Raw genomic sequence first — 143,492 nt, 5'->3', positions numbered from 1 at the left:
CCATGCAAACCCAAGCCTTTATCTTCAACAGAAATGAAAGCATTCTTTTCTATTCCTGGATCTACCTGGGGGAGGGGAGGAAGGAGCAGAGGGGAGTGGAGAGGAGAAAGTAAATAAAAGCATTTACCCTCCAGAACCATCTTCTACCAAAAGAAAAAAAAGGGAGAGATTATAACTGCGGGAACAATTGGTCTTGTCAACAAGGGTTCTCAGATAACACCTTAGGACTTGTTTAAAGTACCACAGATGAGGAATCTGGATGTTTGCATTGTTCTGAGGAAGAAAAGCGGTAAAGAGAACTGTTTAAGCATCCCTACATATAAAACTAAACTCTGCGGTTTGAAGACAGATTGCTTTGATTCCTCATGGCATCACCCTGCCGTTTTTAAAGGTCAGAGGAGCTTGTGAAGCTGAGTGGTTGTTGGGATATTCACCACGTATGACAACTGACTATTAAGCAAAAATAAAGATGAACACTGATTTGTTGAGTGTTACAGGAATACTGGACTGAAGATTGAGAATGGGGAAGTGAACAATAAAAAGTTGAGATTTCTCGTAATTCATACCTGATGGTTTTTTCCTACATCCTGCTGGTGCTCTGTTTTTCACCCTCCCATATGTTGCTAATCCTTGTGCACTCAAAGTATTGAGAAACAGGTGAGAAGAGTAACAAAACATGGGACAGAATACAAGTCAGGGAGCAGCTAAGAAACCAATGGTAAAAATTGCTTTGAAAACTAGGAATACTACAGGGAAATAGAAGTTCTTCTTGGATTTCTTCTTCTGCAACATCCCATTACCCTCAAACTGAAAGTAGATCCAGTGTTATATTTTTATCTACGACATCACCTGTTACCATCAGATTTCTCAATTGTGTAAAAACACCTGCTGAAACCACTGCATATCCAGTCATTATTTCCCTTTATCTTCATATAGGAAACACATCTTCATATGTTAGGAAGGAAAATCTGCATATGCTAGGAAACATTTCTTTCCCAAGGATAGTGCAACACTGGAACAAGCTTCCTAGAGAGGTGGTTGATGCCCCAAACATGTCAGTGTTTAAGATGCATTTGGAAAACAATAATATGCTTTAACTTTTGTTCATCCCAGAGGTGGTCAGGCAGTTAAACAGGATGACTGTTGTCCCTTCCAGCTGAACTATTCCATTCTGATCTATTCATATTTCAAGGAGCAGACTACATCATACTTTTTCTTTTTTCTAGCTTCCCCCTCTGAAACTTTTTGTTCTGTAATTCAAGCACAGTTGCTCTAGGCAAAGAAAACAACCCTTTTGCTCCAGCTAAATAAATAAGTAAATACAAAAAGCTGCCTCCCTCTCCATGTTTCTCATGTGTAATCTTAAATTGGTAAAGAGTTCGCATCAAGTCATGCCCTGCACATATTTACAGGATGTGGATGTGTGCATGCACTAACAGGCTCAGGCATATTGCTGTACTACACATCTAAAGCAGTGCCTCAAGCTAAATTAGAGAATTTATCTTTTGCTTTCTGAGACATACAATTATACAGTAGGTTTGGGTTGGACAGCACTTTTAAAAGTCATGTACTCCAACCCTCCTGGACTGAGTAGGGACATCTTCCAGTACACCAGATTGCTCAGAGCCACGCCTAATCTGATCTTGAATGCTTCCAGGGATGGGGCATCCACCACCTCTCTGGGCAACCTGTTAAAGTGTTTCACCACCCTCATTGTAAAAGCCTTCTTCCTCATATCTAAACTAAATCAACACTTCTTCTGTTTACAACTATAACCTTTTTTCCTATTGCAAGAAGCCCTCCTAGAAAGTTTGTCCTACTTTTCTTACAAGGCCCCTTCACTGGGAGGCTGCAATTAGATCCTTCCAAAGCCTTCTCTTCTGCAGGCTGAACAAGCCCAGCTCTTTCAGACTATCTTCAAAGCAGAGGTCCTCCATCACTCTGATCATCTTCATAGCTTTCCTCTTAACCCAGTCCAACAGGTCCACACCCTTCCCTTGCTGAGAACTTCACAGCTGGACTCAGTACTCCAAGTGGCATCTCACACAAGTAGAGCAGAGGGACAGAATCCCCTCCCTCGCCCTGCTGCCCACACTGCTTTGGATGCAGCCCGGGACACATTTGGCTTTCTGGGCTGCAAGTTCACATTGTCAGCTCACGTCCAGCCTCTCATCCACCAGCACCCCCAAGTCCTTCTCAGTAGGGCTGTTCATGATCCGTTCATCCCCCAGAGTCAAGAAACAAATTATGCCTAAGAGAAAAATAAAAGCGTGTAGCAGCAGGCTGCTGTGAAAACTAATAAATCAGAAGCAACCACTGCTTTAGCTCAGTTTGTCAAGTACTGCTTTTTAAGTGATCTTTGAAAGACTTGGATAGGCTGAATAGCCTTTCTTTGATCACAGGGGATGAAGCTAAATCTATTTTGCACAAAGTTAAGTAGCAGAACATCTTTGATGTAGCAAAAGGAGGTGTGGAAGACTTGGGATAAAGATTAGAAGGTCTTCACAGAACTAGCTGTTATCAGACTGTGATCCATACCATTATTCTTTATATAGACACTGTTCATTCTCTAATTACCACAGGATAAATTTGTGTGCAGACTTAGAGTGGGCAACAGCAGCTATGAACTACTTGTGCATTAACACAGTTGTAACCCAAGATCTATGTCACACAGGTATTCACCTAGTGACCAAATACAGTTGTCTTACACAAGATTCAAGGTACAATATTAACAGCTTGTCTGTGTGCCTACACTTACAAAATATTACCCCTTTTCTTGTTTATTTTCAGAGACAGTCAGCTGTGGAAGCAGAGCCCATAGCCCTCCTGTGGCCTATTGCATTGCCTATGCGGTTTCCTCAAATGGCTTAATTATGTACCCTAGGGAGATTTTAACATCTATTAACTCAAATTGTTAACTGTTTACAAAATCCTGCTTGTATTACTAAAACAGTTTAGAGTACTTGTTACTGCATAAATGATGAGAGTGTATTTTCCAGGCTCTTTTATGCCTGATTCACATCAATCACATCCAAAGACAAATTGACACAGGCCCCAGTAGCAGAACTGTGACTTGGTGATCAAGTTGCAGGAGTTCATGCATTTAACTCTGAAAACCCTTTTATCAATTCCTATCTGTTGGCCTAGAGCTGATTATCTAACAAAGCAAGAAGGATTTGGCCCATTGTGTGCTCCATTTTGGAAGCACACAACTGGATTGCCAGCATAAGCAAATGTTGGCAGTGTTTAACTCTGACAGGGATGCTCTGCTACATATGCTATGGGACTGTCCAAATCCCTGGAAGAAAATAAAGTGCCAGTGTTTAAGTAACCAAATATTTAAAAAATCCACATTTGTTTATTTTAGAAGCTCTAACTGTACTCCCAAGGATAGCTACAGCACTAGAAGAAGGCTGTTCTGAGAATAATCCATTTTTTTATAAGAAAAAGTCTTATGAAATAAAAATCAACAAGAGAATTTCTCATATTCCTTGCAAGAATTAGCTCTGAACTGAAATTCTTAGTCTTTGAAGGAAATTGCCTTCCATCTAGAGTCCTGGATTACTTTTATTGAAGACTGAACCTTCCTCATTTTATCACCTTAGGTATCTTCTCATACTGGCTGTAAATCACAAACTCGGAAGAGAAGCTGCATCTAAACCACGTTTACTGTGGCTTGCTTGTCTCCATTTGTTTAAATTGCCTCCTATCACAGACTGGCTGAAATTGGTCCAGGAATGCTGAACTGTAGCAAATATATGTATATTTAACAAAGTGGGCTGCAGCTAGATGAAAGTTATTAACAAAATTATATTTATCATTTGTCTTTCACAAGCTCATAAATACATGCCCTTCTTTCTGTATCTTACAATGCTCTAGAACAGAAAAAAGTTGACTGACCAGCCATCAATGCTAAAAAAGACATAAAAATCTAAAGTAAATCATAAAATTCTAAAGCAGTATACGCTTAATTTCATTTACAATGCTTATCAATATAACTCATTTATCCTCTCATCTAAACTGTCTAACCACACAGTAAACATTTCAAGAAACTTTTTTGCCCTTCTTGCTAAAGCACTTCGAACAGTGTTGGATTTCAACTAATATCAATAACTTGTAACTAATGTTTACCTAAATGCAAGTACCCAAAGGGCTGACTTGGAAATGGATGGCCTATTTACTTAACTTGTGATGAGTACAAACATTCAGTCTTTTAAATTGATTTATTTCTAAACATTCATTCTTCCCCATTTGATTTTCTGACAAGTTACCTGTAGGTTAATAGAAAGGTAAAGCTGGAGTAGTCAGCTGCAGAATACTGAGCTGCAGGAATTTTACTGTAAATGCAATTTCAAAGACAAGTCTTGCACAAGCTTCCTTTTCATTCTTTTCTAACATTTACTTTTCTTGTCTTGAATTGCTTTCAGCAATATTCCAACATAATGAGTTTTTCTCAACTTTAATACTCGCTGAAGAAAAAATTCACAAGAAAGGCAGATAATGCACCAGTCCTGGACTCCAGCTCGGGAATCATCCTGTGGCAGTACGTACAGCTGTAAGGCACGTATGCATCTTGCATGGGACCAAAGCACCTTTTCCCTTTCCAGGAATCTTCTGGAGTGCTACAGAAACCCTTTCTTCTCCAGAGATCGACAGTTTTAAACAGAAGACGTGGCAAATTCTCTACCTTTGGAAAGGTGTAACCCAGCACTCAAAGGAGGACTGTGGTCCTCTGATATGGTCAGCAGCAATATCAATGCATGAAATTAACTTGGAACCAGGGACTAGAAGTCTTGAAGTTTCACTTAAAATTAAAGCTCTGATTGCAATGACCCCTAAAGATGGAAATTTAGGATTAATACCAGACACGGTAACAGCTAGCTAGCAATGCTGTGTCAGTCTCAAAAAACCTTCCCACCTCACCTCGTCTCTCTGAGCACATAGGTGGCCTACAGCTGCCTGAAGAGATCAAGGGCCAACCTAGGGTGTGTGCTGACACAACCAACCTATTAGAGACAAGATAAAAGTACAATACTAGGAACTGATGACACAATGTGCTCTAATCACTTCCACCTACCTTGATAAAAGAGAAAAGGAAATACCTCTGTCTCAATCATTCAGTTTGGAAAAACTGACTTGTTGGTAAGAGAAAACCTGAAAAATAATGCTTTAAAATATCTGTTAAAAGTCTCTTAATGTATCTATGTATGTCTTCAGTATTTTTACCTGAAGGTCAGAAAGAAAAGTAACCAATGATTTTTTTTTTTTCTTTTTATCATTCAGGTTCACAAATCATTCTGAAAAATAAACTGTTGCCCAAGCATTTCAGTTTATTCCCATGACTGAAAAAACAGATGTGTCATAACATAGGAGAGAGCTTGAAGAACTTTTGGAGGTAATCCTTCTGAGAATACCAACTATTCCCTTTAGCTGAGAATTTGTATACTTAGTACTACTGCATGAAAAGCAATTTTAAACTAGAGTTTACTTTAAGTAGATAAGAGACCAAAGCCATGTTTCAAAGTGTTAGGACATGTAAGTATGATAACTGTCTTGCCAAACAGAGCTTATCCAAACGACAGTGTGAAATCCTTACTGTTTGCCTGTATTAGTTTTAAGTGCCTTCTAAAAATCAACTGTCATCAAAATACATATTACCAAAAGGACAAATTTTTTTTTTTTTTCCAATATGCAGTATGTTCAGAAAAATACATACTAAATGTTGTGTTTGTGGCCATACTTGCAGCGGTCTCAGCTGTCTCCCATCTACAAAACAAGTTATGAGGATAGGAATGGAACTTCATTTGCAAAGTAATAGCTTTCAAATGAAGAAAACTCAAGTCCTTCATCTTATTACTACTGCTGTATGTTCAAGTGCCACAAACTCTAATAGCAACAGGGAGAGAGAGAGAGAGAATATCCCAGACTTGAAGAGACTACAAATTGTGAAGGAATTTCTCAGAGTGTTACATAAAATAGGTCATCAAAACTACTTCTGCATATGAAAAAAGAAAATAAAATCACTTATTACTTTTGCCAGTCAAGAAACCAGTTGAAACTGATTAATGCCAAAAACTGTAATAAGGACCAGAGAAAGCATTTAATTTCCTTATTTTTCTAATAAAGTTCAGTAGTTCAGTGTATTGCCCTTTCAACATTTTTTTTCAGGCTGTTATTCCAAGTTGCTTTGATTTTACTGCAGATGTCACAGGCCTGAGGAAGTGTTCAGTATTGGTTTTACATGGCAATGGATGTGAGGAGAAACCAGTGCCAGCTCCAATCCCACTGCAGGACACAGCTGAGGATATCAAGCAAGTTGGGGATACCTCTGTGACAACTTATTTAAGAAAGGATAAAAAAACATTGCACAGTAGTTATGAGACAGAGAAGTGAGAAAAAAAAATCCCACAAACAATAACAGTGGAGAAGGAAGGAAGGAAAGGTGCTCCAGGTGCTGGAGCAGAGATTCCCCAGCAGCCTGCACAGAAGACTATGTTAAAGAGAAATTCCCTGCAAACCATGAAAAGCACCAGAGTGAAGCAGGTAGCCCCCGCAGCACATGAAGGGCAACACTGCAGTGGGTGAATGTGCCCTGAACAAAACTGCAGCCCATGGAGAACCCCTGCTGGAGCAAGCCAGCAGCAGGAACTGAGGCCCATGAAGGTCCCAGGTTGGAGCAATCTCTTACTGAAGAACTGTAGCATATAGAAAAGTGTGAGGAGGAAGGAGCAGCAGAGACAAATTGTGTTGGACTGACTGTAACCATCCAATTCCCCATCCTCCCGCATCTGTTGGGGTTGGGAGGGCGTAGGACAATGGAGTGAAGTTGAGCCTGATAAAGAGAGGGGAGAGGGGAAGGTGGTGTTATATTTGTCTTTTTTCAAGCTGTTTTGCCCATGATTATAATGTGTAAGTCCCCATCTTTATCTCAGCCACAAGCTTTTCCATTTTTTTAATTCCTCTGTACTGTTGAGAAGGTAGAGTGCAAGACCAGCTGGGAGGGAATCTGGAAATCTCACAAGGTCACTTTGTCAAAGGTCTTTAAATACTTTTACAGGCTATATTTCTTTGGACACTTCACAATTATAGATCCTTCTTTTCGTATTAGCAACAGAGAACAACCCCAAAAATTGCATTTACTGCATATTCCTCAGACACACCATGTTATTTCCTTTACTAAATACTTTCATTTGGAACATATGCAGCATTTACCTTGATTTGCATCATTTTACAAACATTTTTTCCCATGTAGTTTACCTATAATTATACACATGCTACACAGGGCTGCACCATCTAACGTGTTTCTTACATTTACTGCTTACTTTGAGGGGATAAAATAGTAAACATCTGAAATTGCATGCAGACCTTTGAGTAATTTTTGTAATTGGATACAGGCAGTCTATGGATACATAGCATTTTTCTCATCTGCATCAAAAATTTTAGGTGTTTTATTTGTACCAAATCCCCATTCCAAGTGTTTATGACTTGGTTATGACCAAGAAACAAAACTGGAAAACCTCATCTTCCCATTGTCTATTCAAAATTTATTACACAGTAAGATATCTCACTTTAAATACTAACTACTAGAGCTGAGACAACTAAATTCTTGCTACAGCCATTTTGCTTTCTGAAGAAGTCACATGTTATATTTAAAATCATCCATGTAGATCTTACCAGAACAAAATGATATATTTGATTAAACTGTGAAAATGATAGAACAAACCTGTAATGCCCAACAGCCTACTTGTCTACTGGTACTGATTTGGAAAACAAAATGAGATATTTCTCTGTCAATAGTCTCATCAGAATCATATATGTGAACACAAATGGGTAAAGACTTACCCAGGGTAATGATACCATGGGTGTCCCACCCAGGAATGCCTTTTACAAACTTGTCAAACTCCATCCTAAAAGAAGTTAGTTTTTCTTCTGATTTCCACTTATGTTAATTACATTTCATGTACATTTACAGGCACTGCTATTTACATGCCCACCTTCTGTTACCTCTCTCATCTCAATGACACTGTTTTTATTGAGAAAACATGCAGATAGTTCTGGAGTGCTACAGGATACCTACAGTATCCTTTATCTTCACGCATATAAGCCTTAATTTTTTCCTTAATTTCTAAATTCTCTCCAGGGTGCTTCATCCAGCTAAATACCTATACATTCTCCTAATACATTCAGCAATTTATGGTGTTCTCATTCAAGTTCCTGAGCCCTAGGGTTGTTTAGCCTGAATAAAAGGAGGCTCAGCAGAACCTTATTGTTCTCCACAAGTACTTGAAAGGAGGTTATAATGACGTGGGCGTCAGCCTCTTTTCCCAAGTATCAGGTGAGAGGACAATAGAAAGTTGTGCCAGGGGAGATTTAGACTGGATATTAGGAAAAATTTTACTGAAATTATTACAAAGAATTGAAATGGGCTGCCCAGGGAAGTGCTTGTGCCACGATCCCCAGAGGTATTTAAAACAGGTGAGGATGTGGCATTTTGGGTTTTGTAGGGAACTTGACAGAGTTAGGTTTATGGTTTCTCTTATGAGCTTAAGGGCTTTTCCAGCCTCAATGATTCTATGATTCTACAGCTAAATGTACTATGTATTCTCTCCTGTAATTGATAAAACCACTATTATTTTATGGTCGAATTTAAACTAAATTTACTAATGATAACATAACCCATAGTTACTTTCTCTAGCCTCTTGGCACGGTAAAGTGTCATATAGAATCATTATCCAAGATTTATCCAAGAATCCTTAAGGTCTGAAGGGATCTCCTGAGATCCAGTCCCTTGAGTCCAACTTGCATGCTCAAGAAGGATAAGCCAGAGAAGGTTGCCAGGACCACAGTGGACTCTTACTCAATGAAAACAAGTTAAAATAAAACAATCTCTTCTTCTTGCAGCACTATCAGACAGCAAAATGATCCTAGAATGCAAGTACTAATAAAAGATAACATAAAAAACTTTTACTAATTATGTATTTGTCATAGCTAATAAAACTCCCAGATCCTGGAGCCTCTAGCCAAACAACTACTCTACCAACAGCATAGTGAAAAGCATCTGTGCTGTGTCTAAAAATCTATCTGCATGTCTGGGGCTTTATAAAAGCACAGTCACTGCAAGTCATATCCAAACTAACTTACACTTAATTTACTCTCAATTTTATCAACTTCAGAGATGAGGAGAGTAAAATACAAAAGCAGGCAAATACTCAGACAGTCATCCTGTTAGAAGTTGCAGTCATGGCAGTAAGCCTGCTACAGACAAACTCAGCACCAAACATAGACAATGTAAATTCAATATTGTCTTAGTATGTATCTGCCTGCTGGAGAGAGCACAACTGATCAAATGGATGACTCAATCTAACATCACATTTGAAGCCATAACTGCTTTTCAGATATTCCTTCAAAATACACAAACTCCATCTAGTCTTTCTTATTGTAAAGCAAGTCATACAGGCAGATTTATTTAAGACCATGTAACAGACTGGGTTTTGATTTTTATATTAGGAGTCAGAAATCGCGTGAAAAAAACCTTCTTTTCATGTTGGTATATTTGTTCTCTAAACCTTAGTTAAAAACAGAGTTTTGATTTTTCTATTTGAAACAGAAGATGGCTTGTATCTGTGCATAGAGGTATACACATACACACACATTCCCTCCCTGAATGCCTAGCACAATGCAAGAGAAACTAGAAGGGAAGAAGCCTAAAACTTTCTCTTGCTGCTGTGCTGGCACTGACAGGGTTAAATTTAGTGTCCATTTGTACTGCCGGTTCAGATAAATGGGTTTCATTTTATTGTTTACTTGTACTTGATAAGGTTCTTGGATTGATTCTGGTGGCTCACAATGCCTTCCAGGCACAGGATGTTATTCATACTACTGCATCCAAAGCCTTCACAACACAGTGGTTTTCTCAAAGAGAGACAGGCGTTACAAAACTAAAATATCAGCAAAATCAGTTTCTCCATTTTTGTAAAATGAAGAAAATTCTGTGAAATGAAATAGATTTTGTCACAGCACAATAACCACGACAACCAGAAATATCAAGAGAGCTGGAAAAAAAATTTCTGTCTTCCATCAGAATTGGACATATTAAAACAGTGTGGAATCCATGATTCACCTCAGTAATCCACAGCTATAAAAGTACCTAAACATGTTTCAAATCATAGAAGCTCCTCTTACAGAGCAGAAAAGTATTTTTAACTGAATCAATTAGCAGAAGCAAATCAGGTTCCTATAATTGAAAAAATATGTCTCTCTCCTCATTGATCTTCATCTCAAATACCATTAATAATAATGTCCAATGAACCCCAAAAGGATTTGCATTACCTTGCACTGGGAAATATAGTGAATCTGATTATTTCACAGAAGACTAAATTCAAGACTTTTTGCATCACTGCCTCACCTCGTCACTAACTTTCATAGTCCCAAAATATCTGTATATCTCTGTATGCCTTAATTTCAGGTACTGTCTGCAATAAGATGTACACTAACATCTAATTACCTAACAGAAATGCCACTAGCATTCCTCACTAATAATAAACTATTTTAAGATCTTAATTTTTTTATTAATTCAGAGAAGCCAAAGAACTGATTTTTTATCCTCCCAGTCTGGTGGTTGCGCTGAACCTCCAAGACTGGGCCCATCATTTTGGGGCACATGGAAACTTTTTACTACAATAGCAATGCACAGTATTTTTGCTTATAATCTTATCAAGAAAATGAAAATGTCATTAATATAACTAAGGTGTTAAGTATTTTCCTGCTTTTCACACGAGAGAATAGTTTTACCAGCATGAGTTTGTCCCTACATTGCAGAACAAGAGAACCAGCTCTAATTTTTATACACATACTCTGGTCAAAATCTTCTAGGATGATTTTAAACTTCTCCTGAAATTTTCTTGAATTTCATCCAGCTCTTTCCTCCATGTTAGCCTGCTGTAAACTGGAGCTTTGGGACTGGCTGCACACAGGAACTCCAACATTGAAATAGCAATTGTGTTACAACACCTGTCTCACACATCCTGCCTTCTTAGAGAATCCTACTCCATGGAAATCACCCGTACACTAACTGCAGAAGTGTTCAACACTGACAGCAAATCTGTGAGTGGCAGCCGCTTCACCTGCTACATGGCTTACCAATTTTGTGGCTTAGGGAACGGAGCAAATCACATTATATCCTCAGCTTTCCTAACTCAGTAGCCTGTATACTCACAGGATGTTAAGGAGACAGTTGTCAAAGTCAATATTGCCATCTGTGAGCCATCACTCGCAGCAACTGCTACAGGAGCACTACAGTCATCACAGCAAGTATGACATGGATCACAAATCAGAACCTTTACAAAGAGATTGTTTGCTAGGACTAAACACACAGCCCACAGAGCTTGTAACCTGGTGAGTAGGAAATGCCAAAGAAGGTGTTTTCAGTTCTGCCTGTCTTCAGAAATTACATCCTCCCTCCCTACAAGGTGCATGAAGACAACTAGACCAGATGAGGATTCACACCTCTGTATCCTCTATATGTATATGGAATGGGCAGTAGTAACTGGTGTTCCTCAAATCAAATTGCTATTAGTTTTTACAGGCAATCTGAATAGCATCATATGGAAAAAATGGAAGACCTGCTCAGAGCACTGTTCTCACTAGGACTCAAATCCTGGAATATGAAGATACATATTCAAAACCAGACAGAGTAGGGTATCAAATCCTGGTCTCTGACATACTGGATGATCACTTAAGTGGTATGATAAAAAGGTGAAGGATGTTTGAGTCAAGAGATTTATGTCACATGTCCTAATTTAGAAATATTTAAACAAGAATCTCTTTGCCTTACTGTAGAGCAATGTTCAGCACCATCTTCTTACATTCAAGGCCAGTTCTCTTATACCCATGAGGAATTTCACACCTGTGCTTGAGCTTTCCTTTCAAATTAGCTGCTCATCAACTCTATTACTAAACAAACACGAAGCAGCTGTAGCTCTCAGACTATGATTAAAATTAAACCCTTCAAATCCAGCCTAGCTTAGAGAACCTCTGTACAGTTGTTCTCCATTGATTAATTCCAACTGGCTCACTACTAAAACTAATCTATTAAGTCTGAAAAAAAAGTTTCAAATAAAGCCTTTCACATAAATAGGATCCAAATGATATTTCAAATAAAACACAAAAAAATGGTGCCACTAAAATGTTTTAATAAAAATAAATAAGCTATAGGTTTAAAATGCTTTTTCTTTGCCTTAGAGCAGTTAAACTGTGGATTATTTTATTGATTCAGCATTCATTGTTTTGCTTTGCGCAACACTGGAAAAAACCAGAATAACACCCTTATTGGTCTTCTAAGGGTGGTAATGGAAGATGATAGAACTACAAACCAATCAGCCAACTATCAGCTGCATGGACCACCTGTGGCAAAATACCAAGTGCTTACTAGAGGGCTGCGCTCCAACCAGGCTATAGAACAGGTTTTCGATCCGAACTTCCCAGCACACATACCCCCCCTGTGCAGTCAATGAAATACAGGAAAAGACAAATAGGGCTGATCCACAGGTCTGCATTATCTTGTTTAGTCATGATGTGATACACAGAATTAGAAACTAGAAAGTTACCTACACAATAGGCAAATGAGTCTTCCAAATGAAGTTTCAAAACATTTCAGGAAACACTTCTTTGCCTTTGCAACTTCTCTTTAAGGGAAAATGCATCTACAGGAGGATTTCTCTGCTGCTAACTGAAACTCATAAATATGAGCAATACTAATGCAGTCACATACTGTCTTTTCCCTTGTTTCTGTTTTAGGTCAAAAGCTTTTGCCTCAAGATCCATGTCATTTTTTACTGGCATGACTAAAGAGCTGAATCCTGTCCCTGTAATGTTCTAGTTAAAATTACTGGTATTTCACTGGAACGTAAACAGCCCCATAAACATCCCTTCATTCGTATTCTCATGACTCTGTTCTCCACCTGCTTACCGACTTTAGCATTTAAAGTCTGCCAGTATCTTCCCCTCAAGATGGAGCTGGCTGCTGATTGACTTTGACACTGATTCTATTCCCACTTGTCCACCACATCCTATGCTACACACAACCTCTCAAAAACTCAAAAGCTCACAATAGCATTTAACCATTTTGAGATAATAGCCTCATGTGTTATATGATCCCAGCACCAGGGATCTGTCTCTGAGTCAGATGGACACATCATAGTCTCCAGAAACCAGCACACAATTGAGGAAATGCCTGATTCCATTCTCAAGTTCGTAACAGATTTAAAATCTGTGCCAAACTAATGTTAAAACGATTAAAAAAAAAAAAAAAAAAAAAAAAAAGAGAGATCTCTATAGCTTTATGGGAGATGGGAAGACATAGAAGGCAAAATATTTGTGAGTTTCAGGGATGAATGAAGGCACCATAGAGCATGCAACCTGTGTAGAGAATCTTACTGCACTTCAGGAAGAGGAAGAGAATGGAAACACCAAGGATCTGCCCCTTCAAACATCAGCCTAGAGGATGACTACATTGCCTTTCTCATGCCAAGAACAGAGCACAATCCCAGCAGCAGCCAAAACCATGTCATCAATCCAACCAGGACTATTCCCCAGCCTTTCTGTAGACAGCACTATGCATCCAGATAAAACAAGTGCTCCGTCACCAACACCAAATTTTATGTCAAAAACATCAAAGCCACCTTCAGCTGACCTCCTTCTTCCATTAGCAAGGGACTCATAAGTAATCTTTAAGAAATCCCACCACCTCCAGGTTACTCTCACCTGAATTGCACCCCCACACTGACATGCCCCTCCATGAACGTATCACTGCTACCAAGGCTTAAACGTCATTTACTCTCAAGTTCATCAACTCAAGGGAAGAGCAGAGTAAGGCACAAAAGCAGACATCAACCTGTTAGAAGTTTTAGTCACGGCAGTATGTCTGATACAGACAAATTCAGAATTAACACAGACAGTGTAAATTCGATAGGCAGTCTTACTATGTATCTACCTGCTGGGGAGAGCAGAACTAATAAAATGGTTGACTGCTGCTCAATCCAGCATCACATGTGAAGCCATAACTAGTTTTTAGATGCTCTTTTAAAAATACGCATCCTTGTACCAAGCTGGGGGAGCTCTGTAACTTGCTTCCACATGCAGGAGAGGAAACAAGAGGTGTCACCTGCAAGTATTCTTAGCATCTCTTATCAGCACCCACACCCTGAGAAGCAGAGAGAGAAAAGACCTAGGACCTTCATCTGAGAAAGGTGTGATAGTTGCTAGGTAAAGCAAGGAAGGGAGTTTCACACAGCAAAAGACTCTTTTCCTTTTTATCCTTTTAGAGTTGTCACTGTCGTTTGGTAGACAAAGGCTCTACTTGCAGGAGTGGGTAGGGATAAGCTGGGTCTTACACTGCTAGAAACCCTTGCTTTTTAATAGATGTCAGGCCTTGGACTCATTTTGATTCCCCAGGGTACTTTTCTTTCCCCTTGCCTTTACCCTGCCAGGTCACAATGTGATCGGTGTTTATGTTTGTTGTCTTCCTGTGTGTAATCTGTCTCAGGCCATAACCCAAGCATGACACAGGAGTCTGAACTGATGCTGAAGCTTTCCAGACTGTTGCAGTAAACTGCATGAACAGTGTTTCAAACAATATTTGAAAATATTATGTGGTTGTGAATCTTAACTATTACACACTCCTACCAAGAAGGACAGTCCTTTACACACTGTGCTAGTCCCTGAGAAGAAGACTGACCTATGCATAAACATCCTCTCTTCTTTTTAATGCCCCAGCACAGCAGAAGAGCACTGAAGGGTTATTACGTGGCCTGGCTTGAAGGACTCACTCCTTGTCTCATACCACAGGACTACAAATGTTATTTTTACACTAAAAACTTGTTCTACTTTAACAACATGACCATGTTCCCTAAATTCCATGACACTGGGAGGGGTGGGGAGGGGGTGGGGGAATGAACCATTGCTCTTCTCTGTTTTCACTCTAACTTCAACCACATGCAATTGTTGTCCTCTTGCATCCTGTCCCCGGGTGAGGGGACATGCTCACTCGCTAGGGAGGACTGGGTTTGCTTTGCTCAGAACAGAGGGAATCTTTCTCCCTGTTTCCAGGGGAAAATGAGCTGCAATGCTGTGTTGTGCATAACCTACATCTCTGACCATAGATACACAGATTGCCTGTTGCTACTGCAGGGCAGTATGGTATTTTTTTTTAACTAGACTACTTGTGGCTTTCCACTACATACTAGAAAAAAATCCATGTCCCATTCATGGGTCTGGCAGAGCTAGACATTTTGTCCCTCCTAGAAAAGGCAGTACCAGGCACCTCAGGCAGTGTTGAAACCTGAGCTAGATCTTGGCCATCTGCAACAAAGACAACAGCATCAATGGACATTACCAATGTTGAATTCGTCCCCTGGACCCCAATGCAACCAAAACTGAGACCGATTTCTATCCATCACAGGACTAAACACCTGAAGCAGGTCAGGGAGAATTTCAGCTCTACTGCTCTAGACCAATTACAGCAAATCCTCACATACACACCCCCCCTAGGGATTCCACCCTCCAAGCAGGCCAAAGAACAGTAAGACTACGGCTCAATACTCCATTAAGAAGTTAATGGTATAAATTACACCCCATCTACTGTACATGTCAGAAATCCTTCCTGGATTATTCCCTAGGACTCTTTTCCAGCCAGCCAGTACTCTGGGATGCACTGAAACGCCTTAGCCACTCTCAACAGATTTCACCTTTTGAGATCTAAACCAGACCATGCCTTGTCACAACATAGTTTCATAAAGCTGTGACAGCAGAAAGATTATTTTTATCTTTGCCAAATTAGAGTTGGGATTTCCAGGAGCAGGAGCCACCCCTTCAGCAAAATAAAGTTTAATTGGGAAAAAATATTTTGTGCTGCATCTAGACTGTAAGAAAAGCATTGATGTACACTAACAGTATGCTGTGGGGAAAACAGCTTGAAAACAGGTGATGCATACTGAAATGTTCCCTCTCCTTTTCTCTCAGGATCAGAACATGGAAAGATCAGCACTTTCAACTGCTACTCACTTACCTACTGTGACAGGACAAAAGGCAACAGATGTTGCCAATGCAAAGCACTCAAAAATCATTATTCAGGCTCCAAAATGCGCAACAATGGCTTTAAAAGCAGAATTTCAAAGAAATACAGGTGTGCTTTTCCATTGTTCTGCATTTCAAATTTTTAAACCTTTACAATCAGGTTTTATGTCTCATCTTCATATCCATGAGGGACAGGAATTCTAGTTTGCATTGTATTTTTTCAGTGGAAGCTAAAAATTTTACATCATTCATTCTTTCAAGTAACTGAAGCTTTAAAAAAAAGTCAAGCAGCATTAGGATGGTGAATGCTGCCATCTCTGGCGGCTGTATTTCAAAACAGTTTCCATGCTGTGTTATGGGTTAGAAACCTTATTTACCTTATTGTCAGAAAGGAGGCGATGATTGTAAAATTGTTTTGTCCTGCTTGTGCTGCTTTTAGAAAGTATAAGACAAAAGGCTGAGCAAACCAGACTAACTAGATATGTGATGGGAAAAATTTAAAAAAAAATTTACAACATATTGATGATGATAGCCCTGATGAGGGCAAGGATTACGAAGTTCTATATTTTCCTTTCATCTCTAACTGCCTCATAATCTAATAAATATTGTCAACATTTGGAGGCTCTCTGGATGAATAAACAAGTAGGACAGTCTGAGTCAGACCATCAAAAATGAACAAAAGTTAGTGTATTTATTTCTCTTTTATATTTGACCCAGGAAGGGGAAAAAAACCCACAAGTGAATCCATTGTAACTTAGATTTTACACACTTACAAGGAAGTGAGTGGACAAGGATAATGAATAGTTCAGAATTCCTTCCAGAGCAAAAACCTTTTTCTATCTTTACCTACACTGTACCTATTCTATATGCAATGGTCTACAGGTCTCCCACCTCCAAAATTGCTAAGTCCACACAAAAGCTTTTTTTACAAGATATTCACTGCCACTGCATTAGTAAAAACCTCCCTTTTTATGGAAGAGCATCTGCATCCAGGACAAATTACACAGAATCGGAAGCTATGGAGGATAAGAGAGGAAAATCACTTATAACAGCTCTTCAAATTCAAACGGGCAATGCAAACAATCATAGCAAGTATATGCTCCAGTTCTGTTAGGGGAAAAAAAAAATGCAGAAAGAAATTATATGGCAGTCCTAGGGGAGAGGAAACATAATTTACAAAGAGAAAGGGCACAGTTTGATGGCCAGGAGGACAGCAGCACTGAAAATGAATACCCTGCCATAGCTTCATTCTTCTTTTAAGTCCTGCCAATCTGTATCTCCACTGAAACTTTAAAGGACACCCATGTAGTCTCAGAAGAAACGGAGTAAGAAAAATATATAGCCCATAAGGAAGCCACATCCGTGGGGTTGGGGGTTATCCTTGGTAAGTCCCTTCTCAGAAGAAATGCTGTGATGGTGAGTACAACCTTCCCAACTAGTCACAACCACCTGCTTATTTCCTACTAAATCACAGACGAAGTACAAAAAGGAAGAAAACCTTCTTGAAACACTGAATTAAATAAATTTAAAAAAACCCAAACTAGTTAGAAACTGTATTTAAATTAAACTTGATTATAGGCTAACAAAGAACAACCACAACAGCGCTACATATACACGAAATAGAAAATCTTTCCCCATGGATCCTGTGGCTTTCCTAATGTGATACAAACTCAGCCACATATAACAAGGGAAATAAGGCTCACTGGAGACAAGAAAAAATGTGCGCCAGAGAGGGAAAAGTCTGCATATGAACACATAGCACAAAAGAGGTAACTTCCCACAAAAATTCTGTCATGTTTAATTTATAGTCTGTATTTGAGTCTGTATTTTCCATACAGTATCAGTGAATAAGGAAAGGAATTTTCAGCTACATTTGCATCAAACATTCCAGCTATTTGTCAGGAAATGTCAAAAATCATACGCTCAACTTACAGAATCAAATTTCCATCCCATAAAAAATGAAATTACAGTAGAGAGCAATAGGTTGCTTTTTTAAGAACTGGAAGGAATGCAGTTTGATTGTTCACTCATTACTGCCCTAGATTTACTAGGAGTTTCTTATCATAGACTCATTTCTGCATGAGTGTTCTCCCATCTCTAGTGAGATGGGAATTTATATTGCAACCCTTCCCTTCTTCAGGGAAGTTACAGGTCTTTTTCCTACTTACCTAACAACAGTTTCAGAACTCACCAGATTTCAAACATTGTTGTGATTGTGCCTGTTAAGAATTAACAAATCTGGACAGTTAAAAAAAAATTTATAAAGAAACACAGACTAATAGACAGAGAAACAAAAGTGTTTATATGCATATAAAAATTTCCCTTAGTACATCAGGATAAAACCCAGACCAATTAGTAGAAAATAATAACAGAATTCGAAGAAGTACATATGCATCATTTGGGATGACAAGCAGAAACCAGAAGGTCTGAGTAAACACCATAGAGAGTTGGCATCTGCATGAAACTACTGTACATTTTCAGTTACTTTTTCATTTCTCTTTTGCATTCCCTCAGTGTCCAGCAGAAAGGGATTTTGGTGAGTGCTCACTGACAAACTGTAGAGCAGGATCTCAGTGTCTGGAGAAGCAGATATTGAGAAGGTCTGGCCAGCTAGAAAAACTTCACTACAAAACTTTACAGAGTGACAGCAGAGGAAAGTGATGGAGTGATCAGGCAAAGCAGAAGAAGCTGAGAAGCCAGAGCCAACACAGGGTTTCTGTACCAGTGATGGTGACGACTGAGGGATCTGAGCTGGGGCTCCATCCTGCCCCAACAGGCTGAAAAACCCTTCCTATTTCCCAAATACTTTAAGTATTGAACCATAAGCTGAGCAGAAGAAATGCAATTTTGAGAGTATCTATTTACCTGCGCTAAAAATCTAACACTAATATTTTCGGGTTAAAAAAAAAAAAGAGGTAATTTCTGGTTGCATTTAAAATTTGGAAGTTATAATAAAACCATTTTCAGTATGCAGTATTAAAAATGCTAAGAATCAAATTAGCTTTTTATTTACATCTGTCATGCCACTGTAGTATGCACCACCATGTCCTGGGGATGCTTCAACACTGACACAACTGCTGCTGAACATTATGACAAACCACCACAACATTCCAGAGTATGTACTTTGTTCCACTGGGGAAAAATTAAAATATAGTTGCTCTGGTTCTAACTCACATCAGCTTTCACTCCTTCTGTAAATGAGTAAACAAAACCATATCAATCTTGGCTGTTACATCAGTCAAGAGCTTTGATATTTCACAAGGGGCCACACTTCTAAACAAGAGATAAAAAAGCACATAATCTGTCAACTTGGCTATCAAGAGAGCTAATTCATGTTTCTCTGGTTTGGGGAGGTATTTTAATATTTCCTAGCATAACTAAACATAATGGAAGAAAACCCCAAAGCACCCAGGTTTGGGTCCAGGCTCTTATGACACTAGACTATACCCATGGATGCTCAGTCTCAGCCCTTCCCTTCCATCAGTCCTGAGTTTCTGTGGGAAACATTGTTTGCAATGATCCCCTTCAAACTTGAATGATGAAAGTGCACATTTTGTAAATGACACCTCAGTCAATCTGCCCCATCTGCATGAACGACAGCAAATGATTTCACTCTTTAGGCATTCAAAATAAAATGCACATGCGGCAAATTCCAAGCTGGCAGGAAAATCCAGTCATTAAAAAAGTGATTTGTTTCCTACAATTGCAAACACAAAGGCTCCATTTATTTTTCAATGCCATAAAGAAAATGAACTGTTATATTTTTTTTAAACAACCACAGCCTGGACATATTTGAAATGTTTTAATTTCAAAAATACTAACTGGCAAATTAGAGTCAATAGCTTTTCTAAAGTGGTACCATTTTAGATACAGTTTTCACATTGATTTCATCACTTTGCCCTGCAGGAAAAGCTTTTATCATCCTCTGCATATACTGTAATGGTGCCTATTTGTTGCTGGTGTCACTAAATTTAAGAAGAAACCTAAGATACATGAATTTTAAATAAAATTATACTCATTAACAAGAAAATATATCTTACATTATGGGAGTCTAAAAAATTCTACATTTCTATTAAAATAAGATATTTATTGTCTGACATTCTGTCTTTCCAACTTTCTCTTCATAAAACAGAAGAAGGGAAACAGCAAATTAAGAAAATAGCAAACATCATTGATATAGCCCATCCTAAGAAAGCTTGCAACCACGATCAACTTTACACTAAATGACCTGCTTAATAGAACTCACCAGGACTGTTCCCTATAAAAATGTAAGCACATGCATAATTCTCTTCAGGATCACAATTATGTAAGGGTCATCTGTAATGAACATAAAACTACCTCCTTTCTTTTCCCCCCAGACTTCTTAATCTACGTTTATTTTTGTGGCTATAGCAACACCTGGTGGACAAAGAGCAAAATGCACATCTATCATATAATAAAAATATATGTATTTTCAAATATAAACTGCTTTATTTGCTCCTGTTTTTTTAAAGTTAAAAATAATAAAAAATTCAAATTAGATAATTCTTAATTACTTTAAAGTTATTACATATCTTATAAATGTTTTTTATTCTTACCTCTTCCTCTCTCGTGTGACCTCTCAGGCAAGTGCTTGTGTACTATGAAGTGCTGGTCATGGTCTCAGTGAACACAGGCCCACTTTTGACGAAAATGTGCAAATACCCCATAAATACTAAGGTTGCACAGTTAAGCAGTCAAAAAATTAGAACCTATCATAAATAAAGTTGTAAAGTTATAGTTAAGAGAACAAAAAGAACTCCTGCAGGTTTTCTCTCCACAAAATCAAAGCCTAAAAAGAACTCAGATCCCCAAAATAACCACTGAAGGGCAAGTTAGCATGTAGGGTGGCTGACAGACATTCTTTCCTGCTTCACTCATCTCCTCTACGCTTTTTTCTGACTTCAATGTAATTGCTCTCTCCTTTTTCGTATTCCTGTTACTAAAATATTTGCCCTACAGGAATATCTGTTTAGAACCAGCAAAAACGTACTTAATGGTAAGAGACAAATACAGCTGTAACTGTATTTGCTAAAATTGCTCACTGCTGAGATTGGCTTGAAGTGAATTCCAAAGGGCTGGAGACATATGAATATATTGGCTAAAATGACAACTTCCTCCTCCAAGTGAAAGAGGAGCCAACAAGGAGAGGTGCTATGCTGGATCTTGTTCTCACCAGCCAGGAGGGGCTGGTGGGGAATTTGACTCACAAGGGCAGCTTTGGCTGCAGGGACCACAAAATGGTGGAGTTTAATGTCCTTAGGGCAGCCAGGAGGGTGAACAGCAAGTTGGCTTCCCTGGACTTCAGGCAAGAAGATTCGCATCTCTTCATGGATCTGCTTGGGAGAGTAACAAGGGATAAAGCCCCGGAGGGAAGAAGCACCCAAGAAAGATGGTTAATATTCAAGGATCACCTCCTCTAAGCTTAGGAGCAACCCATCCCAACAAAGAGAAAGTCAGGCAAAAATGTCAGAATGAATGCATGGATAAGCAGCTCCTGGACAAATGGAAACATAAAAGAGAACCCTACAGAGTGTAGGTACTTTCCTACTTACTGGCAGGAAAGTAGCATATCCAACACACAACCACACAGAAAAAGTATTCTGAACTTACCTGGACCAGCAGCTTGATTCAGGTGCTGCTTTTGCTGTCAAACTCAGTGCCCCCAAAGCTCCAAAATGGGGGATTTGCCAAAACCTCCTTAAAGTTCATTACTGTTGCTTTCATTTTACATGGCAAGTGTAACTACTCCAGCTTCACAAATAACAATCCGAGGTAGTGTCATCTTAGGCATGCAGAGAGAAATTCAAAGCATTTTGGTGAGAAGAGGCAGGGTTCTGGATCCAATCAAAGTATCTGTGGAAGACACCTGCAGTCATCCACCAACTCTGGAGTCAAGCTTTATCAACTGGCCGTGCTTTCAGTGACTTTAAAAGCCTTGCCATAACTATATATGCGACTCTCATTTCTTACTTGTAGAAGATACCTCTGAGATGCTGAAAACTTGCAAGCATATATAGGAAATGAACTTGGCTATCAAAAAGAAGCAATCCAATGCAAACACCTCTGTACGTGCACATAAAACATGTACAACAAGCCTTGGTAGGGATAGTAATTTTCATTTAACCAGGTAATATAATCAACAGGTAACGTTTTGGGCACGAATCCCCTCCCATGAGTGTGAAGTAGGAACAACATTTTTGAAGACTAAATGCTACTGTTATTGGTACACTACTCACACATGTGCTAGTAAGGCTGTTCCCCAAGGGAAGAGTATTGGTACCTGTTAAGAAGGTGCTAAGTTAATATGAGAAAAGGGTTGTTACGCGCCAAGGGGGAAGCTTGAGATAGATTTTATTCTGTGGAATACCTAGTGGCTAGCAGGATGGGAAAAAAGATGTCATACCTCATTTCACCCCTAGCATGGTACAGCTGGCTGACTTACGACCTGTATCTCCCCTCCCCATCTGGTCTTCACAGGCGTCCCTTGAAGCTTTTACTCCTTCACCAGCACATCCAGGTACCCCGCTCCCGTGTAACCCTGCCAGAGGCAAGGTCTGCTGCCCTTGGCCTTACTGCCCTCACGTCCGAGGGCTCTGCTGATGCCCACGTGTTTTACAATACACACGCACGCACGGGCTGTAGAAGATGCTGTGGGTTCTTCGTTCCTTGGCGCTCTTTGCCAGCAGTCCTGCAAAGTGCAGGCACTGCGCTCAAGGAGCCAAGCCAGACTTGGACGGGAAAGGTGCCTAGGGACAGACTCTTTAAATGTAATTTTAAACTCTTCCTGTTCTATTTTCCCACTCAAATTCCGTGCCCTGCGCCCTACACGTGAGACCACCGCAGCCCGCTGCCGCCGGTCCCGCCCACCGCAGGGCGGAGGAAGGGCCGCGGCTCCGGCGCTCCCGCCCGGCCGAGGGGCGGAGCCGGCTCCGTGCGCCCGCCCTGCTCGTACCCCGACATGGCGGAGTATTCCTGCGTCAAATCCACCAAGCTCGTCCTCAAAGGGTCGAAAGAGAAGAGGTGAGGAGCGGGCTGCCCGCCGCGCCCCCCCTGCTCCGCGGCAGCTGCAGGGGCCGGGACCCCCGGCGGGGCTGATGTAGGGGCTGGGCGGGGGTGAGGCCGGGCCGGGGCCGGGCCTTCCCTCCGGGCAGGGACACCCCGGGGCTCGGCGGCAGGGCAGGGGGGTCGGGCTGGCAGCCCCTGGCTCCCGGCCGGGGTCAGGGACCCGCTCCCGCAGGGCCTGGGCGAGAGGCCGTGCCAGAGAGAGAGAGCGCGGGGCGAGGGCCGGGTCGGCGGCTCGTTCTCACTTCTTTGCATCTCCCCTTGCAGCAAGAAAAAGCACAAGGAAAAGAAACGGAAAAGGGAAGAGGATGCGGCAGAGCAGCTCGATATTGTCGGTGAGCTGCTCTCCAGAAGTTATGTGACAGTGTGGAAACTGTAGGGGATACGGCAGAAGCTAAAGAGGTGGTTATAGGACTTTGTAAAGCAAGTCTAACCACTGTAGAGTGTATAACTATTTCTCACAACATCCTATTTGTAAATTGGGATCTTCCTCGATTCCAGATGGAACTTGAGACACCAATTGAATGGATTCAGATTTTTATAGTAATAAAATAAAAGTATTATTATCTTAATCAGGTAGGAAATATCTGTAAGACAGTATACAAGGAGAAAATTTTACTGTTCAAAAAATGTTAAAGTTGTAATTCTAAGTTGTGCACATGGAAAGGGCTACCTTTAGCTTTGGAAGAATTCTGTAAGAGTCAAATGTTCAAACCCAGATTGGTTGGAACAACAAGTCTAAGGATTACAGCTCACGTATTTAACAGTAAGATGAAATAGTATTTCTGTTTCTGTTGTGCTGGAGAATCTAATAAATGGATATGACCCCAAAACTCAGGAGACTGATCCAGAGGGAGAAAATACTTTCCTTGCGAGGTGTCTCTTTGCTGCATCAGCTGAGTGAAACATCTTGGTCTGTGGACTAACACAAAGAAGGGTTACAGCGCAGAAGCTTGTAACTAGGTATGTCAGCAGGTAGAAGAGCAGGACCTCCTGAAGCAGCAGCAGCAAAACCATTAAATTGGCTCTGGGCTATAACATAATGCACAAAGATTGGTAGATAGCAGTTTTATCTTCAGAACTTAAAATTCCAGAGAAGACATGGAAATATAATCTTGTGCTACTGTAATCAGAAGTTGTGATTACTCTATTAATAAACTGTCATGGTTTTGTATTACAGGAAACTGGTGGGCTGTCAGCAATTTTGGTGAAATTACAGGAACTATAGCTATAGAAATGGATAAAGGAGCTTACATCCATGCCCTCGACAATGGCTTGTTTACACTTGGAGCACCACATAAAGGTTTGTTCCAGGCAATTTGAAAGTAATAAAGTTTTAATAATGAAATGCCTGAAAGCATAGAACTAGCACCACTTCAAGGCAAGCAGTGTTACAGCTAAAACCAGTTCAGTACAAAAAATGCAATAATTATAGCCAAAGCATGCAGATGACTTAAACCTAATGACTATCAATCTGTTTCACTCATCTAGTTTCATGCTGGCTTATGTGTGTAATAAATTGAACTGCACTGGAGATGATGACCTGTTAAAGGCCATACCACTTGCTAGATAAAAAGCAGTATAGTTTTTATTAAAACTTATAAAATGTTTATGGTGTCACTTGAAGAGTGAAATTGAAGGCAGATGAGTTTTAACACTTATTGCTGCATCCTTGTCTTAATATACTTGTTTGTCACTGCACAAGAGGACTACTAATGTGCTGGGACAATTAGCCTGTTCTTTGAGTTTGAGAGCTGTGACTCTGACACGCACTGTTCCAGAACCCTGACAGTGTGTGTGTTTCATCTCCAGGGTGAGATGAAAGCAACACTGGCCATAATTCTCTTGTTTTGGTTTTGGGGGATGGAGAAGCTAGTAGCTTTTAGAATACTGAGTTGAGTTACCATAGCTGAACCATAATGCATTTTGTTATGAAAGAAGAAGCATTATAAGGAGATTAATGTTTTCAAAGCCACCAGGAGAATTACAAAACATTCTCAACTATAAATTTCTTTACACAATGATCATCTTTGTTTTGTGTCTTGTTTTAAGCACTCTAAATATATGAATATAAATGAGCACCTGCATTGCTTTTTTAAAAGTGAATGCTCAAAAAGGAATTTTTAAATAAATAAATACTTTCCATAGTATTTAGGAATGGTCAATGTTTAATTCTCTTTGATACTGCAGTATTACTAGGCTAAAATGTTTTACATTTATACTTCGTACTTAACTAATGAAAAATTCATTCCTCAGATGATGAAGGCCCTAGTCCTCCTGAACAGTTTACAGCAGTAAAGTTGTCTGATACAAGGTAATTACTGTAATGTTTCAAGTTTTGATACTTGTTATCTTTGGATTTTGTGAGAGCACATTTTAATACCCTTGTGAAATATATTGTCTACTACTAAATGTGTTTGTGATGTGTTGGATATTGTGAATTGCGTGAATTAAAAACACTTTATTGTTTTCCTGCATTTTCTCTTTGAGGATTGCTCTCAAGTCTGGTTACGGCAAATATCTTGGTATCAATTCAGACGGACTTGTTGTTGGACGTTCCGATGCAATAGGATCAAGAGAGCAATGGGAACCTGTCTTCCAAGATGTAAGCTGTTTGGAATAGTTCATTTGATGTTGCCAGTGTTTGACTGTATTTTGAGTTGATCTATGTAGATGGTTTTTATCAGTGAAGTAAAAGCTTTTTGTAATCTCTTTCATATTGTAACTTATGATTTTCCAACCGCAATGCATTTAGTGTTACTGAAAGTTTTTAAATACTTCAATAGCTGCGTTTTGGCAGCTATAAGCATCTTAAAAATGAAGGAGCCAGCAAGTCTGGTGACTAGCTATTGAAGTATCCAGGCATAAAAGAACTAAACACATTTACAGAGACTTTTAGTGTATTGTAGAGGATAAATGTTATAAATCAAGGATTATATACAACCTTGTAACACTTAAAATGTATTGTGATATTATTTCTGCAGAGGAAAATGGCGTTACTAGCAGCAAACAGCCGTTTTATTAGATGTAATGAAGAGGGGGACATAGAAGCCAAAAGCAAAACTGCAGGGGAAGAGGAAATGATTAAGGTAATCTATAACTTCTACAATTAATACAGGATTGGCAGGAATACTCAAATAAACAGGTGTCTGTGTGCTGTGATTTCCAGTTAATACAGTTATAATTGCTTCCTATAAGCTGTCAAGTGATACGGCCACAAGAAAGGGCTGCCTAAATTCTCAGTACTTCCTGTAGAGATAAGAAGATACTTTACCACTCGGGAGGACAAAAGAGTCTGTGTCATCTTCCAGGTAGTTCTAAACAGATTGGGACAGAAGAGAGGAATTATGACCGAATCAGGGACAGAGAAGGGTTTACCAGAATGATGCAGAAGGGGAGATCTTTTAAGAGAATCTAAAAATTGACTTTATCTGAACATGGAAAATATATGTGTCTCTCCAAATAGAGATACCTGTCTAATGAGTCAGAATAATAACATTTTTAAGTCAATCTCTGAATTGTACCTGCCAAGATTAAGAACTGTAATAGTGCTCCTTTGAGATGAAGGTAGTTATGTCTTACCATAGTATCAAGGATTACACTTAACATTTCCCATATTTTGGGCAGCTCTTACTTTCATTGCAGTTGTCTCTGGTTGACCAGTTTGAAAACTGAGGACTTGAAAAGTCACTGTGACTCTCATTCTGTTAGGAAGGATATGTTGTCATGTTTAACCTATAACTTGTGTTATTTAAAATACAGGTGTTTTCTATTGTGTTTTGGTGGTTTTTTCTTTTTTTCTTTCAATTATTAGATTCGTACTTGTGCTGAAAGAGAGGCTAAGAAGAAAGATGAAGTTCCACAAGAAGACAAAGGAAACGTTAAACAGTGTGAAATCAATTATGTGTATGTACTTTAGAGCTGCTAACAGACTCAAGTACCTTTTTTCACTTCTAATTAGGGCCATCTTTGGTGGAAGGGCCAAATTCCCATCCAGCCTTTCATTCGCTTTTCCTCAGCAGGACAAGGGAAGAAAACAAGATGAGAAAGCTCATCAATTGAGATAAAGGAGACATTCTGTACCAGATAGTGTCCCAGGGTTAACTGTGAAAAATCAATTAAATTTATTTCTTTTTAAATGGTTTAAGGCTGAAAGACAAAAAGTAAAAGCATCACCTTTCCTTCTCCCATCTCCCAAGCTCAGCTTCACTCCAGACTCCTCCACCTGCTCCTTCAAGCTGGATGAGCTATGCGTCAATACACAGTGGTTTCTTTCAGCCACTCCTTTCCTTTCCCACTTTTCTCCTGCTCTGGTATGGTCTTATTCATGGGCTGGAAGGTAATATCTGATCTGATGCCTAAAGCATCTCCTTCCTCTCCTTCTCTGTGCTTGATGTTCACACTGCCATTTTGCACTTTTAGGGTTTTTTGCCTTCTCTGCCTGTGTGGCATTTTGCCTTTTCCTAAATATGTTTTCATAGAGGTGCCACTAGCTTTGCTGATGGATTTGCCTGTGTCCTGTAGTGGATGTCTTGAGAGCCAGCTCTGTCCAGCACAGGGCAGCCCCTGGCCTTTTCTCATAGAGAAAAGCCCTGCAGCTTCCCTGCGGTCAGCACCTTGCAGCTACATCCAGTACACTTTTGCTCCCTGATTTCTTATGCTAGTAGTTGAAGAAGGGGCTCTTTAGAATTTGTAACCACTTCATGCTAGTCACATAGGGGCTCATTCCTACTTAAACTGCTAAAAAAATAAAACCTGGATTGTTTTCACCTACAGAAGCCTTAGTGCTACCTTAGTACTGGGATGGTTTGCTGGATTTTATTAGGTCAGTTATCTGCTGTTTTAATAGGAGCTAAGATTCTTACCACAGCTGCTGTTGTGTTGAAAAACATTTTAAAGAAGTTTCAGTCCTTTACGATTTGTCTTCCCCCTTACAGGAAGAAATTCCAAAGTTTTCAAGACAAAAAGCTTAAAATAAGCAAAGAAGATACAAAAGCCCTGAGGAAAGCCAGGAAAGAAGGCACTTTTCATGAAGTGCTACTTGACAGGTACTTAGAAATAATGTATTGATTAAAAAACTACTGGGAGATGGACTTACAGTAAACCTGAGGTACAAAAGAGGGCTAGATTTCAGAGGGATGGGCTCCTAAGCATTTTTCTGCTGGTGAGTGTTGTGCCTGAGTCCTGGGGATTGCCACCTTTTTTTTTTTTTTTTTTTTTTTTTTTTTTTTTTTTTTTTTAAATCTAGATTTTCACTTCTTTAGCTGAAGTTTGCAGGTTTGAATTTACCTGTAAATTAGTTCTTTTGGAAATCTTTATTAGTTGTTTTGGAAATCTTTAACTAGGTTGTTCAGTTTGTTTAGTACAGAGTTGTTGAGGGATTGATGTTTTTAATGACAAAAATTGAGCTAATTTTTAACATTTTTCAGTACCTGTGGTACCAGCACATTTTGGAGAGGCAGAAGTTGCATTTTAAAGAGAAAGAGCATTTATTAAGGACAGTCTTCATCTTATCCAGTGGGAATACTTTTTTTTCCCCCCTGAGCTGAGACTAAAGAAGTTGTCTTGGATTTTTAAAGCCTTTTACATCAGTGTATAGTATAAATATTTGCATTAATTCAGTCAGTGGAATGCAGAAAACTATTTCTGATAATTGAAAGTGATATGAGAACACTGCAGGGCTCTCACAGGTGGTCAGCTTCAGATCACACTGAATCTGAATTCCATTCCTCAGAAGAGACAAAGTGCAATCATTATGATTTGAAGGGAAAGTCGAGGTTGTCTTTAGACACTGCAGTTCTATCTCCCTAGGAAAACAAAGTTAATTAACAAATCTAAAGTGTTGTTAGGCTTTTTTATGTGCTTTGAAGTAAAGTTTAAGAAAAATTGCTTTCAATGCATTCTTAACACTTAGAGGAGATAAAAACACCCAGGTGTAATTGTATTTGGTCTGAATCTAAACCTTGTTTCATTCACTCTTCCCATACAGGAGAGCTAAAGTGAAAGCAGATAGATACTGCAAGTGACGTCCATTTTCTTCTGCAACTTTGATGGCAGCATCAAATTGAAAATGAGTAAAATATTTTGTAATTTTTTTTTATTTAAGGCATTTTTTAAGTATCTTCAGAATTATATTAAAATTTTCTGAAATATTAATAATCCAGTTATAAAATCTTATTAGCTGTATCACTTGTGAATATTCGGCTTGTATTAAGAGAGTGGCTCCAAGAAAAATTAAAGGTATATCCATTAACAGTGGTAAGCTATCTGCCATATAACTGAAGCCCTGGGAGGCAGACTGTACACTGATTTAGTCCAGAGAGAAAGTTCCCTGGCTTTTAATTGCCTTTAGGACAAATTCTAGAAATAAATAGATGATTGTTCGCAAATGTTCCTGGCCAGAGTCAGGAATTCTTGGATAAAAAAAGCAGCATAGCTGTGAGTTTTGCTTTGGAAGAGAGGGAGAAAAAATGTTATTTTCTCCAAAGCTCCTTAGTTTGGTCTAGGACTGGGGATTAGGGCTCATTAACTAATTGTTGTTGTAGGTACCACGCTACATGTCCCTCCCCAGAAATGTGACTGATGTACAAAAACCATTGGAATATTGCAGTCCTGGAAGTGGCCTGCTGCCAAAACTACTCCCAGAATCACTGAGAAAAAGACAGCACTGCAAGGAGCAGGATGTGGGCCAGAGTAACTATTTATTGCTAGTTCATTGCAGGTGTCATTGATCCACAGTCACTGTGAATCTTAAATACACTTGAAGTGAATGCTGATGGTGGAAGTAGACTGATATTACAGCATCTGTTTTTCTTTCAAAAACAATTTATGTTGTTTGAATAAAAACTTGCCTGGTAGAACCCACAAAAAGGATTACTCAAACACGGATACACCTGGAAGGCAGAAATCTATGCTCTGGTGGGGCAGGGTGCTGAAAGGACTGCTCAGTAGCAGAATAAGAGCCCAAGAGTTACCCTTGAAAGGGAATTTTTCATTCATGTTAGTGTAAATAGGAGAATACAGTGTGTTGCAAGTAGCTATAAGTGATAGTAAGGGAAAAATAGAACTGGGAGACATGTTTGTCACAGAGTGATGAGTAAGCGAAGGAAAAAGCAATGGCTGAGCAAATGAAATGAGACTGTCCCGAGCAGGAGAGGAAGTACTAGAACTGGCAAGGGACTGGCAGCCTTGCAGAGAATGAGGGTATTTTAGTAGCAATGGGGTTGCCCTGTATGTTGGGACTAATGATGCACTAGAGTCTTGAGAAAAGGTGTTCTGAGATAGCACAGAAACAGGGATCTGGGGAATTCACTGGAAATCTGGTCCCAAGAAAATGAAGTCAAAGGTATAACAAAACGTTGAAGATCAGTGTCTGTCTTTAACTGTTGCTATAAGCAGTCTATTTGGATGTTTTCCCAATGGAGGTATTCATGGAGTCATCTTGAAGATACTACGTCCTGACAGTAGTGTTAGCACAAGGAGCTTTAATTTAATTGAAACCAAGAGGAAAAGGGGGAAGTAATTTGGGTAGGCTCTACCTATGGGGGAAGGAACAGATCTGGAGAGTGCTAATACAGTACTGGATAGATGAGTATGGGAGAGCAGAAGGGTGGACATATGGGCTAAATATCAGCGACACCAGCTGTCAGTACAGTTAGCAACTTAATTGAACATCTTAAGAAGCTTTTTCCTTCTTAGGTTTTTGAAAATTGACAGAAGAAACCTAGATAACTAAATAGAGGGCCTAAGGTACTGGTGTGGGCCCTGGAGCCAAGCCAGTGATAGGAACACAGTAGAATAGCCATAGTCAGAGAAGGTGACTGGTGCTGGAAGATAACTTTCTTAAACTGAGAATTTCTTTACCAGTGAAAGAACTAAACCAGAAGCACAAAGAGGCTTCAAAAAAAGTACACTGCGTAATGTCACAATGGCATCATTATGTCTTGAGAGCATTTGGAGAGAGTTTTTAATTTCCCAAAGTCATTGTTTATTTTCTCCTGTTAAAAATGTACTGAAGATGATAAAGCATCTAGACAAGGATAGTAAATTCCCTAAAATACTGTCTGCCCCAGATATAAAAGATGAGCAAAAGGGGTTGCAGATGTTCAGGAAATAACTTAATCAGACCAACTTAATCAGAGTCTTTCTTACCATAGCCCATAATAGTATATTCAGATAGCTGGAAGTAAAGATGGGATTATTGTCTTAGATGTATTTGTTTTCAACTGAAAATATTTTCCAGACCCTATAGAAACTGCCTGATCTCCTGTTTTTAAAGAACACTCCCATGAAAATTTCAAGGTTTATCCTGCTACACTGTAATTTTCCTCAGTTTCTAAATCCACAGATTGGTTCTGTATCTTCTTTCACTAGTGCTTAATGTTTTTCTGCCTTGGTCTCTAAAGCTCCGTGCAATTCCCAGCTTCTGCTCTGAGCTGGCTCCTTCCTACACTGTTGCATGCCCTCCTCCCAAGGCTTTCCCACACTACAGTACATTTTTTATCCTTTCCTGTCTCTTAATTTTTGCAGTTTGATGCAGCTTTCCAATCAACCTTCTGCCAAGGACTTCCCTTCTTTTTCTTGCCACCCCCACTTTGTTTTGTAAGAGAGTTAATTGCACAGGCAATTAAGTCATGATGTTAAAGACTGCATCACTTCTTTTCTGTGTGCCTAAAAACACGTGACACGTCTCAGGCACTGCACAGAGCACATGAGACAAGCTAAAACACAGGCATCCTGGAAGGTTTTGAGTACTTTTCATGGTGCTTCCACCAACCGTTGCTGATGTACACACTCATGAAACATTCATTTGCTCACACTAAAATGATAATGGTCATACTAAAATGACAGTATGCACCTAATTTGGCTGCTGGTTTGTACTTGATATTACAACATCCTGGTCTAGTGGAAGGTGTCCCTGCCCATAGCAGGGGGCTTGGAACTAGATGGTCTTTAAGGTCCCTTCCAACTCAAACCATTCCACAATTCTTTGAAAGAGATACCATTTAAATAATAATTAGAAGGCAGGGCGCTTGTAGATGGATGCATCTCATGCCCCGTGTTTCTCATTAGTCTGTCTCCCCAGTTGCCCGTTTCCTGCACTCCTAAGCCGCAAGATGGAGAAAAACCCTTCCTTAAGAACGCGCCTGCCTGACATCTTTCATTACCACACAGCCTGCCTAAAACCTCCGCAGGATACAGAGTAATTAAAAATCCTAGTACTGCCAAACTGAAAACTGGTGCCACGGGTTTTCCCTTAGTGTTGCCAAAGAGAGGCGGTTTTATTTCGGACTCCCCTGTGCGGAAGTTGCCTTTCGTGGAAGCGCGACTGAGAGCGCGCTGCGCTCTGCCGTATCTGCCCGGGCGGGGCGGGGCTGTGGCGGAGGGCTGCGCTCCGCTCCCGCTCCCGGCGGGCGGGGCGCTGTCATGTGCCGGCCGCTCCGGGGAGCGCCGCGCCGAGCGGAGCCGGGCACGACCATGGCGGGCCGGGGCCGGGCGCTGCTGCCGCTGCTCGCCCTGGCGCTGGCGCTGCTCGCCCTGGCGCAGCCCGCCCGGGCGCCGGACCCGGTGAGCCTGGCGGGGAACGGGCAGGGGGGAGCGGGGCCGACGGGAGCGGATCGGCCTGGGGCTGGCGGGGGTGATGCGGCCGCCGCCGCCCTTCCCGACGCGGGAGGCCGGGCGAGCCTCTGAATCCAGGTGTGTGGATGCGCCCACGGGCTCCAGAACGCGGACATGGCTCCTGTGGCGAGCGGCGCGGCCGCGGCGGCGGGAGGGGCTGTGCCACGGCGTGTTTTGCAAGTCCTTGCTGCTGCGCTCGCTTTCGTGTGGGTCTGTACTGTCAGCGTTGCCCTGTCACACCACAGCAGCGATTTCCAGAAGGAAAGTTCAGAGGGGCTTGCTAAAAGTGCGCACGGCTCTGAATCTCCTGAGTGTATTTGCTGTAGTTCACCCGAGGGGAGGGCTTTAGGTGTCGTTTCTTGCTCTTTCGGCTGTTTGGGTTTTTTTAACTGAATAAATGAAATATTTAACTTTTGGTGGAATTGGGAAGCTGGGAGGGCGGGGGTAGTCGTTTGGAGCAGGCTGGCTTCCATTTCCTGGGTATGTAAACAGCTGCTCTTGCTTCCTGGTGTATTTTTTATTCCTGAAGCAGCGAAGCATTCGCTCATCTCTTCTGAAGTTCCTGAATTTCCCCATCCTCTGTGAAGAGGATTGGTTTTAAATACCTCTGGATTTCAAAATGTTTTTTGCAATCTATTTTTAAATATTTTAGGAATACAGTACACCCTTTAGTGTTTGATCTAAGTCTTTTTCTAGCAAATTACATTGATTTCCGGAAAACTGGTATGGGTTTTGTGAGAGGGGAGACCTGCAGGAAGGGACTGCGGGCATCTGGATGGCCCATGTTCGCTTAGTGTCTTTTCTACACAGGACTGGGCTCTTCTCTCTCCCCTCTCTTCTCCCAGTCCCATCCTACCCGCCAAGAGCAGCTTCCCAATACTATAAGCTATTTCCAGCTTAAAACACCTTCAGAATTTTAGCCAAAAGTATTCTAGAGTGTGGAGTTACAGGAGAAAGTGCCAGCTGTCAGCAAAGTAGTAGCATTAGATCTTGATTTGCATTTGATTTCACTTGGTACATCTTTGCACTTGCACAATATCCACTGTGTGTCTGGGCTGCAGATTGTGCTGCTGTGCAGCCAGCTGTTAGGCTTGGATATTTAATTTTTGTTTGAGATGCAGGGATGCATAATTTGCTGAAGAATTCTTCCTAAGTGCCACTGTTTGGGTTAATCTCATTAACAAAGAATACAGAAGATAGGTGCCTTGAATTATATCTCAGTGGTGCAGGCTCTCAGTCCCTTTAGCTTTCATTGAGGCCTCCTGAACCTTGCTGACCTTTGTGTCCAAACTGCGATTTAAATTGTCTTGGTCACCGTTTTTTCAGTACTGAAAGAGTACTCTTAACCTCTGTGTTCAGAAAGGTGAACAGTATTGGGACTCCTGCAGCACAAGAGTGTTGCATTGGCATCATCCCATGAGGGAAGAGGAGCAGAGAGAATAATGTGTTAGATCACGGAGTTCATAGACCAAAAGATGCTGAATATAACAGATTGACTGAAAGAGACTGAATGCAGTGTCCTTAAACTATGGAATTACATTTAATAGCTCAAAGAGGTAATTTTATATTTATTTTTACATCGGAAGTTGAGAAATATAAAATATATAAATATTAAGGAGGGATGCCAGAGATGGTCTGCCCCAAAAATATTTTTGAGGGTAATAAAATGTGTGCTGGTATTCCTTAGACTGGACAAGCTGCATTCAGCCTATTTCATGTTAACGAAATCAGTCTAGGTGTCAAAATATTTACTTGGCAGTCATTAAACCTTGCATTAATTTTCTGTACTGCAGTCAATAGTAACTGTTACTACTTGGTTTTTTTTTTTCCAGTTCACCCAAATCATTCTAACTGTTCGCTAGTTATTTGGTTTCTGTTCCACTTTTTTTTTAATACAATTAGTCAAAATATAAATCTTCTGTGCTACATCCAGTTTTTTTTTCCATCTTTCCCCATACCATGTTCTATTTCTCCTTCACTGTGTTATCTTCCTGGTAGTGTTTTGATCCAGTGCTCCTGCATGTCTGTTTTTGTGTCATTACATACGTCTCAATTTGAAAGTCGGCAGTATACAAGATAATCAAAATATGCAACCTACTGGTAACAGTAGATTTTAAAGAGCAAAACAAAGGGAGGATTAAATCTCCATTCAAGAATATTCATGTTTCTCTTAGGGGGTTCAATGCACGTTTGAAAAGCACATTTATAGTGGTAACCTGCTGTTTGGATCCAACTTCCAGTGGCTTTTTCTAGGGGACCACCTCTGGCTTGTCACACTGGAAACGGAAAGTGATACTGTCATGCTGAAAGGATGCTCCTGCTTTTCTTGGACAGCATTTATTGTCCTTCTATCAGTCTCAAGCCTCTGCAGAGAGGAGAACCTTGCTGACCACAGTAGTAACTTCATAGCTGCTTATTCCACTCTGGTTATAAAAAGTGCTTGTTGGTTTTTCTGCTGCTGCAAGAAAATTCTTTACATGTCTTTTTTTTTTTTTTTTTTTTTTTTAACCTTCTCAGAAAGCTTTGCAGTTCATCTTTAGCTGGTTGCAAAAGATAACAATTTTTTTGTTCCATGTTAGAACTTCGTGTAAAAAAAACCGTTTCTAGCTTTCTAGTTTTCTGATTGTCTTGATACCTTTTTAAATTGCTGCCTGTGTGCCAGCGTAAGCCGTACAAGGAGCTGCTGCAGTCACTTTGCTTGTTCTCACTGGAGAAGAGACTGAGGGGAGGCCTCACTGCAGTCTACAGCTCCTCACAAGGGGAAGCACAGGGCAGGCACTGATCTCTTCCTGTTGCTGATCAACAATAGGACTTGAGGGAATGGCCTGAAGCTGTGCCAGGGGAGGTTTAAATTGGCTGTTAGGGAAAGGTTTTTCACCAAGGGTGGTCAGGCACTGCCTGTCAGAGATCAAGATGCATTTGGACAGTGTTCTCAGGCACATGGTGGGACTCTTGGGCTTGTCCTGTGCAGGGCCATGAGTTGGACTCAATGATCCTTGCAGGTCCCTTCTAACTCAGGATATTCTGTGATTCTATGATATAATAGTTAACCTAAAGAAACAGTAATCTCTGATTTCTTCAGATACCTCAATTAATGCTAGCAGTTTTGAAGGATGTACAGGTTGTTTTAGGACTTACTGGCTTCTTTACCTTGCTTTATACATAGACAGGTGAGAAATCTAAAAATACCACATGTAAGATGGGAACATTTTCTCTGTTCTCTCTCCCTTTAACTGTTGCTTTCCTCACCTTTTTCGTGGCTCAGGCTGCAAAGCACTCGGAAGATGAAAATAGCTGTGAATACAAGATTAAAATCCCAGGGGAAAATGCCAGGAGTGACATAATGTTTAGCACCTTTAGCTTAAAATCGTCTGAAATCAGTTTTGCACAGGTGCCACTGTTTTCTCTGTGAGCATGGGCTCTACTCTCATCCACTTTGGATAACTTTTTTGTTAGAGGCTTTATCTGTCAGGAAATGCATTTTGTGAGAGGTGTTTCCTGAAGATCCAAATATGTGCATCCGTTGCAGTAGGATGTATATGTAATGTCACTGTCTTCTGATGGATTTTAGTATTGCAGGATGGAAAATTGCACAAGACAGTTGCATCAGTACTGTTAAGCATTTGTCTGGCTTTGCACAAAACCTCTGACTTTTGTTGCCAAATTAGTCATGTGATATCCCTCCTACCCTCCTTGTTTTGATACTTCTTCACTTTGAAAATTAAAGGGCCTTTTGTGTTGGGCGTTCTGTTTTAGCTGTGCAAAGTCTATAACTGCACTGCACTGAAATCTAGGAAACAGCTTCTGGTCCTATACCTCCATGTGTTGGAAAACCAACATTCATCTCATGCTTTCTCCCAGCAGCTGGAAACAGTAGAAAGAAATTAACATTGTAACAGACAGAAATCCATCCCAATTTATAATTGCTGTTTCCAGTTGTAACAAATTAGGCCAGTGTTTAAAGTCCATGGCATTGTGTAAGACAATGTGTTTTCTGTATTAATGCATTAAAAACAGCTAATGAGATTAGCCCAAAGAGAACATTGACATTAGTTAACTTCTCTGTCCCAGTTACATAGGTGCTGGAGATGTTGTCACAGTTTTCACTGGAACCAGAATGCATTGTAAGGACACACTAGTAATCTAATTAATACAGACTAATAAATACGGGAAATCAAGGGTGGGGAGGAAGGGAAGTGATGGAAGGATTACATCATATTTTTGTTTCTGTTGTGCCTCCCAAACTTTTGTGTTTTAGGAGCTTTTCTACAGGCTCCCAGAACAGCACATGTACCTTTCCTTTTTCCTAGTGAGATATATTATGCTCTAAGGCGCTTATTGAACTTCTCACGTAGTTTTGGGACCAAATCTGGCCTGCTCTAGACCAGCTTGAAGCACAAGTGCGGGTGGCCAGTAGGCATTTGCTTGTATGTCACTGGGGTAAAACATAGTATTATAATTGTGGCATGTATATGCATATGTTTATATATTTATATGCATGCTTTATGTAATTGATGGAAAAACACTCTTGCATTCACTTGGAGTACGCCTAAAATTGTTCTCAAACTTTGATTTGTAGCTAGCCATGCTCACAGGAATGAAGGTGTATTTTTTTAGTTGAATTGCACCCCACATAATGTTAGCACCACTTCAGCAGCACTTGTCCATGCTGAACCCAAAGTCGTGCCATACAGCTTATTCCACCGGCTGAGGGATTGCCAAGAGCTCATTACGCTTTCCCTGCCCCAGCTGCACAGTGCATCTTAACACTAAACATAGCTAGGAATGACGCTGTGAAATGGGATTATGAATTGGACAAACAGAACAGACTGGTTCATACTGAGATCTAAGGTTCCTGAACTTGTATAAAGAATATGATTTGAAGTGCTCTTCATTAAATCACACAGAGTGAAAATATATACAGTTTGTATATTTATCATACCCTTTTGCTTGCCCTGGACTACATTAGACAAGTTGTCTGAAGGTCTGTCAGACAGCATGGCGAAGTTGCTGCTAGTCCCTCCTTCTCTATTTTCCTCTTTCCAAAGTCCCAAGACTTTGAGTTAACTGACTAGTCCTAAAAGTTTAATTAGAAACTAAGTCTACTAGAATAATAGTGTTTTAACAAAGAAGCTAAATAGCAATGTTTCACTGTCTTTACAGTATGGAGAAGAGTGCAGGAGTAAAATGTACCCTCCTTCAGGACCAACGTAAGTAATCTGATTCAACTTGTCCAGCAAATTGTAGAGAAGTTGTGATTTGCAAGTCTGAACAGGGTTTTTTCTTGAAACTTGTTCCTGATGCAGGTCTACAAAATGCTGGTTACAGGTGGGAAGACCTATTTTGTCAACTGTTTTTTGAGAGCCTTCTTTAAATTTGATCTCTGGTGTTTGTCTCTCAGGTTCAAAGGGAATATACCCACATATGTCATAAATCTTGACTTACCTCCCAGCAAAAGGTGGGATGACTTGATGCGTGACAAAAAGACAGAGGTAAGAAATGCAGAGCTTGCTCTGAGGCTTAACAGATACAAAACTAGCACATAGCCTTTTATTTTGAGAAAAGTTTTAAAAGGAATACATGTGCTAAAACTATCTGAAAGGGATAATGTTTCCAGTTGACTTTTCTAATATGATTCCAGTCTAAAATACTTGCTTGAGTAAACTTTTTGTCTGTTTAACACTTAAGCTAGCAGCATTAAGTGTAGAGACACTGGTGTTTAGGATGTAGAGGTGTAAAAACGAGGGTGCCATAAACAAGTGTGTGCAATTTCATTTATCAAATCTCCTTAGTCATGAAGTGGTGCAGAATGAAGAGGGAAGAATACACCAAAGAAACAGCCTTGGTGAACTGAAGTGAAACTGAGGCAGCATCCCTTCTCTGCACCTCCCGACTTCTCTCAAAATATTGCATGAGATGATGAAATGGCAAGGGAGAAGTTAAGAACTTACTGCCCTTTTCAGGAATGCTGGTTGTAGCACTGGTGTTTACATAGCACAAATAATTTTTTTTATATTTCAGCCTATTTCAAACTACTTAAAACAGCTGTTCTGAAGATCACCGAAAATTCAGTTCAGCACTTTTTAATTTCTCAAACAAGGCTAGGGCTTTTTGCTATATCCCTGATGACTTTGGCCTTTCCACTCTGAAAGCCAGACAAATTCTGCTTACATGCTAATATTTATTTTAAAAATATCATTTAAACCAGTGGGTGTTGGAAGCTTCAGGTTTCACCTCAAATTCTGAAGAGTTTTATCTCTTGTGTACTTTGGAGTTAGATCACATGGAGTGGAACTCTTATTTGCAACACTGACATCTTGCAAATGGAAAGCATGTGATTTAATAAGAAATTTATTGAGTATTTTTGTCTTCAGTAATATCAGTGCTTAAGCAAAGAGCTTGAAATTAGCATTTTGAAAGATAGAAGAGTGCAGAGTATTAAAATCTGATCAAAGGAGAAGAAGATGAGGATGACTTTCCTGTAATTTGTTGTTTCTGGTAGAAGGACACATTGGAACTAATCTAGAAAGTTACTTGAACAAAGTTGAAGAATTATTCTAGTGGGGAGTTGGGGGTGTTTTTCTCACCAAGAACATGACATTTAGCACTTTATTTAAGTATTTATTTTTCTCAACAGAGGATTTTATCAAAAGTCTGTCGTGGAGTTCTGTTAGTATTCTAGCAATTCTTGCACGTAAGATCTTCTATTCAATAAAATCCCTTGCTCTTTTTAGCTGAAGACTGTGGTCCAGAATATTAAAGATATAGCAAATACCTTCTTCCCCAGTGGCAAAGTTGTTGACATAGTGGATAACAAAATAGTAAGTATTTTCAGCTTAATTTTTTTATTACTGTATGCTCTGACTACAGAATTAGAATGCTTCTAAATCTGACAATTAAGAACTTTAAAAGTTCTTAAATTACAAGTTCTTAATTCCACTTCCACAACAGAATAAAATGCTATTTTAAAGAGTCACTCTGAAATTTTACCTTCTTGTCTGCTCTGAATTACTCTGAAACCATCAAACAAAAAATGCACATCCCTTCCCTCTTCCTCCTCTAATTTTTCCTAAGATCTTTTTAAGTTTGGATTAATAACACTAGACAAATATGCTACAGACTTAGTTACTGTAGAAAAACACTTGACTGAATTTTTTTACCATGTTCCACTTCTTTTAAACAGTAGAGTAAAATAAGGTTTTGAAAACTGTAATAAATGTCTGATTACAGGGACAGCTTTGACCAGGCCTCACCTTAAAAATCGGTTTGATTCTGGTTAAAGTAAGCTTTGGCATGGAACAGGGAAAAGCAGTGTAGGGTTAGAGACAGCAAAAGGTGAGATCTCTCCCCCATTTTTGGTTACAGCATATCCCTGTGTGCCTGAGTGGGGTTGGCAGCTTTTACAGGTTGCCATCCCAATGTGTGAAGGTCAGGATTGCCCATAAATACTGACACTGAGCGCCACTGCAGTTGAGCTTTTAATATATACAAATCCTACTTCACTCTGTTCCATCTGTTCCTGCTAAGAGAGACTGTGCTCATGTCCATTGCTCACGTCAGCGTTTTGATGAGTGAGAGTTTTCTTTCCTTAAGTATGTACTTGTCTTCCAAGGACTCTGCAAACAACCTCAAGTTCTACAGACTGCAGAGAAATTAAACACTCAGTAGTTGTGAGAAAAATGTGCCTGTTGAGGAGACGTTTGTTATAAGTAACAAAATAGTGTTAATTTAAACATGTATCATACAAAACTTTTCCTTTCAGGCTCATCTGACTGCCACGCTTCCTTATCCTTTCAATGAAGAACTCCAAGGGATTGCAAATTCATCTGGGATTCCTTTGGGTAACAGTTTCCAACACTGTATTAACATAGTGGAAAGCTAGGAATACAGATTCATTTAAAATTAGTGTGTTTACCAATCTGCAGTTAGTTTTAATCATCTGTGACTTTAACTAATCATTAATTAAGTAGTTAAAGCAATAAATTACATCTCACACTAAACAACAACAGTGTTTTAGAGGAGAATGCAATAAATCACCTAAGCCTTTTATCAGGCTGGGACTTGTCTGTAGAGCTGTAAGTTCTCACTCCTAGGTTTTAGGAACTGGAGGAAGTCTCAGCTCCTGTGCACCAAAATTTGAGGGAATACTTTATTCACATTGGTTTTGCACTCAGCTGTGTGTCTGCTGTTGACATATAAAGAAGTCAAGGCTCAGTTTCCTGCTGTGCTGTCTTTCCCTTGTGGTCCTTGCCGTGTCCTTCTGCCTTCCCTCTGTACCTCCTGCAGAAGAATGCCATTCCAGGTGAGAAGTAGGCACCGAGTTCCTCCAGAACTGAGACAGAGAAGGACCATTGCCTGTTAGCACTGCTTCCCTCATACAGAAGCAGTACACCTGCTGCTGGCCAGCAGCTCTTATGTGGCATTAGTGGTACATATAGCAGCTTTCTTCTTTAAAGTGAATTTTATAGCTTGTTTTGAAGTTTCCAGAGGAGGAAGTAGCAATGACTGTCAGCTTTGTGCATGGTAAGGCAGAAGGTCAAGGGATTCTGATCCTTCTATTTGCCTTTCAGGAAGCTCTTGATTTTGCTGAATCAGTCATTTTAAAGATCAAAGGAGATTTAAATTTAAATTTTTAACAGAAATATTACAGAATACTGAACTTTGCAGTATGCTTTTTTCTAACCATTTTTTTTTCTGTTCGTGGCAAGTTTCAATTTAACTTCGTTTCTTTTTTTTTCTAGGGGAAATCGTTATTTTTAACATTTTTTATGAAATTTTTACTGTATGTACATCAATAGTGGCAGAAGATAAAACAGGTAATGCAATCCAAAATACTGGTAACAGTTTCCTTTTATGTAGAAGAGGGTCTGCCTCAATTATGCAAATACACTCCTCCTCAACTGCAGGCAAGAAGATCTAGTAAAGAGAGTAAAAGGTAATAATAATACCTAAGGACTGATAATAAGAGGTATCTCTTGAGAAAGGGAATAAGAGTTCACAAGTCTCTTAGGTTTAAAAGGACAAAAAAAGGACAAAATTACTTTCAAAGATGGTTTGGGTTTGGTTTTGTTGGATGATGGGTTTTTTGTGATTGGTTGGTTGGGGGTTTTTTAATAGGTCATATTCCTTTTTCTAGGGAAAAGAAACACCAGCTACACATCTGGAACTTTCTCAGTGCCATGCAGGATTTTGTATCTAGTTTCTAGATATTGCATGTGTATGGTGGTAGAGAAAATGGACAGTCTCTTCTAAGAAAAGAGACTCTTTCATTCTCCTACTTAGTTCTGCAGCCCTTGTCTATACCTGTTCCAGCTTAGGAATTTTCTAAAGGATTCTCAGAGGGCTTCCAAATGTCTCACTTGTAGAGGAAGCTCAAGGTGTTGCCATTGCATTAAGATAATATGGAAAGGTTTGAATCTGAGTTGGACAGCAGTTTGCAAGATTACTTGTTTTCAGTTATGGCAAAACACTTCTCTGACCAAAAAAACCCCATCATTGTATTGTGGTTATGAAAAGGGCAAGTAGAGAATGCTATTTTCCTTGCTTACTTTCCCAGGTATTTGCCTGCTTACTCTTTTCTTGGGTTTCTAAGCTGAAATTTGTCTATTTCTTTAGAAAACTGTATTTATTTATCTATTTATTTATTGTTGTATAGGGAAACTGTACCATGCCAGGAACTTGGATTTTGGACTGTTCCTAGGGTAAGTACTTAAACTTCTGACTTTTTTTTTTTAAACCCAAAGAAAAACCGAGCTGAACTTGAAATAGCTACATGCATTCTTTGAGTCTAAGTGATGAACTGGATGTTGCTATGACTGTGACAAGTAATTCTCCATTGGGTGTTGTGAAAAAAGTCTAAAATGAAAAGATCGGGATGTTCTGCTGATCTTATGTCAAACTGCCCCAAGTGCATCAAGAACAGTTGTGTTTTGTGTTACTTAACCTTTTTTTCTCAGCTCCAGTTCAAACTGTCTCAAACCAAAGAATGGCCCATGTAACCTGATCTCTGAGGCACAATAGATGTTCTTTACATGATGGGATGAAGCATCAATTTTAATGTATGCACTGAAATGGGGATTGGATTGGGGCTTGGCATTTTTAAGGTGGTTTTTTTTTTCCTTCCCCCTCTCCTCCCCCCGTTACTGTACTGTGCTCCACTGTCACTTCGCATCATTCATCATTTCCATACAAACTCTGTAGTTTGTTGCCCAGCACTCATTAGTTCTCCTTTCATACCCCATGATCAGGTAGTTCAGCGTTTGCTTTTATTACCCCAGTATATTTTGTAACATCACTCATCCAGATGATGCTCAATGCACAATTGGAATTTAAATGTTCATCTTTATTAAAATTCTTACCTGCCTATCAAAAACTCATGTGTTGTCAACTGTGACTCCACCTGTCCCTTGGTTTGGCTTGTGTTGGACTTCTCTCACTTGTCAGAAATAGTGTGAATATGCTTCCTGAAAACTAAGGAAACTTTAAAGCTGCTCCCAGAATCTGGATTATTTCCAGAGAGTTTAACGGTCTGCTAAGTGCTCTTTATCAACCTCTTGCCTACAAACTGGTCTGGCTTATTTTGCAAACTAGAGCTGATACTTGCCTTCATGTAGAGCAAATCCAGTAGTACATGGTTTCTCTTCTGCCTTTGAAAAATAAGAATTTGAGGTTTGGCATCAGAGGCAGTACCTGTAGCTCCCTTTGCTAGCAGGTAGAGAACAAAGTTATGTGTTCAAAACAAACCAGCTGTTATGGTGGTGCTGTTTAATTCTGAGCAATATATATGCTCTTGGTTCAAACAAAACTTAGTTCTTTTCACTGCCTGCCTGTGCATATAGACTTCCTAGTTGTTCCTTGCTGGTGCTGCTCAGGTAACTAGGGAGCAGTGATGTTGGCAGACACGAGTAAGATCAGAGGACAGGCGTCACACACAGGATGTCTGCATGCTGTGAAGGGAAGCTTTAAAAACAGCTGAGAGAGGGAAGTTTCAAGTGCTGTACTGTCTCCTGCAGGTGGGATGTTAAAAATAATTCCTGGACGTTAACCCAGGAACTGAAGCCTTTGGTGGTACTCTTGGACTTTCAGAGAAACAACAAAACAGTGTTCAAGTCCACAAATTTTGCAGGATACATAGGCATGGTGTCTGGAGTCAAACCAGTAAGTATGGGGATGGAGCTTTGTCAATTTGTTACAAATGCTTCAGACTTTCCTTTACAATTTAAATTTTTCTGCTTTCATGCTCTGCCTTGGGAGGTTTTTTAATAAATTATCTCAATTGTTCTGGTGCACAGCATAGCTACTTGAAGACAGATAAAAGAAAACAGTGCTGCACCCTTCCTTGTGAAAGGAGATTGCCTAAATGAAATGCTTCTGTTTGGACAGTTCTTAAAAACAGCATTGAATTTCAAATATAAACAGGAGTGAATACAAAGTGCTGAAGTGGTTAGAGTTTCTTGCTGGCTAATAGCTATTGCTGTGATCCGAGGGGTGAAACAGCACACTTGTGCTATTTAATTCTTTCTCCAATCTGTCTTGGAAAAGGCAGTCCTACATTTTAAGACTTTTTTGTTGGGTTTTTATTTAATAGGCAGCTGAAATCTGAGGTTTATATACATCTTAATAACCGTCAGTACAGAACAATATCAGGGTGTCCAGCTTACCACAACTTCTCCTTTTTTACATGCTCTATTTTCTCTTATAGGTAGTCTTTCTTGTAGAGCATTTCTGGCATAAATCCCTGCATTGTATCCATTTATTTTTGTCTTCTGCTCAAATACATTGGGAAGATTCCATTCTAAAAAATAGTCAGTGTAGCTGAATGCAGTTTTTGTCTGAAACATTTGTTGGAGAAGGCTGAGATTTGAGTTTGAATTCCGTGTTCCAAGTAACATGGACTGTGTGCTGCTGCATGCCCATGCAAATAGCAGTAACGTATCAGGGTGTACTTAACATTGGGACTTAAAAATATGCCTTCAAACTGGAATAGTACTCAGAGGTCTGAGAAGAAGGTGACATACAGCAGGGAAAGGAAAACTGCTCATTCCGTGGAAAAAATGGCCACAGGCTTGACTTGCTTAGCTTAAAAGCATGCCTTGCTGATTGCTCTGCCAGGTCAGAAAATTCATTTCTACTTACTCAAGCCGTGATAAGTTAGGTTCTTCTCTACATGAGCTTGATCTTGCAGTCTGTTACTTAAAGGGAAGAGTCTTAACAAACAAGAAGCTCAGTTGACATCTAAATTGCAATGCTGCCTCCTGTTTACTACTGGTACTCGTGGGCTGGCAATGGCTGAAGGTTGGCTTGTTTAATGCTTTTCAGAACTTGTTCACTCTGACAATGAATGAGCGTTTCAGTCTTGATGGTGGTTATGTGGGTGAGTAATGCTCATTTCTTTCATTATTTCTGCACAAATACCAGGGGACATACCAGTTACCTCAATAAACAGGCACACAAATGGTGAAAAGATTGCAGATGGGTAAGATAAACACAGCTCATTTTAAAAACAGCTGTGAAAGTTAGAATAGCATGAGTGAACCATCTGAAAACAAATTATTGTAACAGTGATATTTTGCAGGAATCTTCGAATGGTTTCTTGGTAGAAGAGATGGTATGTGGATGGGCTTTCTTACAAGAACAGTATTAGAGAATGCTACAAGGTATTCCCTCTCCCTCTAAATATTATGCTCCTTTAATCTGCTTTGCTTTCAACTAGCATGAATACTGTAGATGTATGCTTAATATCCAGTGACACAGATACCTTCCTAGTGACCTTAACATTAAATAGGTCTGGTCTGGAGCAGGAGGCAAGGCATCACACATGATCCTTCAAATATTTTTCTCAGATTTCTTTTTTCCTGATGAGCCTGTTGGTATCTAAATGTGTAAGCATTCTACATGAAAGCACATCCAGCAGGTACTAGTACATCATACGAAGTAAGCAGAAACAAAGCTGTTATGCAATAAATTAATTCAGTGGACTGTGACACAGTATGTCATCATTTTGTTCATGTTTTAAGTGTGGAAAAAGTGCAAAGAGCACCTCTAAACAATCACACTTCAAGTACAAAATGAGAAGAGAAGCTTTGCTTAAATGTGTTCCTCTATGGTGATCCTGTCTTCTCATATGTGCATGAAAGGGGAAGAAAGGCTTAACTATCCAAACTTTCCCTGCGTCTGTGAAACTTGCTCTTCAGTACTTGAACCATTTATAGCATTTAATAGTCCAACACTATCTTACCCACAGTTACCAAGATGCAAAAGACAGACTGGCAAAAACAAGACTGCTGGCTCCAGCTTACTTTATTCTGGGAGGAAAAAATTCTGGAGAAGGGTGTGTGATAACTCGATCCAGGACAGCTGCTCTGGATATCTGGGAGTGAGTATGCTTGACCTGACACCTGACTCAGTCTTCAGAAGAGGACAGGTTCTACCAATAATTGCGTGCTCTGTTCCTTGTGACTTTGTTGTACAAGAGCTCACTTCTTTACCGTCATTGAAAAACACTACAGCAAACCTAAAAAAAAAAATCCATCTGTATTTATTATATACTGTATATGTGTACTTAGTATATACTTAGAGAAGCAAAACACAAACTTAGACCTCTTTTCCAGCCTTGATATCAAGAAGGGCACGTGGTACGTGTTAGAAACAAACTACGATCGCTGGAAGCCTCCACTGGTACTGGATAATCGTAGAGGACCTGCAATGAAATGCCTGAACCAGACAACACAAGAGGTAAACATCCTCCTAATACCTCATATCCTGCTGGTTTGAAACTCCCAAGTTACAGTACTGACCTGACACAGCCAGGAGCATTCAGGTTATTTTCAAGCGCAGTTATAATGACAGAAGTGGCTGATGATTTTGTGATACCTTGTCTCTGCTTCTGGGTTATAAAAAGCTGGCTCTTTACATGAGGGAGGTTTGTGGGGTTTTTGTTTGTTCTTTTGTTGATTTGTTTGGGGTTTTTTGGGGTATTGTTTTGTTTTTTGGTTTGGGTTGTGGTGGTGGTTTTAGGGGGGATTCTTTTTCATTTGGTTTGTTGGGTTTTTCGTTTGGTTGGTTTGTTTTGGGCTTTCTTTTCATCTGAGTGGGTTTCCTGAAAGTATTTTCAGCAGCTGCATATGCAGGAGGATACACCTAGAGATACTTAGAGAAAGACTTGTGGTGCTTCCAGGGCAGTTTCACACCAGTGAAATTCAAACACACAGTCTCAGGCAGCGAACCCACTTAAGAGTGCCATGCTCTAGTGAGATCTGGTCTGCTCAAATTTTTGCGGCCCACATTCTTCTGATATCAAGGTATTATGGGTCTTGTGCTCTTAAAGCAGTATCTTCTTATTTAATTGAGGTGTAAAGAAGTTAGTTCTCAGCATTTACATATACAGGTTAATGTCCTTCAACATCATTGTATTATTTTCTTTCAGAATCTCTCCCTACCAGCAATTTATGATGTTCTCTCCACAAAGCCTGTCCTCAATAAGGTAATTCTTCTATTTTTGCAGGACGTTTAGGGTGGGGGGCAGAGCACTGAGTACGTCTGAGGAGGAGGCTTCAGTGGTATATTCAGGGGTTTTTTAGGTGGAAACATGAGTGTAAAAACAAACCAAATTTCATGTTACTTTGTAACAGCAAAATGTAATTGCTGGAATAGCTATTTTCCAAAGGCCCTACAGCTTTAAAAGTCTGAGTAGCCTGAGCCCTTTCCTCATAGCCGATCCTTGTTTGAGGCCGCAGCCGCGCTGCAGACATCTTGAGGACCCTTCTAACCAGAATTAATGTGTGATCTATGCCTTTGTAATTCACATAAAACAAGTCAATACACCTCATGATTTAGGCATACTACAGGCACATTATTCTTGCAACACAAGAGGTTTTAGTCTGAACTTTAAGTTTTGGTATTTAGGGAAAAAAAGTGAAGGAAGGAGTGTGAAGAGTTTTTGAATGATGAAGTTTAGTTCCTGTGTTAAGTGGAGGCAGCATTCCTGACTGAGGACACAGTTCATACTCACATGTTGTTGACTAAAGAAGGAAAACGCTCATTTTAGTAGAACTGTTCAGCAGTATCAGAGAGAGTTTTTCACTAATTCCTGTAATGTGACTTATCTTCTTTTTTTCTTCTCCCCCCCCCGCCTGTTAGCTGACTGTGTGCACAACGCTGATGGAGGTGTATAATGGCCATACAGAGACTTACCTGCGGGAATGCCCAGATCCCTGCAGTCCTTGGTAGCCCTGTACCTCTCCTGTGTTGGAAGCTGCTTGTCCAGATTGGCTGTCCTCCACAAAAAATGCTTCTGGAAAGAGATTACTCAGTCTAACTCCTTTCTTCAGAAATCTAATGGCTATATAGAAATGGCAAAGTGCTTCTAACAATGAAGGACCCTATCTCACAGCAGACTTCCTTGCTTTGTAACCAGCAGTTCTGCTGACAAGAAATGTGTCCTCATGAGTGTCTGGTGTGATTTCAGCCATTTCTGCCAAATGAGTTCAGCAGTTAGTTCTAGATCTCTTCAGTCTTGGCAGTATTCTTGGTTTGTTCTTGGTTATGGGTTTGTTAATTTTTGTTTTTTGGTTTGGTTTATTTAGATTAAAATCCTTCTAAAGAACACAAATTATAATGGCACCTACCAAATATCAAAAAGAATTGAATATAAGAAGACCATCTGGGACAATACAATTATGTTATCCGTTCATAAGCACTTAAGATTAATTGCTGTTGTTCTGGTATAATATGAGGATATGTCTGATATGCCCTTTTATAAAATAACTTACCAAGTGTCATATTTAATCACAGAAGCAAGGTCTTGGGGAAATATCTAAAAGAAGATCTGAGCCAAGAATGTCTTGCCACTGATTTATAGCTCTTTTGCTGAAGCTCTTTCTTGGCCTGTTAACAAATTACCTGTTTTTTAATACAGGTTTTTCTGTTGTCTCAAAAAAGTACAATAAAGAAAAACTGCTTTCTGTGACCAAAGTACACACATACTCATTTCATACTTCAGTGTAAGACATCATGCATGATAGATACCACACAGCATAAACTACTTTCATTTCTAAATAGACTGATTTTAACAGCACCTGAAAAAGTGATTTCCTCTGATTTTTTAAACTGGTAGTTAAAGCTATTGTCATAATAGGGTAGTTGGGTTGTTTTGGGAGGATTTTGGTTGGTTGGTTTTTTTGAAAGTGGGGAAAGGAAGTCAAGTCAGATTACACCATTGTCTGGAATTCAAGTTAAGAAAGAAAGGCCCTTTAGAGAGAAGTAGTAGCAGCCTAATATCCTAGGAAGCAGATAATATAGGAGGCAGTAGTTTCATCTGTGCCACTGGCTGCATTGCTGGGAGTAGCTTACAGTTCCAGCTCTTGTGTTTTCTAACACACAAAGAGAAGACACTAGAGAGTGAGCTTAGGGGCTGGTATTTATAGTGGTTCCCTTGTAATCTTTTCTTAACCTCCCTAGGAAAGAAGTGCTATTCATATTCCCATTATGCCAGGAATTCAAAGTTGGCAGTAGTGTAAGGGAAGTGTTGGTCTCTCTTTGGTGTCTGCAGAGACACTATTGCAAAGGCCATTCCAATTAAAACCCGCCTGTTCATGGCATCCAGTCACAGTGGGACTCTTGATAGCCAGGACATGCAGAACAGTATTAGTGTAATGCAGAAGTTGAGAACACAGTATACTGCAGCTTCCTGTTCCAAACACTTAAGGATATTAAAAGATTTTTTTCCCCATAATTAGAAATTTAACACTAAGAAGTCTACAGAAGGGGAATCAAGTGATTGCCCAAAATAATTTCTTCAGGGAAGTGGTGGATTCCCTAACACTGGACACTTAGCTGCACAGTGTGCTGGGCCTTCTTGTCTAGACTGGGCTTTTGCCAAAAAGATTGGACCAGATGATCCTTGAGATTCCTTTCAGCTCAGGGTTTTATGGTTAAAAGATAACCTTTAATCATCCCTTGTTTCAGTAGCCAGGTTACCATTTTACTGCAAACTTGTTTTTTATTAGGGGCTCTCCTCCCAACAGCCTTGGAAGAAGTGGGAACAACAGGAATGCTGTTTACCAAATAACTTTAGCAGCTGATGAAGAAACACAGCTTCTGGTTTCAGGAAAATGACACACTGATATTCTAGGCCTTAGAACAATGCCTGTAGTAGCACAGCAAGAACCAACTCAGGGGAGATACAACACTGACAAACTGAGAGCACACAGAAATCAACATCCCACTATGTAAACTGATGTTAAACAAGGGCCAGTCTAGTACATCTAATTTCTTTTTTACCTGAAGTATGCAAGCAGAAGTGTGTTAGCATGATGGTACTACCAGGGTCCATTTTTAATCTCAGCTATGAATACTGAACCTATGTAAATCAAATATAGCAACACAATTTAAATTAGTGAAAAAGCATGTGTGAAATTCAGCTCCTGGGCCATTTGATTCATAGAAGACAGTTAAACAAAGTCAGATGTTGCAGTCTGTACTGTGAAGAGCCCATCATATATTTCTGAGTGCACACCTCAGCCTGGAAGGGGGTTGTTCGGATTTATGTGGAATCAAGTTGTGTAACAGTCATAATCAAATTACCTTGTAATTTAAAAATAAGTTTACTTGCTTAGTTAGCCTCATCCCACTTTAGCATATGTAGAACAAGGCAGTGTAGACTATTTACAGTTATTAAGTAATGAGCTTTTGGTATGTCCCTTGTGCAAGACAGTCCACATTTCCACACTTGAAATTGCTTTACAATTGCAAAAGGACAGCTAAATTCCATGGACGTCTGTCCAGAGCCTGAATGCCTATGCTGTTGTTTACTAAAATAAACAAAGTTATTTAAAAACAAAACCCTCAAGAACTATGTCTGATTTTGTCTGCCTTAATATACAAAAAGTGATGAATGTGATTATTTGTTAATTTAACCTTCATCTGTCAAGTCTGAAAGTTTTCTCAAGCTGGACAAAAAGTCTAATTTGCTTTTGTTACAGATAGACATATCTATTTTTAATGTCAGTTTACTGCCTTCCCCCTGCTGCTGCTGCTCTGTGCACAGTGATGGAAGCTAAGACCATTTCACTGAAGAAATGTTTGCAGCTACTTTCAATGTTGGAATTTCATTTAGCTGCCTTTTTTTTACATAGAAAGACAAAATTAGTGACAATGGGTGTATTTTTTCATATTAATTTGCTGTACACATAGTTCAGATACCTCACAAACACCAAGGGGGTGGTCTGATTACCTTTTCTTAGGTTTGTTTTTTTCCCAGGTCAAGTAACCATATATATTTTTCTGTTCAAGTTTACGTAAGAGATTTATGCAGCTTTCCTAATTCTGTTGTGAAAAAGAATCAAATTTTTGCAAAAAAAAGAAGTCAGTATGTAAGCAACAAGAAAAACATACTTAACTTTTTGAATGTTACTGCATAGCCTAGTTCTAGGAAAAACAGCCTCAGAGTTAGCTTCTAGCAGATTTACTGTTTATGTAAATACAAAGAGTTAATCCAGTTTACTGTAAACTAGATTAAATAAAGGGTTACAAAAGAGACCAAGCTGTTTGGGTGATGGCTTTTAAATGCAAAAAAAAGAGAAGTCAGTTTGCCAAGAAAATTTTTCACCTTCATGGTTTCAGGAACCCATGTAGTGAAGCCCCATACTATTTCAGAGGAAGAAAGAATGTCATCTCCCATGTTAAAAAGCAAAATTTTGGCAGCTAATGAGGACAGGAGAATCGAGAAATTTGAATCTTATCAAAATCAAGCAGTAGTTCAGGTCACACATGCAAGTGAGTTTGCATTAGAGCCAATTACAAGTCAAGGCATTGCTTTGAAGCAGAACTCCAGAGCAGAGCCCGTAGATGTCCTGGCAAGTACCTGCAAGGATAGCAGCAAGAGTAAATAAGAGATTTTCACTGGAGTGAGCAGGCATGATGGAGAACGGATGGAAAAGGAGCAGGTGAGAGCTTCAGGCAGGCTCCACAATCAACAATGAAATACTCCCTCCTCCCAGCACAAACGTGTCCCGCTTCCACACAGCCAGCTCTTTGGACTACAGGTGCAAGGAGAAAGAAATGCAAAGAAAAAGCTTGGATTTCACCTCAGTGGCTGCCAACAGCAGGCAAATGACCTGCTTATGGCATGGATCATCAGATGGACTCTTCTGCTTTTGGAGGATCAGAATTTTTGGTGGGAAGGGCACACCCACGCTCTCCGAGCAGTAAAGCCTCTCATCCTTTGGACCAGAAGAACAAGGTGAGCCAGGAGTAATGCTCAGTCAAAGCAGTGGCACAAGCCACAGTTTGCCTTGGGAAGACTCCGGATATTTATGCATTTTGTAAGAAGCTGCCTTTGACTGTTAAGAGAGTCTGGCACCAGAACATACCAGTTGGCCAAAGGCTGTGATCAAGAACCAAGCAGACCATGCAGTTGTTCCCCTGAGCTCTGCGTACCAGTTTTTCAGACCATTGTAACTTAGCAGAATCAAAGATTTTAAAGGTCTTTTGTAACCGTGTCTGCTCCCACACAGTTACTTAGAGAACAATAATTATAAAGGAGCTAGCCTGTTTACATACCAAGAAGCACTGTACTCAGGACATTTTCTGATCTACAGTGAATCAGCTCTGAATTACATTAATTGTATATGGGACAATCTCAGTCTAATTTGTTTTGCAAAGTTTGTTCTCCTAGCTCAAGGGTTACATATGAGCAATAGAAGGATCCCAGTAGTGAGACTGCCTCTGTTGCAGTTCCTGCATTTAAGGGTAACTCCAGTCTTTGCTTAGTGTTTTGTACTGTTAGTCTTGTCTTTCTTTTAATCTTGCTAAGTTTTCTCTATTTGGCAAATACACAGTGTAGACAAAAATCCCATCCCTAGGTTTTTTCCTCTTTATATTTCAGTGAAAATGGGTCATCTCAGTAAGAAAGATTTTTGATCACAAGCATTGAGTTGTAGCAGAGGGCTGCATTGCCGTTTTATTTTTAAAGCGGAACTTTAATTCAGGTACCTGGAGGTGTTTGGATTAGACATAGTATTTTCTCAGGCTACACCCACCATCTGAATTGCACCAGTATTTAAACCTTTGAGTCGTTACATATAATTTGCATCAGCTTAGTTTCCAGAATGCTACATTTGCATTCCTGCAAGAGGTGTACATCCACCATCCCCTGTGAGGTGGAAACAGTTAAGACAGCCATATCCAGCTCCATGAACCTTCATGCCTTCTGTGTGAACCAGGTGGGAAAAAAAAGTAGAAGTGACTGGATGGAAAGGAGAAAACAGGAAAGGGAAAAAAATAAAAGAGTGAAAGGGTCAGAAGCCACTGTCAGGAAATGTCCAAGGAAAGAGAAGTGAAACAGCACAAGAAGACATACAATAGTGGCAGGCTATGAAGATCTAGCAACTGCAGCACGCTCCTCTACCAACCCTTCCTCTGCTGTCAGCTGAATCCCCAACTAAAATGTGCCTCCTCACCTGCAGCAACTGCTGTTACAATATATTTTCAAATTACGCTGAGACACAGTAGATCTAAACTGACCCTCTAAGAAAAGAATATTGAAATTAAAAATACATATTATCTCAAGCAACTGTTCTTCAGATTTAAAATCAAGGTAAATTGCATTAGAAGTATACTCAGGCTGTGAAGTAGCCAGAAGCTTAGAAGCCACTGATACAGTCTCTTTGTATGATCCCAAAATTCCCTTTACAAAGATCCCTTGTTTCACTCACTGCACGGGATGGGCTGTGTTCCTGTGATGAATGAGAACAACATAACAAAGGAGAAACCTGTTCCAGTTTTCAGGACAGTAAATCAATGCCTTCCAAGAGAAGGGATGATGTTACAGACCAGGCACATCTCAGTACCTACTGAGTCCACTAAATTCTCACCCCAGTTCTGCCAGGTGCTGCACAGGCAGTAGGTTGTGGTGTCTGGCTGGTACTCAGTCTGTGATACCAGGAGTTGCATTTTGGAAGTACTGATCACAAAGGCAATCAAAACAGAGGGAGCTATGCTGCAATCATATAAAGTACTGTAAAGTGAATCCTAATTTTTTTACATCTCAGTTCAGGCTCTAATAACTATCCAGCAGTCTTGATTTCAAACTCTGTACCTCAGAGCTCCATATGTAACACAGGCACAATGTTCTCTTACTTTTCTCATTATCAGGAAGATAAACTAATGCAAAAGGTCTAAAGCTCTCAAAGTTGATTTAGTTTGATCCCAGCAAGCCTTCAAGGATCATGGAAGGGAAAGCATCATAGGGAAATTGATTAAAAAAATGAATCACTTCAATGCAAGTTTTGGATGGTTCACAAACTGAGCAGGGCTCAGAGCCACACACTGCATGCTGAACATGGACACCCCTATGCTGGCTGAGGCAGAGACTGTGAAAGGGCCAGTACAGGGAAAAAGAGGAGAGATGTGCCTCTGTCATTAAGAGCCCTGTGAGCACAGGGCAGCAGGTTACATACAGGTACTTACTATAATTCTGGTGTTTTCTTATTTGGCAGTGCTTGAATGTCTGAGTTAGACAGGTAGAGATTTTATTTTTTAAACTGAGGGCTGGTATCAATTGCTGAGGAGAATGCAAGATACAGCAGCTCATAGCTTCCACGTGTCTGTGTGAGAAAGACAATAAAGGAACTTGACACAGATCCCATTTACTCAAGGTGTGCGCCACAACCTCCCACCATACCATCTGCACCAGCCTCTGCTCTGCCACTAGGTCAAGCGTACCACATTTGCTTTGTGAAGATCTTAACTACACCTTTGCCCCCCTCAAAGCAGCAACTCACTAATTTTCTCCTCCAGCCTCTGGTTAGACTCCATATTTATTTCTTCCACCTGAGACTGCTCAGTTGATTATCTGCCTCCTTTCTATCAAGTAGCCTGCAAGTGCAGTACATGCCCATACCATTCCAGATAAACATCCCAGCCACCCAAATGGGTTTGAAAAGAAGCCAAGTGACTTTGCCTATCCCCGTCTCCAGCTCCCACTTTCAGTAATGTCTGTGTTACACAACATCACAACAGCATACCAGCGCAAATACTGCTTCCCACGGCTCTTGGTGCCAGGGCTGCCCGCAGTCTGAAATATCTTCTCCGACCACACTTTATTTTTTTTTCTTTTATTTTGGCTTGGCTCTGAGCGTGCAGAGCTGAGCCAGCACCTGTCTGCTACATGAGGGTTAGCTGTCCTTGCCGAAGGAGTTGTCAGTCGCAGCCTGACAGGTGACAGCCGTTTCCTGTTTCTGAAAGCAGTGTTACCAGCCACACCATCCCCCTCCTTGATTCAGACAGCTGCTTTGTTGTCATCTGGTTCTACACTTCCACATGCAGGCTGAGGGCTGTAACAGGAATAACAGCACTGAGGTTACACGACACTTTCCCCGTTCAAAGCACTCGGCAAGGAAACCCACAGGAATTGTTTATTGTAAACATTTCCCACAGACTAAATCCAACAGGTACCAGCAAGCAGTCTTGCTCCCCTGCATTTTCTAGTGTAACATAACAACAAAGGAGCGTGCTTGAGAACCACTGTTTGGAATGAGGTATACCTGTTTAATTTTACCCCTGTGGACATTCTATGTTTGTAGTTGAAGGTTTATGCCAATTACACTTCTCAGCTGTGAGTATCTGCCAAATGGATTCTTATTAATGGGGAAAAAAAAAGCAATAGCAGAATTTTTCTCCGAATAAGGGATGAAACCAATTCCTGCTACTATAAATTACAAGCAAGAGCAGAGCTAATCTCAGGGATTTTTTTATAGTTACCTCTTCTTGCAGTTTCTAAAAAGCAGTCTCAAACCATTGAAGTTTTCAAATCTAAATTCCTGCTTACAAGTGCTAAAAAATAAGAGGTTTTTTTCTGGTATCCACCAATTCTCAGAGGCACTACTTTCTGTAGTGACATTACAGATGCCAGTTCCACAGCCTGTGCTATGCAGACAAACACCCACACCTTGAGTCCTCAATGGACCCACGTGCCTGGTAAGTCAGAGAGTCAGAAGTCCAGCAACAAACAGCAGTAACAAAAGCACAATACGTGCTGCAACATGTACAGTGGAGATGGAAGTCATGTCACTACAAAACACCAGCCTCCACTGTGCATATATAAAAAATAAAATTCTGAAAGAGGCACAGATTCGAGATGAAATGTGATGATTGCAAACATAATAGAATTCAGTATTTTAACTCCAGACTGCACAATGTCTGGTAACCTTATTTCAACATTGTTTTTAAACAGAGATGTCTAAACCATAAAATGGTATCCATAACTTTGTCTTCTAGAAAAATACAGTGAAATATTGCTCTTTTTTTCCTTTTGAAGACATAAACCACCTAAAATTATTAATAAGTAAAAATACATGAACTAGTAAACATTCTAGCTTTTCCTTTAAGATATTAAAGCTTCCAGTTTGGTTTGGTTCTGAAAGCTTCTAAACAAATTATGTAAATTACCTATGCTAAATACTTGGTTTTCGACAACAACAAAAGGAGTTAATGATGATGTTACTTTTAGTCTTCTAAAGTTATGCTAATGAAAACACTAATCAAAGATTGCAGTCACATTTTCAGTCCTTGCCTGCTGTAGGTGGATTTCATTGAGCAGTAAGATTTATAGCTTCATCATGACACAATGTATATAAGGCTGAACTCCTTCAGCTGCTAATGAAATGTGATTTGGGGACTCTGGCACCAGCTGGGTGATGATTAGGGCTTATCACAGATAGGTCTAGGAAAAGGCTGGGAAATACTTAAGCTTGTTTTGCAGTTGCTTTGAGCTCTTAGGAAAGGAGCAGTTTCTCTACAATATCAGCCTGAAGTTTTCTGCTCATACAAGAGAGGTAATGATAAGGTTTTTTAACTGATTTGCAAGTGATAGGGTTATAGGAAGTCTGACTAAATCCTACCAAATCCTTCTGGTTTCATGCCTTTTAAATTGTGAGATGGGTACTTTGTCTTCTCAGTCTGCTCAAAAAATAATGTTAATTTAGCAACTGGCTTCAGAGAAACCTTGCAAAACTTGCTCTATATAATGCCTCTTGACTTGAAATTCTACTTTTAATAGTTGCCTGCTGGCACAACAAGCAACTCTGTGTAGGTTTCCCACAGCAAAAAGGGGATCCTAAACATAGTTTCTGCTTATGGGGATGGCTCCATATTAACTGTAAGCAGAAGGGCCGCTCAAGCATCTAAGTTACTGAATAATTTTAAAATAATCAATATAATAAGAAGGTAACTCCTACCTCATAAAAAAAAAAATACTCTGAAAGTAGGGGAAGTTAGAAGTTAAACTGTGAGTTCTAGAATATTTTGTCCATACATGCTATCAGCTGGGGGGAAAAAAGTGGGGGGGAAAATCTATGTAAGTAGTAAAATACCTGTGTCCTTAACTGACTGTATCTCAGCTGCAGAGCAGATTTCTGCTTAAAGCCCTTCTCACTGCAGGGAGCTACCACACTTCCTGCTCCTTTCCTTGGTAAGGGTGGTCTCCAGCTCCTCTTAAAAGAGAACTGCTGCCTGTCAACTGAAAACTCTACACAGTAACTTCTAAAAATCAGTAGTTTTCATGAACTGTGAGACTTCAGATTGGGTGATTAAAAGACGGAGAGGTTTTTTAGAGTGGATTGGAGAAATAAAACCTCAAATACAGCAGAGCACAGTAGAAAAAGCTTCCCCCTGTTTTTATTTGAAGTAGTTCTTATTATAAAATACATACTATTTTGATTCTTTTGTAGCCTAAAGGAAGATTTCTCGAGGGGGTTGTGTTTTCCATTAATGTCTTTTATTCAGGTCAAATTCAGTCATTTTTGTAAAAGAAAGCCATTTCCTTTTCGATTGAACCAAAGGCTTGCATATTTACAATTCCCCATGCAAATGGGCAGTGGGTTTTATGGATTTGTTTTTGAAAAAAGCTGCTCACCTGTATCCCAGAATATATTCATGATACATGAAGTATGTGTTTAGGTATGGCAGAGGGGAAGGTTAGGCTCTGGTGTATGAGTGTGGTGGGGTTTTCTGGAGTTTGGGGTTTCTGTGTGTTTGGTTGTTTGTTTTTTTGTTTCCATGACTATTTTACATGGTTGTAAGACTGTACCTGACAAGATTTTAACATCAAGGCGCTCAGAAACACTTCAGAGTAGTGCTTGCTTTAGAGATGCAAGTACAGAGTGCCAGTCTGAGATAAGGAGTCATCCAGAGACTTGATAGGTCAGCAAACCTCACGCCTACAGGTCAGGTCCTACTTCTTCCCTAATGATGTTATCTACTTATCACATATCTACTTATCACACTCCCTTTGAGATAATTTCATTCTGTATTTGAGCTAGGGTAAGAAAAAACAGTCATGAGAGCTGTACCTAATACAACTCCTTTTAAGCGTCAGCATTCTGGTGACATACTAGCCAAGAACTAGATGAAGAAACAGTTTTGTACTTTCTTAATACTGCCACAGTCCAACTGGAGGTCATAAGACACTAACCCACACAGAAGGCACCCTGGCCCTTTCTGAGACATTATCCCAGACCAATGCACGTGAGTGGTACTGCTTCCAGTACAGATGCTGGGGCTGCACCTGGTGCTCCTCAGTGGGGCTGGGCTGGGTTACAGAATTCCATGATGGTTTCTTTCCTTTGAGCCTGCACTGGAGGCTACAGTGCCTCCATTCTGTGGACTCTGCCCAGTGTGGAAGGACAGGGCTCAGTGCTCTCCTGAGTGCTTCCCTGAGGAAGCTCAAAGCCATGCTCCTTGTCTCTGGAACTGGCTGAGGACACTCTCTGTCCTTCCTTACTGCTAACTATAAAGCACAGCACAGAAAGCAATTCAAAATCAGGCCAAAAAGAGGAAGAAAGAGAAGCGTAAATTAGCATATTTTTCTGTGGATTAAATTGGGTAAGCCCCTTTTGAGGATGAGGGCAAAAGAGAAGTGAAAGAGTAACATTGTAATAATATTTTTAAAGTGCTTATTCATGAAGGCTTTTGTCAAAAAGCACAGAAATGCTGCTCTTAGTCTGAGGAAGATTGTAAAGGAACAGACTGACATTCCCAAAGCTTCTCTCCTTACTGTAGTTAAATTTAACTCTCTTGGAACAGAAGAATTTAGGTTAGGAGGAGGATCTGGAGGCATCTGGTCCCTCGCTCGTTGCAAAACTACTCTCAAAGCCAGGTCAGTCTGCTCCGCTTCTTGTCCTGTTGAAGTACAGAGACTGAACCTCTTTCCTGGGCAGCCCATTCCAGCGTTCCCCCACTTTTCCTGTAGGAAATTTAGGTCAGTGTGGTGCTATGGCCTTCAGGGTTTTCAGACTCAGACCAGCAGGTTTCCATTGTCATTGTTTTCCATAAGGTGCACAGTGCGAAGTGCAAATCTAATTACGGCCCAAGTACTAGGCTAGTGCAGTGGGTTTGTTTGCTTAACAAGGATTTCTGATAAAGGTTCCCTGACAGCTCTGGCAGCAATATGCAATTACCTGGGCTCAAGCTTTACCACCCTCTGCAGTGGGTGCCAGGGCTGGAAGGTACTGTGCCATAACATGCCATCCTCCACCAGCCCAGCTCCTGACCCAGTGGCTATACCAGCACTCTGGCTGTGCACTGCACGGCCCACTGCAAAGCAATCTGGCTAGAGGCTGCAGTGTCAAATACTACTGTAGGATTTTAGCATGCCTCAAAGAAGGAAGTTAGGATGCAGCTTTGTTGAAACACCTCAATTTTTTTTCTTCTCCCTCCTTACAGATAAGAAACAGTTAGGACAGTTGGACTGATTAAAATTAGTTACATTCTAGTTAGTGGGATTAGGAATATGGCCAGAAGCCCTACTTCTACAGGGGACAAGAGCACTAAGGGGCAAAATGTGCTACCCCAATCACCCTGTGCTGAGTGAGGGCCAGATAACTCGGAACATCCTGTGCCCCAGCTTTGCAAGATCTTTAACCACAGCATCCAGCAGAAAAATCACAAAGAGCATGTGAACAGGTGCTCAAATGCCTCTTGTGGCTTTGCCGCTAAGGCAGATACTGTTTCAACTAAGATTTCTTGTCCTGAGCTTTATTTTTGAAGGCTTTACTTTTACTTCAGCTCTTATCTGGCTGGCTGTGAATGCAAACAGGCAGACCTAGACATGCAAGTTAAATGTGCTGCCTTATGTAGGGATGATTATTATGAATTTTCTGTAATACATTTTCCTAGATATCCTCTGTGGATTTTTAAACAAGAGGATATGAATATTTCAGGTGCAGCCATTTTACTTCAAGATTAGATAATTTCTGATACCTATTAATACCTTCCCCATCCCCAATGCAGGTTAAGGATTTTACATTCCTCTATTCAATGAAGACTCTTGCAGAAGTGTACTACAGCAAATGACATGTTTCATACCTGCCTGTGAGAACTAAGAAGTGTTCACTGCACCTCACCTCTTTTCTGTTTGTTGTACAGCACTTCTCCACTGACAGTGGTTCAGCTCCTGATGGAGGAGCAAAACGTCCCCAGTGAGGTGCCAGCAGCCCTAAAGCGCCTGGCCAAATACATAGTGCGTGGTTTCTATGGTGTGGAGTGTTCCCTGGCCCTGGATGTACTGATCCGCTACCCCTGCGTGAAAGAGGATGACTTGTTACAGCTGCTCAAGTACGAGCATAAGCAACTGCGCGCTGTCCTCAACATGCTCAAGGCAGACAAGCTGGTGAAGCTGCGGATGCGAGTCGAAACGGGGCCTAACGGGAAGAGCACGAGGCACAATTACTATTACATTAATTACAAGGTGCTGGTGGATGTGGTAAAATACAAACTGGATCATGTACGTCGGAAAATAGAAGCAGATGAGCGGGATTCAACTACCAGATCCTCTTTTAAGTGTCCGTCTTGCTCTAGCTCTTACACGGACCTTGAAGTCAATCAGCTCTTTGATGCATTTACAGGTGTGTTACTTAACATTGCTTATTTGCTGTTATCTTAAAGAATAACCCTGATAGCACAAAATTGTTTCCTAAGTGAACTTTGCAATAAAAGCATGTTTGTTAGGATATGCTTCTTGTTTGCTGGTGGACAAGGGTCTGGGACAGGGGATGCTTGGAGGTGAGGGTAAGAGAAATGCTGCCTCTGTAGAACAGGCCACGCAGAAGGAAGAATAATCTTGAACATATGAGCTGGCATTGGGAATCAGATTCCAGGCCTCAGCTTTGCTTTGAACTTGGTTAAGTAATCTTAACTCATCCAAGTCTTGTGAGTCTCACTTCCTCATGTGGAAATAGGAACACAGTACTCGCTTTACTGTGTTTTGAATCTCTTAGTTAATCCATTTGTGTGGTCAGCTCTTCTGACAGAAGAGTTGGACAAGATGGGTAAAACTGTTTGCAGTCACCTCCTGTAATAAGCATCTTGCAGCTCAGTAGTACCAGAGCTGTTCTGTCACTCCTGGGCTGGGAAGATCAGGCTCCTCCCAGGTCAACATGACACATCCACAGCAGAAGTGGTGTCAGAGCCTGTGGATGTTTCTTGTTTCAAAATGAGCCAAAATGGCATCACAGTGCAATACACTACTGAGAGCACAGCTACTGTGCTGACATCTGTCTCATGGGATCTGCAAAGGATGCCAGAGCCAGGCAGAATGAACTTTATACGTCTAACTTGAAATGCTAATGGTGAAATTTGTATTCTGCCAGTTTGCAAAATCATCCCTTTCTTCTAAACGGAGGGACTCTGTCGAGTTACTGAAATGCAAACATTGAGGCTGGTGATGTATTTTCACAGAACAAGCTTGGTTTTGTTTGTTTTCCTGAAGACATAAATACAGGATTTTAGCATATGCCTTGACTGACTCTGGAACAACTAAAACCAGATGCTACTTACGCTTGAAAAGATGTAATTTTTTCTTACATTAAGAACTGAGAAGATGAGATAGAAGAAAAAAATAAATTGATGATAGTACATGTCCATCCAGCTTGAATGTCTCTCCTGAGACATTTCTCACTTGCATAGCAAGTGTGTAATAACAGTCTGTCTCGAGTTTGCCTGTAGAACTGAGTTCCCCTTGTTAATGTGAACAAATAGATAAAGCAGAATGTCTGGGTAACTGTCCAGGCTGCAGACTGCTTAACAAGGTGCTGCTGATCTTTCTGCATTCTATGAATGAAAACGCCTCCTTTGGAAAATGTTGCAGAGACCTTCCGCTGCACTTACTGCAACACTGAAGTAGAGGAAGATGGCTCAGCATTTGCAAAGCACGATGCTCGAACATTGCTGGCGAAGTTCAACGAGCAGATCGAGCCTGTCTTTGTGCTGCTGCGTGAGACTGAAGATATTGTGCTGCCCTATGACCTGCTGGAGCCTCAGCCAACAGAAATACCAGAATTATCAGAAAGGTATAAACATAACCCTAGAACTTCTGATCAATGCAAATCCCCCCAACTACTTTCCAGGTGTAAAATCTTTGAAATACTGAACTTGCAGCCTACTATGCATTCCATTCTGCTTTGTTCAGTACAGTCTGCTGTTGAATGAAGAAGTCTGTAGTATCTAAGGCATCCTAAATTATTGCTATGCCTTTTTAGTTTTTTGATACATTTTTTAAAGTAATTTATTTCCCAGATTACTCCTTCAGCTAATGCTCATAGCCCTTTCTGTGAGAAAGTAATGTTTCTCTATCAGTGTGCTTCATCCAGAGATGCACTACTGAAGAGACCTTGCAAAAATCTATGGTTCAGAACCACCTCCCTCTGAGATGAGGTAAAACGAAATGTAAAGTATTTGAATATAGAAGATAGTTCAAGATAGTCTGTTGACAAAGCATGGTTTTGGGGTTTGTTTGGGGTTGTTGTTCAGTTTTATTTGAATGGGAAGTGGGGGGGGGGGCGGGGTTCTTGCCTGAATTCTACCTCTTTAAAAAAACATGACACTTTATTCAGCTTTGATCCAAAGTTGGGCTCAAGTGTGCTGGAATCCTGCAGCTGCCCTGAAAAATGGGCACACAGAAGTTCCTCTTTTGGCCTTACATACACCCAAAACTTAACTATTGATGTCCAAGACTCAAAGCACAAGAAGAAAAAAAGAGAAAAAGCAACTGAAAAGCAACCTATCTGGTTGTCACAGAGCACCGTGGAAGGAGCAGCAACAGCCACCAACAATACCGCTGGTAAGTTTAATGCATTAGCAAATAAATTCAGCAGCCTTAGTGCATTTAAAATACAGCTTTCCCATTGAAAATGTAGTGAGCTTGGTTTAGAAGATAATGTATCAATTCTGTGTTAGTCGTTATCAGATCTTAGTTTCCAAAATCTAGTTTTCAGACTGAGTAATATTCCTAAAGCTATTCAGGTAGCAGGTCCTGAAACTTCTGGCTTTAGCCATGCAGTAATGTTAGTGGTAATCTTTACAGTGGAAAGCCCTTGGAAATGTCTGTACTTTCAAGAGAATTCTAGTGTGGGTAAAAAAGATCCAGAGCAGAAAAAATCACCTATGTAGGATGCCTGTGGTAACTGTAAACTACTGATCCCTCTAACACTTAGTATTGTGTATTAGGAGTAAATGCTTCTGAAGAAACTGAAGAAAGTGTTAAAGAAACTGTCACTGATAATGAAATCATCAAGACTCTTCTGATCCATGAATCCAAGTCATCATCTAGCAGAGACCAGGCTCCTGTTGTCAAAAGCAAACTACATGGATCATGCAGTGATAACAGTGAGTCCGAAGAGGATGCCAAGCACTCAAGAGGAGCAGGAATGAAAGTAGCAGGCAGCAACTTTGAGCAAGAGGAGGAACAAGAAACTCTGGGTCCTATTTTAATGGTAGCTGGTCAGCCCTGTTCATATGGTGAAGTTAGTGAAAATCCACAGCTTGTGTCTCTCATGACAGATGAAGAGAGAGACGCTTATATAAAAGTAGGACAAGAAATGTTCCAGTCTGTCTTTGAGTAACTACTACTGTAGGGATATGCAACCTTGTATAGAATGGATGAAGGCTTCTAACTTACGTTCTTCAAAGTTAACCCTTCAGTGGTAAAGTTTTGTTTGAACTTGCTCTTAAGCAAGATGGTAATCCTGTAGTAGGTAACTACAGTTCAAATATTATCATTGCAGCCACAGCAAGTGTTTTCTGTTGTAATGCTTAGACTTTGTGGATGATGTCATTAGTTTTGGAGCATGAATCATTTCAGGATACATTTGGATCTGATTAAAATAACATCTGAAAAGCAGTGATGCAATCTATAGTAAGAAATAAATTATTCCACCTTCCTCTCCGAAGTAACAGTTACTTCCAGTAGTGAAAATGAGTCCAAATCAAGTATGACTTGGTTTCAGTCCATATGAGTGTTCCATTGGTTTGTTAGGTCACTCACTAGGCACCAGTAAAGGACAGGTATCACACAGCAAAATCCTAAGGGCAGAGCTGTTACTAAATTGCATCAGCAAGAGATGAGAGACAATTCTGGTCTCTGAACTTTCATCCTAAGAATAATTTTTCCAATTCTTTGTACTCATGGCACTACAGAACCATCTTGAGTGATGAACAGTGCAAGGAGCACTGGACAGTACAATGTAATGTTTCATTTTGGTCCAGAACAGTAAGGGAGCAAGCAGTGTATCAAGCACAAGACTTTGCTTCTCCCATCTCACTCCCATGCTCCCCAATGTTCTTTTATAGCAAGAAACAAATTCTACTTTAACTGAACTACATGAGTAGGACTGGCATTGGGCATAAGTGAGAGTTTAACTTCTTCAACAGTTCTACTATGTGAGAAGGGATAAGGAAAGTAGACTAGAAGGGCACAAACCAAAACACAGGAGGTTCCCTCCACATGTTAGGAAACACTTCACTGTAAGGGTGACTGAGCACTGGCACAGGTCTCCCACCATGAAGGTACTCAAAAGCCACCTGGAGAAACAGGCCCTGTTGAAGCAAGATGACCTCCCATGATCCCTGCTGACCATTCCATGACGAAAGGGTAGAGAGAAAGTATGACCAAAGAAATACCATTTCAACACATTTTTTGTGTACACATACTGTTGGTTTTGACTGAGGTAATTTTCTTTTCAGTAGCTGGTGTGGGGCTGTTTTGAATCTGTGCTGAAAATAGTGTTGATAACACAGAGATGTTTTCATTACTGCTGAGCAGCACTTGCACAGGGTCCAGGACTTTCCTGCTAATCCCCCCATCCCCCCAGTGAGGAGGCTGGGGGTGCACAAAGAGTTAGGAGGGGACACCACCAGGACAGCTGACCCACACTGACCAAAGGGCTATTCCACACCATATGGCATCATGCTCAGCATATAAAGCTCAAAGAAGAAGGAATGGGGGACAGTTGGAGTGATGGCATTTGTTTTCCCAGGTCCTTGTTATGCATCATGGAGCCCTGTTTTCCTGGAGATGGCGAAACACCTGCTTGCCATTTTGCTCTGCTTGCATGTGTAGCTTTTGCTTTACCTCTTAATCTTTCTTTCAACTATGAATTATATTGCTTTCACTCTTCCACCTCCCTCTCTGATCCCATTGGTTGGGGAGTGAGCAACCAGATGCTTTGGCGCTCAGTTGCTGGCTGGGGTTAAGCCCACCATTCCAGGCAAGAATTCAGGAATGGTGTGTGCTTATGCTCTCTCTTGAGTTTAGAATTTAATTTATTAAAAATGTCCTCTTTTAGGTCTGAGTGAGTCTTGGGCTAAATTAGTAATTAAAGCTTTGATTGTTTCAGGTTCACAGGTTTTCCTTTGTCACAACATCGTTCCTTGGTCCTCAAAATGGTAAAGTTTTTTTTCTGCATACAGTAGTAGCACCAGTTTAAAGCCTGCAGAGTAACTAAACAGTCTTCAAACGTTTTGCTAATCTACTTTCATCCCTGGACATGAGAGGCATGTGACCATAATCTGCCCTTTCAAAATTTATTCATAAAACCTAGAGACACTCCAAACAAACTAGAAAAATATTACAGAAGAATTACATTCTCATTTTATTTAAACTTCAAGCATATTTAGGCTTCACCATCGCTATACTGTCTCCCACAGTATATAGCCATATTATCATACTAACCTCAAACGCAACACAATCCTGAATTAAAGATGACCAGTGCTTTTTAACTACTTTCAGAAAAGCCTTGTGTTTAAGGTAAACAGGATCTCTATAATGCAGCAGGTCTGCTGAATAAGCTACTTCTAGCTCAGTTTTATGACTTAGTGTTATTATCAACTCTGACCTGAAAAACTGAACAAAGTTTTCCCATCTGCTTTTCTGTAATTCTAATTCCACCTTTACCATGAGACTCCAGGAAGTGCTGACTTCAACTATTTTTTAAAAACATGAACTTAATTGTAGTTTCCTAAATTTCATTACAAAGTCAAACACTTTAGGAACAGATTCTACAGACTTTCAATTGCAGCTGTGAAAGGATACCAACATTTTCAGACCGGCTTAATCCTTTGAACATCAAAAGGATTCAGCAAATGCAGAAAAATAAAGCTGGTTTCTGCAGTTAACTATAAACCCAAGGTATTCAATTTCGCCTCAGATAAATGTGCTGAGAGAAACGAAATCCAAAGGCCATGAACAGAAACTTTTTTTGTTACAGACCAGCTATACTCTAGGCTATAAAGGCAACATGGAGGTATGTACTGTGTCTAGACCTTGTATTTGTAGAAGATGCAAGAAACTTGGAGAACTTCTTGTCCCAGGAAAATTAGCAGTGTTTGTTTTAAAAGAAGTAACAAACTGCTACAAGCATGCCAACAAGTCAATTAACTTCCAGCAACAACCTCAGCATACCAGTGTGTAAGCCTAAGAAAATTTTTCAAAAGAGAAAACTTACAGACAAGTCCAAACTTTATTTAAAACTACCATTTTGAACAATTTTAAAATTACCAAACAAGTCACAATAAAAAATTAAGACAGAAAAAGAACAGTGCAGCAAAACTGAACAGAAGTGGATTCAGTTCCAGCTGTTTAAACTGCCACAGGCAGAAGATCACATACCTATCCCTAAGAGGCAGTGTGTTAAAAATTTTACATTTTTATACACTTCCAGAATTCTGGGAAATTACTGCTGATCTTCCATATGCATTTGTATACACAGAATTTATAAATGCAGATATCTTCAGGTTATTCTTATGCATTTTGAGCTCCAAAAGTTTCTGTAAAATAATAAAAAAATCATTGTCTAACATCTACAAGGCATCAAACAGCTCCTGACTGCATTTCAACTCCTATTACAACCTCACAAGCATTTCTGAGGCATGGCTTACTTGAACAGCTACAGCCATCTCCCCCTACACAGGTTAAGAATAGCTTAGAGCTAGCTCCAACTTTGGTGTGGCATGGTGTTCTGGTCAGACTGTTCCCACAGTAGGCCTGTGCATCAGTATCCACCAAATGGGGACAACAGACTTGTGCTGGCATAGCTGTGACAAGCAGAAAGCGGACAGGCAGTGAATGAAACGGAAGGAAGATGCACCTTCCTTCATATTGTGTGCTGGAAAAAATCTGTGCTGCCATTGCAAATGCATTAAAAAAAAAAAAACAGGTTCATCAGCTTATATTGTTCTTGAGGAATCGGAATGAGGTACACTAGCAGAAAACTGCTACTATCAGTATATCCAGTTCATGCCCTTATATATGCCATTACTGTACACTCCACTGGAGAATTACAAGTCTAACAATAAAATAGAAGTCTCTAATACTGTAATTTTGTCTCAGTATTATAGTAAAAAAATTGAAATATTTCCTCTGACCTTCATTAATTTTTCATATCTGCATAAAAAATATTTAATGAAAGTGAAAAATTTTATTGCTATCAAGCACACTGGAACTTTTTTCTACTTCATAGTATAATTTATATGAAGAATAATTTCTTTCTCCCTGAGGAGATATTTACTATTCTGAAAAGTCTCTTGAATGCTTCTATCACAAAAACCACTGAGCAGTCTGTCAGAAAATTATACTGAGCATTATTAAATCCGATAATAGCAATTATAATTTACAGTATTATTAAACCCAAGTTTGTGTAACAAGAAACAAAAATACATTTGAATAAGTTTCAAAACCATTATGTTGTGACATGCACTTTAAATATGTTATTTTTTATGTCTTTATCAGCCACAGAATCTTAACAAAGTATATAGAAGGGACATGGACAGCAAAATAAAATCCCTTCGTATCAACACAGTATTTTCAAATGCATGATAACAAAATCCAGTATTTTTACACCATCCTGATAACTGCTTACTTCAATCAGTGGTATTTAAATTCTAGCATTCCAGAGTGTTTTCCCTATTTGTGTGCAGAATATACAAAATAATCTTTACCAGGTTCTTTCAATGTTTGGCCATCTCCTACTAATTCTTGATCTTGAGCTCCACCTCCATCCAGTAATTCATCAGACAAGCTGTTGGTTTGAGCCTCCGTTTCCATTTTCTTCATTAAGTCTGTCTTTGTAACAGAAAAAGCAAATCTCAAAATAATGGATAATTCTTACTGCTGGGTTACACAGACATTTAGGGTATGCACTTCTGAACAACACCACCACAAATAATAGCAAAATACCTCTGAATACACAGCAAGTTTGAGAGGCAAGTCTTCAACTTTCACAAAGTCATCTTCATCAGATTTTTGACTTACGTTTCCAGAACCAGGTTCCTGTTAATAAAAATTGTGATATTTAAGAAGTTCTATTTTATTTTCACTCCAAAACTATTAAAGTACATAAAAAACCCAATGTGCATATCAAATTTGCAGATGGAAACAAAACAAGACTGCAAACCAGAAATAACAATGAAATAGAAAAAAAGCTTCTCATTTCTCTTGGATATATCTTAACTGAAATATACACACATATTCATTCACTAGCACAGGTGACTCTGTATCAGGGCTGCCAGCCATGGAGCTTTCAGAACTTGCACCAGATTTGTTTTCTGCACACGTGGTATCTGGTGTTTGAGTTTCATTCACTGCTAAAGGTGAGCTTGATTCTTCTGTTTTCACAGTGGCTGTTACAAAGGATTCTGGGGTATTGACTGTTAAAGCTGGTGTATTCTCCATGACACTGAGGTAATGAGGCACAATTGTAGCCACATCTTGTTCACCTAAAACCACAGAATTACATTTTAACTAGGCAGATAGTAAAAGATTCTGAACATACAAAAATGCCACATTATTATTATTCTTTTTAAAATTATGATCCAAAGCTACAAACGGATACTGAGAGTGAATTATAGTGTCTCAGACCAACACAAAGCTGGACCAAAGTAAAACATCATATTTATACTCTTACACACTTAAGTATAAGCAATTTATCACATGAGAGTATGACTCGATTTCTGACTCAAAAGTTTTAAAAAAACTCAAAAACCAGAACTAAGTGACCTACTATAAAATAATTATTCGAGGTATGAGGAGATGTAATACAGAACAATAAATTCCTTACTATTTTGCCACTCCAATACTGATTTTTAGTCTACAAAAAAAGGCCAAGAACAAAACTAGTGTTTGCAACAGAAAAACACAGGGAAGATGATAGTAATAACAGTTACGCTAGAAATAACATTCCTACAACTCAGTAGTGCTCCCTCCTTTTGATGAAAATAATTTCTTGGTTCTTAATCAGTTACAACATTACTCACAGAAAAAAAAATTAAACTATAAAGTGATTTCAATAACGAGTAAAATAGTAGCAGAAAAAAAAAAGTAGTAGACAAATCTAAACATCACAACAGAGACATATTAATTCTGATACAGTTGTGTGCCAAGAGCTGCAACAATCAGCTAAAATTCTTGCTCATGTCAAGCATCAAAACTACATCCACCTAAGATTATTCCATGCTTCCTCTTTAAAAGGTTCGCTGTGTCAATATCAACACAGATATATCCAGGCAACTGATAAAGTTCCATAAAAAAAGAGTCCAGTAAATTTGATCATCTTTCTCTTTGTTACATGTATCACATGCACTGTCCAAGATAATTCTCACAACATGCAAAGTCATACAGAAGTGTTAGTCTCTCAGTTACTGCATACAGGGCTTACCTTTAACATTAACAGATTCTTGTTCTGATGACAAAATCTCACTGCTTTTTGCCTTACTCAATTCTTGGTTTGAAGTCTATTGGGGAAGGTAGAAATGAGTTAAAACAAAATTTTACTGATCAGCTTAATATCTTATTGGCTAATTTACTAACTAGAAACAGACTGTACACTTGTTCCATTATTTTCACTGGTTTGAAATAAAGACAGCAAGTTCCTATTTGCCAGCTAGTCAGAAACAGTTTACAAAACCATTAACACTGATACGCATGTTTTATCTGAACATTTTCTTTTCACTAAAGTAGTTCCCAGGTAAACTCTTTGGTTCAACTTAAAAGATCTACTGTTATAGCCTTTAAAGTAAAATGTTCCAATTACATCCTTGACTAATGTTAATACTTGCTGAACAAACCAAAGTTTCAAGAGATTGTCAATCTCATTTAATATGTAAAGAACTGACAATTCTCCAAAACCAGGTCACACAAATTTAAATGTTTTTAAGAAAACTAACAGTGAAATGACAATCATACCCATTAACATTTCACCATTGTCCCAGAAATAATTATCACATGATAAGAGAGGAAAGACAAACAAAAGACATGCTAGAATACATTCATTCATTGGGAGTGAATGACTCCCAATTAGAACTTGATCTCAGCAAACACAGAGAAAGAACTAGTTAAAGGTTTAAAATGATGCTTTTTTTTGAAAGTTTAACTTCTCACTTGCAGCTTAACATTTTTTCTCTCTCATGGCAGATGTAAACATTAGTTTTGTCTCTGTCCAACCATCCATTCTGGCATCAGATGTAATAAACTCAGGTGAGGAATGCCACATTTTACATGTAGCAGCTATTGGAATCATGCAATTTCTTCTATTATTCTTTTACCTTCAATAGTACGAAAACAGTGCAACAAGAAAAACTGAGGTACATATAAATATGTACTGAAAAGCTGTGCACTGGCATTGGTTTGTTCTGCTTTTACAATTTTGGTGGTACCTGTTCATTTTCAGTTGTTGTTTCACTGTTGGCTTGTAGTGATGTTTGCACATCAACAGGTCCTTCCTCAAATTCTATTTCTTCATCTTCATTCTCATCTTCTCCACTGCCATAGTTAGTCAGAGCTTGGGTTTCTGCTTTTGATAAACCTAAATGCAAATCAATGTAAAACCACCTCTGAATTGCCAAATCCTGTTGGGGAATTTACTGCAATGTATACTCCTTACTTCAAAACATTCTTTAAGATTAAGATACAGTAATGACTTAACTTTCAAAGATCCATGTGCTTAATATCAGCTATATTATGAACAAACGCCCCTGTGTTGCTGTGAAATGTCAAAGTTACTAAACAAGCTGGTGCAAAGAATGTAAATGGTAAAGGAATCAAAGCCAGAAGTAGTTGGGGTAAGACAAAAAACAGGACAAAAAAAAATAATAAATATATGCAAGCTTTACTTAAAGTAAAAGCACATTTAAAAAGCCACATTATTTAAATTAAAAACAGCATAAAATTTCCACAGGTTTCACATCATTCAGGTTAAAGGCTGAGAAACTTCAAGTTAGGCTGAGACAGGATATATAACTTAAAGAATCTGGTTCTAATATATTTTTACAGACCTACTGATTATGAAAAAAATCAGCTCCTCTAATTGGAATATTTAACCCTTGACATAACACTAGGAAATACTACAAAACTTTCACTGACAAAGGACTGACTATAAAATCTGTGAGAGAAGGTGTTACACAGCACTACTTCATGCAAATCCTGTTGTAAAATTAGCTGGTCAAAACTACAGTGGAAGCACTGAATAATGAACTATATAAAAGTGCCTTACTTATTGCCACCGGACCGCTTTCACTTTCCTCATCTTCCTCTTGATCAGATGCATCAGACCTAATACTTTCAGGCACTCCATTACCTGCACACATTTCTGAGTCCGGTACTTGTTTAGCAGTTTCAGTCTCATCCTTGTCCTAGGAAAACATGGAATACTGTGCAATTTCATGCTTATCTAAAGACTAAGCTAAGGTTTCTGCATAAAGGAGTAACTTTTGTTTCTCAAAAGCAAAAACATATCTACTAAAAATCTGTTTAAGTAGTCCTTAAGGCCTTGAAATCAATACAGCAGAACAATACTCCTAAAACAGAGCATCAGAACTTCCTGTAAGAGATCATGCACTGTTCAGACACAGCTTTCAAGAACCTCATAACTACTGAGTATTTCATTATCTGGAAAGGTTGACATTGATCAGCATGCTAGGTTAAAAAAATTCTTCAAATTAGATTTGTCATTATCAAGAAGACAGACACACCTGCATTATTACCCTCCAGCAACTTCCCTGCTCCTCCTAAATGAGAAGTAAAAATATTCCTAACTGCAGCTTCTCATTTCTTTAGCATTATCTCCTCAGTCTCTCTGCTGAATGATTTGCTAAATATGCTGAGTGAGAAAATTCTGCTCTTCCTATACAAACCTCAAGTAAAGCCCTGAGTTTGGCTTCAAATCTTGAAAGGACTCTTCTACACTACAGCAACCACAACAAGTGGTATACAACTTCCCACTTTTACTTCCAAAGCACTGTGACATGTGACAGAAGCTCTAAGCCCTAGAAGAAAGTACTGACTCCACTCCCACACGTGCCCACTCCTATACCTATGTCCATTTAGGAAAGCAATCAACATTCTCCTTGGTGTGTATATATACCTGTATCATTGCCTAGAGAAAGCTGAACATTCCAGCAGACCATACGAAACTTCATACACAACACATTTCCCCAAACAATGATATCAATGGTTTCCAAAACCAACTTGAAAACGGCCAAATTCTGAGTACTAAAATTTCATACTCAAGAGCATAGGCAGGCTTGGACTCTGAGACCTCAAACACCACATGTCCTGATTCAGAACATCTACCTTCTCCCTAAGATGGAAAGTAAACCAACTTATTCCATACCATTAAAAAAGAAAACGTTAACTGCTAAAAATAGTAAAGTTGTCCATAGAAACAGAAATTCTAATTTACTTTATTACTTTGATAAAGTAAATCACTGAAAATAACAGAAAGGAAATTAATAAATTTCTAAAGATTGGAAAATGGGCTGCTTACAGATACTTGATTCCTATGACAGACAACAGTAAGACTAAGCGAGCTACAAAATTATCTGAGGAATAAAGACAGTTGAAAGGCATACACGTACTTTGTCCTCATCGACATCTTCAACAGATGAACAAACATCCACCTGGAGACCTTTTTTTGCCTAGAAGAAACACAAACTGTCTTCAATTCTAAACTGAAATAACTTGCAATTACTGAGTCAAACTAGGACTTCATGAAAGCCAGCCTGAAATGCTAATCTTACTAAGAATTGCTATCTTAAAACAGCAGTAAACCACAGGGACTTTTGTACACACAGACGTCTTCAAAATTTCAGAGTTGCAAAGCATTAAAAAAACCTGTGCTAACCCTTTTTATTTAAACAATTATGTTTATATTGGGCTAATGCTACAGTCTGTGGTTGAATCATATTTAGCATATAGAATTAGACACATCATGGCAGGGGGGTTGAAACTAGATGATCTTTAAGGTCTTTTCCAACCCACACCATTCTATGATTCTAACTCTGATCAATACAAAGAGCTGTGTTTTTCAGCAGTTACTTTAGTGGACTCAGGAGAGCCAGAAAATGGAGCAAGATCAAATATGCCTGCATCAGGATTCCAGAGTCGAGCACTGTGAGAAGACCATATAGAGATAATTGTGCAGGTCTGTACAAATGGTCAGGCTCATCTCTGGCTTTGTTGAATCTGAACCTCTGCCACAACGAGACAAACATTGACCTCAACCCTAACTCTCTGTCTTCCAGGAGAGAAGAAATGCTGAATCTGGGCTGGCTCCATGCTTTCGCACAGCAGGTATAAACCAACTCTTTATGTAACAAATGCCCAATGGGCAACTTCAGACAAAACAGGAAGTCATGTTCAACTCTTTCTTGGATTCAGAGTGCTCCTCTGGCCTCTTTACAAGACATTCTACAGTCTCCCTCATATTCCTCAATAGCCATGCTATTGATATATCTAAATTGAATTATCTTGAAATATAGCTGATGGTACACCTAAAAATACTTATGGGACTTTATAGATGACAGGTTCAAACAATATCTTCTCTTGACATTTAAAAATGAGTTAAGGGTTTGCTTTGGTATTTGTGTTTCTAGAAGAAAGCTGAAAGGACACTGAAATCATAACTACATGAACGTGATCTGGCTTATTGTTTGTCTTGCAAACAGATCATAGAATTTGGAAAAAAGCAGCTATGCTCCCAATAAAAGCAGTTCTAAAATTAATAATGTAAGTGATGTGAATCCTAGCCAAAACTTCCTTTTTAGAGCAAGAATATGTCATACAGTCTCAAATATTTCTGAAAACTTTATATATATTTTACACACCAAGCCCAGAAAGTGATTCTTTCTGCACATGCCAACAAACCAACTACATGACAACTTCAGAGGACTTACTCTAATTTATTAATGATGATGCCTAACTAAGCTACTGCAAGGAAACCAGCAGCAAACTTTAAAGAGATAATGAACTGGGACACATAATGAAGAGGACACAGCCAGGGAAGATGATCCTCACTGACCCAAGGGGATGTTCCACATCATATGGCATCATATCAGCATACAAAGCTGGGCAAAGGGCAAGGAAGGGGGAGAGATCCAAAGTGATGGTGTTTGACATCCCGAGTCACCATTACATGTGATGGAGCCCTGCTTTCCTAGAGGTGGCTGAGCACCTGCCTGCCCAGGGGAAGTGGTGAATGAATCCTTTGTTTTGCTCTGCTTGCATGTGTGGCTTTTGCTTTACCAATTCAACTGTCTTTATCTTGATGCAGGAGTTTTCTCCATTTTACCCTTCTGATTGTCTCCCCATCCCACAGAGGAAACTGAATGGCTGTCTGAGGCTCAGCTGCCTACTGGGGTGAAACCACAACAACTACTCAATTGCCCCAGATGTTACCACTACTTCAACACTTGTCTATTCCTTCCTATGTTCATATATAACCCTTAAAACATTTCATCTGAATTATGAACAAAGTCTATACAATTAGATATCTGTAACAGATACTCATCTGTAACACAGGACTTGCCCTTACTGAGGAAAACCAGTTCACACTCCTACACAAACAATACTGTGATTACACAGTAATAACTGGTCACATAAATAAACATATATAAGACATGAAATAAGGTAATCAAACTAGTTTAGAAAACACATATTTAGAAATATCAGTAAAGCTACATTTTTCAAAAAATAAAATAAAACAAACCTCTTTAGCATAAGACTGTATTACTTCAGTAGTTTCTATTTTTCGTTTACATCTCTGCTTTACAGAAATACTGTTGTTGTCCAAGTCTTGCATGAGTTTAAAAAAGGCTAATTCATTAAATAACACTTCAGAGATCTCCACAAGAAGATCCTCCCCACAGTCTTTTAATTTTCTACCAGCAAATTTTGCCAGTGAATCCTGTGAAGAGAAATAATTCTTCAGTTTCTGAAACAGGCTTTCAAGCTTCAAAGACTAAGTATTTTTCATATTTCTAATAACTCAAAATTAGTTATGTATATAATATTGCATATTTAAAAAAAAAGTCTTAGTGTCTTAAACAGATTTTACATGGCATCTCTAGTCACGTAACACAGAACTTAATAAACTCATGATTTAAACTCCATGCTTGTAGGGGGAAAAAAAAAAAAAAAAAAAAAAGTGCAGACTACTGATTTTCAGGAATTTACTCAGGATGTCCATGAAAAGCATGACCAGAGTTCTCCTTGAAGACAGCCACTGGCCAGAGATATACCTCTCACTACCTGGCTGTGACAGAAAAGATGTTCTGTGTGCAGTAAATAATTAAAGGTAATACCTCATCACCACATCAAAGCTGAGGGAGAATAGCAGCTATGCTATTCAAGGTGTAAAATACAACTTCAGAGAAGCTGGTTTATCTGTTGCTCATTAGCAACTTGAGTGTTGCAAAACAGCACTGAAAAACTACTAACCTGAAGTATACTGCCAAGCTGCTTATGAAAGAACTTCACAAATTCTTTACTTTCATCATTTTGTTGCGTAAGAGTTAAGACCATACGTCTTACTGATGTCAGTAATTGAGAAGAGCATACTTCATCCATGTGTTCCTACACAAGTATCACAGAATGAGCTTTGTTACCACGTCAAAACAAAAATTAGCAATCATCCCAAATACAGAAATTAATTTATTAAAAAAACACCTGTCCACTGAGAGAACAACACTCCAGAAAAAGGTCCTAATCAATCTCACGAACACCGTATTTCATTAATGACTGATTGGTCACAACACACACAGATTTATCAGTCTTCTAATACATGAGTACTTTGCATCTTATGATATTTGGCCAAACTAAGAAGCTTTATATATTCTTGCTGTGTACACAAGTGTATTAGAGCATATATTAAGATATCTACTGTTACATGCAGCCTTAAAATTGCAAACAAAACACAAGTCTTCAGGCACTGTGACTGGCATGTCAGCAATATACAGTTTTTAAACTTAGTATCAACCAAATACCTTATTAGACAAACCTAAGCTTATACACTGTGCATACTATAAAAGGGAACAGAGATGGCTTAAGCATCTTACAACTCAATCTTCTCTGCTCTCCAACCTTGCAAAGGAGGAATTGTGACCATTTCTCCTTCTTTAAAGAAGTACGTTTCTTCTCTGTAGTCACAGACTACAGGTGAAAAAGCTCTCAACAACTTTAAAGATATTTGTAAACAGTAGAAAATAATGCTAAAAATCAACTACTCAGAGGTGTCCTTCAAAAATACCCTATTACTGTATATGTAACAGTTTTAATTAGTGATCTCAGTTCTGTCTGCTAAAAGGCAGCAAATATTGCAAGTCCATTGTCAAACATTTTTATATTAAATTTTGTCAGCTCCAAAACAAGCAACCTCTATTCTTTTTGATGTCAAGTCCACCAGCCCTGTGAAATCTAGAAACCTCACCATTTATTTCTCCTATTAAAACCACACAGAATCTTTCTGTGGGAACATTTAATTCTTACTTCATCTTCAGCAGAGTCTGCAACTGAACATGTGTTTATTGGCAGCTGTTTCTAAGAGGCAAGTTTAAATTTTAAATAAGGTTCTCTCAGTGCTATTAAACAAGTCCCTTTCTTATTCTTCTACTTCACACCATAGTGTAAAGAGCCCTTACCTTCAGAAAAGGAATGACCTCTTTCATAATTGCTTTAATCTGCCGGTCAAGCTGCTGAGTATCTATACGAGGACATGGAACTGCAGAAACATCACCTGACTGCAGCACAGACTGACACTCACCAGTACCTGGACCTCGTTTTAATTAAAAAAAAAAAAAAAAAAAAAATACATTTAATACAGTCAACATTACTATTAAAGAAATACCACTTTCAAAAACGTATTTTCTTTTTTAAAAAATAAATCTTATTTCCTTAAGTATGTCAATATCCTTTCAAACTTTGCTAAGTTTTCAATATAAATAAAGAGGAAAGCAATTTAGCTTGATAGTTATAATAATTATTTTCTAAAACTAAGCAAAATATGCGTATATGTGCATACCTTCTAATTTAGCAGTAGAAGCACCCTGAAAATTACTAGAGCAGCCCTCAGAGTCAAGGGTACTTTCAGCTTCAACTTTCATACGCTCATATTCCCTCATCCAAGACAAAGCTTTATCTAAGTGAATCACTGTGTTGCCTATATTTAGAATAAAAACACTTTTTAATCTATATAAAAAGTTTTCAATTGATAGACAAATAAACAATGATAAAAATGAATTCAAGGCCACAAGTTTTGAAATATACATGTAACTAGTTATAACATTTTACTACACACTTTGATAAACTCAAAGTGTTTCACGATTAGCTAATTTATTTATGTTTTGTCTTACAAAACATGACTACGCACTAAAAATCAAGTAACAGTGTATTAAAGTGCAGACAATGGCAGGCATTTTGGGCGGGAGGAAGTAACACTTAAAACACTAAGTCACATCATTCTCACCAAGGTCATCAGTGGCAAAGGGTTCAAAATTCGAAGATGTAGACATAGTACTCCCATTGTCTGCATCATGTTGTTCACAATCTTGACATGCTTCTGTAGAAAAGTTCTTGCCAAAAGTTTCCTAAAAAATACCAGACAACTGAATACAAAGAAGGAACACACCATACTCTCACAGATGGGAGAACAAGCCAGCAATTCTCTTCAGTGACATGATGTGGTATCAGGACTTGTGACCAGGCTGCCTGACTGGAGAACAACCCCACTTTCAGGATATAAATCCAGTAGGTGAATCTACCACACTTGCTTCAAATATACTTCTAGTACAAACCATGTAAGAAACTGTCCAGAGGTGTAAGCGATTTCCTAAATACAAAAAAGCAAAAATTTTTGGAGAATCTTGTGATCAGTACTTGCCCTGAGCTTACTCAGAAGAGGATTTTGGCTCTTTCTGAATGTATAAGCTTCCAATTTACATCCCTCTCCAGGTTCCATTCATCCCTGACACATCATTCACTTGCAGTACCAAGAATCCTACCACATTTTATCACTCTTGCATTGATTCTCTTGCCACTAGTTGTTTAGAAAAGTCTGTGTAAGTCAATACTAATTTTAGCAAAATTCAATCCCTAGTATGAGTATTGCAGTAGACAAGCATGCATGCGTGCAAACTGAAATACAGGAAAAGCTGTCAGTAGCTTCTGAATTTGAAAACTTACATCATCTGTAGAGGCAAGGCTTTCACTGGGAGTGAGCTCAGAATTTGATGCCACCCATGTTGCAGAATTCAGTGATTTTGCAGACTTCCCTTTTTCATTTTTCTCAGATAAATGTCTGGTCACTATATCCTGGAAAAGATAAACTATGCTGTAAAAAAAGATCTAAAGTTTGCTTGATTCATACACAAAATCAAAAATTCTGTGCATACCTGTAAAGCATAAAGAGCCCTTTGCCTCAGATAATCTGTATTTAGCAGCTGAAGCGCATGGAAAAGTTCAATAAGAAAGTGGGGACGAGACTCATTTTGAGAAATAAGAGTTGCCACTTCAGAATAAATTGTGTCTCGCAAAGCCTCAAACATAGAAAGATCACTACCAGTTTCTGTAGGGAAAAAAAAGGAACTTGTTCAGTCCTTGACAAGCATCCATTTGAAAGACAACTGCCTATCAGGTATGCAAGTTACAGGCATACAGATTATGTCTCAATCACTGCAGATTCCCTTATATAGCTGCTTTCATAAAGCTTACTGATTTGCTGAAGGGCAAACGTTCTTAAATTATACCTTATGCAATCTTTAATATATGAAATACAATACAGAGCAACCGTAAAAATAATTTTCTTTACACTTCTGAACAATGCCTTTAGAAAGTATTCTTTATAAAAGAGAATATTGCACACACCACAATGACACTTTCAGAATAGGTATTCAACACTGAAAATGGAGTTTTAAGACATTTCAAGCAAGATAGCCAAAGGTCTCAAGTTTATATAATGCAAGTAGTCCACGCTTTTGCAACACAAGCAGCATTAAGAAAGCTTTAGACTGAACTCAAGATAGCCACTCCTTCCCAAACATAAATGCTACAGTCTCATATGTGCCTAATATCACTCCCAAGTTCACATAAAACCTACTCTTAAACCCTATTACATATGTATGAGAAGACAATGCGTTCCCTAATAAATCTCTCATTCATTTGAAAATTAAGGATTATCTTTGCATCACAACAATTATTACATACATAATTTGGAAAGTGCTGAATGGAAACAAAGTTAAATTTGGAAAACTCAGTTTAACAGATGTGTATTTGTTAGTACTCAAGTTAATGAAGTTATCAGCAATACAACAAACATTACTGCACAATTTGATTATCTGCAAATAGTTTACCATTTTTTGAGCACAGGCAACTTTTTTCAACCTTTAAAAAGTTACCACAAATTGCTTCCCTCCCCCATTATTAATATGTAATAGCACCTTTTAAACATACTAAAAATGCCTACTGAAATTAGTTTTCTGATGTAGTATCTACCTCTGCATTTTCTATTTATAATTTTTACTAATCAAGAACATGGTAAACACGTTCTCCACAACTGTAATTCAAAGTAGTTTGTAACACTGCATTTCATGCAAAGTTACTTCTTTTGTCTTGGTTATAGAGAAGGTGCTGCAATAGCACTGATCTTGAACATCTGCTAAACAGAGAGTTATAGGACCAAAGCTAAGAGAAGAAAAAAAAAAAAGTAATAGGATATTGTTGAAGCTAAGCAGTGAATGCATTACCTGGCGCTTCAATGCATGCATTTCTGTTAGACTGCTGCAGAATTCTCCTAGCATGCGCTGTAGGAAAGTGGGGATAGACAGTGATAAACACAAAAATGCGCACCAGAAATAAAGACAGGGTCTATACAAAACAGCAGGAGCAAGACTGCTTAGTTATCCAAACCACATCAGAGCTGCTTATTGTGCGAATGAGAACTTGACCAGTGAAATTTACTATGTACGCTAATAAACAGCTCTTTGTGTGGACACAGGTACGCTGGCAAAGCTTTATACTGTGCTACAACAACTAAAATTTCTGCATCTCTCAAACAAAAATACTGGCAGAACCAAAAAAGACACAGGAGAGAGAATTTTTATGATCTAGATACAAGAAAAGCAGTGCAGATGGCAAAAATGTAAGGGCTTATGTGATGTTTTAAGACTGAATTTGAATGATATTTGATGGAGCTCATTTAAGCACGAATAGGAAGAAGACACATACGCAGTACAGGAGGCAGTTTAAACACTAAGCAAAGTTTCATCAGTTTTGCAGTTACTTTCCATAAAATCACCAACAAATGGGTGAGATTGGCTACAGTTTTGCTTGGTTTACAGTAACAGGTTTCTAATTACTTTAATCAAGTACTTAATATAAAGAAAACACCCAAAAGCAACCAACTTTTACAGCATCCTTAGAAATTAAAATGCAAAATCCACATGCTAAACATACAGTACTGTCTTCTGTCAAAACACACTGCGTTTAAATAACACACTAACAACTAAGGTCCCTTACTCAGAAAAGTTCATAAAATAATTAGAAATTCAGAAAAGAGTACCGGAAGACATTTCTGTAGATCTACTGTATTTAATTATTTTTTCCAATTGTTCCTGATTCCTTTTGCTGAACACCTTTGCATGAACCACATCATCAGAGTGTCTGCTTTTATTGTTCTTGCAGGGTTCACACACACTAGAAGCACTTGCACTTTCATAACCTAATGGGAGGAAATTAAAAGGAAGAAATAAAGAAACAGCTTACAAAATGTTTTATTACTTTAAAAAGTTTTTTCAAGAGCACTCTTAAAGATGCAACATACTAATGATCCTTCCTAGCTTAAAATTCTCCTCTGTACACTGAAGCCATACAGTAGTACTAAATCCTCAGCAACCCCAACAGTATTACTATACTAACTAGTACAGTCCCTCTCTTTTCAGAATTCAGAATTTTAATGAAGCATATTTTTCAGCAAATAATTCAGTTTGAACATGACAATGAAGAAGGTTCTCATTATTTCAAATCTGCACATATGTGGATCCATTATGCTTTTAAATCATGGGATCTCAATTGGTTTTTTATTTTCTATTTACTGAAATACTAAAAAACCTTATGCAGCTGTACTATATAAAATGAACTCATTTCAATAACTTACTTTCATTATTATAGGTACCATTTATGGAGAGTAAATTCTCTGGAACATAATGATTATAATCCAATCCAAGTTTGCCATGGTATCCAAGATTACTTTACAACCTACCAGTATTTTTAACTCTGCCTTTTAGCTGAGAAGAAGTCTTCCTTTTATTCTTTGATTTGGGTGTTTTATCTTTTGATGCCAGGCTTGCTTGCGCTGATGCTTTTCTGGATCTAAATGTCTTTGTCACAGTAGTTGGGTCTATTGGATCAGGCATGCTACTGAAACTCTCCAAAGACTCTTCATCAAACTCTCTTCTCCGGTTCATATCAGACTGATTTTTATGACCAGAAGCAATGTTTTGTACTGAAACTGCAAAACCTGCTTTCAGCTGAGACTGATCACCTTTTTTCATTTCTTGGCTATCATTAAGCCAAGTTGATCTTTTTTCCAATTCCTCTTCAGGTTGTCTGTGACTCCTTCTGTCGGAAAAAAAAACCACACACAGATCAATCTCAGTATATCATAACCTAATCTCTCAAATAGAAACATCATGTATTACCAGGTAAACAGTTTATCCGTAATGCAATTTATCTGCCATTGTTACTTAGACATCAAATGAATACTGAGAAGTAAGTGCTGCTAGAGAACCTTCCAAATGGAAAACAGAAGAACTTCCCGTCTATCGCTGGTTTTAATATAAATATATTTATGCAGCTACTGCTGTGCTCAAATAGTACCATAGGATAAACCATTCCTTAAAGCAACATTCAGTACAATCTACAGTAGCACAAAAAAATAAGCATTCACTGAAATTATATCCTCTAGTTATTCAAGCAACTCAAGTTTGAAAACCCCACAGAAACAAAATCTTCCTCCATTTACAGAAAGTGTTACAAAACCACTCCAAGACTACATTTGATTTTAAAATGTTCATTCATGAAATTATACATTAATTAATAAACAGAAAAGTGGAACACTACTGAAAAAATGAAAAAAACTAAACTGGAAGCCACAAAAGTACAGCTCATATTGTAATTCCATGACAATAAATTCCCTCAATGAATCATGAATTCCCACAAGCCCCCAAAAAGCGAGGAGAGGGAGGAAAAATTATTAAAGGAGAGCTGCACTTTGACATTAAATACCTTTGTTTTTCTGCTCCATTAGAGGAACTGCTTTCAAAGGGTTTGGGGAATGCCATATACTCAGTTTTCCCAGAAGTATTGTGATCTAGAGGATGTTGTTGCTCCTGCTGCTCACTACTGTGTGGAGAAATATTGTGTGCAAAATCTCCAAAACCAGATGGGAACACTGGATTACAATTAATACCTACAAAGTAAACAAGAGAGTCAGAAGATCCTACCTCATTTATTTGTGTAATAAAATTAATATTTGAGACATACTGCATGGCAGCATGAAGTTAACGAAGCAAAAATACAGTGGGCAAGTAAGCAAGAACTGTTTTCATCCTGAAAGCACTGTAAACAATCAGAATTTATCTTAAGTGCAGGTTTCAAACACTACTGTATACTACAATTCCATCAGTGCAGATGAAGGTCCTGCAAGAAGCCCCAGTAAAGAGCTCCTGAAAGTGAAAGTAAAAATAACGAAAGTTCCAAAAGAAGATAGAATCCTGTCTGCCTGAAGACCTTATCAATACTTCAACCACCATCAAATTGACAAGAAAATTCCAATGGTTCAAGTACTCATAGAGCCAGAAAGGTCACAGATTCATAATACTTAAATTTAGTCGGAATCTTTATGGAAGCAGCCAACTGAATGTAACTGTTCCTTTCGGCAGGTTCCATGTAATTTAAAGGATGTTCTCAAACAGAAAACAGACTCTGCAATTTGAAAGCTCTAATCTAGGTCTATGCCTATTTCCTAGTTTCCTAAAAAGACAGAAGTATACTAAGACAGTTTTGTTTACTTTGAATTATACAGTAAAACAGCTACATTCTTTTCCTTCCAAATTCAACAGCAGAAGTAGATTCAAGAAAGAGATAAGGAATACTGTATCCAAGTCAACAGTTACTGTATAACTCTGACGGGAACAAAAACTGTTTAACATGCTCCATTTACAGGCATTTTTAACAAATACGAGCGTTTGAGGTTCTCAGAAAACCAGAAATAATTACCAAGTGCCACTTTCCAATTACATGGCTCACTTAGAACATGATTTCAACTATGAAATGATTTCTGAAGGTATGTAAAAGCTTCAAACATTGCTTTTCACATACTGGATGAAGAACATTTAAAACCTTAATTTCATGGAGTGAGTATTTTCAAGTATAACTAACTTCATATTGAGAGAGTCTTGCTCTTCATACTGAAGCAAAAATATACAATTATTCAGCAATAAATAGTAAACTTCTGCTTAAGACCATTTCAATATAAAGGAAAAGTGACAGAGTTTCATGAAGTTCACATTACAATTTCAATTAAATGAGGAAATGTAAATTTTTGAAATTCATATTACTTCTCACACCAATAATAATACTCACCTGGAGCAAAGGAAGAAAAATTAGTAAATCCTGGAACACTAAAGAGGTTCACAGGCTGTGGAGGGAAGTTGAATGGACAGAAAACAGGAGATGGAGGTGGTGGTGCATTACTGCCTCTCTCCTTTCTCGATGGTTTCTCTTGACACTGTTGTTCTTGTTGCCGCATAACATCACTTAACATTTGTTTCAACCTTGAAAATAAGAAAAAACGACAACTTGGGAAAAAAAAGAATTTTATGGGAAAACTTTAAATTTATATTCAAGTAATTTGAGTTTAGTATTATTTCACCTACACCATGTAATGTGTGTAAAGAACTGCTCTATTTAGCTAATAAAAAAAACCTCAAGACAAAAATTACTTATATTTAATCCCGAGTTGGTTTAAAATCAACTGCTCTATATTAGTGGTCATGCATACACAGGTTAAACATCCTTGCAAGAACAACAAAAAATTGACTAGATACTAAAGCAATAAGCAAGCTCAGAAGTAGAAACAATCAAATATACAAAGTATTTACAGAACTGAGGTTAAAATTAATTTTAAAAATTGTTTAAGAGGATAGCACCTATATACCACTTACCAAATACAAAACAGAGACGAAGAGCTTGAACTTTCATGCAATGAATTAAAATGACTATTACATCTTTATTCAAAAAAGATCATTGTTCAGAAGCCAAATGTAGTACATCCAAATGGAATGTAAGAAGCATAAATTCTAACTGAAAACACTAAGAAAGGACAAAACTTTTTTGCTGTCTATTACCATTAGAATCCAAATCTTGCCAGGTAGTCTAGTGAAGAGCACAGACACAGAAGCATATTCAATAATAACTATTGCAACAGATTTTTGCCAACTTTTGGTTCTCTTCAATGAAGACTACTAGAAAAGTACTTTTAAAGATGTTAAAGAGGTGGTGGGGGAAAAAAAAGACAACCAGAAATGGTGCATACAATTTCGAAAGCTCATAATCAACTCAGAAGTTCAACACTCTCATATTTAACCATTATCTGTAATCCTTTATTCACATAACCATGTTCCTGTTACTGAAGCATTTCAAATTCCACAGTTAAACACTAATATAATCAACAAACCTTTGGACATTATTCTGCTGCCAAGTCAGTTGAGTGTAACACTGGTTTAACTGATGCATAATGAGATGTATTTGTGAAGATGCAACGTTATTGGGCATCATACTGTAAGGGCCCGTAAGCAAAGTCTGTAGAAGGCAAGAGAGAGTCTGTGGAAAGAAAATACGTATAACAGTGACCAAATTACAAAAACCAGAAGCTATTGCTAGAAAGAGTTAGAAAGAGAATAAAAGGCAAAATAAGAACAGCAAAATAACTATTCTTCATATCTACCTGCTGATCCTGCATCAAAGTTTGACAAATGCTGACACTAAATTCATGCTGTTTCTTCAACTGATTGATCTGCTCTTGCCATTGTTCCTTTTCTTCCACATATGAAAGCTCAGACATCCACCGAAAATTTTCCTGACGCCGCATACTTATGTTTTGCTGTTGCCTGGCCTTAGACACTGGTCGATAATTCCCATCTGCTGAAAGAGGACGGCAGTTTTTCCACCTGGGTTGGGAAAAATTGAAGAATGATGACAACATCAGACAATTCAAACAACTAAATGATACTTCCATTATTCAAATTATGTTTAAGCTGTACATCAGCAGCTCGCATGGCACAGGCCAGCTAACCACACATGCCATTTTGTCATCCAACATGATCCTAAACAAATGGAAAATACAAGCCCCCAGCTGACTATCACTGTCAAAAAAGAAGGGCTAAGGATGCTTCTGGGTCTTGTTTCTAGTATTTTCCATTACTGCTGTATAATATGTACTCAATGAAAATAGAAGCCACCAACGTAATACATTAACAGGGAGCCCCTGATAAGCCCACTGTCTACTAAAATTATTTTGGTATCAAAACCAGAAGAAATAACTGCAGATATATACATTATTTTTAACACGGCATTTTCATTTCATCACACAAAGGTTATTAAGGAAGTCAATCAGGTAAACAAGAGTTAAAATTATTCACAATAATTAAGAAATAGTTTTCACAACTACAGAAGCCAGCAATTTAGACGGAAAAATTTCAGAGTTAGTTTAATTCTCTGAACTACTATTTTTGAAGAGACTGATCTATATCACTGTAAAAATTTCAGACTGGTTATCTTTCAAGCTCATTAGAAATAAATGAGAACATCACGAGCCGCTTGCCAAACAACTGGAGAGTTCAAAGGCAGACTTCTAATAAGACTGAAAACAGCAGAAATCACCAAATCAGTCATATGCATTGCAGCTATGAAGACTCAGACAAGAAATTGCCACTACACATACCTCCCTAACAAGCAGAAATTTTCCTTTGCTGTGAGGATGCCTTGTAGTTAATGCAATGCTTCTACCCCCCTCTTCCAAATACACTCAGACAAGCATTAGATCAACAAGTAATGCTACTAACCTATCTTTGTTTTCTTTAACAAAATAGGTATTTTCTGGTACGTTGTTATTGGGATAAACAGAGAAACTGTCATTCAAACTTGATGCGTCTTCTTCCTCTTCTTCGGCCTGACCAACTCCATCAGAGAGATAACCGTCTTCATCGCCATTTTCTTCCTCTAGAGCACACTGGGTAGAACCTCCCCAGGTAGCCATTGTCCTAGTGAACATCGCAGGGGCAGGGAGAAGAGGGGTGTTTGGAAAAAGAGTGGGTTTTTTTCAAGTTTATGATGAATTATTAAAACAATCTGTTGACAATTTCAAATCTATCAGCAATTAATCAATTTGCAACAAAAAGAACTAAACCATTCTGAATATGACCCTGCAGTGTGCCCACATGGCCAAGAAGGCCAATAGCATCCTGGCCTGTATCAGGAATAGCGTGGCCAGCAAGACCAGGGAAGTCATTCTTCCCCCGTACTTGGCACACGTTAGACCACACCTTGAACACTCTGAACAGTTCTGGGGCCCCTCAATTTAGGAAGGATGTTGAGATGCTGGAGCATGTCCAGATATGGGCAACAAGGCTGGTGAAGGTCTGGAACACAAGTTCTGTGAGGAGTGGCTGAGGGAGCTGGGGTTGTTTAGCCTGGAGAAAAGGAGGTTTAGGGGGAGACCTTATTGCTCTCTACAACTGCCTGAAAGAAGGGTGTAGCCAGGTGGGAGTTGGCCTCTTCTCCCAGGCAACCAGTGACAGGATGTGAGGACAGTCTTAAGATGAGCCATGGGAGGTTTAGGCTGGACACTACAGAGAAGTTCTTCACAGCATGATTGGGCATTGGAATGGGCTGCCCAGGGAGGTGGTGGAGTCACCATCCCTGGAGGTGTTTAATAAAAGACTGGATGTGGCACTCAGTGCCATGGTCCAGTTGGTAAGGTGGTGTCAGGTCATAGGCTCCACTTGATCTTCAAGGTCTTTTCCAACCCAGTTGATTCTGTGATTCTCACAAATGCAAACTTGTATTCTACTTCTGATACTGGGAGAGAGAAATGAAATTACTTTCTGTTTTGGAAATGTATTACTTTACTATGTTATAAACGGGGTAAAGATGAAAAAAAATTACTCTGATCATTTGGCGTTTTCCATGTATTTTCTTCTCCTTAGGTGATTTTTCCCCCATTGGTAGAACAGGAGAGACTAAATATGCTGGGAAAACCCATAAAGCTAGCAAGTTGCTAAATAACAGTCCCTTCACAAGTCAAGAAATTAATTTCCTGCTCTGTTGAATCATCACATTTAGTGCTCAGATGAACACAGGAAACTGCCCCACCACTGACATCCCATTAAACAACAGAAGCACCCATTGATTAATACAGAATAACTTGTACTCTTACTTTTCAGTCCTGCTCTGCTGTGGAGTACACTGAGCTTCTGACCCTTCACTTTTAACAGACGCAGCAACAGTAGATATTGTTTCTGCGAGCTCTCTCCTTCTCTGATCCTCAGCCATTAAAGCTTCAAGTTGCTTTCTTCTCTGTCGCAATTCTTCTCTTAAAATCTCATGTCTTCTCATTTCAGACCATAACTGTTTGCAGTGAAACAGAAGAACTAGAATATAATGCTAGCATAATTTCCAAAAAGAGTAATATCCGGATCATTATTAAAGATAATTTCGGGGAAAAAGGTAAAGGAACATGCAAAGATAAATCAGATCTCAACAAATACTTTCATTATTTTCTCCACAGATGACCTGCCTACAGTATACACTATCAAATGTTCATGGTAAAAATTCAAAATTAATTCAACTTTCACATTAATATTTGGCAACAAGTGCTATATTTGGGGGAAAATGTCTTGCCAGTTCAAGCCAGTATTTCCTTTGTCGCTGTTATCCCCAGAAAGACGGTGAAAATCATGACGTAAGTCCAGATCAGATGATATGACCAAAGCAGAGCTAAGACCACATTTAATGGAAAGCTCATCTTTTATAGTGTGGTTCGAAATAAAGAAGTTACATGCTTGGCCTATTCACCCACCACCTCTCAAGGTGATAGGTTGAGCGGTATAATGCCCATCTGTAAATATTATTTTTCCATGTACCCCAAACAATATGCAGTTCTCGTAACAATTATGCAGCTGCCAATTTTACTTTTCTCTAACTGCTTTCTCATGAGAGACTGCGTGAGAATGAAAGCTTCTCACAGGAAAACTGTGAGAAGCTTGTGAGAATCTGTGAGAAGCTCTCTACTAGCCTTTTAGTATCCACATTTCCTTCTTTCCAGAAATGAAACAAGTAAGTTATACATGCTTTGTAAAATAACTACTACTCCACTCCCCAGGCCAACTACTTAAAAATGTGTCCAAGCCACCTGAAACTTCTCCTTTTTAAACCCTTTTAAAGTCACTGTATATCAAGTATGAAATACCTCATTGCCTACTGGTACGGATTCATCACACTCAACTAAAGGCTTGCCAGCTGTGTTACACTCATTCATGGCTGGAGATGATGTTGCTTGTGAAGTCTGTCTATTTGCTGGGCAGTTACCCAGGCCAGCTGACAACTGAAAGAGGAAGCAAAATGGCAAAATAGAGTATATTAGCTTTCTAAAACTTACCTGCAGTTATAACCCAACACAGTTGAGGCTTTATGAGGCTAGAAAATCAGTATCCTGGGAAAAGGATTTTTGAATCAAAGCTAAATATTTATTTCAAACTTACCTAGGAATCAACAAAACTTAATTTATGTACTATTATATAATGTTCTAGATGCACAGTATTGATAATTTACTGCTCACTTCACAAAAAGAAGTTAATCTTCAAAGTGCATGAGAATCAGTAAAGCCCTGCAGAGTTAAGTTAAAATGCAACAAAGTGTTGATCATGCTTACAAGACAGCATTGTTCCAAAATACCAGGAAATGACTACTAAGAGAAGTAAAGAAGCAGTGACTGACCAGCATGGGACAGACAAATCTCAGGCTAAAAATAAGACAGAAGGTTCTGCATCTTTGAAGATTCTATCAAGGCTTTTGAAGACAAACTACAGTGACACTAAGAGCATGATACAGCAACCACTGAGAAAGAACCATTGAGAGGTGAATGACATAAGCAGAACTCTACATCTAAAAGTCCACCTGCTTACAGTATACAAGTATTACCAATTTTAAGTTTTTTCCAATTTTCATAGGGAAAAAATGGTGAGCAAGATATTTTATGTTTTGTTGGTCAACACCTTAAGACAGGAAAGAAATACATTCTACCTACTTGAAGGTCAGGACAAGCTTTCTGTAACACTTGAATTTTTTCCTGGATTTCAATCAGTTTTCTTCTTTCTTCTTGTAACTGCTTAAGCTCCCATTGCTGCTGCTGAAGTTTAGCTTCATAGAACTTCTCTCTGTGTAAATAAATCCACATGTTACTCGGCAAGAAGTTGCCTAAAGCATGATTCTACCATCCTTTGACAAAGGCTTACCTTGCTTTTTCGTTTAGTCGCACATCCTTTTTTAACTTGTTAGAACTAGCTCGCACATTGTTTGGTTGTTGCTTTGTCTCTTCCATCTCACCCAACAAGTCACCAATATTAGATGCATTTGCAATTGTTCCTTGAGGTTCTGGATCATCATCCTAAAAGGATGTCAGAAAGGCAGTTAGACTATTTTCAAGTTGATACAAAAAAAAAAGTAACAAATCTAGTTTGTCAAGTTTGTCTGCTTTGATTTTTTCAAAACTAATCAGTCTGAATAACTTTATCTTTAGTACAGATCAAGAACTGAGAAGTCGTCATCACCATGGCATCATGACTTTAGGATAAATTGAGTTAATGAGAGAATTTAAAGTTATTTAGCTCAACTACTGAAACTTCCACTATAAATGCAAATAATTTGTCTCATTCGGGAAGCATAAACCACTTGCCTGTGACTCAGTGAACAGAAACATACAAGCATATGAAGAAACAACAGAGGAAGTGGAAGGAGGAAGAGGAGGAGACCGAGGCAAAAAAGACTGCTTATTTACTGCAGTCAGTGATGTTAAATACTATCATTAACAACTTAAAATAATAACAAAACTAATCTTGAAAGTTAAATCTAAAATATTTTGGAGACAGTCCTACTGGTTCTCTACTCTGTTTTTATTTTTTTCATTATTTCTGTATTTTCAGTTCTCAAATGGAAAATATGAAAGCTGTAGCCACTGCTGCTTTTGGTCCCCAATGGGATCATTCTTCATAAAGACTTTGCTGGACAAGAGAGAGAGAACACTGGTGACCAAGAATGACACAGCTCACAATCCTCAATACTGTATCTTTGCTGAGTACATACACCTAACAAGCCTTGGAAATAGGAAGATTGAAGAGATGCCATTAACTAGGTTATTTACTAAGGAAGCTGCTGAATAATCTCTAATTCTGATTTATACCACTACACAGTTAGCATCTCTATAGTGATGATAACAACACTGATCTAGATGCTGAGAAATTTTTGATAGGAGTATTATCTTGAAATAACAATATTGCGTTTATACTGTTGCTGTTGTAAAACACAGGTTCCAACTGAGCTTGATTTTAAAGTTCTCACATAAAGCCTTTTAATTTCTGATACACCTGGGTGTATTCAGTATGCAGACATTACATTAGATGGTGCTCAAATGTGAGCATTCTGAAGGGACATTAGATCCACGAAATTGTACTTTCAACACCACTAAATTAGCATGAGATATTCTAAATTAAAAACACTTCCAATTTATAGCTGCCCCTCAAAACACTTGAAATAAATAAAAACCACTGCCCCCAAACCAAAACACTGCAAGTCAAACAAGTTGCAACATCAAAATATTTTAATGAAAAACATTCTTCATTGATTGAACAATGTCGCAAAACCTAGGGCTCAAAAACCTCAACATGTTGAATATCCACTATAATCTTAAAAAGTCTAATATTTAAAAAAATAATGCTGATCTACTTCTTGGTTCATATTTTGTAATCCAGTGCTAAAGTTAAATACTAAGGACCCTGTTCTCTTAGGCTAGCATTCTCCAAGAAAATCCCTGAACTTCAGAAGTAGCACCCTTCAGTTCAGAAAAATCAAACAGTATCTCTTTTTCCCTAGCCCAAACACAAGCATTTTAAATGTTGCATTAAGCACTGTTTTTTCCTATTAGGAGTTACACATTACACAAAATAATGAATGCTAGATTTTTGTGCACAAGTTTATATTTATAAAATACCTGCACCATAGCAGCAAGGTTTTGTAACTGTCTAAGCTTCTGTTTTGCAGCTATAAGCCTATTGATCTTCTGCTCAAACTCAGCATCTCCAGCAACATCACCCAGGCTGCTTCTGTGACTAGATATGGAATCTTCACTAACTCTATCTTCTTCCACTTCATCATCTTGACCTTGGGGTAGATCAAGGTGTTTGTCATTCTCCCTATTATGACAGTCTGGAAACAGGGAAAGGAGGAAACAAAACAGTATCAAAGACACGCTACTGAACTTCTTAAATCCACTGTAATTACTGGACAGTAGAAAAATATTAGCTTAATGATCAGGCTCTTTAATATTTTGCTCATCAAACGACGTTCTCCCAAATTCTGCACAGCTATCAGTTATCTGCACTATGTAAAATTATTAGAAGATTTTAGAACATACCTAAAGCAGAAGACATTTTTAGAGTCCTTATATTAGCAGCAGATCGGTTGTTTATTTCACAGTCTGTATTAAGATGTCTTCCATCTCTGTTATTAGCTCCACACTGTACATTTGAGTTGCTATTTATTTCACTCCAGCTACTGATTCCTTGAGGGTTTCTACGGTAAAATAAATTACTCATGTTAACTTTTTAAAAACTGGTATGGATACAATTTTACTTTAGCCTTTTTCTACCTAGCTTTTTTATGAATGGGTGTCCTGATCCCCCCCAAAAAACAACAAAACCCCCAAACAAACTCCAACCCCGTAAAAAATCAGTCCATACATTGGAGTTTTTCAATATTCATCTCTCCAACAGCTTCCTTTTTTTAAAACAATCAAAACAGCTTTAAATTATCCCCTGCTAGATCTGCAACAGCACATTAGGCTCTACAGGTATATGTCTATATTACAAAAACTTTCTATGATCCATAGGTAAGTGACTGTTCATTTCTGCAGAGTGAAGATCCTTAATGCAGAGTTGCCAGACTATAGCTGTAAATGCCTCTGTAAATTGAAGGTGTTTTTTACTCCAATTCTCCAGTCTAGGACTGTCATCTTCCGTGGAAATTCCATACATATAATTCAGTGCTTAAACCCAAAGGAATTACAGATTTTTGAAGTCTTACAGTGATTTTCTAAATGTTCAAGCTAATCTAAATAAATAAGACACCAGGGACTAAATGATTATTAAACATCCGCATAACAGTTACTCCAAATTAAAAAACCTGTAATTTTGTTAATGTAATGAGCACAGATTTAAGCTACATCTGGTTGACTGAAATAATTTATTGCAGATTTCTTGAAGCAACAACTCAGCTACAAAGACTATGAATGACAAAAAAATACAACAACCTAATATTTGTAACAGGCTGTGGATCCTCATGTTCAGAATCACTTTCTGATTCTTCTGTTTCTTCCTCCTCCTCCTTAGTGTTTTCATTCACAGCATCTGTCATCATATCAGATGTTTGCTCATAGTAGTGAACTAACTCGCGTAACTCATTCAGCCTCTTACGAACTTCATTTAGCTTCCTGAGGAGGAAAAAGGAGTGTTTAATCTTTTCTGCATATTAATCCAATCTATGTAGAGTTAAAAAGAATATATGTACCTTAAAGTTCTTAGTTTACTGCCAGTTGCCTAGCTAAAAGAACTTTGCACTTGAAGCTCTGAATTCAGTTAACTGTATTAGACTGTTTACTAAGTAGTCTGTAACACTAAAATAGGTAGATTAAAAAATGGAAATAGTTACTTAACACAGAACTCATTAAAAAAGCAGCACTCCAAATTACTAAAGCAAACTGTGAAAAAAATTAAAGAACTTTTACTGAAGCTTTTCTGTTGGATTTAGATTTTCATCCTCTTCACTCTCATTTTGAGAAACCAGGGAATCAGGAGGATAGGGAGCAGATGCCAGACTATTTGATTCACCGTTGACAACAGTTACTATGCCTATAGGACCAGAAGCAGCTGAAGTTGTACTTCTTTGATCAATACTCCTTTGAGGAGAACTTGAAGCAGGAAAAACTACAGAAAAGAAATACAGCTTATGTGAACAATTTGTAATAAGGAATCTGTTTAATTGAATTATATTAAAATAATGACAGAAAATACTACCAACATACAAAACAGCAGTTAAGAATTTCTTTCCTTAGACTAACAAAAGCTTTTTTCTTAAGTTTTGTTGGATGCAATGCCAATAGGCAGTGAGTAGTAAGGTAGCTTTTGTAAACAAGATTTCAGTTAGTCTCTTTTAGCTTTATCAAATGTCAGAAGTAGAAGCTTTCATGCTGTGAATCTGCCCATAGAAATCTTTTAAGGGTTTACCTAAGGCTACATTGCTTTTTTATAAAAATTTGAACATTTCAGAATTTTGATCAAAGAAAAAAACCCTAGCAGATTTTTCACCTCTGCTGAGCTCTTTTCTCCATATGCTTCTTCCAGCTACTTGAAATCATATCCAAGTATGTTCATATTATATGCATTAAATACACACAGAAAAATCGGGGTATAGTAACATGACTATTAAATCAGCATGTCCTTCTCCGAGTGCATGCTTCAAGGCCTCATTTCTCAATGATAACCAGAATATGCTGTGATCACCCCTCAGAAGTTTCCAGCTACAGGACAAAATTCATCAGTACAAATGCACTGCTAGAAACAGAGATCAAGAGCAGCAAGTAGGTCTGCTTCCATCAGGAGAGCACAAAGCCATTAAAAGAACAGGCCAAAGCCCTAGGCCAGAGGGTAAGGCCCTCTAGAATGGTCTATGCTTGAAGTCTCTGCCACAAGAACACATTTTCATGGGGTTTTTTTTGACAGAGAGGGAGCAAAGCCATATTGCCATAAAGCTACTAACACATGAAGTGCTGAGTACACAAATGCAGATGTACTGTGATAAAAACACACAAAGTTCACATTCATATGGTACTTTTCACAAGCCAGATGTGTCACAGAAAAGACTTAAAGAAAAAAAACCCATCACATCCTCACATCAGTCAACTTTGATGTTATAAACCAAAGTGCTAATAGACACTCATCATCATTACTTGTAGAGTTCTTTGTTGAGACACAAGCTTATACAGCATTAAAAACCATTTACATTAATATTGTCCTAGCACAGCTTTTATCACCAGCATTTCAACAACCATTGCAAGCTGAAAGACCACATTACAAATACAAACATTGAAAACATTGTATTCTTGAAAAAAAACCAATTCTGCCTATATGGACTTACAGGAAGAGTTATTTAGATGTTGGTCACGAAGTGTATGAAGTTCTCCTAATAGTTTGTCCATTTTCTGCTTTTTACCCTGCAACATTCGCATCTTGTTAAAAAGCTGTGCCTTCTCATCTGACTGGTGTTCAGACATTGAAGAGTTTCTGCTTTGTGAAATCTCTCTGGTAAGTGAAAGACTTTCTGCTTGCCTTCTATTGTCAGGCACAGACTGTGTCTAAAAAGAGTAATTCCATTTTATTCAGAGTATTACAAAAAAAGGTAAATAAATTTTAAGAAACAAAAAGCTCTCTTATGTGCCTTTTATACTCAACACCAGAATCAACACCACAACAAAGAATATTATAAAGGGAAATATACTGAAAACATTCTAACTATATCCCAATTACATACTGAGTTAATAATTAAATTGCAATAAAGAAACTACTTCCCCGGACTTTCATGGAAACCCATGAGACACAAAGCAAAGATCAGTCAGCTAGTAACCCTGAAAAATTTTTAAGTCTGCTGAGTTTTCAAGTTTGGGGGGAACTCTGATAACTTCACTAGCAAATACACACAGATGAGCAAGACAAACATTTAAGTGCATTGTTAAATAGAATAAAAACTGATAACGGCAAAATTTATACAGTGCAATGTCAGGACTGACCTGAGAATCATGAAGTTGGTTGTGAAAGCGTTGAATTAAGTCATTCAATTCTTCATTCAGTTCTGATGTAAGACTTACTCCTGAAACACTACCTGTAGTTTCTGTTACAACTGGGCATACGGAAAAAGGGGAAAATATAAATACTTTTCCACAGCAATGAAATAAAAGGCCATTTTAATAAAAATGTGTGGTTTAACAAGAACATAGATATACTGACCCTCTAAAACACAGCACATATTTTTAATTTTGTGTCCTTTCCACCAGCTTTACTCTTGAGAGATGATTTCTACTACAAAAATACTAACAAGACAACTCAAAGCTGCTTTGTAAAGGACCATACAAAAGGACTTTAAGTCTGTTCTGTGTTTTGCTAAAAAGGTCAGAGCAAAATGAAAGCAACCAATTTGTCAAAGTCTGACAGAAAACTTTTTAGAAATAAAACTGCAATTATTTAGTATAGCTAAACTAAGAACAGTGCAGGTAATTTCACTTTCTCAAAATAATAAATTAACAGGACACCAAGCTTTCATATTGGTGTAAGTTACAATCTTTACATCTGCAAACAGTCTTGGAGGTCTGTCCTTCAAAAAGCTTTATGAGAGAAATAAATTTAAAAGAAAGCTTTTTTCCTCTGCCTGAAAGTTCATATTCAAACGGCACTAAATATGCAAGTGGCAGTTGAAAGACCCAATTAATTCTTCCTTTTTCCCCCAAATACAAACCAACAGTTCATAAGAAAAATCAAGCACATGTATTATTTATTTTCCCCAGAGATCATGACTTCATTACATGCATAGTAAAGTTTCACTGTTTTCAAATTTTGAAAACGTTTATTTTCCCCTAAGTTGAATTTGAATCTTAACATTTTCTACCCTACAGTTCTGGCATATACCACATCTTTAAGTCAGTCAACACAAACAGCAGGAAGAAATTGTTATTAAGAGGGACGTTAAGTAGAAATGTGAAAAAAGCCAAAGAAAAAACCCTACTCCAAAGAGTAATTTAAAAAAGTTTTCATTTATCATAAGCAATCCTATTTTCTACCCACTAATTCATCTACCCACTTCTCAAGATGCAGCTTTGTGTTTTTGAGAAAAGCAGACAGCACATTCCATCACAGGTCTCCCACTGCAGATAGAACAAAACTACTACTGAAACAAAGCAACTGCTGAAAACCACTTAAGAAACAAGGAAATACCTCTCAAAGGCTCTTGCTTCTATGATAGCTTTCTAGAATCTCTCCACCTACCAACTTCTCTGCTTCTCTTCCTACACCTAGAATCTAAAGTTTTCTTAAGCAGTTACACCTTATTTCCTATAGTCTATCAAATCAAGATCAGCAGAACAGGAACAAGAGCTCATCAGAACAAGGAACCTTAAAAAAAAGACGTTTCTGTAAAAATGTAGAAACCAGTGCCTTATTTTACAAACTAAGATACTTTAGATACTTTAAGTACAAAAACTAACTGTAATACAGAACTACTATCCCATATACTCTTTCATCAAGTGTAATGGCAACTCTTATGGGAAAGAGTCATGGAACAGTAACACAGACTCAATCTAAACTTGGTCAGTGAAAAAACGTCATTCCCTACAACTGCACACATAATTGCAGCCCATCCGAAAAAAAACCAAAAAGGACGGGGGGAAAGGATGAATTTCCAACAAACAAAAGAAAATTCTCATGTCAACAGCTGACAAAACAAGGACAACTGCCTCCCTTTGAAGACTGAGCTCTTGAGAAAACAACTCTGTTTTGTCAGATATCAAGAAGCCATCTCTGTCCCAAAGGTAACTTTGAAAAATTTGGAATATATGAAAATGAATTAATAGAAGCTTTTAAACTGAAGGTTGTAACATAATGATGGTGCTCTCTTATCAAGAATCATGCCCCCAATTTACATGCCATAGAATTTCAGAGTTCTGGTTTCTTAACTAACTGTTTTAGAAACTCCCTCCTTTCTTCTATTGAATAAACTCTCCAGCAACCAGTCACAGAAATAAAAAAAAAAATCATGAAAAAGCAAACAAAAACTCAAACTACCAACTGCCTATATCCAGAAGGATGCAGAAAGGGGGAAAACACGTTGTATCCCCACTCCAATTCTTTTCTCCAAAGGCCTAGTACACAACAACAGAGATGAGAGGCAAGCTTTTAATCTACCACCGTAGACCAATTCTTAGGAGAAAAACCCATGCTTTTAGAATTTTACAGGTAAACCACAGTAATTAGCTCTGGGTTTTTAAATGACACATCATTTATAATGGTACACTGTCAACTCTTTTCAGAAATAGAGGCTTTGCAGTAAAAAAAGCCTTTTTTGTGTATTTCACAATTTCAGCTTTAATCATTCAGTCAGCATGCTAACATGATAAAAGACACACCATCATTCCACATACCAGAATCATCCAGGACAGCAATGGCTTGCTCTGCTTTATGCTGCAAAGCAAGAAGAGCTGCCTGTCTTCCTTGAAGAGCCTTTAATTGCTCCTGCTGTTGTAGCATCCTTTTCAATAAATCATGCTGCTTTTTCAAGTTCTCCAACTCCTCTTTAGCTTCCTGTTGAGGATCTCTGGCCTGCAAAGAGATGGAGCAACATTACCATAACCACAACTATTTATCTGTTGAGTACTAGTAAAAGAAGTGTCGAACCAAGCACAACTTGCCTATAAATGAACAGCCTGGTTAATGGAAAAAAGTAAAAATGAAACAGCTTCACCTTTCTGTTAGTCCTTTATTTAAAAAAAAAATTTAGACATCCAATAGAAAGCAGCCTCTACCACCAAGATGTGCTAATAGCTCCTGAGGGTTTAAGCTTCCTTTACAAAGCCAGTCAGCTGCCCTAATGTGACCCAAAGACCAACCCAAGCCTCCCTCTGTCTTTTAAATCATAACAGAGGGCATTAACCTTTAAGACTAGTAAAGGTAAGCAAGATAAGGCATTGTATCATGGAGCTACATAAAACACAAGATCTCAATTGATTTACTGGCCTAAAATCTCTAAATTTTTAGCAGAATGTTTTAGGCAATTTTAGGCAGTAACTCTTTCCTAACCTATAAAGCATTTAGTTCTCTGTGCTGTATTTATAGCATCAATACTAGAATACAACAGCATTAGGTAAATCAATTTCATAACAAAAACATGAACAGAATCCTCTCTACATTGTTTTCAAACAATAGTCTGAAAGAATGAAAGCATGCTGAGCAGTAAATATATCAAAACTCAGTTATTTTCCTCATCCTATGCTAATTAGGAGCTGGATATTTGCATCAAAACTTTTACTCAAATTAAGTATTTTAATGAGACATCCACAGTTAAGATCCTGATCCTGTCTGAAGTTGGATTATTGCACCTTGCAGATGAAATAATGGAAAATAACAAGCACTTACAAAGAACACTACTAACTTGAAAGCATAATCTTCCATCCACAGAGTACTAAGTTCCTAAAGTAGAAAATTCAGTCCAAATGCTCTCCATCAAATGCCAGAATAGAAGCAGGCATCTAATTAACTAACTAGTTCTGGGTACCAAGGAATGCTCAACTTTCCAGCAGAGAAAGTTGAAAACATCCAGAATTCTGAAGTCCTCAAAATGTTACTAAAAGATGCACTGCAACTGACACTGATCATTCCTGTTAAACTTTCACCTTCCACATGAACAGCAGAGTAGAGTCAAAATAGATCACACACTGAAATCGGCACAGGAAGGAACAAGGGGAAGGAAGGGAAAAAGGGTATGAGTCTCAGTCTCACTCACCTATTAAATAATCAAGGCTTTATCTAAAGTACCAGATTTGCTTGAGTTCATGAAAACTGCATTAATAATTTTTCAAACTTAGTTCTACATTTAGATTAGTAAGTTTGACAAAACATTTAAGCCTTTTATTTTAGGGAAAAAAATGATTGAATTTAAGACTTCTTAAAAATTAAATCACAGGATGGACAATGCTACAGAAAAGCTCATAATGGGTAAAAAGAAGACATTTTAGACACTGTGCTCCTTGAAAGTCTTCCCCTTTCCAACCAAATATTTATATAAACAGCTACACAAAAACATTCGTGGAACAACTTAAGGTTACTAATTTCTAATTTATTTTCTGTATTTGGTATTCGTTTAAATGTGCATTGGCAGACTATTAGTGTAACCATGCCAAGTGTCTGAAAGTCACATTTACAATATGTCTTCCCAAGAAGAACAACAAAACTAGAAGGATCATCTACATAAAATCACAACATCTGCTGTACAGAGTTACTTCAATGCTAACAATTCAGAAGAAAAAGTTGTGAAATGTCTCTATGCAAAGAAAAAATATTCTAGGCAAAAAATATTAATTCAGTGAAAAGACAGCTGGCTACAGATTAGCAATCCAGTGGGAACATTCACTGTAAGTAACAAATATGTTTGAAGCAATTAATAAGGGAGATGGGGGGACAGGGAAGACTAGCCTGTATAAACCCTATTTGAGGCTAAAGTAACATTTTGAAGTGTACCTTTGAAAGCAATCCATGATCCTGGCTATTAATCCCACAAGGCCAGATTTCCCTGTCATTCAGAGCAGCTCTCTCACTTTTCCCTTTAGGGCTTGGTGTAACATCAATGTCTGTAACCTGTTCCTGTGAAGCTGAATTCCCTAGCTTGTCCTCAATGCGGGGCCGACAGCTCAAACTAAAAGATACCTCCTAAATTGAATAGTTCAGTATGTTAGATTTTGAAAATGTGCTCTAACTTAGCATGCATTCTTAAGTCACAAACCTACCCACTTTATCTTCTCAAATAATGAAAACTAGTATCTAATAACATCTACTAAAGAATGAAGACATTTTTAGTTGTCTTAGAATTTGCGTTACAATAAAGCTCCATATAGCAATCAACGTTATACGACCAGAAGTACGCACTCTGCATGTAAAATATTCAAGCTGCATATAAAAAGAGCTTAGATGCAAAATTAAGTGTCAAACAAAAAACTAAAGTGCAAATTTTGCAAATATTAAGACAAATGCAAGTTTGCATGGATACTTGTTTAAAAACATACCTTTTTCTGCATTTTCCAAATTTTTTTTTTAAGTTAAAAGTGCATCTTCCACATCTCTAATTTTATTTCTTTACAGAGATAGAAAGAGTTCTTATAAAGCTGAAAATAATTACAACAGCTTCTTAATGTTTTAACTGTTTTATTTTCAAGCAGGTAAATTCTCCTTATCCAGAGGACATTCAGTGTGCTAACTGGCCAGAAAGAGCACCCGCTCTCTGGTACTTTTCCTCAGTGTAATAGAATGGAAGACACAAAACTTAAGTTATTAAAATGCTTTTGTATCTACTACAAGAAATGCTTACCATATTAAAAAAAAGCACTTTTATAAATAGAAAGGAAGACTGACTGTTTATCTCAGCACTAAATTCAGAACACATTTTCTAAAAAAGTGCCCGTCCTTCCAAAAAATCAGAGAAACTTCTGTATTAGGTCAATACTTCTACCATATCACTAGAAAGATGCTTGGATAATGGCCCACTAATGATACATTTCTAATCCTCCCCTCACCCAACACCTGAAAATTTTCCCCACTAACAGAAACAAACCTAGAGAGGAAAAATTGTATAGGAAGGTATTTCTTCCTGTATCAAGTCAGTGAATTCTCTGCCAAAGTACACCTTTAATCCTTAACTGTACTTTGAAGAAAGAATAAAGATTTAAAAGATACTTTAGATTTTTGTTGTGACAGAATCATTACTTTTTTCTTGTATTAAAAAAATAAATCCACACATGCATGGACACCTCCTGAATGGAGTGTGTGGGGATTTACTATTTTTTAACTGAACTGCAGATTATGACACTATCATAAGACCCATGAAAAAAACAAAATAAAGCCTTCATTTCTAGCACCTTAATTACTAAAAGCAGCTTACCGTGGTATCTGAAGCCTCAGACTGCACATCAATGTTTAGCGATGTGCTCTCACCTACAGAACCAGATCCCACAGCTGAATCTATAGTCCGAACATCATCCTCCTCATTTTCTCTAGCCTGAAATATTTCATTGGCACAAATCAAAAGCTATATAAGGGGGCAGTAAAAATGAATTACGGAAGGTACTACATACCAAAACCAACACCCTCAGTAGCACCATCAAAACAAACGGTCAACTCCTAAAAAAAGCTTACAGTGTAGAAATAAATACATTATGTTCTCAAACTTACAAGCATCTTTTGCAAAAATTTCAGATAGGATTTCTCCTGCTCTTTAAGGTCATCTATAAGGTGTGATAAACGCTCAACATTGGCCGATCTTTCATTTTTCTCTACAAGATCATCCCGCATGGAGCTGGCCTTAGCAATATAGTCGCGAATTTGAACTAGTCTGCTCACAATCTGCAAAGACACTGAAGTTACTGAATGCATTCAGCTGCAGCTGCAACATATTCAACGCACAAGACACAGTGATAGCAACAGCAAAGGAGTAAGAAAGTAATGAAAGAGGGACATATTCGTACTTTCACTCCTACGAGCACTCTTCCACAAGTGGTTAGAAGTCAACAGCTTTTATAAGGATAGATTTATGCATGCGGGAAGTTGCAAGGCTGAAGCACAGGGCTTCTGGTCAACATAGGCTGAAACACAACTCAGCTCATCAACATAGGAAAACAGTGAACTGTGAGAGCATTTTCTGGAACCGTATAAAAGAGAAACAACCTCTAAAATGAAAATTACTTCTATTACCAACAACTGGATTTCTAAAGAACAGTAGATAATTAAGTCTGGTTTCACATTTTCTTCAAGTTTAAGAAGAGTAGGAAGTTAAATATTTCCAATAAAGATTTATAGTTTAAAGAAATTTAGAAAGAAGCACTAAAAATTAAGAGTCGATATTTTGTAGACTTTATAAGCTGTGTAAATACCTGGCTACTATCCATTGCTTGTTCTCCCCTTCCATCTTCTTGAGCAGGCACTTGGCAATTTTGCAAGAAATCCTTGCTTAGAGCAGCTCCAAACAGTTCTTTACATTGTGCTGATACCCCACTTTCCTTTTTCTGGGAACCTGAGGCAGGATCTTTGCTTTTGTTAGTGTTAATCTGCAGTGACAGGAAGTTGAATGGTTTTTTGTTTTCATTAAGTTGACGTTTGTTGTTAGCAGCCGTTGCCCTGCCTTGAGAATCACTTCCAATGCTTCTCTATATACAAACAAAAGAAAGAACAATTGCTTTGTTTTTTAATCCAATTATGTTCTCAACACCGCTTGTATTACTATTTCTACAGTATTATTAGACTGATTTTAAAGTTACCTAATTAGTCACCAACTGGCCAAAAGTTAGCTAAAGACAGTGCCAATGATATTTGCCATATAGTTTTCAAAAAGCAAATCCATCCTCCCAGAACAATGAGAAGCAAAAATGTTCTGTAGTTTCTCAGAACTTAGTTCCTCATTCTTGCTGTGACCTTCACCTTTACTGTAGCAAAAGGCATTCTACTTCTCCAGGTACATTTGAGAAAAGAACAATAATAAAAGAGCAACATATTCCTGTGCAGAATATAATACCTCAGAACTTCAGCTTTTCTTTAGAACCTTGTGAATAGTGAAGTGCTGCCCTAAAATACATTTAAGGAGGAAGTTATGCCCAGCCTTTAAATTGTAACTCAACACAGTGAATCATGATGGAAAGAATCTTCACAACCAAGGAAGTTAGCAACAACCTTTGGGCAAGATGAACTAGCCTCGGTTCTGAAACTGTTAACACAAATTCATACCTTGCTATGAAAGAATTAATCCCTCATACTTTTCATTGGTTTTGGACAAGGGAAGGATGAATGCGCTGTATTTTCAAAAAAGTAGTTATGGCTCAAGAATTTGTCCCATAAAATTCTCTACACTCTACTGAGGAGCAGTTTTTAATGATACTCCTCTGCCTAATCCACAAGGATAACAATGTTCAGGATCACAAACTGGCAGTTCAAGAACAGACTTTCAAAATAATGTAACAGGTATTTTCAAGTGGCAGACAAGCACCATGAGTAAGAAATACTGCTCCAAGGACATAGAGATTTGTTAACGGCTGAGAGCAAGGAAGTGAAGACAGCTAGCACACTCTTGAACAAGGGAAAGCCATGGTCCTGAACTTTCCTTTATTTTCTGAAGTTCAAAACCAGAATTTTGATTTGGTTGTCATGGCGCCTATAAGCTTTTCTTTTTTACCTTAATCATCTATGAAAGGATTCTTTACTCATCTGTCACATTGTTAAAGAGATAACTCAATACATTTTGTAGTCACATTTCTAGTGGGACCTAGTATTCACACAAACCTGATCCAGATCACTGAAGTTTATTCTTTGTTTAAGCCTTTCTAGTTCAGCCTGCTCTGGAACGGACATCTGAGTCATGTATCGAGCATGAGGAAAACTATGAGAAGTTCTGGTCTTCTGTCGTTCCATTCCAGGTGAAGATTCTGGAGATATTTCATTAGTAAGTCTCGTTTCACCTTCCCCACTAAGCTTTTTCTTGTTTTTTTCTGAAGATCTGTTTGCTTTCTTCTGTTGACTTCCCCAGTCCTTAAGGGGAAGGAGAGAGAATAAAAAATTATATTTGTTATCCACACAGACAAAAAGCAAATGTTTTCACCCTGTGAGAGAGTTTACTTCTCTTTTAGAAGTAAAAATAGTAAGCCATATTGAAATATGAACTGAATTTTCTAGAGCAAATGTCACTTTACAAAATAAAATTTCCTCCACTGCATAATTAAGAATAGCTTGTTGGGAAATTTTAAATCCATTTCATCCTAAATGCATTAAATTAATTTCAAATGAAGCTGCAGTTGTATTTTTTCTTCTTTGTTGCGGACCCTTTCACTTTTAGGAGTTCAGAAATTTTAAATTATGGCTTTCACTTTCATGACACCTACAATGATTTTGTGTCTAGCTACTTTATTTACCCAAAACGTTTGCCATAAATACCTCTACAGACCTCACAATCTCTGAATTTTACTCATTGCCTACTTACATCTACCTCCATTTTTCCAGGTATTTACCTGTAAAGCTGTACTGACAAGGCTTACAGGTTTGCATTGTTACCTGCCACTAACACAATCTATCTGGTAATTCTAATGTACAGCATCAAATGGCAACAGAAAGAAAAGAATAATTTTACCGTGTTGTTCAGCCGGTCATCAAGGCTCTCATTGCTCCAACTGGGCAAGTCCTGATCATTCATGCCTTCTTCAAAGGGACCACCTCCTGTTGCCATGACAAGCAATCAATAAAAACAATCTAAAAGAAATAGTTGAAAGAAATGTGCTGCATTAAAATCAGTTTACATAGTTAAAGATTCACGATCTGAGAAGACAACTACATATTCATTATAAAACGCAAACACGAAGCTGTTTAGGAAACTGAACTCCGCATTTACTAAACTGTGTTACTAGAAATGTATCGATGAGAAGAACAAAGAAACTGGCATTAAAAAAATAAAGAAGTAGTAGTTGTTGTGCCCTTCCCAAAGGGAAAGTTTCTAAACATTCATTAAAATAAAGTAGTAGTAGTAGTAGTAAAAAGTAGGGCTTTTTAACCTCTGATCTAAGAAAGTAACTTTTTTTTTTTGAGGATCTCAATTGCCCTCACTTTAAAACAAACTATACAGTGCTTGGAAAGACTGCTTTGTAATTCATAAAGCCTACACTTTCAGGCACAGGGTGACATCTATTCGATATAATTAGTGACTCTGGAGACCCAGTATGTCAAACTTTCACATTCATTTTAAGACTGAGATGCTGACAACAGAGCACTGAATGACACACTTGAAAAAATACAAGGAAAACAGATGTCAGTAAAAGGATTTTACCTTGATTTACCTTCATTGCCCCACATTAAGCTATTTAAGCAGTGAATGACCTGCCACTAACATTACAGTTTCTACCAAAACAAAATAATGTGGGTTTTGTAGCGCTTTGCTGCTCTCTATCAGTGTCACTCTGTGCAATATAAAACAACTTAAATGTTCAAAGTTTTCATTTTCAGTTCCTGTTTTGACATTAGAAATAAAAAGAAATGTTAAAATTGAAAGATCAGAAAAAGTATTCCTTTATGACAGTAAAATTAGATGAGCCTGTTCCAAAAGGTGAAGAATACATAACTATATCTGCTAAGTGCTGCTGGCACAATTCCACTGCACAAAGCTACAAACTTTACCTATGAAGAACTGCTACAGATTAAGAAGAAAAGCGGTCTTGCAGAGATTTACTTTTTCCAGCTCATTTCCACCACTATGTTAGGACATAATTCTAACCTTAACTGAAAAAACAAAAACATAAAAATCGATAGGAACCAGTTTCTCAACATTTTACTGCAATTATCTACTATTAATTTTCACAGAGTGCAGGTGAATAAATCACCTGAAACTCAAGATTAGGAAGTATCTAAGAAGTTTGTTGGGTTTTTTTAATATCAGTTCCAGAAAGAAAAACAGATTAATCTTGAACTAAGTTTAAAAGCTGTCTTAGTACACCTATCTTGCTTAGGTAGAGGGTTCAATCAAAATCACACAGTACAGCTCTCTCAGTAGGCGCACTTGCACAAAGCAGTATTCCTATACTAACACAGCCCATTACTAAATCATAAAGGAAATGGGATTTACCAGGTATGCTCCTCACACCATAACCACATCTCCACTCGGCAGTGTGCCAGTCTAGGTCACAGTAACACAGTCAGGAGTCATTCCGCTTCTGCATCTCACAGCCATAACCATAACACAGGTGTAAGCGTAACAGGTGTAAGTGCCTGCTACTTTGGGAACTTTGCCCTACTATCCCTGCACAAGAATTCAAACTCCCTTCTTCATCCCAGCAGAAGTGCCCACTAGGCCATGCAACCAGAAGGTACCACCTATGAACTAGATGGCCAACAAAGAATACCAAAATTTGAAAAAAAAAAACCCAGACGTTTAGAACTGGATAAACTTCTTGATAGGCCTAACCTTATGACTATACAAAAACGATATATTGGTTCAAGGACCTTCTGTGCAACTTTCAGGTAATCTGTCTGAGTCAGCTGGAAAATTAGAACACAATGTGCCCTTTCACATTTTGTTTATTTTCATGTAGAAACACAAGCATCCTATAAAAAGTTGACAGGAAAGCTCATGCTAAAATTTCCAAGTGTTTAAAGCAAATGCATCGTTATCAGTTTAAAAACAGCCATGATTTTAAAGAACTTTCTTCAGTTACCGATAAACTGTTCAGCTTTGTAGATGGGCAAGATCCAACATTTCAACAGACACTGTATCCTGACCTATGTCACTGAGCATAATGAGGAAGATTAGAGGCCATCTGGGTTTACAGTTCAATTCTGTAAGCCCTTTCCTCATCATCATGTTATATAATTCTACTAAAACTGTAGCAAAGTAGTTTTTCCCTGCTTCCCACTGTAAAAAGAGGTGGCAGTATTGCTTTTTACATAATACAAGTAACTACTCACATTTCTTTTTCTTAAAACTTTCACAAAAACTGTTCTCAACTATCTCTGCTATAGGAGACCCTCACTACCTCTGAAGTAAATTCCCTGCCCCAGAAGGAATACTCTGAATAACAATATTCTCAAACAAGAAGACTGGGCATACACCAACATGCCCTGATAAATACAGCTCAAAAATAACAGTATCGTCATTATTTCCAGCAAGCGGATTTTAAAGTGTTTTAGCAGAACTGTGCCCTTCCCAAAGGGAAAGTTTCTAAACATTCATATTATAGTCTTTGATACCTCCAAATGAACTATATTCAAACAAGTTTAAGATCAGAGAGCTCTGCTGGTATTTTACCTCTTTAACTCAGTTGAAAAACACAAAGAGGTTCAGCCAGGTTTTTTCTTCTCTTTCACATGAAGCTGTGCTTTCCACCTCCACATACACATTTCATCAACATGTATTTTTTCTTTGTTTTCATTTTACCAGCTCTTTCTACAAAAAAACCCTCTTCTAAAAGCTTTGCTATCTTCCTATTATCTATCTGTCTATCTATCTACAGCAACCCATTGCCAGTTTCTGGTTCTTGCAAGTTATAGGATCTGTATAAAAGCTATGTGAGCATGTACCTATTGCCTTACAACATTCACCAGGAATTTGGGGAAAAAAGAGAAGACTTTCAAGTATATTTTTTACAGAAATAGTAACTTCAGATAACATGTAGCATTATAATTGAAGCATGTAAGATTATAGTCAAAACATATTCTGTACATATAACAGCAATATGCAGATCGCACAGAAGAAATACTACTTAGCATGCAAGCAAAACCAAGCTATGTACTTCAAAAGACTTTTTTCTCTAAAATAAAGATGCTCCGGAGAATTTCTTCCTACAGCATTCACATGAATACAAGAGCTCTCTAGAGCACCTAATACTGCAAAGAGAAAAGTTTTGAAAAAAAAAAAATATTAAACGAAAACAGAAACTTGCAAAAAGCCATCAAAGCGCCATAAAGGCAGAAAATGGGCCCAAACATTTCTTTTTAAGACGTGCGTTCCTCACTGGGCATTAACTCATTCAAAGCAAACCATACAACATCATCATACAGGAGCAGTCAACAGAGCGAATCCTCTCCTGCCGCACCGGACAGCGCTCACACGAGCCGCACACTCACACACCCAGGCTAGGGGCGGTACGCCCGGCACTTCCAGCTTCCAGCGCCGGGGCCTTCCCAGCACCCGCAGGCTCTGCCGTCCCGACCTGCTCCGATCCCACGGCGGGCACCGAATTCAGGCCCGGCGGATCTCGTTGCCGCCAACGGGGCCGGCGAGCGAGCGATGACCCGGCGCCTCTGCCGGCCGAACCACTCGCTGCCTGAGGCGGGCGAGGCGGTCCCGGCCCGGAGGCGGCGGGAGGAAATCCCGCTCCTTCCCGGCGCCAAAGCCCGGGCGCCGCGGGGTGCGTGGGTAGGCGGGCTCTGGTCAAGGCGCCTCCGCTGCCGCGAACGCGGCGGCGTCTCCTTGGAGAGCGGATAACGCGCCCTGCCCTGTGCGAGGGGCGCGGCCCGCACAGCCCGCCGCCGCCGCACGGTTTCCCCGCCGTCCCGGACCTGCCTCCGAGCCCACTGCCCGCTCCTGGCCGCCCTGCCCCACTGCACCAGCGCGGCCTCGCCGCCACCACGGGAAAGGGACGTGGAAGGGGCAGCGCACCGCGCGAGGGGCAGGAGAAGGCAGCTCACCCCGCGCCAGAGGGGAGGTCACCCGGCCTGGCTCCTCCTCCCCCGCCGGCCGCCACTTGCGGGGCCCGGGCTCCCCGGACGAGCGTTTCGCCTTCGGACAGCGGAGGAGCGGCGCGGCCTCGCTTCGCCCGACGCGGCGGAACAGGGCCGGCGGAGGCGCTCAGAGCGCTCCTGCCTCAGCCACCGCCGCCATCTTGGCCGCCACTCCGCCGGGGGCACGGGGGGCGGTCCTTGGCGGAGGGATACAGACAGACACTCACCGTTACCTGGTAACCTCCGCCCGCCCAGGCCCCTCCGCACTGCGCGCGCCCCGCCCGACCCAGGCCGCTGGGCGCCTGAGGATCCCCCGCGCAACCGCCGGGGCGCTCGGGGAAAGAGCCGGGTGCGAAGAAACTCCAACTCCCAGCGTGCATTGCGCGAGGGACGGGTGGCGCCCCAGGGGCCGGCGGCAGTGCCTCCTGGGAGTAGTAGTTTTCCCAACAGGGCCCCGCCCTGCACCGCCGCGCCCCATGAGGGACTGGGGCGCATCCGCTGCTGTTCTGCGGACGGTGGGGAATCGCGGAGCATATTTTTCTTATAAAATAAAATACGAAAACAGCGATGAACTCTGTAAATGCTTTTGCCTGGTTGGAAGACGAGTAAAATCACGTCGAAACCCTAAGCGTGGACAAGGATCAGATCTTGCCCTCGTTTGGAGCAGTATCGACTACTCTGTTCCTGTCGGCCTTTGGCGTGTTTTGCTCCTTGATTTGTGGCATGGAGTTTATGCATCTAGGTTCTTTGTACTTTCCTTTGGGCGAAAAAATATAACTAGAGGGTTTGGCGTTTAAAAAACAATAGTTGTGCGTGGAAGCCTGTGCGCTGTGCTTGGTATTTAACAGAAGTTGTTAGAATCATAGAATATGCTGAGTTGGATGCAACCCTTCAAGATCCAACTCTGGCCATGCACAGGACATCCCAAGAGTTACACTCTGTGCCCAAGAGTGTTGTCTAAATACTTCCTGAGCTCTGTCAGGCTTGGTGCTGTGACCACTTCCCTGGGGAGCCTGTTCCAGTGCCCAGTCTCCTGCTGGGTAAAAAAACTTTTCCTAATATCCAACCTAAACCTCCCCTGATGCAACTTCAGGACATTCCCTCGGGTCTTGTCACTGGTCACCACAGAGAAGAGATGAGCGCCTTCCCTTCCTCTTCCCCTCACGAGGAAGCTGTTAGTCCTTCAGGAGACTGGACTTGGATAACACACTCAGAATTTCTATTTCAGCGAAGCTGGTATTGTTTATTTGACTTTCACTTGGGGGGGTATTGTCCCTTGTCAAAATGGAAAACCCCAGCATTTTCAGTGTTTCCATTACACTGCGTTTCTAAAGCAAAAGCATTAAGCATTTACATGTGCCTTATAACTGATCCTGCTAGAGAAACATTCTACTGGTACAACATGGAAATGTAGTTAGCCACCATATCTCCCATATTAGGACTTGTACTAATGAATTTTGCTTAAAAAAAAAAAAAAGGACACATGTATCCTTTTCAATGATCCATTAATCTCTCTGTAATCTAGAAAAGGAACTAAGTAACTGGAAAAGCTTCAAAATAAAGATGTTTCAATGAAAGTATTTTTGTTATCTCCAGCAGATTCCCTCATATCAAGGAAATAGTTCTGGACAATACTGAGTGAGTGAAAGAGGTGAGTGTAAGACTGCCTATTAGAGCAGAACTTTTCTCCCATTTCTACCATGAGCTGCTTGACTGTATATCCACAAATGAAATCACTTTGGAAACAATCTACAACAGTTTGATGGAAGCTCTCTGTGTGATGAATATATATTATCAATCTGTATTGCAATTCTGCAGCTAATAAAGAAGTTAGTTTATCAGCATTTTTATTATACTTTTAACTAATGTCCTATTTTTCTGAACTCAAGTATCATGTCTGGATATTCATCACAATATTGGCAGTGTTGCTGTTGACAAGATGCTTTCTATTATCATGGTGACAAATCTCCCACGGCCTGGCAGGTAGAGGCAGAACTTAAGAGAAAATACTGCCCTAGTATATTGACTAATGACTAATTATTTTTTTTACTGTGCCTTATTCTTAAAATACAGCTCCCTCATTCCTCTTGTTTCCTGCAGGAAAAAAAAACCAAAAACCCTCAAACTTACATAAGAAATGTAATACTTTATCAAGGAAAAAAAAATCAAATTGATTGTAGTATGTTTCAGTAACAATGAAGTATTTTAGTGTAGTCCCTTATATGTCATAACTGTGTGTTTTCCTTAGCACAGTATGAGCTTACAGCATCATTACTCTGATTCCTGCTTGACATTTGGAAGATGATTTTTCTCTTCTTATTTTCTGCCCCTATTCTGGAATTGGCTGCAAACTTGTTTGTGTGTTTTTTCCTTTTTATTGTTTGTTTTAGAAATGGCTCCTCAGAGCCATTTTTCATTTGGGATGGAAATTCGAAAAGATACAACAGACATGAAGGAATCGTGGATTGCACTGCAAGAAGCATTATTTCCAGTAGGTGGTTCTCCACTACTGTTGTAAAATACAACATCTCAGGATTTGGGAATGATTATGAGGCAAAACTCATATGGCTTAAAAAATGTCTTGTTAATTAAATAAAAGAAATATTTGGGGTGGGGGGAAGTCCTATATCAATGCTAATGAGCCTCTAGAGAGACAGCAACTAAACCCCCCCTACAAAGATCTCTGTTATAAGCACCTCTCTCAGCAGACATGCTAATGAGTGCATCCTCACAGAAACGGAATGGATTATCTTTGAGATAGCCCAATTTAATTAGGATTGAAAGCCATGTCAGAGAAATGATGATATTTTCCTTGCACGACTGTTGGCTGTATCTTGTTAATTTTACTTTATCATTTCAAAGTGAAAGAAAGCAAACAAAATACAGGCAGGTAAGGACTGGAGACAAGAAGTGAAAGATTAATTTTTTATTGAAACAGAGGAGATGGGAGAAGTATCTGGGGAGAGAGATTTTTAAAGGCCCTGGAACAAAGATAGTAATTAATTGAGCATTCAGTTCAAGCAGTAGTTGTCCATGTTTTCCCTGATTTTATGACAAAGAGGTTTTTGCTGCAAAATTTAAACTGGCCAAAAATGATATGTCTACCATAATACGGTTACACAGTGACTACCAAGCTACTATACTAAAGGTATTTTTTCTTTCTTTGTGTAATATTAGATTGGAAATATCTTTTAAGGCATTAACAAAGAGTGTCAACCTGAAGTGTCCACTTATCCCTATGAGATCTGATAACAAGTTAAGCAGTTGTAGGGGGAGAGGCACAGGCATTTAAGACCACAAAGCCAAGCTTTAGGCTGGTCAAGATTCACTGATTTAATACTAGTGAAGAAAGGACAAAAAGGAAACCATTCTTGATGATCCACTCAAGCAAAACAGTCATCAGAAGTAATAAAGGAAAGAAGAATAATTGGAAGATAGGTATTACTCAGATCCCAGGAAAAATCTCAAATGAAGCATGGATGGGATCCCCATTGTAAACCTTTTCCACATCCTTAGGGGTGCAGAAAGTAATCCTCTTGGTACTGCTATTATCTCACCAATCTTTAACATGTGATGTTACATGCACTAGAGGTATTACATTCTAGTAAAGTATTAGTGACTGGTGTTAGACCAAGTGATAAAATGATGGATGGACCCACAAGAAATAACGAGTTTTGTTTTATTAAACACACTTATTTCACACAACCAAAACACATCAGGATCACCAATGCTGCCCTGCCTAGAAGCCTGAAGACCACATTTTTCTTATTGTCCTCTTTGAAGTCAGACTTCATTAAAACCTGTTTTTAAAACTATTTTAAAAGAAGTCTATATAGCACAGAAGGTTATGAATATTATTTCACTCTTTAGAAATTAAATAAATTTTCACAAGCAACATACAAATATGGGTTTTAATCTGGATGTCCCTCTATGTTATTTAATTCAACATTATATTTGATACATTGTTGTCTAAGTTACATAGTCTCATCTCTTTTTTTCTTTCTATTTGTAGTCCATTAGCATCTTCAGTTTATTCCTTGGCCAACAAAGATAATCCAAAAAGAAAAGAACTACTTCAGTTGTTTTGAAATGACAGATTTGACTTAATCAGGTGTATCTGCAGATTCTTCAGAAAACTGAGTAGGAAAGACCTTTAATTCATTATATTTTGGGTGGTTGTTTTATATCACGATATTATCTAGCCACTTCCACATTATTTAGATTTCTGGAGTCACAACATAAGCATATGTTACATTGAACAAGTAAGTAAATTAAAAAGTGAGCAGGAAAAAGAGAAAAATATTATACAGCTTAGAAATGCCACATAAATTTCTATCTCTGAATTGAATCAAAGAACAAGAATATGAAAGAAATAAGCAACCCCACCACACACAGAGAAACAATCCCAACTAAGAATTCTCATTTGCAAATTAAAATTCTAAGACGAAAAGGTTGTAGAGTCTTCCTACTTTTTTGCTTGTAGCTGGCTATCTCCAATGTATCTGGTATCAGTCGCTCCTGTATATTCATAACTAAGTGCTTTCTTTACACTGTATGGCTTGAGTTATGTTGAAGACATACCAGCATTAAAATAGTTAGCATATAAAAGCTACAGTGAATTCTTCAAAGCCACCTAATATTTTTTTCATGTGTGTTTACATTTCTTTAAACAGGACGAAATCTGCTGAAGTTGTAGGTCATTTTACAGCCACTAAGCAGTTTACCAGCAAACATCCAATCCACAAAAAGAAAAAAATTCCAAATAATTATGTGGAGTTTTGTTCATAATTAATCATGTGCTGACTTCTAATAAAAAAAGTTATTATAAGGAGTTCCACTGTAGCTACACAGAGTTGATTAATTTTATTATATTCTTCATTTTATCCTCTGGCAAGAATGCTTTTGAAATAGATACTTGCTTTTATGATAGTGATTTTGCAAATAAAGAAGTAACCAAATATGATGGCTTTGCATGTCTGTATACATACATACCAATGACTATATACATACATACCTATATATATGCAAGGATTTAAATTAGAGTAATTTTGAAAGGTTTTAAGTAACTTTGTAATCTAAATCTTTCTGACACATTTCTAATTAAATTACTTTTTTGGTTCTTTTTTTTTCCTGGTGGTAGAGATTTGGTGCTATGTGGTTCCAGTTATACTGTTGGTTAGGGATGGATAACAGCACTAAATTGATAAATACCAAGGAAGAGGGATTAGTTGGTGCACCTTTCCAAACACATTCCAAAAGTAGAATATAGGAGAACAATGTCTTTGAGAGGACAGAAGGAAAACTGAGGCCAGCAGGAAGTTTCCTGTGTAAAGAAGGCAGGAGGAGGCAGGATATGTAAGCTGTTCTTCTAAATAAGGCAGAAGATTATGGGCCATGTTCTTTTCTTGGCACTCACACTAAGATCTTGATCAGGTCAGTCACTTTGCCAGATAGATTTCCTCACAACATGGTTTAATTTATATTTGTTATCATTTTGAGGGTAATGAATAGAAGACAAACACCAGCAATGGAATTTACTGTGGTATTTTTTTTTTTTAAGAATTACTCTAGGCCTTCTCCAAGTCCACTGTTTTTCTATATTCTGCCAAGATGTGTACAGACCTAGATGTTTGTTAGGTCTTCAACTCTGTGACGTGTTCCATCTGTGCCAGTTACACCGTCTTTGCTACTGCCTATTGAAAAAGATGTGAGGGACTGCTTATTCTTTATTTCTAATAAGAATTGGGGATTTTTTCCCATATTTGGTGTATGATAAAGTAATGTCTAAATATGTTGAATTTGCTGGTTGTATTATCCATGATAATGATGTGTTGCTGATTTCTGTATTGTGTCTCTGAAATGACAGATTATGAAATTACTAAATTATGCACCTATTTCTTAGAAGACTGCACAAAAATGAGGTAAATTATTTAAAACCTGGGATTTATTTTTGTATATTTTATCCATATGCAAAAAAATTAATTGCCTTCATTCTCTTATTTCAGAATAGGTAAGAAGTTATTTTCTGCTTATCTCTTGGTCTCACCAGGGAATTACATTTATTGATGTAACATTTCAAATAGATCATGTGATTATGCAACTTGTAGAGATCACATACTTCAGGTTATAGGTAATAGGCCCTGGTCACTATGTGCAATATATTTGGTGAATATATGAATATGGCAAAATCTTCATAAGTTTGTAGATGGATTGCTGTATTTTTGGTGCAATTTATTTCTACCACTGCTTTCATTAGGATTGTGACAAGCATTCTGAAGACAGCATGCTAAAAATTTTAAAAAATTAAAATATTCTGAAGCTTCTTATCTGTCCAAATGTAAGCAAAGTAGTGGCTTGTAGTACTCTAATTCATCGGGCATTGAAAAATATTACTAGTAATCAATACGATGAAAGAAGCCGAAGCTGAAATACAGGAAGAAAGCAACAATGTCCCAGAGTGAGACAAAAAAATCAGTAACCCTCAGCAAATAGTAGTAACTCAGTGGAGAATTGAAATAGTGGACAATGATCCTGCTTTCTTTTGTTGATTTCTGCTGTGTTTGGTACAACAGAACTTCTTCATATACTGCATATACTTCCCCGTGCATAAGTGGAATTCCCTCGAGGAGGTCAGTCATCAACATCTCATGAACTTTAGGGATTTGTACTGCCAAGATCATGTCCTTTTAAACTTGATCTTGTTTTGTAGCTATTCTAATACTCTCGTGCAAGATTCTTGTATATAAATGAGACAGTACATGAAAATTGCTGTCACTTGACTAAGTAGGGCTCAGTTAAACTGATATAGATTATTCCAAAGGAATACTGAAATTCAAAATTGCTTTAGCAAGAAGAAATCCACAGAATCTATTCATGCAGAAGTAAGTATGATAGACTCTGGTTTTTGTTAGGTGTCTCCAAAGAATCATATAATACTAACAGCTAATAACTATACTTAACTTTTAAAAGCTTAGTGGGTAAAATTTTTTACAGCAGTCCAAACTGTTGATCAAATCCAGTATAGTTTTTTATCATTTTATTACCTTGGATATGTGGATCATCTCTTATGTAAATATAGTTGAAGTGAACTGCTGAACAATATAAAGTAACTCCACTTAAGCAGATAGAGTTGCACTCACTTTCATCAGTAGCCTGCTGCTGGAAGGCATTTAATATCTATCAGGTATGCAAACATCCACAGCATTATGTGTGAGAAGCTCGTACATAATGCTTTTATTTGTAGAATACACTTAAAAAGGGAGGATATAATAATATCTGGTAAATGGGCACATCATAAATTATAATAACTACTTAAGTGGATTACCTTGCACAAAGAACATGAAATTCTTAAGTCAGTCTATAAAAAAATATACACTTTTGGAAAGAAGGCTGCCTTTAAAAACATTAACATGCAGAGTTTTTTAGTCATAAAGCTGAGTTTGGCTTATCTTTTATTTCAGCTTTGTTCTGTTTCGGTAACAAAATATTAGTGTGGGAGTGACACATCATTACTACTTCATATAAAAAAACCCCCAAAGTTAAGTTTACTCAGACATCATGATTTTCATAGAGTTGGTCAGGATGGGTTTTGGGGTTGTTTTGTTTGTTTGTTTACTTGCTTTTACCCCTCAGAAAAAAAGCCTAGCATCTAAGCTATGAAACCAAGCATCATATTCCATTTCAAAATATTTTCAATTTATTATTGTTACAATTTAGCATATGTGAAAGACCATTTCATTATCATGCTGGATGTACAATGTTGAATGCACATTTTTAAATGTATCATCTCAGCCAATCCTAGAATGAAATACATTATATATTTCCTATTTTATCCTTAGCATTACACAAATGAAAACAATGCAGAGAAGAGCATAAGCAAATTAATTTATAACAGATGGAATAAAAGCACATTTTGACAAACACAGTAACTATATTGTGGTTATACAATCTTTGACCCTTCCATATTTCTACATGACAGCTGAAGGTGATTTAAAAGCTTTCCTGAATAAAAATCATACACATGATCTATTAATGTATACTTTTTTCTCATTTTTAATGCCTGTGTTACAACTCACAAGGGAAAAATCTATGGTTCCTTGTGTTATTAAAGCTTATTGTATGTTTGCAACTTCTTTGGAGTCTGAATGATGAAGAATCATATTATGAATACATTAGCTTGTGTTTGCTGATTTTACAATCATGGAATCATAACATGAATTGGATTGGAAGGGACCTTAAAGATCATCTAGTTCCAACCTCTCTGCCATAGACAGGGATACCTTCCACTAGACCAGGTTGCTCAAAGTGACATCTAAACTGGTCTTGAACACTTCTAGGGATGAGGCATCCACAACTTCTCTGGGCAGCCTGTTGCAGTGTCTGACCTCATAGTAAAGAATTTCTTTCTAATATCTAATCTAAACCTGTCCTTTATTCAATTTATAGCTATTACCCCTTGTCCTATAGTATATGCCCTTGAGAAAAGTTTCTCTCCAGTCTTCTTGTAAGCTCCCTTTCGGTACTGGAAGGCTGCAATGAAATCTCCCTGGATCCTCTTTTTCTTCAAGCTGAACAACCCCATCTCTCCCATCCTGTCTTTGTAGGAGAGGTGCTTCAGCCTCTGATCATCTTCGTGGCCTCCTTTGGGCTTGCTCCAACAGAGCCATGTCTTTCCTCTGCTGGGGGCCTATGAGCTGGATGCAGTACTCCAGATGGGGTATTATTATGACAGTGGAGTAGCAGGGCAGAATCACCTCCCTTGACCTTCTGGCCATTTGTCTCTTGATGCAGCTTGGGATACAATTTGTTTTCTGGGCTGCAAGGATGTGTTTCTGGCTCATATTTAGCTTTTCATCCACTAAGCCCATCTCTTAAGATTTGCTCTCAATCCACCCATCACCAGCTAGTATCCATGTCTGGGACTTCCCTAAGTTGTTAAACTTCTGCCAGATTAAAATACCTGGAGAGGTACTCAGCTGCAAGTGCTAATATAATGGTAAAAAAGACCACTGATTTCTTGTGCTAGCTTTTTCTTTTAAACATCAAAAAAAAGGTATACAGTGGAAATAATACAACTGAATGTTTTTACCTTGCTTGGAGGAAGTCTAGACATCTTGATTTAGTGTAGAAATGAGAAATAGCATTTTATCCTTTATATATGCTCTATGAAAAAATGATAGAAGGGTTATTAATGATCCTTGCAATGTTTTCCTTCACTTCTGTGCAAACTCTTCGAAGAACAGCAAACCTGAATATCTGTGTGAACATCCACAGTAAGGTCTATGACATTGTAAAGCCTCAGATCTCACTCAACGAATTCTTAAAAGGGACGAAGGTTCTTTTACGTACCCTGAATCAGATGCATGGCAGAAAATATCAGCAAGATATTCTTCAAGTGGTCAAAACAACAGAAACTTTACTGTCAAACTTCAGAAAATCAGGGAACTTTGGCAAAAGTTGACAGCAACATTCAATCAACATAAAGCATTTCACAAAGCAATAACTTAGCAAACTCTAAGCTCATTCAACCTAGCAAACTCCAATCCACCCAATTTTAAATTACTCAAACGTTGAGAAGAGGGAATTAGGGGAAGAAGAAAGCAAAAGGGAGAAGAGATGCAGAAAAGAACAAATATAACTACTGCTCCTGGTTCCAGCAGTGTTTCAGCTGATCAAAACCCAAGGGAGGTAGGGTTAAGACAATATGCGTGCCTTGTGCTCTGGCTTAAGTACATTTTGGCTTTCCTGGGCCCTTCCCCTGGGTAGGACTTCTGGTCTGGTAACCACTCAGGATCTGGGTTAGGGCCTCCAGGGGCAGGTGTGGAGCGTGGCCTCTGGTGTGCCAGGGATTGGCAGCCCCTGTGGGGGCTGGGATACAGGCCCCAGGGATGGGGTGTATGGAGCAGAGTGTTGCCTTGCCAGGGCAAGACTTGGTCTGCCCCTTTCCCCACACATCAGCCTGAAATGTTTCATGCCAGCCATCTCCTCCAGTCTCTCACAAACATTTGAAAGTTTTCAGTATTGAATGTATCCAACAGGTCTAAAAAGACAGCTCTCTCTTCCTTCTGTGCTTATATGACTTCCACTTGTATATTCTTTGAAAGTCTTCTATTTAGTATGTTTATCTTTACAAAACCATTCTGATGATGGGTAGCATATAACCTTCTTGAATAACACAAATCTCTGACTTGACACTGTATATAATTCTTGTTTAACTGAACCATAGTCATGTATTTTAGCCATCTAGTCTTTGTTTAAATCCCTCAAGTGATGGGCAGTCTACTTATAACCCTCAAGAAATTGTTTATTTTATTTTATTTATTTTATTTCATTTGTTTATTGTTAATAAATCTGACTTTAAAATGCCATGCCTTTTTCCACTTTCTAAATTCAGAGCCCACCCACTGAGTAACTACTGGTTAGGAGTAACACTATGAACAGGTATGTCCCTCCTTGAAAAAGTCATTAGTCATAGTAAGATTCTCAGTAAAAATTATTTGCTGCATGATCTTGAATTTTAGAATAATTCCTAGTGTCAGTTTCCCAGGAGTAATTTACTATAATTAGTAAATATTTGAAATTCAGAATATGAATTTAATTAGTTGATGTAATGTAATGAGTAAAGAGAAATACTGCCAGGTAACCAGATTCCAAATAATGCACCAGAAATTATTCTGAGGGCGTTTGCAACAAGTCTTCAATAGGAAGCATGTGAAGGGCACCTACACGTGCCCTTAAGGGCACCTTAAGACCCTAAGTTTAGCTCAGTTGGTCTAAGTGCGGGTGCTGATAATGCCATGGTTGCAGATCCCTGTATGCCATTCATTTAAGATCTGGACTCGATGATCCTTGTGGGTCTCTTCCAACTCAGAATATTCTGTGATTCTGAAAAAAGATGGAGAGAGACTATTTACAAAGGCATATAGTGACAGGACAAGGGGGAAGGACTTTAAAGTGAGAGAGAGTAGGTTAAGATTAGATATTAAAAAGAAAATCTTTACTGTGAGGGTGGTGGAACAGAGAAATTGTGGATGCCTCATCCCTGGAAGTGTTTGAGGCCAGGTTGGATGTGGCTTTGAGCAACCTGGTCTAGTGGACAGTGTCCCTGCCCACAGCAGGGGGTTTGGAACTAGGTAACTTTTAAGGTCCCTTCCAACCCAGGGCATTCTGTGATTCTGTATTTATATAGTGGAATGTAAAGCTCATTTTATTGCTATTGTTCAGGATTTCCTTAAGACTTCTTTTCTTCCAGCACATTCCTTTAAGCATGCTCATTTATTGAACTTCTTGGGAAGAGTCAGCATAAAAGAAGGGCAAACACTCAAAACAAATTGTATTTTAAAACATTCTTTGATGTATTCGTCTGACTCTAAAAAGCTCATATAGAAAATGGTTTTGTCTAATGAAGTCACTGAGATGCTGTGCTTCTCTGTGCCTTGACTAAAAAACACATCACACAAGATTTTTTTGGCACTTTTTTCTTTTTCCCTTCAGCTTTACCTGAACACCTCTGACATGTAATTTCTAGTCTGAGTGATTATGGTTTTTATCTTAAATCCATTGAGTCAGTTACACTCTCTATGTACCTCTAAAGCCTAAGAGATTTAGGCTGTGACTATGGAAAGGAGTGGAGTATAAAGCTGAGTATGATACAGAGAGCAATTTCCTGGATCACAACAGCAAAAGGGAATGGATGATCCTTTGTTATTTTTGGTTTATTTTTGTTTCAGAAGTGTTGTGTTAGGCACAGAATTACCGTCATCTCCTTCTTATGTTGCAATTTAGTCTTGATAACGGCAACTTCTCAGGAACATTCCAGCCCAGTGACTCATAGCAGATGTAAGCCTCAACTCTGCAGAATTTAATAGCAAAAACAATCGCAGCTTGGGAAGGGCTCTGGAATTTTTGCATCAGCTTAAGAAGATTTAACAACTTTGAGTTCTGTCCAGAAGTTAAAGGTAAACATTTAAGGTACCTATGAGGGAAGAAAGAAGTTTGGCTAATTTCTATAGTTATAGCTTAAAAGCAATTTGTTTTTGAAGGCCATATAACTGGTGCAGTGTTGATAATGATGTATGAATGTTTTACCAGGATCTAGATATTTTCCTGCATTTCTAGGTAGTTAATAAACCCAATATTCAAATCTGCAGTTTCTAAATTTGTATTACTATGTGGCTGTATGAACAAGGCTGCTTTTAGAACCTAAAAGTAAATAAAATCATGAATTATTTTTCAGATGAGGAAAACAGGGCAATTTTTGTAACACCACCAAATTTAAACAAAGCAAAATCTGTGCATGAGTTTAATCATTCGAATTTTAAGAAAGCAAACAAAAAACCTTCCAGTCATTTTCTATCCTTTCAGCAGATTCTCTCTTAATATTATTGTATTTATTAGCAATTCAAGTTATATTGACATTGTGCCAACAGAAACAGGCATCTGGATTCCATCTAGTTTGCTATCTCTTAAATTCAAAAATATAAGAACATTCTAATGGTTCAAAATTTTCATAACACAGAACTTCTTTAATGTCATCAAATCTACTTAGTAATTTGTTATTTAAAGACTTGGAAAAAACATAAAATTCAGGGGAAATTTGAATATAGGATTGACTGTCTGTGTATCCTTTAAAGAAAGCCCAGGCACAGAGAAGAAAAAAGATGTCTTTCTGGAATTTGGATTCCAAAGCTTTGGAGAAAAATTTCTGCACGACTGCACAATGCATATTCCAGGTGTAATCTTGGAATAGTAAGTGAGTAACCCCAGGGATAAAATTTCAAGGTTTCACAAGAGTTGCACTCAAACTTCATTTCTTTAAAACAGAAAGTAATGATTTGTTTTTTCAGCTAACCATTAAGGGCTTGTGTTTCAACTTGAAAATGTAACACCAAGTTTTTCTCACTCTAGCATGATGTGTGATAATTAATCCACATGTCTACTGTCTGAGATTAAGATTTTCCTGGAAAGGCACATCTCCTGTACAAATTCGTGTGGATTTTTCTTTTTGTTAAATCAACACAGGTGTTATAAAAAAAGTCTTGGAAGTCTCTCAATACTTATTAACTCTTTGGGTTCATTGGTGACGGATGAAAATTTGTAACTTTTTGCAGGTTTTTTGGGTGAAGTATTTTATTCAATTGTGTGTTGTCAGCAAATAGCTATATAACAAGGGTAAATATTTAAAGGCCTGAAGAAATTAGTTTAAGAAATTGACTTTCAAAGGAGTCTTCCTAGAGCAAGATGTTAAGCTTCCCGTGAACAGAACTTTAGGTTTCCATGTGACTGAAGGCCATGGATGTGCACCTTAAGAGAACTGTTACTAATACAACATCTACTGAAACTTTTCTTAGAAACGTGGATAACTACGTAAAAAGTTACCCACAGTAATTGCATGTCTGAACCTGATGATTTGGGTAGAGTGTCAAAGTGCTTTGAACATGTAAGGGGCTTGACCCTATTTACCACTTTTCTTGTCACTGGAAGGTTGACCACTCAGTGAATCTCATGTCACTGCAACTGTGAGATAGACAAACTACAGGAGTTTATGCCTGCTGAGAAACTGGCTTAAAGGTACAAGGTCCAGGACCAGCACTGCTGATTGTCCTCTGCCTTCTCTGGGTCTACCTGCTGGGCAGAAGAAGAGAAATGCTTTTAAGTTGCCCATTTTCTTTCAGAGCTTGAGTTTTCATGTCTCTTCCTATTCTTTTTGACTTTCTCCCTTTTTTTGGAGGACAGTGGCATAAAGATTTTGGTTTCCCTTATCCCACTAGAGGGCCCTCTGTGGTTTTTTTTACCTTGTGTCTTCTTGTTTCTGACTGGTAGATCTGCCAAATGGAGCTCTCAGTTTCTCCCTCTTTATAAGCCTCTTGTCTGACATTCATAGTGAGCTTATATTTTGAGTGACTACAGGATCAATACTCCATCTTGAGTTTACTGTCCAGCTTGCTTTCTTAAAAATGAAACTAGAGGATTAAAATGTCTTCACCAATGTATTTAAATCATCAAATTTAGAAATTTATGAGACTATTATTATATTTTGATATGTCTTTTGAGCATGTTTTAATTCAGCATTAAAGCTGACATGCTAAGTTGTCTTCCAAGTGCAGCCCTTAGTTTCCCACAAGAGGAACATTCTTTAGAAAGAGGCATCCTTAAGTAGAAAGGTGACTTCATCTAAAGATGACAAACTAAACCAACTGCACACACTCTACAATTCTCAGCTATTCATTCTTTTTGTGCAGCTTGCTTGTAGCAGCTCATACATGCTGTAAGGGACTTACCTGCCTTGATTGTGGCTCATAGTCTTCTATTTTTTTTTTTTTTACTAGCAAAAATTTCTCTGAACAGTATGCAAGATTTACTGGGTAGTCTTTTCAAAAAGAAGAAGAATACTGGAGTTGTAAAGCTGTGCAATCCATTTAAGATTGATTTTTTTTGAGAATGATTGTGGTATTCAGGCATTCACAGTCAGTGAAATCATAATAGAACAGTTCAAATACTAAGACTAATGTGAGGGAGGATACTGTGCTTTCATAATTAAAATAACAGGGGTGAAGTAGAATGTATGAAATATGAATCTTCCAGTGAAAAAAATAAAGTCCCTTCTCTCCTAGAAAACATATTTAAAGTATGCAAGGAGTCAGGACAGCAGTTATCAGAGACATATCTTTTGCAGGCTGTCCAGACAGCTAATGTACTCTTTGGTCACTCCTGTCACAGACAGTGTCATCCCAACAGATGGCAACAGCTGCTTTCAAAACAGAAGGGACTGCAATAGCTATAATTACTAGTGTTGTAAGGTGAAAGTGCATGTTTAATCATGGCAGAAACCTCTGACATTTAAATAACAGATTCATTGCCAGGCAATTCTTGCAGATTCCTCACACACACACCACCACCCATTTTTTAAGCCTGTAGTTCATAGGATTTACCACTTCAAACAAAATCAGAACTTGCACTGAATTCTAGTAAAGTTTCTAATTCAAATGGTGTAACATTTATTTGGTTAGCATGAAGGACAATTTACACTTTTAAATTCAGGAAGTTTATGGCATAGAAATAACTTAGCCTAAGATTTTCAGTTCACATTTTTACTCAAGAAGCATTTTATAGGTAATTTTTAATGGATTCCTTTGGAATCCTCAGATACAGACATCAGCTTATACAGTGCTTTGCAGCTTAGTGATAGATGCTGTATGTGTCCAAAATGTTTTAAAAGACTTCTGAGTTCCTGTAACATGGGTCAGTAGGTACAGAGTACCCTCAACATTTTGTGTCTGCATCAGTCCTGTGCAAGAAGTGAGATAAGGAGCTTTATGCAGATATACTTGGGCCTCAAAACTCTATGCTTTCAGATACTATGCTTTCAGATACAATGCTTTCAAACCAGCAAACCTTAGAAGTAAAAAAACCCAAACAAACACCAAACCAATTTTGTAATTTAAGTTACTTAAATAACTGTAATTTTAAAAAGCATCGTAAGTATCTTATAGGTGGCTGTTGAAATCTGAGATTTGTCTAGGCTGTAATTTCTCATCTTGCATGAAGTTTTAAGAGATTGGTGAAAATACAGTTGGACTTGTCCAGTTTTACACGAACTTAAAAACATACTTCTCATCAGCACCTTGCTTATCTTTGTACAGTAAAAAGCACCGTCTGCCAAAGTCCTACTAATGTTTTATATCAATTTCTGTAGAAACATGAGTGGAAATTTTCGTAAAGTTGGTGTATCAATAAGCACATGCTGGTATCAAATCATTAATCTCTATTATAGGCATTACACTTTGTCTAACCACAAATGCTTTAATGTGTCACCATCCCTGGAAGCATTCAAGAAATGCAGATGTGGTGCATAGGGACATGGTTTAGTGGTGGACCTGTCAGTGTTAAGTTAATGGTTCAACTCGATGACCTTGGAGACCTTTTCCTTAATAACTCTATGGTAGGAAAAGCAGAGTGGAAGCATATTCTGGTTTAAATAGGTGTTAGCATATGCTAAATGAAAATATTTGTAGTTACAAAAGAAAAAGAAAGATTCCTCAGTTGATAGCTTGCAGCAGTTTAACTAATTAATTCAGAATAGGTTTATGTATAATCTACGTAAATATTTTATTGATTGGAGGCCTTGGTTTGTCTGTGAAAAGCACACATCTGTCTCACAAAAAATTTTTGAAGTTCTATCAGCTAATGTTTGCAAGGCAGTGAGATACAGTGGTGATTGGCTTGGCCTATAAATTAATTTTCATATGAAACAATGGGATTTAAAATGCTATGGGTCATACAGTACAAAGTATCCATAGCTATCAGTTTAAAGATGTCATCCTTGTCACCGTTAGAATAAAAGCTGATAACTATTTTGGATTTTTCCCCCAAATTACTCTATAACAGTAAAATTGTCTTGATCCTGTCCTGGTGCACAAAAGTTGCACAAATCTGTAGTTCAAAGACAACTAGACCAATTCAGATTTTAAGTACTTGTCTATGACAGAGAGCTTTCTCACAAATTTAAAGGACCAACAAGGAATATTTCCCTGTTTTTCAGTTTGTTTTAAAATGTTTTTGCTTTTGTCTTGAAAATAAAATATGTGAGTTTGAATCTTTAATAGCTGTCCTAAAATACATGGAGACCTCTAATACAAAGTGGCCTAAAAGGATAAATTCTCATTTTACTGGCTTTTGGAGTTGTATTTTATCAGACTATTTTAGACATTTGTAATGAATCCTGCATATACATTATATTTACAAATTTTAAGAAAAGAATTACAGGTTAAATAGACTCTTTTGAATAAGATTTAAGATGTCAAGTGCAAATTTTAGTTTTTATGTTGAAGTTAACTAGTATTTCCTTTGTTCCTCTACTTCACAGCTTTCAAAATGAAGATTTTGATAATGATTGATTTTGTCCTTGCGGCCAGCTTGATGGATGTCATTGGCAGCTCTGTAAGTTCTAGTAATTAATTTTTTTAATAGAGTTTCTTCTAAATACTGCATAGTGTTCACAATGCACGTGCCCTCCATAGTGCTCACAATCTCTACACGAGATGGCAGAACCTTTGATGGAAAAGATTAGAATTCATAAAAAAATGAAAGAATGAGGAAATAGCTTCAAATGGTGTTCAGTGGGGACAAGTTTCCAATAAGGAAAGAGGAAACAAATGCATAAATTTACAACAGAAGATAAATCACTAGGCAATGGCACTGAAGAAAGAAATCCAGTCAGTTTGTGACTGTATCTGATATGAAATAATCTATAATTCTTTCCTAAAAAAGATACCATATAGTGTATGGAGGCACATTGTACTGAAGGCACACAAGATGTTTATACTACCATTCAGGGGTAATGGTAACTCAGAATAACACCTGTTGTTTTGAGCAGCATACTAAGAGAAAGGCAAAGCCCAGGAACTCCTGAAGTGGTGGCTGCAGCAGTGGTATTTCTGGTCACTGACACTTGGTATGCAGAATGTTTCTGTCCTTTTCCACCTTGTCCACTTGCCATATAACTTTTTCTCAAACAAGATCCATAACTTTATATTCTTACTTCTTTCCATGTAACTACATTATAATTCACCCTCAGACACAATGATCAAAGCTCCTTCAATTCAAGTTCCCAAAAGCCTCTCCTGTATATATTCTGTTTCTCCAACAAAAACCCTAACAAAATCACATACCTCTAGCCTCACCAACCCTGCACTGCATGCCATGGCTGTCCTTATTAGTTTGATATTCAGGTCCTAAATAGCAGAAGCCTAAAGGGATTTAATTCTTGATTCATAATTGCCTAGGTAGAAGTGGTTGAGGAATTCAGAACTATTGTTTGTGGCTTATATTACCTTATAGAAAACTTTTGTTCAGATAAGTAGCTTGATAGAGGCTGAATGGGAAGCACCTGACTCTGTAATCACTTCTGCTCAGTGGAAAAAAGTATTACTAATTTCTGCAGAGGCCTACTGAGAAATGAGGCATTACAGTTAAATGCATTTACTTATTTTTTAATTATTATTTTTCATTTAGAATATTGTGGACTTTAACTGACCCTCTGAGTAAGAACTAGGAATATACTGAACTTAATCTCAAAGTTTTCACCTTTTAATCTCATTAAAACACTAATCTCAATATAGAGATATTTTGGAGGTAGTTTGTGTTCTAAAAAGTATAGGAAATAGCACCACAAGTAAAAACTTTGTCTTTTCATAGTTTTCATAAAGTATTCCGAGTCTAATTTATAGCAATAATTTTAGTGAAAGGTCACTAGCTGCTAAGTAATTCACACAATAATGAAAGTGAATGCACATTAATTGCAGCTGCTGCTTAAATGTGGGACTGTGTGCCCAAGAGCAGAGCTGTCAGCAGTTGTTAGATAATTGCTTCTCAATGTGCAGTGCAAACAGTTACTTCACTGAAACAGACAGAACAGGTTGTGTTCAGTCTGGTTTCAATCAGTGGGCACCACAGTACACTGGACAGAGTCACAGTAAAATTCACATTTTGTTGAGTGTTTCAACATTGTAATGGTTTAACTTTGGTCCATATCTAACAGATGGAATAGCAATATGTTTTAGCTGCTGACTTATGACCCTAATTTACATTTTGCTTCTATATTACTTCAGCTGTGCATTGGTTTAACTCCAATGATTTTAAAAGGGTTATCCTGTGGAAAAAAAGTGTAGCAGCACATTGAAAGAATGTCAATTCAATCTTGTAAACTGAAGATCTAAAAGCCCCATTGATCCAACTGAAGTTACAGTTACCTTGTGATTGTCCCATGGAAAAAATAGACATGGAATTCCAAATATGAGAACAGTGGTTTTTCTGTTCAGCAGTAAAGTCTAATGGGATTTGTCTGGAGTTGACAGAGAGAGACATCACTGAGAAGGCTGAAGTCAGGGAGAGAAAGGAAAGTATCACATACCAGTACTTTTCGTGTGTAAGTTACTTTCAAAATTTTATTTCTGCTCAATCTTTTTTTTTTTCCTTATGCTGCAGTTTTTCACTATGGCTAGCGATGTCTTGATTGTCACTTCTAATTTACTGTCACTGAGAGCTTAAAACCTTTTAAATCAGAAATTGCTATGTGTAATGTAGATATATTGCTGTTCACCCTATCATGAGTGTATTGTCTGTAAAGTAGATGAGAATCAGCTCATAGTTAGTTTTTCACTTTTATGAATTGATTCATAATTTTTAAGTAAGCAATAACAAAAGATGGATTTAAAATGCAAGTTTAAGAATAATAGAGACACAGCCTGTTACAGGCTTGTGTTTAATTTGGTTCAAAGGAAAGGATCTTTTATTGTGATATATGAAGTGGTGTCATACTGAATTTAAATACCAAGTTTTTCTAAGGTAAGGTAATATTTTTTCAGAAGTTCTATACTTGTAGTATATAATTTAATCACAGTAGGAGAATTGTTTTTAGCAGTATGAAAAGGGGAACTGATAGATGCATTTCTGCTGCACCTGAAAGCAACACACATAGCTGCCTGTAGCTGCCTCTCCTCAAATGCACCGTCTCTTGCTCTTTCCAGAATGGAAGCACTTTGTGGCTCAGATCTGGCCATGTGTCAGAGAGGTTCCCCACCTGACGTCTTGTCTATGCAATTACAAGGGCCTGGCAACAGGAGCCACCATTTCCAGGTCTCTCCTGTTGCATTTTACCATGTTCTTCAAGGTTGTGAGTACCGAGTTAAGACTGATACAGGCTAACTTTCTCAGTAAAACCGGTAACTGTGGCATGGTGGCTTCTTTATCACTCTGAACTTAGTATGATTAGAATAAATATTTGATCTGACTGGGAACATGGGATTTTTTGGACAGCTTTTCTTTTATAGTTAGCATTAGCTGATCAGGGCAAGCCTGGAAATACTTTTTCAATACTTCTAAAATTTATTCACTCTTTCTCAATCCACCTGTGCATCTCTTTCTCTCTCTCTAAAGCTCTGCAGTCCTCTAATTTTCTGTATTCATACAGGACTAGAATGACAATTTGCAGACACCTGTCAAGGAAGCCTCTTCTGAATCTCCCATTGAATTCATTCCCATTGAATAGAAAATTCAACTTTTGTGAAGGATTTGTATGAAGCTGCAGATACAATTGAGACAACCACCCTGGAAAGGCTGTACAATAAATAGTGCATCTTTTCTTTGTAATAGGCAACATGTCCCACGTTAACCAGTTCGTATAGTCAAATAACATCCCTCTTAGCCACTGTAGCAACTTTGTATCTCCATATATTTTAGCTATTTTCTTCTCTTGTTTCCTGCTAGAAGAAAAGGATGATATGCTAGGCATCTCATATAGTATCAATACAGCTGTCAGCAACCGGAAAAGATTTTCAAGGGAAGGTTCTTGAGTAAGATAGGACTTCCGGGATACTACTGGGTCGTGGGCTGCTGTGTCCCTCTAAAAAAGGTGTTTGGGAAATGTGCCTCTGGCCTTCCAGCATCCCCTTGTGACCAAGAGTCACCATGGTTCCCCAGCAGCTCCTCGGCCAGCACGAGGCTCAGCGCTGCACACGCACAGCGGGCCAAGCAGCCCCACTGGGCGGCCCAAAAGCAGCCCGCTGAACCTTTCCCTCTCCAATAGGTCGCTGACAAACTGACTAGTTATGCCACATATGTGTATATTTTTTTCCCCATGCTTTTATTTCACCATGTATATTAGATTGCAGTTAAGTATGGATTAAAGCAAGTCTCTGATACACTTCAGTAATACTTAAGGCAGAGTCTGTGTTCAGGATTGTTCTGCACAGTCTTATGATCAAATTTTTGAGTGTAACTAAATATTGCAGACAAGTGGAATATTTTGCTGGGAGTGTTAATGGACAGTGGGTGAAGCCTGAGCTTGGTGCAAACGAAAGTGTGCAGACACCACTAAGGTGTGCCTCACTGTGCACAGCAGTATGCTATTGCAGACATTTCTATAGCTTGGTGTGATAAGGCAATGTTCTGAGATATCAATTCTTCCATATGGATGGCAAATATCGCAGGTCTACCTGTAAATAATGTTCCCTATGAATAAGGTAGCACCAATTTAGAACTACTGCAAATTTGATCTTACATGTCAGATTTCCAGAAGGTCACCCTTTGATTTTGCCTTTACAGTGTTAGTTGTGCTCTTTTACAAGCACCACAGCAACTAAACTCTGCTCATGTAAAATTGCAGTGTTACTGATGCAAAACCTGTGTCGTGTTTCCAAAGGCTTTTCTCCCTCACACTGAAATCAAATTTATTCAATATCTATTTTAAACCATACAGACTATTTTAGTTTAAGTTCTCTAGATCAGGTTCTGTTCACTTTGGCTGTTTTACCATAGTCTTTAATTTAAAACCAATTATTTATTGCTCAGCATGCATTCAGCATGTCGGAATTTGGATCAGTTATTCCAGCTCTTGAGGCTCAAGTGAGTGCTAGGTATCACTGTATCAGAATTGCCACATTTCTCACCCACTCTGCATGGCAAAATTAAGTACACAAGTCACAGCACAACATTGACTTTAACTTTTGTTTTGACTTTTATTTTTCATGCATATTCATAACTTCTTAGGGACTATTTCAGCATGCCAAAAATGAGCTTAAAACTTAACAATATTTATGTTGGCAATGTTAGGATTCTTATCATAAGAAGTGTGTCATTTAAAAGCATTTGAAAAATGCGCAATGAAGTTGAAAACATATCCATGTGGATTGCATTTCTTTAAAACTCTTTAGAACCTTCACAATGTTAGTAGCAGGCTTCACTGGATAGAAAATCTCTGTGCATGGAAGATGATAGAGGATAAGCCATCCTTCTGATGGGGCCTGTACTACAGTGTTTTTCCTCAAAGTCCCAGATGCGTGTTTGCATTTAGAACTGGTAGCACTAAAGCAAAGGTCTTTTTGCAAAATGTGCATAATATGTATGTTTTGTATATTACATGCAGTAATATAGGAAATAATTTTAAACAAGGTAGCAACAGAGATGGAAGTCAACATGTCTGTAGGAAATTGTGACCAAAATGTTTTATTCAAATTAGATTTTATTTATGGCTTGGTTAGTTGGCTCTTTTGTGTCACATGTTAAGTATCACAAAAAATTTGTTGATTTTACAATAAGATATGTTTTCCTCTCTAGAATTTACAGAAATGTTTTCAAGAGCAGATACAACTTCAGGGCCAAGTGAGGCTTCTGGAACACCGTGTGAAACAGCAGCAGTTAAAAATTATACAGCTCTTAGAGAAGAAAGAGGTTCAGTACAGTGACAGAGAAGATGAAAACAGTGTCATTGACTTGGGAGGAAAAAGACAGTATTCAGGTTAGAAATGAAGCTATTCTTTTCATTTCCATTCATTGTAATGATACCCAGAAGCTTTAGCACAATTGGGCCTATTGAGTTATTGTTTTACAACCTCATCGTAGAATGTTTGTTTAAAACACAGTGCTTTTACCTGGACCTGCTGTGCAGGGAAAAATTGTTAATGTCAGATGGTAGAAATCAAATATGGATTTAAGAAGTTTACTGATTTATTAATAGTACATAATTCAAAAACAGTCAGTGGACAATAAATTAAGCATAAATATCAGCAATACAACAGATAAAAGCCAATAATAGACATTTACAAAATGTTAATCAGGAGTTACAGATTTCTAAACACCGTTCTTTGACTAATGTCAGAAGTTCTAACAATCTCAAAAAGAACTAACAGGGTTAGTTCACATTCATACGTTCAAATGGTTGCCTGGGTTACAAGCACACACTGACTTTGTTCCAATTTGTAAAGTCCCTGGGACATCCATATTTACACACATAAGCCTGGCATAATGCCATCTGCATCTAACATTAATAATATTCCTATATTGCACCATTTTGACTGAGCTGGATTCAGCTTATGACATCACAGTTTTTAAAATACTGGTTTAAAGTTGTTTTTGTAATTTCACCAGCATTCTGGTGGTGATCCACTCCCTCTACCGTGGAAGGCTTGTAGAAGCTGCAGGGAGGCCCATACTCTTAATATAATAAAACACCATCCAAAACAATAGTTGGATTGAAAATACAATTTAGGAGTCTGACTTCTAGACGGTGTTTGTTTCGAGCTGTCCACTGCTAGAAAGTCTTACTATTATTTTTAATAGCCTTGTTTGAATATACTCGTAGTGCTTATGCTGCTGGAAGAAGTACTAATATATATAACATTTGATCCCAAGGTATCAAATATAATAAAACACCATTAAAATGATATTAAAAGCAGTTGTAAATCTGACTTACCATTTTAGTGGTGTACTTATGTAATCAGCATCCTGGAACATTTTATTTTTATTATTAGTCTGACTCATTTGTTACTGGAAAAGATTATTAAACCCACATTTCTCTGAAAGGTATTTGTCCTTTCTTAGCACATGCCTCAATTTATTATTTTACAATGTTATTCTAAAAAACAGATCCAACTTGTTCCCATTTCTGATGATTCTTTCCCCCATTACTTTTCCACTTTCTTGACAGCTTGGAAAATGCCTTTCCGTATTCACACTGCATTATTTTCCCAAAGTGCTGTAGCATTTTAATATCAACAGAGCTGGATAATTTGAGTTAGATAGTGAGAAGGAAATTCCACACTATATACACCTGCTAAAAATTAAGATATGCTTGTGTTTTGCTAACTTACTAAGAAATTAATGGACAAGAAAAGCTATTTTGTCTAAGCCAGTCACACATTCTGTAGAAAGACAACTTAGCTGTTATTTAAATGATGTTTTCTATTAGAGTTTATTCAAATTCTGGCATAGCTATTTTTTTTCAGTATAAAGTGTTTATTTTCTATGTCTAATCTTCACTGACACTTTCACTGAAAAGAAATATAATAGTCCATGAAGTTCCAACCAGGCCTGGAAGTTCAGCCAACTCAGAGAATTCCTTTAAGTTAATCAGCTCTACCTCAGCCAGGAAAAACAGAAATGCTGAAAATTATACATCTTTTCTGTATGACTGCTTGATGGTAGATTATATATAAACAAAAAACTCCTTTTGTTTCTTAATTCCTAGAGGAAGAAATATAAGACTATACAATTACATTGCTGTAATATTTCCATGAGCTCTGAACTTTGTTATTGTTGTAAATTACATTCATCAACAGCAATGGAGACCAGACTGTGAATGGTACCAAGTCGAAGTGGTATCATTTTACACATATACTGCACTTTTTGGGTGTAGTCTTCTATATATTTTTGCACCTATTTGGTAGAAGGAACGGGAGAATCAGGCCTCGCAATTGTTTCTGTTTGTAACACAGATTATATATAAAGATATATATATAACATATATATATATATATATATATATAAAGATTCCATACTTTTGTTTCTGGTACTTCTGTGAACTTTCTGGATGTAGAAATACATGTTTGTTTTTAAAGGTTACTGTGTGTTTTACATATAATTTTATGGTTGTAATGGGATTCTAATGTGGATGATACCACTGTAAATTAAAAGTGACACCACTTAAAACAGAGGAATTATTTTGCTAGTCAAGTAGAAACAAAAATTATAATATTTCATGGTGGGAAGATATTATTTCAAAGATATATCAGAATAATTACAGCCCAGCAAAGTTTTAAAGCAACACAAGTACCAAAAACATGCCCAAAAGTCAAAGAAATGTGTTTGCAGAGACATTTCATTTTATTAGTGTGGTTCATATATGACTTTTACATATCATAACTTGATTACTGTTATTGACTTGATTTCTGATTTTGCCAGTAAGTACAGGACTAAAAATGTTGTGTCCAATTAATGTTTTGTGAACAGACTGTGCAGAAATCTACAATGAAGGCCATAAGCAAAATGGATTTTATAAAATAAAACCAATCCAGAGTCCGACAGAATTCCTTGCGTTCTGTGACATGTCTGAAGGAGGTGGTTGGACTGTGTTTCAGAGACGTTCTGATGGCAGCCAGAATTTTGATAGGTAGGTAATTTGACTTGGTAATTAAAACTGGAAACAAAGTGAAGAAACATTATACCGGATGGAGCTAAGTTAAATCTGAACTTTAGAAGTATATGAGTAAGTTGTTACCCCAGATAAAATGGAGGAACTGTTTCTGTGGGACAGCTTCCCCATGAGATATACTTCTGGTTCTGGGTGCCTTCTGTGAGAATCCTTTCAAATCTTTTTCTGACAACTTGTGCATTTGACATGAGGACACTTCAATGTCAAATGCATTAACAACTGTTGGAGCAAGGAGTCTTAATGACAGTAAAGAACTAGCTTGTCTTTTGCAATTAGTAAAAATCTAAAAAGTAAAAAAGCAAGCAATATGAGAGTTCTTTGAGTAAAAATGTTCTTCACAGATGTGTCTAGTGGAAGGATGATAAACAAAGTACATAAGTTGAAACAAGAGAGGTCTGTACTGGATATAAGGAGAAACATTTTTAATTATTGAAAGACTCAGCAGGTTGCCCAAAGAGAATGTGCAGTCTCCATCCTTGGAAGTTTCAAGATCTGAACGGACAAGCCCTGAACAACCTGGTCTGATCTCAAGGCTGACTCTGGTTTGAGATGACGCTGGACTAGCTTGCCTCCTGAGGTTCCTTCCGTTTGAGATATTCTGTGATCTAAAATGGTATAATAAAACATCCAAACAAACTTGCTTTTTTGATAAATTAGTAATTTATACCCTTTTCAGAGTCTGGGCTGACTATGAAAATGGCTTTGGAAATTTTGTTTTGAAGAATGGTGAATTTTGGCTTGGAAACAAAAATCTTCATTATTTGACTAATCAAGGTAAGATTTGTATTGCAACAATAGTCTTATTGTTTCTGTTTCTTCCCTCTTTCCAGGCCATTTTTTTGTTTTCCCTTTTTGTTACCATAAATCCTGAGTTCTGTTGTTAGTCTGCATGGGCTTCTCTCAGTTTCAGGAAAAAACACATTTGAATGTATGTTTTCTAACAAAAGGTTCAAAACTGTCCTTAGGCCACCAGCACACCGAGAGCCCCTGTGAAACCGGGAACAGGAGACAGGAGTCTACCTTAAAATAATTGTCTCTATCTGTTTTCCATCAGCATCACTAACAGTCCAGTGTGATGTATATGCTGTACCAAGACATTTAGTCAGGGCTTTTTAGCTGTGTGGGCTGTTACATGAAAGTAATTCTAGACCAGTCCTGTTGATTAGGCCCGTAGTAGAAAGTTATTTCCATCTTTCTAATAGTCACTCAATGTAAGCTAATTTCTGCTTTGTTGTAGAATGCTGCAGATACAAAACTTATCCACTGGCTTAGCCAGCTAAATCACATGGAAATCAGTGCCACCAGGATGTGATCCTAGTATAACTAATTTATTTTCAGAGTATAAAAATCTAATTTTCATAGGTGACCATTTATTGATCAATTTTCAGTATGCTTTCATTACCACCTCAAATATCTTACTAAAATGTAAAACTTGTAAGGCCATCTTTTTTTACATTTTTTTCCCCTATGTTTGAAAATCTGTATTGGAATAATTCTAACATTTTCTACGATGACTCAGGTGAATAAAGGCAAAGAATAGCAATATATGCTTTAATATGCGTAAAGAAAGAAGACAAAACCCATAAAATATGCTGAAGTGATAGAGATTCATGATAAAAACATTTTCTTTTAATCTTCTACTATAATGCCCCAGTCTGAAAAGTAGTGAGATAGGCTAGTTTAACTAAAATAATTTGTATTTTTGTTTTAAGGGAATTATACTTTAAGAATTGATCTAACTGATTTTGAAGGAGAACGGCGTTTTGCACAGTATGCAAGATTCAGAGTTGCAGGAGAAGAGGTAATAAAATATTAAATGACTAGAGTTTTAATGAAAATGTGGATTCTCTAGACAAACAATAGACATAAAGGTTTTCTAAGTTCCATAAAGAAACTTTATGTCAGAAAAGTTTGTGTAGAAGTTTGTGTAGAACCTTATATTTTCTTTCTTACACGTGCTTATAATTTTCAAATACCTAATAAAAGTGGTTTCCTTTGGTACATTAATTTCACACTTTCTGTAAGATATATGAATCAACTGGTTTAGCAGACATGGATAAAAGCAGTTTTTCTATTTCTGTTGACACTACCAACAATAATGGTACAAGATGTTCTGATTTGTTAATGTATACTGCGAACTAGCCCTAACACTGTTTTTATTAGGTCATTTGTACATAAGGTTAATGATAAATTTTATCCCCGTTAAGCATCTTTACAGCCTTTCATTATTCAGTACACAATGTTTAAGTGGCATGTCATTTCTCAGCATAAAAATAGCAGCAAATGGAACTGATTAGGTTCCTCTTTGTGGTTTCACTCTCGGACATGCTAAGGGCTAAAGACATATTGGAATTTCTTTTTTTTCTCCTTTCTTCACATTTTTTATTAGCATTCTTATGAGATGAGTTGTGGTGAATACTCTGGTACAGCTGGTGATTCCCTTACTGGTGGATTTCATCCTGAAATAAAATGGTGGGCTGATCATCGAGGAATGAAATTCAGTACTAGAGACAGGGATAATGACAACTATGAAGGGAACTGTGCTGAAGAGGAAAAGGCTGGCTGGTGGTTTAACAGGTATTTTTATTTTATATGGGTACTGTCAACCATTCTGCTCCATGTGTATTCATAAAATAATAAAATATGGTAGAAGATAGATTGGGATTGTTTATTTATTTGCAGTGTGCCCTTGTCCCCTAGCAGAGATCTCAGTGCTGGTTAGACAGAGGCTCACCTTAGAAGGGACAGCACCTACTGTGCAGCTCAAGCTGGTCTGTGATAATGGTATTTGCCATATATCAGGCAGTGAGGAGGAGATAATTCTGCCCCTCTGAGGTGACTAGTTTTTACACAAGTAGGTCATGTGGAGTTTGCAGATATATCTCTGATGTACTTTGCTTTTGCATTTCTCCTGTGTTGCACTAGACCAGATGTGGCAGCACTGCAAATATCTGACAAGCAAAACTGGTGCCAGGTTATCAAGGCTCATTTTTTTCACCTCACTTCACAGCATATCACTCTTTTTATCCTTTCTAAATGGAGATGGTAATGTGTCCACTCAGTTTCTGTCAGTGTGCATGTCTGGACTGAGTGAAAGATTTTTTTAAATAGGGTTCAATAAAAGAATTTTAAAATTCTACTTACATGCAATATACCAAATCAAAAAGAAAGGATAAAACTGGTAGCCTTAGCACAGCCTGTACAGATCAGCTATATTCTTTCCTGTAATTAATTAGATAAATATAGCCATGAAAAGAAACTCTGCAATCTAGCTATGTAATAGAGAGATTTAAAATACAGCTCAGGGAGGCATACTACTCTCTCACTGTGATCTCAATTCACTTGGCAAGAGGTGCCAGGCTGGATCAACTCCATTGTTTCTGTTGTGTCATCCTTTGTTTCTCTTTTTAACTCCTCATTTGCCAAATTCTGTTTCGTAAGTAGTCTGTGACCACCTTAGCTGATATGATGTAGCTATTAATTCAATGTTTCACAATTAACTACTTATTTTAATATATTTTAATGTATTTGCATAGATAGCCAGTCAGCAGAATGTTTGAGACATGGAAAAAGTCACATGTAGACAAGTTTTTTTTGCATTTCTTGGGCAAGCTAAGATATAAAAGGGAAAGGCAACTATGTTGGAGATTCTTTTCCCATGGTATCAGAACTTTCGTAGATTTAAAGAAGTATCTGGACCTCAAATCGTATAAAGCTGATATCATACCATAGAGTTCATTAAGACTGAATCACTATTCACTTTTAGACCACTGCATACGTTTTTTGCCTTTTAAAAATTTTTTTTAACATTAGATTGATCTGTACAAAAGAATGACCGCTTTGCAAAAGCAGCTGTACAGCAGAACTTGACAGTTATTTATACCTTGTAGTTGGTGTTACATAACTTCTAAAGATAGCTGACTCCTACTAGGCTAGCTCTTATTATGGTTGTGTAGCTCATGCTCTTAAAGTGACAGTCTAGCTGGATAATGAAAATTAGTTATGAACAGTGTTATTTCACTGCTTTGTTATTGACTTTTTAATGTTAAGCCTCCCACAAAACTGAAAACTGAGAAATACCAGAAAATGTCAGTATCACTAAGTCCTACTCAAAAGAACAGTACTGGCAGAGAAAGGAGAAATACTCAGAAACACGTATTTGTCATGCACAGATTAGCAAATATAGAAGGAATTAGTGCTCTTGGCTGGCTTGTATAAGAGCTCCCAGCTATGAAGGAATTGTTTATAGCCAGCTCTATGCTATCAGGACTAATGAAATACAGAAAAGCCCAGATAATATGAAAACCAAGGGATGTGACACAAGTGAGGCCACATGGAAGTAGCTCAGATCTAGTTTAAAGCCACCGGTCTTGCTACAGCTCAGCATTTGTTGTCCTGGACTTCTGCAGAAAAATGGCCCCTTTTGTAAGCAAAGCTCTAACAGAGATTTTTATCTTGAATGAAAATCTACGGAGCTGGGTTCACTCTGGTAATACCTGCAGGTCATAAGCTTTCCAGCACCCATGGCATTGCAAAGCTCAGTAGGTTCATAAGTAGTGAGAGTGAACAATTCTAGTTGGACATGAGCTTATTCTCCCCCAGCATTCCCATTTTCAGTTATACCATGTATGGATGGTAGCAGGGATCTGTTAGGACAGCTATCACTAACTCAAGCTTCCTGCCTCACCAGTCATCCCAGAGACGGCGTAACTATATTCATGTGGGGTCAGGGGAGTCAGTAAATCCAGACAGAATTCAACGGGCTCTTCAGGGAACCAGCTCCCATTTCTCCACATCTGTCACACAGTTAATACATAAATCAGATAAAATATCCATGGACATTTGAGTCTTGATTGTACTTTTGAAACTACTGCAGTGTATTTTTAACTTTATATTAGCCTATTGAATAGGTAGGAGAAACACAGACTAACTTTAAGGTATTTATTGACTTGTGAATAATGAATGATTTTTCACAATATCATATCAATAATCACATGCCAGAAAGATATTTTAATTTAGTATGTACAGTTACTTCAGACAGCATCTACTTGGATACTGAATACTGTAATTTTCGCTATTTGTGCTTCCCAGCACTAATTAAGACTTTTTACTGGCTCGTATTGCTGTTGACAAAATTACAGTGTGCCTCCTTATGATTCTTTTAATGAAATCTGTGTTTTGATTCAAAGTAGGCAGAGTGCCTGCTTATTGCAGAATTTGTATGATTGGAAAGATTATGCCAGCTCTGATACAAGTTTGTCATTCTCAAAAACAAACTCACTTTTGATGTCCACTATTTATAAGCTTTCAATTAACACATTATCAAAACTGACCTTAAAAATTGTAAGCAATAAATAAGCATAAATGTAGATGAGAATTTTGCTATGGGTTTTAATCACAGTTTTTATCTCTGTTGTCAAAAACTTTGTTAATGAAGTGCAAGTAAAGCCAAAAAGACTAAGACTTGCCAGTAACAATATTCATAAGGTTCATTTGGAATGTTTTCTCTTTGCATATTTTCTGAAGTCTGCTTTTGGAATCATCATGGTGTTCAACAGCTAGATATTAACAGCATTTATAATGAAATACTGAACTGGCAGATAAACCAAGCTGATTCATCACAATGTGCAGCAAAAGGAACAGCCAGTTTGCTCTCCATATGGTCACATAAAGATCTAAACTTCTTTCTCATAGAAACCAAGGAAGTATCCAGGTTGTGCTCATTCCTATTCAAGCCTTTTGGGTTTTGCTAGGGTTTTTTGTTTCTTTCAACCACTGTATTTAATAAACTATAACATCATTTCTGCCTCAGTCTGTTAAAAAACAACAAAAACCCCTCAACTTTGTAAAGTCAAATAAAATGCCAGCTCTGATGATCCAGTGAATTGGTACATGTGTGTAATTAGCTGTCGGAATTCATCTATTTGTAAATAGAAGTCCATAGGTGAATAGGCAAACTAATGGTGGTATTCAGGTTGTGTCATACAAAATACCATGTGATGTAACTGGAAAACTTAAGGGGGGCTACTCTGGAATAACAAAAAACTGCAACAGTATTTCTTTCCCAGAGTATGGTGTATGCCCTGCTGTCATTCATGCTGAACAACTCTGGAAGAATTTTCCACTGAAACAGATTAGCAGGAAAAACTCCAAGAACTAATGATGTCAGAAAACATGGAAAGAACAAGCAGCACTTTTGTTTAAAAGAAGCAAAAAACATTTGCAGTTCTGCCCTAAGTAAACCACTGTTGTTGATGCGCACAGAATCCACAAATGCAAATTTAGGCATCTGTCAAACTACGCTGGCATCAACATGGCAAAATGTTTGACTCGCATAGAAATAACAAATGCTTGAAACTTTTCGGCAGGAGGCCTTATTGCTGTTTGCCTTTATTTTCCCACCAGGTGTCACTCTGCCAACCTTAATGGCTTGTACTACGGAGGTCCCTACACTGCCAAGACAGACAACGGAATTGTTTGGTACACCTGGCATGGGTGGTGGTATTCCCTAAAATCCGTTGTCATGAAGGTCAGACCTGCAGACTTTGAACGTAATATTGTTTAAATATTCTATTAACATGAGTCACCTGATGAATCTTTTAGGAAATTCATTCCAAATTAAAATGGGCAGATTTTTACTTCTCAATCTATTAATGTATACATTTTGAAAAATTCCTCTGCAACAAGTAGTTTTATGAGATGTAAGTGAAAAGACAAGATAGCTGATGAACCTTTAAATACGAATATTAATGCTAATATGGGTCCAGGTGTTTTTTTAAAAAGGCAAGTGTTCAACTAGGAATAAGGACATCTTCATCAAGATGGAGAATTTTTGGCTTTACAGTAACTAGAAATCCCTTCACCCTTAAAAACAACAGTATTGTTACTGTGCAGTCTCAAAAATGAAAATTAATTTTACTTACTACAATAAAAAAACTTACTCAAATAGAAGCATAAGGTTTATTCAGTGGATGGGATATACCTGCTTTGGAAAGGTCCAAGACTTCAGAAATGAGTTTCCTGTAAATTCCTCTGATGTAATGGTTGCATGTGTTGTGTACATAGCATACATAAAAGGTTTAAAGAATGAGGCAGGGAATAGAAGAAAGAGAAGGGGTGCTACCAGGGTACAATCAATTGAATCCAGCATAGAGAAGTGGATTGTCTCTTGTTTGCTGAAGCATTTCTAGGGCTGGTCACAACATTTCAGTCTAACATTTTTAGATGGTCAGTAATTAGGCATTTTTCCTTCTTGGTAACCATAACGCCTTTCTTTCTTTTATTTTTATTATTTTTTAAAGGACTTTAATATACTGACATTTGGAGTTTAACAAAAGCTGCAACTAATTTTAGTGTGAGCTAAGGTTTGAACAGAAGGCATGTGTAGAGGGAAGTATATTTCATGCGCAGCAAAAATCTGTCATTTTAGAGGTTCTTAGTGCTTGACACTATAAATCTCTACTTTGTTTTTGTGTCTGTTAGACTTTACAACTCTCTGAATTTTAATGTCCTGTTCAGTCACTTCCTCTCCTTTTCCTATGTACTTGTGTAGGCTCTATGTACTTGTGTGGGCTTTTATCCATCTCAAGCTGCATATCCATATTTTTCTTGTACAAGAATGATGGTAAGAGAGATTTTTGCCTACCCCTGGCTTTTGTGCCTGGCACTCCAATAGACTCTAATAGCCAGTAATAACAAGAGTTGCTGATTAGTGCTTGCTGCCATGGAGAAGATAGGAACACTCTCTAGAGAAAGCTATCCAATGAAATGTAGTCCATTTCTGCTGGGCAGATGCAAATGAAGGCCTCAAAAAAAATATGGACCTAAGCTTGCTTTCCTAAAATAATTTTGCTTTTGTGGTTGAACTGCCACTCTCTCTCCCCCATCCAAATACAATTTTGAACAAGGCAGCCACTTTCAGTCACACAACATAATTGAAACTAAGTTTTGGTAAAGGTCAGTTTATAACTACATTGCTGTGAACACAGGTCAGCTGAATGGTAACTCTCTGCATGGCAATTTTTCTTTCCATTTTCATCCTCCTGAAACAAAAGTTTGTAAGGAATCCTTGAGAGAATTGCATAGAAAATGGAGGGAGGATGTTGCTGATGAAAATCTGCAGTATAGAAGTTTCAAGGTCTCTTGTTTTTGTGATAATAGCAGGTATTCTAGATAATCCAGTCTTTTTCTTGATGTATCAATTGATACCGTCCTAGAGATTTCTAGCCTTTAGCACATCCCTGTACCCATGCATGAGAGAACCAATGAACAGCTCTACAACTGCTTATTTTGAACTTTTCTCATTAGTTACACCAAATCACATTCAGTATCTGAGAGGAAGGCCTATCACCCTATGTGTGTGTGTGTAAGGGGGGTGAGGGGAAGGGCAGGGAGGGGGAGAGAGAGAGAGAGAGAGAGAGAGAAATTCAACATTAAAACAGAAAATCTGATGAAGTATTTTTATTCAATTTCATTACAGAACTTAAAATGGGTTCCTATGTAACTACGCATATGTCTGTAGGTATGGGTTATTAATAATGTGATGGAAGTTTTGGAGTAGTTTAAAAAACTGTTATAAGTACAGTATTTCCCATAATAATTTTAAAATTATTTTGCTACCCTAAAAGGAGAAAGCTTTAATTATTTGGAAAAAAACCAGAATGCCACTATGTAGAAATCGAAAAAACATCTTTAGTTTTTCACAGGAAAATGGAAAGATTAACTCATGAATTTGGAGAGTGTCAAGGCAGATCATATTCCACCAAAATAAAAAGGAGGATTTATCAACAGGAAAGGTGGATCTTTAGCACACAAAAAAACCCCTTTCAAAATGTACAGATTGTGCTCATAAAATCTACGATAAATTTTTCTATGTACTGCAGCATAAATCCATCCTCTTTATTTATAAGAACACTAATGAAATCTTTTGGCCGAGTTAGGGTGCTTTTGAGATATTCTGATGTAAAATTTGACTCCTTTTCTATACTGGAAATCATAAAATGAAGAAGAATCAAATATATCTTTGTACATCTTATAATGCATTTATATGTTTATTTGGACTGAATTCTGTTCAGAACAAGGAAGCATCTAGCATACTGTCAGCAATGTGCAAATATTGTATTTAATTTCCACCACTTTTCCATGGCCTTTCTTTGTGCAATAAATCTGTCTGGCCGCATGAAAAGCATGTGAAAGTGTTGTAATTCAAAATGGTCATATAATTGTTCTTAAATAAACAAACCATTTATTTTCAAAAGGGAAGTTTTAATAGCTACCAGACAAGACACAATGATGGAAGAGAATTCTTTTCTCTGCCAGGCTTGCCTGTTCACATTAATTTATTTCCTCAGCAGGTACAAACATGTCCTAAATAGTTCTTACAAGATAGCAGAACACGGGCCAGTTTATTTGTTCTGGTGTTAGACAGAACATAATTCCCAAATAGCTGAAAATGAATACATACTATATCATACAAAGCATATAACCCAACAGAAGAAGAATAAGAATTGAGGAAATAACAGAGAAAATGTTTTGTCAGTCATGTTAATAAAGAACATAATGATCTCTACCACCAATGTGGAATCAAAAATATGTATTTTTGTATATCTGTTCAAGGGAAACACTCTTCTATTTTATTTCTATGTCTGTGCTCTTGCATTTACTCAACATATTGGAGATTAAAAGATGGAAACCACAATCCCAGGTGAATTAAATGAGCAGTAACAGAGCCTTTTATGTTACAGCATTTGTTTTCCCTAGA

General features: G+C 38.2%; 6 protein-coding genes across 22 annotated transcripts; 5 read left to right on the top strand and 1 right to left on the bottom strand.

Moving 5' to 3' along the window:
• Window positions 1–22,984: 22,984 nt before the first annotated feature.
• FRG1 (FSHD region gene 1) lies at window positions 22,985–29,409 on the top strand. Its single transcript, XM_048303179.1, has 9 exons — window positions 22,985–23,112; window positions 23,422–23,489; window positions 24,335–24,457; window positions 25,411–25,468; window positions 25,645–25,759; window positions 26,139–26,243; window positions 26,969–27,060; window positions 28,092–28,202; window positions 29,144–29,409. Exons 1-9 carry the CDS (start codon window positions 23,051–23,053, stop codon window positions 29,178–29,180), a joined length of 771 nt encoding a protein of 256 aa, XP_048159136.1. The 5' UTR covers window positions 22,985–23,050; the 3' UTR covers window positions 29,181–29,409.
• A 3,204-nt stretch (window positions 29,410–32,613) lies between these two features.
• On the top strand, window positions 32,614–50,613 carry ASAH1 (N-acylsphingosine amidohydrolase 1). Its single transcript, XM_048303178.1, has 14 exons — window positions 32,614–32,721; window positions 37,936–37,982; window positions 38,174–38,264; window positions 39,507–39,593; window positions 40,535–40,613; window positions 41,514–41,588; window positions 42,428–42,473; window positions 43,785–43,929; window positions 45,091–45,145; window positions 45,347–45,428; window positions 46,016–46,147; window positions 46,383–46,506; window positions 47,198–47,254; window positions 47,911–50,613. The coding sequence occupies exons 1-14, from the start codon at window positions 32,632–32,634 to the stop codon at window positions 47,998–48,000; spliced, it is 1,200 nt and encodes a 399-aa protein (XP_048159135.1). The 5' UTR covers window positions 32,614–32,631; the 3' UTR covers window positions 48,001–50,613.
• Window positions 50,614–60,226: 9,613 nt separating this feature from the next.
• LOC125326315 (general transcription factor IIE subunit 1-like) lies at window positions 60,227–64,215 on the top strand. Its single transcript, XM_048304471.1, has 4 exons — window positions 60,227–60,674; window positions 61,916–62,117; window positions 62,661–62,887; window positions 63,274–64,215. The coding sequence occupies exons 1-4, from the start codon at window positions 60,227–60,229 to the stop codon at window positions 63,666–63,668; spliced, it is 1,272 nt and encodes a 423-aa protein (XP_048160428.1). The 3' UTR covers window positions 63,669–64,215.
• A 1,399-nt stretch (window positions 64,216–65,614) lies between these two features.
• On the bottom strand, window positions 65,615–108,801 carry PCM1 (pericentriolar material 1). Of its 14 annotated transcripts, none has more exons than XM_048303466.1 (39): window positions 108,715–108,801; window positions 104,672–104,790; window positions 103,831–104,076; window positions 102,432–102,704; window positions 101,734–101,904; window positions 97,938–98,115; window positions 95,538–95,647; window positions 94,889–95,105; window positions 93,480–93,678; window positions 93,006–93,185; window positions 92,112–92,269; window positions 91,689–91,903; window positions 89,938–90,089; window positions 89,730–89,859; window positions 88,893–89,027; window positions 87,861–88,051; window positions 86,488–86,685; window positions 85,371–85,593; window positions 85,101–85,246; window positions 84,008–84,198; window positions 82,649–82,832; window positions 81,624–81,982; window positions 80,925–81,083; window positions 80,110–80,166; window positions 78,760–78,932; window positions 78,551–78,679; window positions 77,835–77,955; window positions 77,391–77,528; window positions 77,011–77,144; window positions 75,812–75,946; window positions 75,081–75,278; window positions 72,952–73,011; window positions 71,589–71,727; window positions 70,753–70,901; window positions 69,756–69,831; window positions 68,567–68,817; window positions 68,279–68,371; window positions 68,041–68,164; window positions 65,615–66,870 (listed from the first exon to the last, which is right to left on the bottom strand). In XM_048303466.1, the coding sequence occupies exons 2-39, from the start codon at window positions 104,765–104,767 to the stop codon at window positions 66,845–66,847; spliced, it is 6,114 nt and encodes a 2,037-aa protein (XP_048159423.1). In that variant the 5' UTR covers window positions 104,768–104,790; window positions 108,715–108,801; the 3' UTR covers window positions 65,615–66,844. The 14 variants fall into 14 exon arrangements, with proteins under 14 accessions (XP_048159423.1, XP_048159426.1, XP_048159425.1 ...); XM_048303469.1 differs by having other exon boundaries at window positions 77,011–77,138; XM_048303468.1 differs by having other exon boundaries at window positions 81,624–81,979.
• LOC125326641 (cuticle collagen dpy-13-like) lies at window positions 106,382–113,121 on the top strand. The gene is made up of 4 exons (XM_048305101.1): window positions 106,382–106,548; window positions 108,060–108,168; window positions 108,447–110,398; window positions 112,760–113,121. Exons 1-3 carry the CDS (start codon window positions 106,382–106,384, stop codon window positions 109,542–109,544), a joined length of 1,374 nt encoding a protein of 457 aa, XP_048161058.1. The 3' UTR covers window positions 109,545–110,398; window positions 112,760–113,121.
• A 7,340-nt stretch (window positions 113,122–120,461) lies between these two features.
• FGL1 (fibrinogen like 1) lies at window positions 120,462–142,916 on the top strand. Of its 4 annotated transcripts, XM_048304918.1 has the most exons (9): window positions 120,462–120,704; window positions 121,380–121,494; window positions 125,612–125,685; window positions 130,861–131,041; window positions 133,531–133,690; window positions 134,409–134,506; window positions 135,445–135,533; window positions 136,122–136,309; window positions 140,138–142,916. In XM_048304918.1, the coding sequence occupies exons 3-9, from the start codon at window positions 125,620–125,622 to the stop codon at window positions 140,295–140,297; spliced, it is 942 nt and encodes a 313-aa protein (XP_048160875.1). In that variant the 5' UTR covers window positions 120,462–120,704; window positions 121,380–121,494; window positions 125,612–125,619; the 3' UTR covers window positions 140,298–142,916. The 4 variants fall into 4 exon arrangements, with proteins under 4 accessions (XP_048160875.1, XP_048160874.1, XP_048160873.1 ...); XM_048304917.1 differs by lacking the exon at window positions 121,380–121,494 and having other exon boundaries at window positions 120,465–120,704; XM_048304916.1 differs by lacking the exons at window positions 120,462–120,704; window positions 121,380–121,494; window positions 125,612–125,685 and adding an exon at window positions 128,277–128,382.
• Window positions 142,917–143,492: the final 576 nt, after the last annotated feature.

The sequence above is a fragment of the Corvus hawaiiensis genome, chromosome 5, assembly GCF_020740725.1.
Source record: "Corvus hawaiiensis isolate bCorHaw1 chromosome 5, bCorHaw1.pri.cur, whole genome shotgun sequence".
Taxonomy (NCBI): Eukaryota; Metazoa; Chordata; class Aves; order Passeriformes; family Corvidae; genus Corvus; species Corvus hawaiiensis.
The sequence above is the reverse complement of the archived record's forward strand: the minus strand, read 5'-3'. Positions and strand labels throughout refer to the sequence as shown.

What these genes read in the sequence shown, in the direction of transcription:
- LOC125326315 (XM_048304471.1), top strand. Translation starts at nt 60,227, where the DNA reads ATGGAGGAGCAAAACGTCCCCAGTGAGGTGCCAGCAGCCCTAAAGCGC. An exon ending in ATACCAGAATTATCAGAAAG is followed by an intron (nt 62,118 to 62,660) that starts GTATAAACATAA and finishes CACTTTATTCAG; the next exon opens with CTTTGATCCAAAGTTGGGCT. An exon ending in AGCCACCAACAATACCGCTG is followed by an intron (nt 62,888 to 63,273) that starts GTAAGTTTAATG and finishes ATTGTGTATTAG; the next exon opens with GAGTAAATGCTTCTGAAGAA.
- ASAH1 (XM_048303178.1), top strand. Translation starts at nt 32,632, where the DNA reads ATGGCGGGCCGGGGCCGGGCGCTGCTGCCGCTGCTCGCCCTGGCGCTG. An exon ending in CCGCCCGGGCGCCGGACCCG is followed by an intron (nt 32,722 to 37,935) that starts GTGAGCCTGGCG and finishes CTGTCTTTACAG; the next exon opens with TATGGAGAAGAGTGCAGGAG. An exon ending in ACATAGTGGATAACAAAATA is followed by an intron (nt 39,594 to 40,534) that starts GTAAGTATTTTC and finishes TTTTCCTTTCAG; the next exon opens with GCTCATCTGACTGCCACGCT.
- LOC125326641 (XM_048305101.1), top strand. Translation starts at nt 106,382, where the DNA reads ATGCAACCAGAAGGTACCACCTATGAACTAGATGGCCAACAAAGAATA. An exon ending in ACCTTCTGTGCAACTTTCAG is followed by an intron (nt 106,549 to 108,059) that starts GTAATCTGTCTG and finishes ACTCATTCAAAG; the next exon opens with CAAACCATACAACATCATCA. An exon ending in ACACACCCAGGCTAGGGGCG is followed by an intron (nt 108,169 to 108,446) that starts GTACGCCCGGCA and finishes GTGCGTGGGTAG; the next exon opens with GCGGGCTCTGGTCAAGGCGC.
- PCM1 (XM_048303466.1), bottom strand. Translation starts at nt 104,767, where the DNA reads ATGGCAACAGGAGGTGGTCCCTTTGAAGAAGGCATGAATGATCAGGAC. An exon ending in ACTTCAGTGATCTGGATCAG is followed by an intron (nt 102,705 to 103,830) that starts GTTTGTGTGAAT and finishes GTTTGTATATAG; the next exon opens with AGAAGCATTGGAAGTGATTC. An exon ending in CGACTAAACGAAAAAGCAAG is followed by an intron (nt 89,860 to 89,937) that starts GTAAGCCTTTGT and finishes TTATTTACACAG; the next exon opens with AGAGAAGTTCTATGAAGCTA.
- FRG1 (XM_048303179.1), top strand. Translation starts at nt 23,051, where the DNA reads ATGGCGGAGTATTCCTGCGTCAAATCCACCAAGCTCGTCCTCAAAGGG. An exon ending in GGGAACCTGTCTTCCAAGAT is followed by an intron (nt 25,760 to 26,138) that starts GTAAGCTGTTTG and finishes TTATTTCTGCAG; the next exon opens with AGGAAAATGGCGTTACTAGC. An exon ending in CAGTGTGAAATCAATTATGT is followed by an intron (nt 27,061 to 28,091) that starts GTATGTACTTTA and finishes TCCCCCTTACAG; the next exon opens with GAAGAAATTCCAAAGTTTTC.
- FGL1 (XM_048304916.1), top strand. Translation starts at nt 128,305, where the DNA reads ATGTGTCAGAGAGGTTCCCCACCTGACGTCTTGTCTATGCAATTACAA. An exon ending in GGCAGCCAGAATTTTGATAG is followed by an intron (nt 133,691 to 134,408) that starts GTAGGTAATTTG and finishes TACCCTTTTCAG; the next exon opens with AGTCTGGGCTGACTATGAAA. An exon ending in TCATTATTTGACTAATCAAG is followed by an intron (nt 134,507 to 135,444) that starts GTAAGATTTGTA and finishes TTTTGTTTTAAG; the next exon opens with GGAATTATACTTTAAGAATT.